The 144179-nt window shown below is 40.4% G+C and overlaps 3 protein-coding genes and 1 long non-coding RNA gene across 5 annotated transcripts; 1 reads left to right on the plus strand and 3 right to left on the minus strand.

The window, feature by feature from the left end:
- Nucleotides 1–611: 611 nt before the first annotated feature.
- LOC138902676 (uncharacterized) lies at nucleotides 612–1463 on the minus strand. The gene is made up of 2 exons (XM_070190564.1): nucleotides 1184–1463; nucleotides 612–865 (listed from the first exon to the last, which is right to left on the minus strand). Exons 1-2 carry the CDS (start codon nucleotides 1461–1463, stop codon nucleotides 612–614), a joined length of 534 nt encoding a protein of 177 aa, XP_070046665.1.
- A 28472-nt stretch (nucleotides 1464–29935) lies between these two features.
- On the minus strand, nucleotides 29936–85532 carry LOC138903755 (uncharacterized). Its single transcript, XR_011413151.1, has 3 exons — nucleotides 85492–85532; nucleotides 84993–85111; nucleotides 29936–29949 (listed from the first exon to the last, which is right to left on the minus strand). It is a non-coding gene; the product is annotated as an uncharacterized lncRNA (long non-coding RNA).
- Nucleotides 85533–91853: 6321 nt separating this feature from the next.
- Nucleotides 91854–92291, minus strand: LOC138902677 (uncharacterized). The gene has a single exon (XM_070190565.1). The coding sequence runs from the start codon at nucleotides 92289–92291 to the stop codon at nucleotides 91854–91856; it is 438 nt and encodes a 145-aa protein (XP_070046666.1).
- Nucleotides 92292–102102: 9811 nt separating this feature from the next.
- On the plus strand, nucleotides 102103–104812 carry LOC104104686 (ACT domain-containing protein ACR4-like). Of its 2 annotated transcripts, none has more exons than XM_009612828.4 (7): nucleotides 102103–102378; nucleotides 102535–102590; nucleotides 102679–102793; nucleotides 102892–102959; nucleotides 103104–103716; nucleotides 103955–104059; nucleotides 104155–104812. In XM_009612828.4, the coding sequence occupies exons 3-7, from the start codon at nucleotides 102773–102775 to the stop codon at nucleotides 104497–104499; spliced, it is 1152 nt and encodes a 383-aa protein (XP_009611123.1). In that variant the 5' UTR covers nucleotides 102103–102378; nucleotides 102535–102590; nucleotides 102679–102772; the 3' UTR covers nucleotides 104500–104812. The 2 variants fall into 2 exon arrangements, with proteins under 2 accessions (XP_009611123.1, XP_009611121.1); XM_009612826.4 differs by having other exon boundaries at nucleotides 102104–102378; nucleotides 102545–102590; nucleotides 103120–103716.
- Nucleotides 104813–144179: the final 39367 nt, after the last annotated feature.

Consider the following 144179-nt stretch of genomic DNA (forward strand, 5'->3'; position numbering starts at 1 on the left):
CCTTTGCAACTAGGCCTATCCACCCGTCATAGAGCCCCGGAAACACATCTTACAAACATATGCACAACCCAACGACGTAACAAAACTCATAACAATACCAATCATTGCCTCATAAGCAACATATAATCAAAAGGAACACCTTTACATTAACTGAACAAGTGATACAAAATTCATAGGTAACAAGTTTATAAAAAGAAAGGATTACACAGCTATTCAAACGAGTAAGGATACTTCTTCTCCATTTCTTCCTCGGCCTCCCACGTGGCCTCTTCAACCTACTTGTTACCATAACACTTTCACAGAGGCAATTTCTTTTCAACCGGCACAATGGCTGACGGATCCCTAACTACCTTCTTCAACATAGACACATAGAATACCGGGTGGACTAATGGCATTTTGGGTGGTAGCTCAAGCTTGTATGCCACCTCACCAATCCTCTGAATGATTTTGTACGGTACGACATACCTCGGACTTAATTTCCCTTTCTTACCAAATCGCATTACACCCTTCACGGGGGAAATTTTCAAGAATACCCAATCATCTTCTTTGAACTCCAAATCCCTATGACGGATATCCAAATAGGCCTTCTGATGACTCTGAGCAGTCTTCAACTACTCCTTAATGATTTTAACTTTTTCCATAGCCTGATGCACGAGGTATGGCCCTATCAACTCTGTTTCATCAATTTCGAACCACTCAATAGGAGATCTACATCTCCTTCCATATAAAGCCTCGAATGGTGCAAATTCTATGAGTGTCAAATGATCATCCCAGCTACCTTTGAAGTCTAGAACACAAGCACGCAACATATCCTCAAGCGTCTGAATAGTTCGCTTTGCCTTCCCATCAGTCTGCGGGTGAAAGGCTGTACTAAGATTCACCTGAGTACCCAAACCTTACTGAAATTTCTTCCAAAAATTAGCCGTGAATTGTGCTCCCCAATCAGAAATGATGGAAACTTGAGTGCTATGCAACCTAACTATTTCATTGATATACAACTGAGCATATTGTTCCGCTGTGTCGGTAGACTTAACCGGCAAAAAGTGTGCTAATTTCGTGAGTCGATCCACAATCACCCAAATCGAGTCAAACCTTCGCGGAGTGCATGGTTATCCTACCACAAAATTTATATTAATCATTTCACACTTCCACATTGGAATTTCTATATTCTGTGCCAACTCACCAGGCCTTTGGTGTTCGGCTTCACTTGTTGACAATTCGGACATCTTGCCACAAAGTCCGCTCACTTGTTGATAATTCGGACATCTTGCCACAAAGTCCGCCACATTCCTCTTCATGTCACTCCACCAATAGACTTTCTTAAGATCATGAAATATTTCTTTTGAAGAATCTGGGTGCATGGAATACCTAGAAGTGTGGGCTTCAGTCCTAATTCTTTCCCGGAGACCATCTACATTTAGAACACATAGACGCCCTTGGTACCTTAGTGTACTATCACCCATGCTAAGAGAAAAGGCCATAGTTTTATGTTTGTGAATCCCCTCCTTCAACTGTACCAACAATGGATTGTCATATTGCTTCTCTTTGACTTCCACAACAAGCAATGATTCAGCCCTATTTTTTTCAAAATTACCCCTCCTTCACTAGAGTCCGCAAGACGAACTCCCAAGCTAGACAATCGGTGAACTTCCTTGACCAATGGTCTTTGATATGCCTCTAAGTGTGCTAAACTACCCATAGATTTCCGGCTAAGAGTATCCGCCACAACATTGGCTTTCCCTGGGTGATACAGAATATCATTGTCGTAATCCTTGAATAACTCAAGCCATCTTCTCTGCCTCAGATTCAGCTCCTTTTATTTGAAAATATATTGAAGACTCTTGTGGTCCGTGAATACATCCACATGGACCCCATACAGTTAATGACGCCAAATCTTTAATGCAAAAACCATCGCCGCAAGTTTTAAGTCAAGTGTTGGATAATTTTTTTCATTATTCTTGAGTTTCCTAGAGGCATAAATGATCATCTTGCCACATTGCATCATTACTGGAACATCTATATCAGATTACTCTTTCATATGACCTCCTAGGAATTTAGTTCTACAAAAATTTCCTTGATACCGTTACAACCTTATTAGTACTTGCAACTTGTTTTTTCCAATTTTCTCCATAAAAGACATTACTAGGTCAGTTTTCTTATAGGACCATCTGTTTTAAATGAACAACATCTACTAGCTTGCACGCACACCCTGATAACATCAACCTGTATGGCATTGCCTCAAATGTGAAGTAACATCGTGCTCGGACCTTTCTTAGCCACCATCTTTCCTACTTATAAGTCTTATAGGATTTTGAGAAACCACTCCGCTTCCCTTGTGAACATTCTCACGATCCCTCTTTACTGCTCAACACTTCCCAAAACACATATCAACACCCTTCATATATATTCAATTCAGCAAAAGTCATTGGCCCGAACAGGGCCTTTTCTGAAACTTGAGATCCTCCTAAATTCTTCGACGGCGACTTCTTGTTTTCCTTATAAGTGTAGGAATTAGTCTACCTAATTCCATCCTCGATGAGTAACTCACCTTATTCCCAGTATTGTAGTCACCAATAGTGTTTCCCGGTATTGCAGCCTAAGAGCTATCATGTTAAACATGTTTGGTTCATAACAAGTGTTCATCCTCTCTCAATCTGTTTCGAATATTTCCTTTTTCTTTTTTCCCTCTTTGATCACCCTTTGCTCTAGACAATATGCTGGTACTATATTTCCTTTATGACTGGAGCATTCATTCCCATCCCATTTTGCCCTTAATTCATAGTTAACAGCCTTATTGTGCCACACAATTGTTTGCCTCCCATGTACTCGTAGTATCACTATGCCTGGTTTATTGAGTTTATCACACCACCACTTGATCACCAGTAATCTCACTTTCCAATGTAATATGTAGAGAAGAACTCCCTCTAAATTGTTTAGTTGATATTCAGTGTCACTCAAGTCAGCTGCATTACAGTTGATCCTTTATATCTTCTATTAATACTTGTTCTCTAGGCGAGTCCACCATTCTGATATGAACTAGTTTGCGATAACCATGACCATCTCAATTTATAGATTTTCTTCCAATTCTTCTCGCCTCATTCTTCCTAGTTATTGAATGGCTATGCGCTTTTCCATACGTTACGGGGTGTTTTCCCTTAGTTGGGAATTAATCTTGTTCGCCTCTCGACACTTGTTAGGATATCCGTGGGAAAGTGTGTTCATCCGTGTATCACTTGACACTTCCTTGCTTGTAAGATTCTTAAGAGACTCTCCATCAAGTCCGGATGCACTCTTGGGTTGTTATATCATCACATTTATCTCTCCCACTCGTTCTATCCTTCTTAAAGCCTAGGAATTTTAGCTAAATGGCAAATCTGTGATTAATTCATTCTAAGAATTCGCAAGCCTTTCACATTTGATCTGTAGTACTTCCTTGGGTTCCATTGTCCTTGACTCTCTAACAAGTATAAAACCCTTTTTGCAAACCTTACTCTTTGTTTCTAGTATCGTTGACCCTGTCATGTATATTTTCACGTACGAAGGATTTAAATTTCTTAACCTTCCACATTGTTTTTGTACTAGTGGTTTATCATTTGCATATCCTTTTAGAGAATAATGTTATCCCTTTCCATTTTGCTAGACTACACATGTCTTCAACAAAATATCCAAACATCATAGCTACATGACCCTACTCCCGTTTTATTGTACTTAAGTAGCCTCGCCATGGCCTTGCCCCCCTCCCCCCCCCCATATGTTTCACATTTCGACACAAGTCTTGAATTTAGCAATTTGAGGGACACATGTTTCACATCTCTAGTCCTCTTGTATCTGATTGACTATTAGGGAGATTTAAGTCCCCATGGTATTAACCTCATAAGTACTCTACTCTTATTCAGCCACACAGGCTTGGGATCAAAATCCCTCGTGTCAATATCCCCCTTTTTGTTTTGGGAGTGTAACACAACTTCGCACATTCCTGGGATTTTTATAACATTCGTAGTGCTAGGGTCTTCTCATTGTGGTTCAATTAACTCTCCTTTCATAACTTCTTGTCTCCCGTGAGAGACCTACACATTTATCATTACTCTCCAGGCCATGCCTTTCATATGTCACGTGCCTATGTAGCAAATTTACATCTTAGAACCATATACATGGTTCCCACACTATCTGATGTTGGGCATATTTCGATATGTGTTGATGTTACTTTACCCATGTTTTAACCGCTTTTTGATGCTATTTGATCTTTAAAATGCCCAACATGGTTTAATTATTGGTTTTATGACTAATTGAGTTGTGTGTGATGAATTAGGGTGTGTGGAGTGCAAAAATATGAAGAAAAGGTGCTCTAGGTAGAGGAAGAGAGATTGGATGCGTCGCATCCAATCTAGAAAAAGATCAGTTCGTGCACCCTTAGCAGTGAAGTCAGCCCATAGCATCCGCACCTAGGCAAAGCTGAGAAGGAGGAGCAAAGGGTGGATGCGTCGCATCCACCCTTGCATGCAAAGCTGAGAAATAGAGGACAAGGTGGATGCGTCGCATCCACCTTCGCAGGCAAAATTGAAATGGAGGACGAGGTGGATGCGTCGCATCCACCTTAGCATCAATCCCTGAAGCCGATTTGGACTAGGAATAGGAGAGCTTTGGCCCACGACTTTTGTACGCAATATATAAGCCAAAAATGCCTCCTTTAGGGCATCTAACATATTGGGAAGGGGGAAAAAGCCACGACAAAGCTGTGGAGGCCGGAATTCATCAAGTTTCATCTTTCTCCTACCAAACTTAGTAATTTTTATGTTTCTTTGTATGATTTGTTGTTTGGCTACCATGTCTATATGGAGCTAAACTTCACGTTCTAGGGTTGTGGTTCTTTCATGACTATTGTTATTCGGATATTGATTTTGACTTCTTGATTTATCATATTAGTTTATTTATTCAATCTTGCGCTTATTTATTTGATTGCTTGATCATCCATTGAATATTATCTAGAATTGAACTCGAAAGTGGGAATTCTATATTACATACAGGATTGAGTAGGGCAAGTTCTTGAACTCGGGCATCGGGGAACGGATTCGTGGTTAGGATAGACATATACCTAATTGCCTTGCTTGGTTGATTTACAGGAATTATAAATGCGTTCTTGTTGATTCTAACTCCATAGACATATAGGCGTTAGGTTAGCTTGAATAGGCGAGTAAGAACTCGACAGATTTTTATGAGCAATATTAACCCTGTCAACCAATAAGCTAGATAAATTAGTCGGCCAATTCAATTTAAGAATACAATAGGATTGTTAGATAGCCCATAACCCTAGATCGTTTTCATTACATTGATATCATAAAAAATTTGCCCTTTCTCTGTTCAAAGTTCATTATTTATATTTTTTATTTAACTAGTTTAGAATCAAATATTTTTAGGTTTAATTCTTGTTTAGATAATTATGATAGTCTAATTTAGTTAATAGTTAATCATAAGTCCTCGTGGGTTCGACATCCGACTTTTAGTCTCTTTATTACTTGACGACCGCGTATACTTGCGTGAGTGTGTTTAGTCGCAACAAGTTTTTGGCGCCGTTGCCGGGGACTTAGAAATTAGCTATTTTTCTAGATTAGACATTTTTTTTATCTATTCATTTTTTTAGTTTAGTTAGTATTTGTTATTTATTTTAACATGGCATCTTGGAATGAAAATTATTCGAATGATGGTTATTCTTATTTTGATGATCCTTGTCCAAATTGTGAAGGACCCCACTGGTGGAAAAATTATCAGAATATTCCCGGGATCGATTTGTGCGCACAATCTCAATCCTTTGAGTGGAATATTTGTAATATGTGTGGTGGTCAAGATGGCCATTGGGATGGTTGTCCTAATTTTGTTTATCCTTCTCTGAACCCTTATTATGATCTTTCTAATGATGTTTCTGAGTTTGATAGGGGCAATGAAGTGCAGGATATGGAACCTGATGCATATATTAGAGATATTTTGAGGCAAGTAGCAGAGCAACAGGATGAACTCAAAAAAGATATGAAAAAAATGAGGGCAGCAATCACAAGAATGAAGGCCAATATGGAAGAATTGAATGAAGAGAGCGAGTACCAGCAAGAGAAAATTTTTGAAAAAGAGGAGATTTTGAGCCAAACTTGGCTAGTAGAACAGGCTGAAAAGTTAGAAATATATGAAGCTCAACGTGAGGAACTTACTGATGGGATGAGACACTTTATAGAGGGAAGATCTAAACTAGGACAAGGGATCGATAAATTTGTCACTACTATTCACGACTTGCAAGATAAATTAAATGCAAAGGTTGTTGCGTCTATCGCCCAACAAAATAGTAATGAGTTGTCAGAAGCTGAAAAGGAGCTTATACGCCAAATTGAGGAGCTAAAAGTGGAGAGCCAATCATTCGAGCATATTTCTGTTGATGATGCCCATGTTGAGAAAAGTACACTAGAGCAATACGAGGTAGCAGATAATGTTATATTTGAAGACTCTAATGTGTGCACATATGAGGATATAAATAGTAATACAATTCCAAAGTTAGGGCGTGTTGGTTCTCATTCTAAACATTTTTCGACATTGTATTTGGATGATGACATGGAAATCGAGTCATCTAAGCCTTTGGAGGAGTCAATGGAAGAGGAACAGGATGCTTACATTCTTGGATTTGTCGTGCCAGAGAGAAAAAATTACATTCCTCATATAAAGGCCGAGAAGTATAGAGTGAAAAATTTGTTACTTGGCCTATTTATTTTTGTATCCCCACCAAAGGAGCATAGCCACAGACTGGATGCCATGTTAGGGGTACAATTCATAAGTTCGAGGTGGAGGCAGAAAGTGGTTCAAGTCGGGCCACTACGTTAAATCAAGCGCTTGTTGGGAGGCAACCCAGCTTTACTGCTTTCTTTTATTTTTGTTTACATTTTATTTTATTTTATTTTATAGTATTTATTTTTGTTTTGTAGGATTATGAGCATAGGAAGCAAAGCCATTAGAAGAGTGCAAAAGCGAGCTAGATGGTGAGGACTAAGTATGGGGTGCCCACACAAAGGACGATGCCTGGGGGAAGTCTGAGTACCTCGTGAGCCGCTATTGCTTCGGCCTTTGACTTACCAGGGAGTCTCGTTTACCCTCTTATTATTTATAGTGTGCATTGAGGACATTGCAAAATTTTAAGTGTGGGGTGAGGAGATCGTTTGGATGAGTTTCTGTGCTATTTTAGCTTAGTTGTAGTACTCATTCTTAAGTGTAGTAGCTTTTGTGGAAAAAAAAATAAAAAAAGTAGAAAAATTGGACTTTTCCCGACGATTGATCTCCTAGACAGTTTTTTTGAGGGATTAAAGTCTAAACAAAAATCCAAAATATGTCTTTTAGCTTTCTTTAGGTAGTAATAATCCCCTGTGGTTTTTCTTTGTGCCTCGGTTCTTTTCCATGGGATGTAGTTTGAACCGGGTAGTTTTTTTCTTTCCGAGTAGATTAGGAATTTAGGGAATAAAAGGAGCAAGAATGATGAACCTAGGCGCCCTTGACTTGTTTGATAGTAACATATTTATGCTTTGGCATGTGTAGTATCTTCTGTATGATTTGAATTTATTGATGATGCCTTGTTAAATTGGATAGCATGTTTTGTGGCGCCTATGTCTCGTTTACATGACTTATGTTCACCTTGTGTTTAATACTTAATATCTCGTGGCTCCGTGAATACTTGCATTGCTTGAGAGTCGGAATGTGATCGTCCTTAGTGAGTCATGTGCCATGTGTGGTGAGGTTTTTGTGTTGTCCATGTATTGTACTTGTGTCTAGAACTTGCCCGGTATGTGAGTTGAAGCAAAATTTTAGGTGATGCTCGGTTTGAAAAATAATTTTAGGCTTTCTTTGATCTTTTTGAGCTTATTGCTTATCACAAATAAAATCTATCTCTAGTTAACCCTTTTGAGCCTGTAGACCTTTTATTTGGTACCCACATTACAAGCCTATACCCTTTTTATTTTTAATTGACATTGTTTTGATCCTTTTACCTCTTAAAGCACTTTAATTGTTAGATGAGCGCTAAAAGAAGTAAGAAGGGACTAAGTGTGGGGTGACTTTTGAGTGGAACCAATGAAAGAAAGAAGGGTGCACTTATTTTGTAAAATAATACACCACTAGCGAAAATTGAAAGAAAAAAAAAGAGAAAAAAAAAAAAGAAAAAAAAAAGAAAGAAAAATATAGATGAATAAATTGTTGTCTTGTTCTTGCTAGTGGGTATGAATTAAAGTAGTGCTTAAAGAAAGAGGAAATATTGTTGGGGGTGATATTATTTGTGAAATTGAAGTGGTGTTGAAGAATTTGCGCTTAAGTTATTTGATGATGTGTTAAAGTGCTTAGGAGGTTGAGTCACTATTCCTAAAATATATCCTACCTTTCCCTTAGTCCACATTACAACCATGAAAAAGTCCTAATTGATTTTAGATCGAGCGAGCTTACATTAGTAGAGATTTACATTAAGGGCAAGCATATGGTACCAATTGCATGCATGTGACTTCTCTGTGAGAGTGAGCGATTTTCTTTGATATATGTGAGTCATTAAAATATTTGATCATGAGATTCGAATGTGTGGATTGAACTCGCTCTCTTGTTCTTGTTGTGAGGGCACATGGTTTCACGAGGGATAGGTAACGTTATTAGACTTCTCTATGATGTTGGGTGTTCAAGCCATGAGTGCATTGTGACATTGAGTCGGTTTTTGAGGCTAGGATTGTTGTGAGCATGTTGTCTTTGTTTGAATATTTTTAAAAGAATGACACAAGTAAAGGTAAGTGCATATGATGCATATTCTAGAGCCTAGTTGTGGCAAATGACCATGGTCATAGGTGTAGTATGCTTTGAATGATAAGAGCTTAATTTTGTTTCGTCTACTATAGTGATGGTTTGTTCGAGGATGAACAAAGGTTTAAGTGTGGGGTGGTGATGTTGGGCATATTTCGATATGTGTTGATGTTACTTTACCCATGTTTTAACCGCTTTTTGATGCTATTTGATCTTTAAAATGCCCAACATGGTTTAATTATTGGTTTTATGACTAATTGAGTTGTGTGTGATGAATTAGGGTGTGTGGAGTGCAAAAATATGAAGAAAAGGTGCTCTAGGTAGAGGAAGAGAGATTGGATGCGTCGCATCCAATCTAGAAAAAGATCAGTTCGCGCACCCTTAGCAGTGAAGTCAGCCCATAGCATCCGCACCTAGGCAAAGCTGAGAAGGAGGAGCAAAGGGTGGATGCGTCGCATCCACCCTCGCATGCAAAGCTGAGAAATAGAGGACAAGGTGGATGCGTCGCATCCACCTTTGCAGGCAAAATTGAAATGGAGGACGAGGTGGATGCGTCGCATCCACCTTAGCATCAATCCCTGAAGCCGATTTGGACTAGGAATAGGAGAGCTTTGGCCCACGACTTTTGGACACAATATATAAGCCAAAAACGCCTCCTTTAGGGCATCTAACATATTGGGAAGGGGGAAAAAGCCACGACAAAGCTGTGGAGGCTAGAATTCATCAAGTTTCATCTTTCTCCTACCAAACTTAGTAATCTTTATGTTTCTTTGTATGATTTGTTGTTTGGCTACCATGTCTATATGGAGCTAAACTTCACGTTCTAGGGTTGTGGTTCTTTCATGACTATTGTTATTCGGATATTGATTTTGACTTCTTGATTTATCATATTAGTTTATTTATTCAATCTTGCGCTTAATTATTTAATTGCTTGATCACCAATTGAATATTATCTACGAATCTAGAATTGAACTCGAAAGTGGGAATTCTATATTGCATATAGGATTGAGTAGGGCAAGTTCTTGAACTCGGGCATCGGGGAACGGATTCGTGGTTAGGATAGACATATACCTAATTGCCTTGCTTGGTTGATTTACAGGAATTATAAATGCGTTCTTGTTGATTCTAACTCCATAGACATATAGGCGTTAGGTTAGCTTGAATAGGCGAGTAAGAACTCGACAGATTCTTATGAGCAATATTAACCCTGTCAACCAATAAGCTAGATAAATTAGTCGGTCAATTCAATTGAAGAATACAATAGGATTGTTAGATAGCCCATAACCCTAGATCGTTTTCATTACATTGATATCATAAAAATCTGCTCTTTCTCTGTTCAAAGTTCATTATTTATATTTTCTTATTTAATTAGTTTAGAATAAAATATTTTTAGGTTTAATTCTTGTTTAGATAATTAGGATAGTCTAATTTAGTTAATAGTTAATCATAAGTCCTCGTGGGTTCGACATCCGACTTTTAGTCACTTTATTACTTGACGACCGCGTATACTTGCGTGAGTGTGTTTGGTCGCAACAAGTTTTTGGCGCCGTTGCCGGGGACTTAGAAATTAGCTACGTGACTAAGTTAAGCTTTTATTAGATATTTGTTTTCAAGTTTTAATTTTCAGTTTGCCTGGTTTGTGTCAACGCATATGTCCATACCATTCATTTAACATGATACATATGCCATCTATTTAATATTCAAGCCTTTTCCCATTTGTCATGTCATATGACAACATTACTTGGAATGAACAAAAGAGCGTTTAAACTTACCTTGAATCTCAACGCACGAGTTAGTGGACAATCTCATAGTCAAGCTCTATCATACGATCTCGAGTGTTGAAGAAGGGTAACATTCCTAAAATGTCCATGTAGCCTCCAACTTATGAATGTGGTCGACAACACACCGATAAGAAGGACTCTACTAGACACGGCACCGATACATCCTAGGACACTTTAAACCCTTATGCTCTGATACTAAGTTTGTCATGCCCCAAACTCGGGGAGCGCGACCGGCGCTTAACCGAGTGAACATGGTTGAGCAAGCCCGTTAGACACTTTCTACCCAACTCACTCATGATCAAGAGAAGGCATGATTTCATTAATTAAATAGTGGGAAGTTCATACATACAATATTAAACTGTTTCATTAGCTATTTCGCCTTTAAGTCTCAAAATACACATATTCTTATAGTCTGAGTGGAACAAGTGATCAAACACAACATAACTTGTTTAACATTCCCAACACCCGTATACAACCAACATAGTGTTTACGGAGCCTCTAAAGATACAAAAGAGTGTAAAGAAGGTGCCGGGAACAAGGCCCCGGCTATACCTCAAAAAGTACAACAATATAAACAAAAGATATATTGCATGACCCGAGAATGAAATGGGGCTCACCGAGTCCGCTGAGAAGAGGATGCAGCACCTATCTGTGATCAACACTGTCTGTAATGGAACCACCTGCATCCATTTAAAGATGCAGCGCCCCCGGCAAAAGAGACGTTAGTACTGTCGAATAGTACTAGTATGTATAGCTAAACACTATCTCAATAGAATGAATAATAATACAAGGGAAATAGTCAAGGATTCAATACGAGCTTCAAATAACATTAAAACATCAAGTTAAGGATCACATAGGTTTTTAAGTCAGCTCCCGCATTATTAGGTTGTATGGTTTTTAGTGCCTATATACCACAGTCCACAATACCACCGCGTTCTTACATGGAGTCCGATCTCGGCCCGAACGGCTAAGCTATCTCATTAGAGACATCAACCATATTCACTATTTCATTCACAATACCACCATTTTATTACACGGAGTCCGATCTCGGCCCGATCGGCTAAGCCATCTCATTTGAGACATCAAATATGTTAACAATTTCACTCACAATACCACCGTGTTACTACACGAAGTCCGATCTCGGCCAGATCGGCTAAGCCATCTCATTCGAGACATCAATCATTTCAATCGGTCACCTTACTTCATATTTCTTTCCCATCTTTTCACCACATTGGCACAAGTGGCTTTAATTATAAAGTCATTCTTGGCACTTGGCCTTATTTCATAATTCAAGCTCTTTTCCACGATCCAACATTATTATTATTACCAATAACAACACAGTTTTCATTCAAGACTCTTGATTTCACATGTGAGCAATTTAGAATTCAAGGTACATAGAGGCTTTTCACACAATTTGGCATAACAGTCCTTAATCGAATTTGACTTGAAATCTAGATATATTAGCACATATTCTAAGTCTTGAACATTTCCTCATATGACGAGATAACATGATGAAAGCATGGGAATACATATTACACATATATTTGCCAAGCAAGCACATTCGGGAGAGCAATTTCTAGGACGTTCAATTTGGGACTTATGTCGATTGCATGAATACCTTGGGGTTCAATTCTAAGAAGAGGGGTTTAGCCAACATACATCAATTGAGCCTCTTAAAACCCTAAGACGTTTCGGAATATTAGCAACTTCAATATATTTTAGCAATATAGAAAAAATGAACCCAAAATTAGGAAAACGATCATAATTCTAGCTCACTTGAGCATTCTATCAAACACTATGTGTGTATTAAGGTCTCATGGCCCTTTTTATGAAAGACTCCACCAACCCACACCCCATTCTTTACTATCTTCAACTCACAACCTCCCCACATACCTTAGGAACACATGCATGCAAGGTAAGCACTCCCATCTTCATGAATTACCTTACTAATGGCCCATTCTAGTTGCATTTTGAAATTAAGAGTTTGGGTGATAGAATCTTACCTCTTAGGAATGAGACTTGGGTGCCTCTCTTGATAATCTTCAAGGTATTAAGTGAGAATTGAAGATCAATTTGATGAAGATCACTTTCTCCCTCTAGGACCCTCTCTCTCACTCTAGAAATATCAGAAAATAAGTTCAAAATGGTCCAAGGTAGGTATTTTAATGGAATAGGGTCGGGTTTAAAAACCCCAAAAATAAAGCTCTGGAACAGGTTCTGCAGTCGCATATGCGACCGCATAATGGTTATGCTGTCCGCGAAATGACCGCGAATTTGGGGTGCTAATACTAGAAAGGAACTGACCAGGTCTGCTATCACTATGCAGCCCGCAGACCTGTTCTGCGGTCGCATAACGTACAGTAGAACGGTTCTGCGGTCGCATAGTGCACCGCAGAACCTCACTCCAAAAAATCCCAAAGCAGGATATGCGATAAGAGTGCGGCCCGCAAAATGGTTATGCGGTCGCATAATGGACCGCAAAAATGACATTAAAATTGGCCTAAAAGACTGCTCCACTATGCGGCTATTCTGCGGTCCGCATAGTGCTTCTGCGGTCGCGAAACGGACGGCAGAAATGCCTACTTCTGCCCAACATTTTCCTTCAACTCCCCAGCGCACTGGTCAATCCAAAAAAGTCTAAACCGTGGTTCGCAAACTCGCCGCGAAGAATTTCTACTATTATTAACCTCTACGCCTACCCCGGCATCACGGAGCCCCGGTTTTTAGGAAACTTTTTACGGGGCCTTATACATCAGAAAACCAGCAATGAAATCATCATCAAACATGGTCTAAAACTATCCCGAAACACACCCCGAGCCCCTCAGGACCCCCTCCGAACATAGCAACAAGTCCCAAAATATAACACGGACCTACTCGAGCCCTCAAATCATATATAATAACATCAAACGATGAATTCCACCTCAATTCAAGCTTGATGAACAATTTCAAATTTCCAAATTCCCCACTTACAACTTGTAATCACCTATAATTTTTCACAAGTTCCAAATGACATAACGAACCTATTCCAAATCCTGAAACAACACTCTAAACCTGATAACATTAAAGCCAACTCCCGATAAAACCTATGAACATTCCAAACATTTAAATTTCCAACTTTTTCCAAATAGAGTCGAAACCTTATAGAAACATCCAAATGCAAATCGGGGCATACGCCCAAGTCCAGAATCACCATTCGAACCTAAAGAAACCATCCAAACTCTGATCTGAGGTCAAATACACAAAATTCAAACTAGGTTAACTCTTCTAACTTAATGCTTCATAGTTGATAATCATGCTTCCAAATCAATCCCGAACCACTCGAAAATGAAAACGGTAATACACGCAAGACATAATACACCATATAAAGCTACTCCTGATCTTAAACCACCGAAATAAATGCAAATGCTCAAAATGACCAGTCGGGTCGTTACACATAGTATCATACCCGTTAATAATTACCACACAAGAATGATAGACACCATCCACCATGATAGAATCCCCAGCAGGTGTAGACAAATAAACAGGAATATCCAAAGAATCATGAGGCATGTCCGAATATGGTGCAAAGTAAGATGACACACACAAATAAGTAGAACCCGAATCAAAAAATACTGAAGCATGTTTATGACAAACTGAAACAATACCTCTAATGACTACATCAAATGTAATCGCCTTAGGCCTACCATGGAACGCATAACAAAAAGGCAGGCATCCATATATATGATGATCTCCACTTGCCTGACCTCCACCTCTACCTGAATGTGGAGGTGGCATAGAAAATGGTGTGGGTATCATGGCTTGGGTACCCCGTTGAGGTGCATCCATCCGTAGCCTAGGGCAACCCCTCCTCATATGCCTCAAATCCCCACACTCAAAGCAAGCTCTCTACTGACTTGGCTGCTAGGGTTGAGCCTACCCCGGACGACTAGATAAATCACTGTGAGAACCATGTCCTATAGATACATGGTAAGAACCACGTGCGGGAGGTGCACTGAATGACAACTGCCCTGGGCGAGTACTATGAAACCCATGGCTTGATTGACACCACGAGAAATCTGAAAGGTTGACTGAACTAGCCTACTAGCATAGCCTCTACTATGGTGACCCTTGCCTCCAGAGCAGGTACCACTAAATCCTCCATTACCACGTGGCTTCTTGGCCTCTCTATCCTCCCTCTCCTGCCTGCGAATACACTCTGATCTTCTAGTAGTCTCTACAGCCTGGTGAAAGGTGCTCTCAGTCTCAACTTCCATGCCATCTTATACCTAAGACTATAGCTGAGACCCTCAATGAACCTATGTACCCTCTCTTTCTTAGTAGAAATCAAGAAGACTGCATAGTGTGACAACTCTGTGTTGATACTCAATTTTGCCCTCATAATTTTTTTCACTTAACGTTTTTGGGGTATTTTATTTTTATAATGTATTTTAATATTTTTAAATACTATCCCTGCATTATTGCTCGATGACATGTTTAAAATATCAATTTATAATTTTCATTATTACTTCATAGCATTTTTAAATTTATTATTTTGGAGGATGTATACAAATAATTTTAAATTATATCATAAGATTTTTATTGATTCTAGCATTTTATAAATGACAAATAATGTTTTTAAAATCATTTATAATTAACTGATTGGTCAAAACATCTAATTTCTATTTATTAGTATTCTTATAAAATATTTTTTAATATTCCCTAAATTTTATTACATGTATATTTGTTTTTGCATTCTTTTCAATAATAACATATATCCTCCGCAATTAATTCTATTTATTATATTTCTTTTCCAAAATAATACTTTTCAATTTTTATAATCTTAATTTACTATTTTAGTTTAAATTATACAAAATGGCATTTTTACATGTTTATTTAGCATTTTATAAAAGTATTTTTTTCATTTTAATTCCATGTATTTTAAATGTAACCCAATTAAGGCCAAATTTTGGACCAGTTCGGTAAAAAACACTTAGGCTCAAGACCCCTGATCCTAACCAGATGACCCAGTACTATATACCCAACCCAAAAAAATCCCCATCCCAGCCATTGATCTTAAATGATCAATGACCCATAACAATTTTTCTCCTTTCTTATTTTACCCGACCCCAAACCCTAATCCCATTTACCCTTTCACCAACCACCTCTCTTCTCTCTTCACCTCTCTCCCTCACTTCTGACACCTAACCGCCTCACCTCAAAACTCTAGCCTAAACCTAGGATGATATGGAAATCCTCCATATCTCTTTTCCTTTTTATGTTCTCACAATGATTCTTCCTCGTTTTCTTGACATTATTCACTTGGTACTAATGTATACATAGAATTCATTCATCGTGAGGTTGGTTTGGCTCCGATTATGAATGGTTATCATATTCTTGACTTTATGGGCCCAAAACAAGGTCACATTGGTTCGATTTAACGAGATTCTTTGCTAATTTAATTCCCATGTCGAGCTAGGGTTTGCTCGATTTTTTCCTAATCTGATTTGGAATCGGTTTGGATGATATTTTTCCTTATTTTGTGTTTGATTGATTCTTTTCCCTTTTTGATTATGTAAATCGAACCTTATATAGACCCCTTCCCTCAATTTCCCTAGGACACACTTCGGTCACTACTATCTCACTCACACTTGCTTTCTTTTATGCTTTATTTTCTAAGAACTTTCGTTTATTACATTTTTCTCTTGGACGGCTGAAAGCCAAGGTCACTCGAATCTACTTCAGTAACCTCCTCCGGCACAAACATTGCTCGTAGTCCTCGTGGCTCTTGTGAACTCTGATGTGCCGGAGAGTTTGGGGTTTCCATTGCTTAGACTCTTTCACTTGCAATCACTGTTGAACTACTGTTGGATTTTTGATTTTCTTTCTCAATTACTACTCTTTGCACTATTTAGTACCCTTGAACTATGTAGTTTAATTCCTTGCCCGCAAATATTAAAGACATGTTCTAGATTAAATTCTTTGTTTATTCATGTCTATGTGTGCCATGCTTTACATACTCTATATGTTACTGCTGTGTTGAAATCCTTTATCTATTGAACTCCAATAAGGTAGAAACTATTACTTAGGATCTTGACCTCCTGAATGTTATGAGTTACACCCCCCCTATCATGTTACATATCGCTTAAACCATTGCGGCAAACTATGCGATTAGTATAAAATTCTGAGAATCCATGTCTTTGATACTGCCGGTCATTTTGGTTTAAATACCTCTATATGCGATTCCTTGCCACATGTTAGCAATACTCATCAATGTGCAGGATTGAATTGTATGATCCCCTACTTTTTTTTGAAGTTAATCAAAATCCATTTGTGTATACATGCAATGTCTGTAGTACAAGTCATGAGCCAAAAAGTCTTGGATGTACAAACCTGGTATGAAAAATAAGTACAACATCAGTATGAACTATACATAAATATAATTTAAGTCTAAAACTACCAAGGACAAGTGGTAGCTATGACCGGACAACAGGTATATCTTTAATGCTAGCTCCCGCCGTACACAGCAGCATTAGCTCCAAGATCTGCATGCAAGGTGCAGAAGTGTAGTATGAGTACAACCGACCCCATGTTCTCAATAAGTAACAAACCTAACCTCATAAGAAAAGAATACATCAAAGGAAGTTCAGGCAAAGGACTTGATGAATGTGTGCTACATTTCACCTTATCGATTCATGTGAGAATTTTGGGATGACTCAGAGTTTATGCTTCTTGTGGATGTGATGTACAAGGAAAAGAATTCATCTGGTTGCTTCTTTGCGAGTGTTCATGTGCTAAGAGAGCACTAGAGTTTGGTTATATTCGGGACCAGTTTAGAGTGGGTAACTCTCAATAATGGTTCTAGTGGGTTCAAGAACTAAAGTGCGGTGTCTACGGATTTTGGGTTCGTTATGTGGCCGAGAACTGGGCTTGCAACAGAGTGTGAAGGATACCTTGGGAATTTCTATGTCATCATCAGGTCTACGGTGCAGTGTTGGAGAAATGGGAAAAATAGCTTTGGATTCATAAGAGGTCTTCAAAACGGGTTTACCAGTTGGAGGTACTATTATGTACATGAGGAGGGTATGAGATGGATGATGGGTATTGAGACGATTTGGTCTCGTAATTTGGGTCACTCAGGATGAGTGTTGTTTGAGGCCCGTTATGTGTTTCAATAGAACTATATTTCGAAGGCGAGTCAAGAGTAAATTAGAATAAGTTGAGTCATTAGTATTAGTTTGAATCAACGTGGTTGTGGTAATGATCAGTTCCTTCGGTGTGTTAAGGCTATACAAGTGATTCATGGATGTATGTGCGGGCTTGACAACCACTGTAATTTGATTGATTTGGAGGTATTTGATTCTGATGGCCTTGTTATGTGTAAATGGATCCCGGAATAGTTATGGTGATTTAGACCACGACTTGAGGTTTGCATTTTCTACGGTTATGGGTATTCGATTGCGTGTTGCAATTGTTCATCCGAAATTAGTGGAGTAAAAGGGTAATAGCCAATGAAGTGTTTATTCTACTGGTGGTTCGGGAGTTATGATGAAATTCTTATATTCTTGCATAGCGACATGATAGGTGCAGTGAGCTGTATGGAAATTAGAAGTTGATGATCAAGGTTGAGGTTCAGTTTTGATAAGAATGTCACGATCTCGGAGGAGCAGGGAAGGATTTTAAATGTTCAGAATGTCACTAACTCGGGCAGCCTGAGGATGGTTTTTTTTGTGGAAGAAGTGTTGGGTATTGAAATGCGGATGCTTGCCTAGCACTATAGAAATAGCATGGTTAATGGCCATTGATGTTCAGATTTTACTACCTAGTGCAGAAGTTTGTGAGAGTATATCTCACTAGAAGATCGTATAAGTGTGACGTGATAGTTATTTGATTGTTAAAGATTGAAATCAATTATGGAAATCTTGGTATTGTCGCTAATGGGAGAGTTTATGCATGAGAGGCACTTTATTCCTTTGGTTGTGGACTGTGGGAGTTTGTTCCGGATTGGACGGCTTCTCGTATGTGTCACGAATATGGTCATTATGGATCATTGAAATGTTATTGGCCCAGTATGGGATGATCGAAAATCGGCTTGAGGTCCGTTGGTAGAACTAATGTGAATGTATGCTCTACATCATGTGGGATGCGTTCATTCAGCATAGCATTGCTTATGGAGGAGTCTTCAGGCATTGGATGTTATTCCTATCGTCAGCTATTCTATGTGATACTCTATTATTCCATGTGGGCTGTGAGACAGCTTTATTATTCGCACATGTGTTGTGATCCTATGTATCTTCTGGTGTTATATAAGCAAGATGGCTCTCGAGATGCAGGTTGTTTATTGCACCTTAGTAGTGTTTGGCATTTTGTAGAGCATGGGGCAAATTGTCTCCCTAGGGTTGTGTTTATGCACTTGGCATGCTTGTGGTCGATATTCGGGCATTTCGTGGGTATGAGCATTTTGGCTCGATAGGTGTTTCCTTATTGATTGTTATGTGTGGATCGGGTTGCACGCCGCCACGGGTATGATCTTTGGATCGGGTTGCACGCCGCAACAGTGAGATGTTGAGTATGGTTCCTTATACTTATTTTGTGTTCATTGTTTCTCATCTTTCGGATAGGTTCATAGCATCTGTTGGGTCATTGTATTCGTTACGCGGGCTGGATAATTCTTTACTCAAGTTCGTTTTTCCTTAATTGGTCATATTCGAGTTGTGGCTTGTTGATGCATCACTGTTGTCGTATGAAATTTTATGTGGTTTTTGATGTGGCTTGTCAATCGAGTAGCTTGTACTGGGATCAGTGGAATCAGATATATATTATCAGTGCAATAGGATTTATATAATGTATATTAGGAGGAAATTCTCAATAATTAGTTCAGAATGAGGAAATGGTTCTTGTCAAGTGGAGAGACTCCATGATTTATTGATTTGGCAGGTGATTATGAGCTTCTACATGTCACTTTCATCGTTGTAGTATTGTGAGGGTTGGATCAGGGCTTATACGCGCTGTGAAGTATACTACGGGCATCGCGTTAGTGAATTTGCAGCTTCTATGGTTGATGTTATTTTGGGCATACGAATTATGCGGTGCATTGTGTGGTTTCAGCATGGGTTCATGATCATGTTTGGTACAACGCGTTGATATTGATAGGGTGTTCTTATGGTAGAATCAGCTCTCATAGAGAATTCCAGATGTTGGAATTTGGTTCTAAGGCTTGTGCGCTAAGGAAGGATCTTCGGTCTGGCTCGAGCTAATGTGCTCATATGGGTTGTGGTGGCACGGGTAGGTGCATTAGGTGTTAAACAGTTATTTTGAGCAACTCCGGAATGGTTCTTGGCACGTTCGAGGACGAACGTATATTTAAGTGGGGAGAATCTAAAAATCAGACCGGTCGTTTTGAGCTCTAGCACGTCGTTTAGCGGTTTGAGGAGTTGAGTTGCTTCACTTCATGTTTTATGACTTGTACGCGTAGTCGAAATTGAATTTTGGGAATTACGGAGTTGATTCGTAAGGAAAAATCTTGATTTCCAACTTTCAACAATATGAAAGCCATTTTAGTTACCATCTAATATGAGGAAAATGCATCTCTATGCATGCATGTCAAATATACATGTCAAGTCAATAACATCATTTTTCCATCTAGCATGAGGAAAATACATCTCTATGCCTACATGTAAAATGTACATGTCAAGTAAATAAAGTCAAGCGGAACAATTAAGTATACTCACACTCAGCACGCTCACGGTGCCTGGCACAAATGCCCCTATCCATCATACATACAATCACACTCAGCATTGTACGAGTGCCTGGCACAAATTCCCCTTACCAAATCACATATACATCGTTGTGCTTGCGCTCATTGTGAATACCAAACTCCAAAGGGCGGATCAGTCATGCCCCGACCTCGGGGAGCGCGACCGGCACTCAACAGAGTTACCCCGATCGAGCAAACCTGCATAATGCCGTCTATCCAACTCACTCATGAATAAAGAGAAGAATACATTTCATTAATTAGACAGTAAGAGGTCATGTGAATAAAACCAGTTTATTTCCATTAGTTACATCATTAACAAGTCTCCAAAACAGTACATTGTACAATCATAGTTAAAGTGGAACAGATGATACGATTACAACATTTTTAGTTTAACCTTCCCAAAAACAGATACAACCCATACTATATCTATAGAGCCTCTAACAGAAACAGTTGAGTACTATGACGGTGCTGGCGACAATGCCCCGGCTATACCTCAAAATGCTACGTATATAGGACAAGAGATACAAGACCTCGAAATGAAGTGGGGTTCACTAAGTCAGCTGAGGAGAGGGTGTGCTGCTATCACTGATCAATACCACCTGCTATGGAACCACTTGCATCCATTAAATATGCAGCACCCCCGGCAAAAGGGACGTTAGTACATATGGAATAGTACTAATATGTAAAACTAAACAGCCTCTCAATAGAACGAGCAAGAGTAAACGGAGAAGAAACATGAAATCAATAAGAGACACAAACAGTATTAACGCGTCAAGTTAGGGAAAGGTAAATTTCAAGTAAGTTTCAGTATTTTAAGTTGATAGGTCTTTAGCACTGATATACCATCGTGTTTTAGCACGGAGTCCGATCTCAGCCCGACCAGCTAAGTCATCTCACCCCTAGACATCCACGCACAATATCACCATGTGTGCGGCATGGCATCCGATCGGCTAAGCCATCTCACCACAATACCGTGTTGGTCGACATCACATCATATCTCGCTAGTAATAATCTCACCCCATTCAAGGGGAACATCTCAATGCATCATTCTCATCCCATATAAGGGGAAACAACCTCATCACATTAACACGAGGATTTACCTCTCAATCACTCCTACACCGGCATGTGTAGCTTCGGGGTTAGACTAATTTGACCCACCTTTCCTCGGTGACTAAATGATACTCCCAGAGCATTTATTTTTAAAAGGATTCACAACTCATTTCAACATCTTATTATCGCCTCTTGGTTTCATTGGCACTAATGGCCCCAAATATAAAGTCATTGTTGGCACGTTGGCCGTATTTCATATTCTATATTTACTGTTTCACTTTCAAACATCATCACGGATCGTCAACAACAAGCATATCTATTCAAGACATTAAATACACATTTGAGCAACTAACCAAATTAAGGGTCTTAGGCACATGTGATTTCTTACACAATTCAACATGCCAGTTTTCATTAGAATCACATTTTCAAATCATAACATCTTAACACACAGCCCATGCTTAATCACCTTCTCAAATAGTACTTCAACATAACAAGAACATTTGGAATACAAATTGAATGCATATATTTTGTTTTTACACAAGGCTTATTCAAAGTAATCAATTCATAAAGAAAAACACGGGACTTACAAGGATATTGTGGGGTTCAATTCAAAGAGAAGAGTTTAGCCAACATACCTCGCTTTGAGTTTTTCTTAATTCACTACACCGTTTCGGTAATCCTAGCAACTTGATCTATTTAGACATATAGAAAAATTGAACACAAATTAGGGAGGAGTTCACGTTTCCAGCTCATTTGAGCATTTAATCAAGCACTAGGTGGGCATTATGATTTCTAGCTTCTCCTATGGAGGATTTCCTTCACCCCACAATCCAAGGTCTACCCATTTGAGTTCAACTACCTTCCCACAACTCAAGAATGTACATGCATGCATAAACAATAACCCTCATCCTCAAAACCCTCCTCCCCATCTCCTATTCCCAAACAAAATTTCTAAATTGAAGGTTAGGGCTAGAATTTTACCTCTTGGTTGAAGATTTTGTGAGCTTTCTTGTTGAATTGCAAGGCTTGAGCAAGATTTTTTATGAACAATTAGCTTAGTGATTTCACCTCTCACTCTAGGGCACTCCCTCTCTCTAAATATACCAGATATCCCCTTCAAAAATGGTCCCTTGCATCTAATTATCGAGATAAGGTCGGCTTAAAAAGATAGTAAAAAGAAGCCCCGATTCAGATCTGCGACCGCGTAACGCTTCTGCGTTCTGCAGAATGGACCGCATAATGTCCCTCTAGAACTGGGCACTCATTCCTCACTCTGCGACCTGTCTGCGGTCCGCAGGCCTATTCTGCGGTCGCATAATGCACCGTAAAACTTCCCTACGGAAATTGTTTTGTGTTGGATCTGTGATGGGTTATGTGGCCCGTGAAATGATTATGCGGCCAGATAATGGTCCAAAAATTTTCCCAAGTTTATGCTTCAGTCTGCGGCAGATCTGCGGTCCGTAGATCAGTTCTGCGACCGCAGAATGGACCACAGAAACTCTCTGCACTTCCAAAACTTTTCTTCAACTCCCCAATGCACTGTTCAACCCAAAGAGTCCGAAACTCCGGGTTTTAAGTAAAATTTTGGAACTTACATCCTCCCCCGCTTTGGATCATTTGTCCTCAAATGAGGGTCGAAGTCCGCCATTAGCATCCACTATGATTCAACTATTACTTCCCATACCATCACTCCCCAATATTGTTGACTAACTCCCTAAATTTCCAAAAATTTTGACAGAGTTTCCCCTGTAACTAGGCCTATCCACCTGTCAGAGAATCCCATAAACCAACCATAACAACACAACCACAACACAACGATGTAAAACAATATGGAAACAACACTAGCAACAATGCCATAAACATTACATTACCAAGAGAGAGTCTCCTTATAATAAGTTGTACAGAGGAAATCATAATTTCCATAAAATTAGCTCTTAACATCATGTATACAATTACATAGCTATTCAAATAAATTAGGGTACATCTTCTTCATCTCTTCCTCTTCTTCTATGGTGGCCTCCTCAATATGTTGGTTTCACCAGAGCACTTTCACGAAGGAAATCTCTTTATTTCTTAACCTTGCCTATCAAGAATGGCAATCGGAATTTCTTCATAAGTCAGTCCTTCATTAACCTCTATAGTCTCAACTGAAACAATATGCGATGGATCTCCAACTACCATCTTCAACATGGATACGTGAAACACCGGGTGCACTAGAGAAATTTTCGGAGGTAGTTCTAGCTTATAAGCCACCTTGCCAATCCTCTGAATGATTTTGTACGGTCCGACATACCTCAAACTCAATTTTCCTTTCTTACCAAACTGCATTACCCCCATCATGGGGGAAACCTTCAAGAATACCCAAGCATCCTCTTGGAACTCCAAATCCCTATGACGTATATCTGAATAGGACTTCTGATGACTCTGGGCAGTTTTCAACCGTTCTGTAATGATCTTAAACTTTTCTACAGCCTGATGTACGAGGTCTGGTCCTATCAACTCTGCTACCCTAATTTCAAACCATCCAATGGGAGATCTACATCTCCTACCATATAGAGCCTCGAACGGTGCCATCTGAATGCTAGCATGATAACTATTATTGTAAGCAAATTCTTTGAGCGGCAAATGATCATCCCAGCTACCTTTGAAGTCAAGAATACAAGCGCGCAACATATCCTCTAGCGTCTGAATAGCTGCTCTGCTTGCTCGTCGGTCTGTGGATGGAAAGATGTATGAAGATTTACCTGAGTACCAAACCCTTGCTGAAATGTCTTCCAAATGTTAGCTGTGAACTGTGCCCCCGATCAGAAATGATGGAAACTGGAGTGCCATGCAGCCTAATGGTTCCTTGATATACAACTCAGCATACTATTCCACTGTGTCGGTAGCCTTAACAGGTAAGAAGTGTGCTGATTTCATGAGTTGATCTACAATTACCCAAATCGAGTTGAACTTGCAAGGAGTGCGAGGTAGTCCTGCCACAAAGTCCATATTGATCATCTCCCATTTCCACATCAGAATTTCTATGTTCTGTGGAAACCCACTGGGCCTTTGGTGTTTGGCCTTAACTTACTGACAATTTGGACATCTTGCCACAAAGTCTGCTTCATTCCTCTTCATATTATTCCACCAGTAGACTTCATTAAGATCATGGTACATCTTTGTAGAACCCGAGTGTACGGAATACCTAGAAGTGTGAGCTTTGGTCATGATTCTTTCCCAGAGACCATCCACATTTGGAACACATAGTCGCCCTTGGTACCTTAGTGTACCATCATCCATGCCAAGAGAAAAGGCCATGGTCTTATGTTTATTAATCCCCTCCTTCAATTATACCAACAATGGATCATTGTATTGCTTTTGCTTGACTTCCACAACATATGATGATTCGGCCCTATTTTGCACAATCACTCCTCATTCACTAGAATCTGCAAGACGAACTCCCAAACTAGCCAACCGATGAACCTCCTTGGACAATGGCCTTTGATATGCTTCCAAGTGAGCCAAACTACCCATATATTTCTTGTAACGACGCGGCCGGTCGTTTTGAGAGTTATAGTCCGCTTTCCCCATTTCTACTTCCTTTTGTGCTTTTCAACTATATTATGATATATCAGGTAAGTTGTTTTGGGTCCGGGGTGGTTTCAGAGTGGATTAAGACACTTAGTCTCTAAAGTAGAAGGTTAAGTTAGAAAAGTAAATCAGACATTGACTTATGTGTAAACGACATCGGATTTGAATTTTGATGGTTCTGTTAGCTCCGTTAGGTGATTTTGGACTTAGGAGCATGTCCAGAATGTGATTTGGAGGTCCGTGGTAGAATTAGCCTTGAATTGGCGAAAGCTAGAAATTTGGCAATTTTGGCCGGCAGTGGAAATTTTGATATCGGGGTCGAATTGGATTTCCGGAAGTTGGAGTAGGTTCGTGGTGTCATTTCAGACCTGTGTGCAAAATTTGAGGTCATTCGGACGTGATTTGGTAGGTTTCGGCATCGTTGGTGGAATTCAGAAGTTTAGAAGTTCTTAGGCTTGAATGCGGTGGTAATTTGGTGTTTTGATGTTGTTTTGAGTGATTCAAAGGCTTGGATAAGTTCATATGATGTTTTAGGATTGGTTGGTATGTTTGGTTGAGGTCTTGGGGGCCTCGGGCGTGTTTCGGATGCTCAACGGATCATTATTGCAGACATTTTTCTTCATCGCGTTTGCGAGGGAGATCTCGCGATCGCGTAGGTCATCTGAGAGGTTAGCTAAAATTGCTCTTCGCGTTCGCAAAGATGAAGACATGATCGCGTAAGTTTATCAGGAAGTGCACCGCAAATGCATGGTCTAGGCCGCGTTCGCAAAGAAGAAATGAGGCAGCAGTAAAGTTTGAGTGTTACGCTTCGCGATCGCATGAGGACAATTGCGATCGTGTAGGTGTGAGCAGCTAGTGCATCCCATTCGCATGAGGTGTTACGCATTCGCGTAGAGTAAATTTCTGAGGGAGTGAAGTTGTTCTGCGTGATCGCGAGGCCTTTTCCGCAATCGCGATTAAGGAAATCATGGCAGCAGTGTTAAATTTTAAAATTGAGAGTTTGAACCCATTTTTCATATTTTGAGCTAGAGACCACGGATTTAGGCGATTTGTTGAAGGGATTTTCAGGGAGTTGATTGAGGTAAGTGTTTCTCACTTGATTTTGGTTAAATTCCATGATTATATCTTGATTTGTATCATCTAAATTGTGATTTGGGGTGAAAATTTGGCAAAAAGGTGGAAGAGTTCTTGAGATGGAATTTTAAGGTTTAGAAGGGGATTTTGTTGTCGGATTTTGGTAAATTTGGTATGACTAGACTCGTGAGTGAATGGGCTTTCGGGTTTTGTGACTTTTGTCGAATTTTGAGACCTGGGCCTGGGGGCCGGGTTTGGGCCGATTTCAGATTTTGGCTATAATTTGGTATTTTTCTTGTGGAATTGATCCCTTTAGCCTATTTTAATCGTATTGTATTGCTTGTGGCTAGATTTGGGACGCTCGGAGGCCGATTCGAGAAGCAAGGGCATTGCGGAGTAGAGATTTGCTCGGATTGAGGTAAGTAATGATTATAAATCTGGTCTTGAGGGTATGAAACCCCGGAATTTAGTATCATTTTACTATTTAGAGGTGGCGCACATGCTAGGTGACGGGCGTGTGGGCGTGCACCTTTGGGGATTGTGACTTGGTCCGTCCCGTATCAACTGTAAAGTTGAATATTTTGTTGAAACTATATGATTCTTATGTATTTTAGAAAGAATTTCTGTAAGTCAGGCCGGATGCCATGTTTAGGCCTCATGCCAGTGTTGTTTGGACCCTTAGAGGTATTTTCTTGCTATCCTCTCATTGCTTTTGATTAAAAATCTATACTCAATCATGTTTATACATATTTACAGCATAACTCAGTCTCTATTACTCTATTTTGATGCATCATATAAATGTTGTTTGGGCTGAATACTTTGTTTTCTGAGAGCCCGAGAGGCTGGAGAAATTTATGACTGAGTGAGGCCGAGGGCTTGATTTGAGAGGATATTTATGGGATCAGGCTGCACGCCGCAACATGTTTGATATAGGCCGAGGGCCTCATTGATTTATGCCATGATTGGCTTGATATAGCGCTTAGGCTGAAGGAGCCCCTCTGGAGTCTGTACATACCCCCAGTGAGCGCAGGTACCTACTGAGTGCGAGTGCCGAGTGCTGAGTGACTGGGAGGCATGAGTGATGGTGAGGTCTGCTCGAGGGGTTGTATACGAGTGATTGTAAGGTTTGCCCGAGGGGCTGTATATGAGTGATGTTGCCCGAGGGGCTGATTATGATTTCATTATTTTTGCTCACCTTTGCATTGAGCCTTTGTTTAAAAATTGTTGAAAGATGTCTTTAAATGATTTTACCGGAACTGGATTTAAAAAGAGCTGATTTGATTCAAACCCTGGTTTTAAAAGCATGCTGTATTTTATTGAATTTTTTTTTGTGATATGAACTTTACTTGCATTGTTGCTTGTCACTACTTCTCAGTCATTATTTACTGTTGTTACTTACTGAGTTGGCGTACTCACGTTACTCTCTGCACCTTGTGTGCAGATCCAGGTGTATCTGGACACGGTAGCGGTTGTTGACTATTCCGGTTGCAGATTTTCTCGTGGATAGCAAGGTAGCTGCCTGGAAATCGCAGCCCTGCTCTTCTCCCTCTTATCTTCCTTAAGTTGTATTTAGCTATTTTTCAGACTATGTTAGTATCGATATTGTCAGGCAAATTATAGTAGATGCTCATGACTAGTGACAACCCGATGTCGGGGTTTTCTTTTTCGCACTTTTGTTTTGATTTGAACTCCTTTACGAAGGTTTTTATGTTAAATAGCCTTGAAATTATCTTTGAAATAAAAATATTGGTTTGTTTTGGAAATGAGTCGGCTTACCAAGTTCCACGATAGGCGCCATCACGACAGGGTTATTTGGGTCGTGACATTTCTGGCTAAGAGCATCCGCTACAACATTAGCCTTCCCCGGATGATACAGAATATCGATGTCGTAATCCTTTAGTAATTCAAGCCATCTTCTCTGCCTCAGATTCAATTCCTTCTGTTGGAAAATGTATTAATGACTCTTATGGTTCGTGTATATATCCACATGGACCCCATATAGGTAATGACACCAAATCTTCAATGCAAATATCACTGCCGCAAGCTCTAAGTAATGTGTTGATAGTTCTTTTCATAATTCTTGAGTTACTTAGAAGCATAAGCTATCACTTTGCCATATTGCATTAATACACACCCAAGTCTGATTCTTGAAGAATCATAATATACTACAAACCCATTTGTACCTTCTGGTAGAGTCAACACTGGTGCCGTAGTCAATCTCGATTTCAGCTCCTGAAAGCTCTTTTCACAAGCATCTAACCATTGGAACTTAACCGCCTTCTGCGTTAATTTAGTCAACGGAGAGTCAAGGGTAGAGAACCCCTCCACAAACTTCTTGTAATATCCAGATAAGCCCAAGAAACTGCAAATCTCAGTTGGGGTAATAGGTCTAGGCCAATTCCTCACCGCTGAAATCTTCTGAGGATCGACCTTAGTTCCTTCTCTTGAGACGACATGGCTCAAGAATGTGACAGATTCAAGCCAAAATTCACATTTCGAAAACTTCACATACAACTGGTGCTGATAGAGGTTCTGTAAAACTACTCTGAGATGATCAGCATGGTCTTCTTGACTTTGTGAATATACAAGGATATCGTCAGTAAACACTATCACGAAAGAGTCGAGGAACGGCTTGAAAACTAGGTTCAAAAGATCCATTAAAGCTGCCGGGGCATTTGTTAGCCCAAAAGACATTACCAGAAGGTCAAAGTGCCCATAGCGGGTCGTGAAAGTTATTTTCGGAATATCCTGCTCCTTGATCTTCAATTGGTGATACCCGGATGTTAAATCAATCTTAGAGAAGTACTTAGCACCTTGCAATTGGTCCAACAAGTCATCTATCTTTGGTAGTGGGTACTTATTCTTGATCATGACATTGTTGAGCTGCCGATAGTCAATACACATTCTCAGTGGCCCATCTTTCTTCCTTAAAAAAAGGACCGGTGCGCCCCAAGGCCACACACTCGGCCGAATGAAACCCTTCTCTAACAAATCCTTCAATTGTTCCTTTGGCTCCGTCAATTCTGCCGGTGCCATTCTGTAGGGCAGAATAGATATAGGCTGCGTGTCTGGCATCACATCAATCCCAAAATCAATCTCCCTGTCTAGTGGGATCCTAGGGAGCTCATTCGGAAAGACCCTCAGAAATTCATTCACAACAGTCTCGGACTCAAGTGTAGGTGCCTCAGTATCGGTGTCCGTAACCCGAACAAAATGGTAGATACACCCCTTGTTAATCATCTTCGTGGCCTTAAGGTAAGAAATAAACCTACCCTTCGGGACCACATCACCCCCCTTCCATTCAATCACTGACTCATTTGGAAATTCAAGCCTAACGATTCTGGTTCGACAATCAAGCTTAGCAAAACATGAATAAATCCAATCCATCCCCATTATTACATCAAAATTAACCATCCCCAATTCAACGAGGTCGGCCATGGTGTCCCAACCACGCACTGTGACAACTAAATCCCTATAAACCCGTGCAACCACAATAGACTCACTAATCAGAGTAGATACAGAGAATGGCTCATGGAGTTATTCCGGTTCTATCCCAAATTCCATAGCAACATAGGGAGTGACATAGGACAAAGTAGATCTGGGATCAATAAGAGCATGCACATCATGAGATTGGACAGTTAATATACATGTGACAACATCTGGAGAAGCCTATGAACTCTCACGACCTTTCATATCATAGAAATGACTGAGTCCTCTCGAACTTTATGTACCACCACTAGCTGCACCACTCCATGCGATGGCTGGAGTGCCTCGAGCTGGAGGAGGTGTTGCGTATATAGTAGCTACAGAACTGGCTGGTTGTGTTGCACCCCAGCCCATGCTCTGGTGAGACGAACGACAACCCCTCTAAATGTGACCCCTCATACCACACCCGTAACATATGGGTTAGTCTATGAAGCAGGCCCCAAAGTGCATCTTCCCGCACCTAGGTCATGGGGGCCTCCGCTGCTGCTAAAATCTCCCACCAGACCGAACCTGCTGGTAGGATCCCATGTTGCCCTGGCTAGGCCTAAAACGGCTCCCCTGCTACTGACTGGGCCCCAATGGCTACGCACTGACTGAAGACTGAGCAAAAGATGGGGATGGCCCTGATGACCCTCCCCTGAATGCTGACCTACCACCACCACCACCAGAAGAACCACCAAAGTTGCCCACGGACCGGGCCTTGCTACTGCCCTCACGCTCCATCATATTATTCAATTTGCGGGTCTCTGTGGCTTGAGGAAATGCCACCATCTTACCATAGTTCATATCATAATTCAAGGCAGCTGTAGCGACCTTATTGATAACCAAGGGGCTAAGGCCCTACACAAACCGGCGCACTCTAGCCTCCATAGTGGGCAACATGTAGATGGCATATTTGGACAAGCGCACGAATCTCATATGATACTTCCACACACTCATGCTACCTTGCTTCAGGCTCTCAAACTCAGCGGCATGGGCTGCCATAGTCTCGGTAGGCAAGAAATGATCAATGAAAGCATTGGCAAACTCACTCCACCTTGCCGGAGGGCTCCCCTCCTCATGGGATTCCTCCCACATCTCAAACCAAGAATAAGCCACCCCTTTTAGGGGTTAGGAAGTAAACTGTGCTCCCTCTATCTTAGTAGAATGCATAACTCGGAGGGTCTTGTGCAACTCAATAAAGTCCTGGGGGTGCGCCTCAAGATCAGTACCTATGAACACTGGGGGATCAAACTAGAGAAACATGTTCACTCTAGAACTATTGCAATCCCCTAGCTTACTAGAAGAAGTGGGTGCAACATTTTATCTCTAGGCCTGGGAAGCCACTATCTAAGCTAACATCTGTATGGCTCCCCTAAGATCCCCATCAAATACACCGGGATCAGAAGCTGGGCTGGAGGTGGAACTGGAATATTAGTTGGAAGGATCCTTGCACCTCTTGTAGGTGTAGGGACAAGTGCAGTCTGATCAGGTGTAGTAGAATCAGGTAGTGTAGTGGTCGAGGGAATATTCTCACCCCTCACGCGCTCACCCACATCATCAAGTAAAGGATCAACTGCCACTCCTGGGGTGGGATTGGCTCCTTGGCCAGTTCTTGCTTTCTTCCTAGGCACCATATACTGAAAATTATAGTAATGCACGAGTTAAAAGAGGAACAATCTTACAATCAACTTTATCGCACGATCTAGAATATCAAACAAGGGTATTAATCCTAAATGCCCAAGTATCCTCCTTATTATAGATGTGGTCGACAACACACCGATAAGAAGGACTCTACTATATACGGTTCCGAGACATCCCAGGAAACTTTATAACCGTAGGCTCTGATACCAAGTTTGTCACACCCCGGCCTTGGGGAGCGCGACCAGCGCTCAACAGAGTTACCCCAGTCGAACAAGCCTGCACAGTGTTGTCTACCCAACTCACCCATGAATAAAGAGAAGAATACATTTCATTAATTAGACAATAAGAGGTCATGTGAATAACACCAATTCATTTCCATTAGTTACATCATTAACAAGTCTCCAAAACAGTACATTGTACAATCATAGTTAAAGTGGAACTAATGATACGATTACATCATTTTTAGTTAAATTTTCCCAAAACACAGAAACAACCCACACTATGTCTACGGAGCCTCTAACAGAAACAAAAGAGTACTACAGCAGTGCTGACAATAAGGCCCGGCTATACCTCAAAATGCTACGTGCAAAGGACAAGAGATACATGACCCCGAAATAAAGTAGGGCTCCCCAAGTCAGTTAAGGAGAGGGTGTGCTGCTATCACTGATCAATACCACCTGCTATGGAACCACCTGCATCCATTAAAGATGTAGCGCCCCCGGCAAAAGGGAGGTTAGTACATATGGAATAGTACTAGTATGTAAGACTACACACCCTCTCAATATAATGAGTAACAGTAAATAGAGAAAAAAACATGAAATCAATAAGAAACTCAAACAATATCAAGGCGTCAAGTTAGGGAAAGGTAAATTTCAAGTACTTTTCAGTATTTTAAGTTGGGAGATCTTTAGCACCGATATACCACCGTGCTTTTAGCACGGAGTCCGGTCTCAGCCCGACTGGCTAAGACGTATCACCCCAAGACATCCACTCACAATACCACCATGTGCGCGGTATGGAGTCCGATCTCATCCCGATCAGCTAAGTCGTCTCACCACAATGTTGTGTGGGTCGACATCACATCACATTTCACTAGTAATAATCTCATCCTATTCAAGGGGAAACATCTCACACATCATTCTTATCCCATATAAGGGGAAACAACCTCATCACATTAACACGGGGATTTACCCCTCAATCACTCCAACACCGGCACATGTAGTTTCGGGGTTAGGTTATTTTGACCTACCCTTCCTGAGTGACTAAATGATACTCCCAGAGCATTTATTTTTAAAATGATTCACAACTCATTTCAACATCTTGTTCTCGCCTCTCGGTTTCATTGGCACTAATGGCCCCATATATAAAGTCATTGTTCGTACGTTAGCCGTATTTCATATTCTATATTTATTGTTTCACTTCCAATAATCATCACGGTATAAGGCCCCATAAAATATTACCAAAAACCCGGATTTTCATGGTGCCGAAGTAGACTTATGTATTGACGAGTGTAGGGATTCTTTGCGACGAGCTTGCTCACCACGGTTCAGACTTTTTGGATTGAACAGTGCATTGGGGAGTTGAAAAATATTTTTGGAAGTGCAGGACATTTATGCAGTCCACTCTTCAGTCGCAGAACTGGTCTGCGAACCGGAGATCTGCCGTAGACTGAGGCAGAAATCTAGGCAAATTTTCGGACCATTATACGGTCCATTATGCGGCCGCATAATCATTTTGCGGGCCGCAAAACCCATTGCAGACCCAGCTCAAAAATTTTCGGAGGGATGTTTCGCGGTGCTTTATGCAACCACATAATAGGTCTGCGGACCGCAGATCAGTCGCAGAGTGAGGCAAAAGTGCCCAGTGCCGGGGGGCCATTTTGCGGCCCATTTTGCGGACCGTAGAAGCGTTATGCGGTCGCATATGTGACCGTAGATCTATGTTGGGGCTTCATTTTTCTAATTTAATAATCCGACCCAAATTCATTTTATCTAGCCATAGGGGTCATTTTTGAGGGGTTATCTGATATTTTAGAGAGAGGAGAGAGTTATTCTAGAGAGAGAAAGGGGAGGATTCAAGGATTTCACTACTCAACTTGGATCAAGCCATGGAATTTCATCAAGAAGAACTTGCTAGGGTATCTAAAATGTAAGAATTTCTTCCCCCAATTCTCCAATTTCAAATTTGGGTAGAAGATGGGTAAAAGGGAGTGTGATTCTTGGGTTTGAGAGTATTATTTATACATACATGTACCAATAAGGTTTTTTGGAAGATTGTTGATCTCAAATGGGTAAATATTGGGTTGTGGAATGAAGGAAATCTGGTGGTAGAACCTTGTAATCAAATTTGCACATCTAGTGTTTGATAAAATACTCAAATGAGCTGAAACCGTGAATATCGTCCTAATTTGTGTTCAATTTTGTTATGTCTCAAAATATATTGAAGTTGCTAGGATTTCCGGACCATTGTAGTAATTTAAGGAAAGCTCAAAGCGAGGTATGAAGGCTAAACTCTTCTTCTAGTATCGGAATTCTCGAATCCTTGTAAAATTTTATCATGTGTAGTTGAATTTGAAACGCAATTGATGTGGGGTATTCAAACTAGTAAAATTGATTCCCGATTGACATAACGTGTTAGAAACCTCGTGTGTTAATCATTCTCTATTTTTGACTTAATTATGTTATACCCTTTTTTGGGAAGAAGATCTTGTATGAACTCAATGGGATTAAACACGGATTTCTCATGTGATGAGACCTTATGAACTTACACTTGCTACGGATAAGGGTGACAAATGGTTGATTTAAAAGGGAACTCTCTTGTACAAGCTATAATCGTTTTGGGAATCTGAACTGTGAAATTGTGAACACACCTCCACCCGTATACATTGGGGTGAGGCGGCGGGGCCTCTTTGTGTAGAGTTGTGGTATTATGAATACACCTTCACCTGCATACATCGGGGTGAGGCGGCGGGGCCAATTTGTGTAGAGTTTGTGGCATGGTGAATGCACCTCCACTCGCATACATTGGGGTGAGACGGTAAGGCCATTCTGTAGAGTTTCTGGTATTATGATTGCACCTCCACCCGCATACATTGGGGAGAGGTGGCAGGGCCGCTTTGTATAAAGGTAGTTGTAGAGGATCCCATACTTAGGAATTTATAATTGGTATTGAAAGCTCTTAATAAATTTTCTATGGCCTTAACGGCTAAATAAGCCTTTTATGTTTACCATGATTCATCATATACATTTTTTAATTCCAAGACCTTGTGTATGTTTGGTTTTCATACTAGTACTATTCGACATGTACTAACGTCCCTTTTGCCGGGGGCGCTGCATCTTTAATGGATGCAGGTGATTCCATAGCAGGTGGTATTGATTAGTGATAGCAGCACACCCCCTCCTCAGCTAACTTGGTGAGCCCCACTTTATTCCGGTTTCTTGTATCTCTTGTTCCATGCACATAGTGTTTTGAGGTATGCCGGGCCTGGTTGCCGACACTGTCATAGTACTCTTTTGTTTCTATTAGAGGCTTCATAGACAATGTGTGGGTTGTATCTTATTTTGGGAAGATTGAACTAAACTTGTTGTAATTGTATCACATATCCCACTTTAACTATGAATGTATAGTGTACTGTTTTGGGGACTTGTTAATGACATAATGGAAGTGAACTGGTGTTATTCACATGAACTCTTAATGTTTAATTAATGATATAAATGCATCTTCTCTTCATTCATGGGCGAATTGGGTAGAAGTTGTTGTATAGGCTTGCTCGACCAGGGTATCTCAGTTGAGCGTCGGTCGCGCTCCCCGAGGTCGGGGCATGACACACGGATCGTCAACAACAAACATTTCTATTTAAGTCTTTAAATACATTTAAGCAACTAACCAAATTAAGGATCTTTGGCACATGTAAATTCTTACACAATTCGACATGCTAGTTTTCATTAGAATCACATTTTTAAATCATAACATCTTAACACACAGCCCATGCTTAATCACCTTCTCAAATAGTAACTCAACATAACAAGAATATTTGGAATAAAAATTGAACGCATATATCTTTTTTGACACAAGGCTTATTCGAAGTAATCAATTCATAATGAGCAACATGGGACTTACAAGGATATTGTGGGGTTCAATTCTAAGAGAAGAGTTTAGCCAACATACCTCGCTTTGAGCTTTCCTTAATTCACTACACCATTTCGGAAATCCTAGCAACTTTGATCTATTTAGAGATATAGCAAAATTGAACACAAATTAGGGAGGAGTTCATGTTTCCAACTCATTTGAGCATTTAATCAAGCACTAGGTGGGCATTATGATTTCTAGCTTCTCCTATGGAGGATTTCCTTCACGCGACAAGCCAAGGTCTACCCATTTGAGTTCAGCTACCTTCCCACAAATCATGAATGTTCATGCATGCATAAACAACAACCCTCATCCTCAAAACCTTCCTCCCCATCACCTATTCCCAAACAAAATTTCGAAATTGAAGGTTAGGGATGGAATCTTACCTCTTGGTTGAAGACCTTGTGAGCTTTCTTGTTGAATTTCAAGGCTTTAGCAAGATTTTGGATGAACAATTAGCTTAGGGATTTCACCTCTCACTCTAGGGAACTCCCTCTCTTTAAATACCAGATATCCCCTTCAAAAATGGTCCCTTGCGTCTAATTATCGAGATAGGGTCGTGTTAAAAAGTTATAAAAAATGAAGCCTCGATGCAGATATGCGACCGAATAACGGTTATACGGTCCACGGAATGGACCGCATAATGGCCCTCCGGAACTGGGCACTCCTGCCTCACTCTGCGACCGGTCTACGGTCCGCAGACCTATTCTGCGATCGCATAATGCACCACAGAACTTCCCTTCAAAAATGTTTTTGTGTTGGATCCATAATGGGTTGTGCGGCATGCGAAATGATTATGCGGCCGCATAATGGTCCAAAACTTTTCCCAAGTTTCTGCTTCCCGCAGAATGGATCGCAGAAATGCCCTGAACTTTCAAAAAGATTCTTCAACTCCCCAACGTATTGTTCAACCCATAAAGTCTGAAACCCCAGGTTTTAGGTATAATTTTACGGGGCCTTACAGGATCCTTGCCCAAGCGCTAATTGTTTAGCTTTTATATTATAAGCGTTTCTAGAGTATTGTTTGGCTTTCTCGGTATTTGGTTTTGCTTGTTAGAGGTACGTAACATATCTAAGCTTTGATTTGAGGGTAATTATCCCTAAGAACTATGATATTTGAGATGTGTTGGGTGTGATGCAAGTGCTAGGTGACAGGCGTGTGTGCGTGCACTGAGGTACTCATGATCCGGGTAGTTCTTAGGTTATTATGTGCATTGCTTTGCTATTATGCTTATTTGTTACCATACTTTCACCATTTATATGACTACGTGAGATATTATTCATGCTAGAAATCATATCTAGGCTATGTGCTAGTTGTTTGTGACATGATAGGGCTATAAATGATATTTCTGAGCTATTTGTCTTAGTCGTAGTCATACCATACAGTCATGATAATTACATCTACATGTTATATCTTTGTCTCTATGCACTTTTGATATGCTGTCTCCCATGTTATTGGTCTCCTTGTATGTGATACAAGTTTGAGCTGTAATTGAGGCATACTATGATACACCGTGTTATATAACTGGATTATGTTTTGTGAGATGTGAGCCATTAAGACTTGAGCGGATTGATGACTGATATGGGCCATAGAGCTGTGTCACGAGTTATGTATGATCGGGCTGCATACCATAATAGATTGATATGGATCGGGTTGCATGCTGCAACAGATTGTTATATGGATCGAGTTGCACGCCACAACAGGCCTATTGGCTATTGATTAATATTTGGATCAGGTTGCATGCCGCAACATACCATATTGGATTTTTATTAGCGTTTGGGTAGGATCTGCCCCTCCAAAGTCTGACATATTAGTAGTAAGCACATGCACAGTATTAAATACATGTGCTTTTGTGAGGTGCTTTTGAGTCTAGGCACCCGTACAGTGCTGAGTGATTGTATGTGTGATGTTGAGAGGCATTTGAGCCAGGAACCTTGAGTGTGCTAAGAGTGAGTGTACTTGATGATTTCACTAGGATATTATTGACTTGACATGTATAGTTGACATGTAGGCATAGAGATGTATTTTTCTCATGTTAGCTGATAAATAGATGATATTGACTTGACATGTAGGCATACAGATGTATTTTCCTCATGTTAGTTGGTAAATGAAATGTCTTATCTATTTTTGAAAATTTGGAAAAAGTCACAGTTCCCTATTAAACTCATATGTTTGTGATATCGATGAAAGATTCATGCTTTAACTGTTATACTTGAAAAGCATGTCTACTTTCCTATAACTGTGAACGAGCTGAGCATCATAACTCTTGAGTTAATTAGCCTTATTGTCCTCATTATATTATTACGAGTTGTTATTGACCACTAGTGTTGGATTCTGACCATCTTCCCAGCTTGCTATTGCTTTCAACCTGAGGTTAGGTTTGTTACTTATTGAGTATATTTGGTCAGTTGTACTCATACTACACTTCTGTACCTTGAGTCTAGATCTTGGAGATGATACTGTTGTGCATGGCAGGAGCTGGCATTGAAGATGTACCTACTTTCCAGATATAGCTGCCAGTTGTCCTTGGTAGCTTTAGATTCGAATTCTGTTCATGCACATTTCAAATAGATGTTGTACTTATTCTCATACTAGCCTTGTAAATCTTGTCTTAGTGGCTTATGACTTGTACTACCAATCCTTGAAATTTTGTATAGAACTTCATTATTTTTCTCATTGGCTTTTATTATTCTCATTTGTGTTATGTTGACTGTTATTTGGCTTACCTAGCGGGTTGAGTTAGGTTTTATCACGACTAGTAGATTTGGGGTCGTGACAAGTAGGTATCATAGCTCCAGGTTTATAGGTTCTACGAGTCATGAGAAAGTGTCTAGTAGAGTCTTGTGGATCGATATGATGACGTACATACCTATCTTCCAGAGGCTAGATGGCATGTAGGAAAATTTCCCATCTTTCTTTCTTTATCGTGCGTCATTGATTCAGCTAGAAGTGTATCTCTTCAATTCCTCCCACTCACTCGTATGTTATGTTTGAGAATTTGATATCAGCTGGCCATTGATGGCTTGTGATTCCACGAATGAGGTGCGAGATGTATTCTCTGTATTGTAGGGATAGGCCAGTCTGGAGGACTTGAGGTCATGTTTTGATTGTAGCTTGGGCTCGGTGGTTTCAGTTATGTGAGTATGTGCTTTTGGACTTCTATGTCCAGTAGTGTCCCTAGGAGTGGGAGTGGTGGCTCAGTGAGTGGTTTGGTGGCCATATGATGAGTATGATGTGACTGCGGGATGTGTTCAGATGGCCTAGATTTGACAAAAAGAATTTTCTTTGGATGTGAAAATCACTATGGATGCTTGATTTTTATCTTTATGTCTTGTACAATCATGAGTTATTGGTGTGTTACAAATCTTTTAGTTGTTCGTCTGTAGAATGAAGTGTATTCTTATGTCTGGTTGACGAATTCAGACTCGGTAAGATTAAGTGATTGCATTGTGGTTGTGACCATGAGAGAGTCATCAACTGATTCTAGTTTGAGTTTAAGCGGGTGGGTTATCTCCTGCGAGATGTTCTGAGTTTGTGTGATCCCTATGATGTTTCTGTGAAGAGTTTCCTTTCTACCAGCGTGGTGTGTATATGTTGCAATTTGAGTTTGGGTCACTTCAAGGCATTTGCATGACTATCATGAAGATGATATGCTCTTAGGGGGTGATTTGAGGTATTTTATGATTTGTGTTACATGTGCTTGTGAAGGATTTAGTTGAATTACAGTGCGTGATCATGGAAGTTATGGAGTAAAGGTATTGTGGATTATCAAATACTATGTTCAATGGTTTCGGGCATAGTAGGGGAGTCTGATATCGACGATCAAGTTGCATGGTTATGTGCTACATTAGTTTCGGCCTGAGGCATGTTTGTGGATCAGTTATGACTCGAAGATGTTGGTTTTGTTGATGACTTGAGCAAGGAAATTTCGGGATGCATGTTGTATTACACTTTATGGATATATGGAGATCTTGGAATGATTCAGGTTTGTTATTTTTGATTGATGAAATGTGTTAAGAGAAGAGAGTCTGGTAAGGTATGGTTACTTCTTTGGATGTTGGTGTGCTAATGAAGCACAGGTCGTTCAGCTCATTTTGGTAGTGCATTTGAGATTAGAATAGGGTGGATGAGTCTCGAGAAGGTTCTAATGGGTTCAAGATTCATAAGTGGTATTTGAGGAATTTCTAGGTTTGTAAATGGCAAACATCTGAGATCTGCATTGGATGGTGTCAGAACTCGTGGTATTTTTGTATCATTATGGATTCTATATAAGGTCTCTTCAGAGTGGGTATCTCGGATGCAGCATTTTTGTGAACCTAAGAGGTAATACAGTGGCTTATGGGCCTTTAGACAGTGTGGTTTCATGCTAGGATCTCTTGTGGTAAGCTTTGGTCAAGGATTCGTGGTGTATCGGCAAGGAGAAGTGGTAACTTGAATGTAATTTGGAAGGAACTCAGAGAAATAGAATAGCTTGGTAGTAGGTTGGATTAGCATGGTAATGGGTATGATCTGTTCTTTTAGTTCTCTTGGTGTGGTAAGGTTTTACCGCAGTTTTGTGGCAATAATCTTAGGTTGAGAGATCTGCATGACTTGGTTGAGTTAGAGGGATTCAGTTTTAATGGCTTGATTTTGTGTAAATGGGGTTCGAAGAATTCTCGATGGTTTTGACTTTAGCTTGGGATGGATGTTTTTGACAAGTATGAGGAGTATGATCCACGTTGTGATTTTCTCATGGATGAGATCTAGTGGAAGGTTTCTGGCTGATTGAGTACGTATCCTTCTTGTAACTCAGAGTTGATAATGGGGTTCTCGTGCTTCCGTATGATGGTTTGATAGAGGCGGTGCATCGTGTGATCGAGATTTACATGTACAAGGTTGTGCTTCAGTCTCGAAGGGAAGGTTATGAGTTCTAGATAGCATGGATGGGTTCAGATGTTTGGAAGAATATTAGTACTATTTGGTAATACTTGACAAGAGTATGCATTTCGGAAGGGCGCATTGTGTTGTGGCTTACGGATGCTTGACTGGTATTACGGTAATCACCTGGTTGCTCGACTATTGATGTTCAGATTTTGCTATATGGCACAGAAGAATTATAGAAGTATTTCTCCTGAGCTAATTGAGTAAGAGGGATGTGTTAGTCATTCGAGTGGTCGAGTTGGGATCGAAAATGGTGATTCTTGTATTCTAGGGATTTGAAGATTATGAGGATTCGTAGAGGCAAATTGTTCCTTGGTAGTGGAGGATGGAGGTATGTTAAGAGGTTGATGACTGATTGTATGTGTTATGGATAGGTTATTGTGCACTTTTTGAAGGTTATCTACCTATTTTGGGAGGATCGTAATTGATTGGAGGCCACTGGTAAGCCTAACGAGAACGTGTATTCTACATCGGGTCGGATTTGTTTACGCAGCACAACTATTGTTGAAGGGTGTGTCATCGGTTAGAGTTGATCTTATTCGTGTCTGATTTGTTCCATGAGTTACTCTTCTATGCTACGATGGGTTGTGAGACTGCTAACTACTTACCCATATGATGCGGTTCTGTTGGGCCTTGTGGCAGAATTCGAACGAGATGGATCTTGGGGTGTTGAATGGTTGATTGCGCATTGGTTATGGTCTTCATGTTATGGTATATTATGTTATCTGTTTCTCTATGGTCATGGTCGTGCACTTCGCGTGTTTGATGTTGTTATGTATATGGTTGTTGATTATGAGTATCATGGCTCGAGGTATTTCATGTGGACAGGTGTTTGGATTGGATCTCGCATCATAGCCAAGTTATGTTGGGATATGACCCTTTGTATTTATCTGGTGTGGTTTGGTTCTCCTTTGCGTGATGGGTTCATAGCAGTGAGCTTGTGGTTGTACCTATTAAGCTTGCAGGACGGTTCCCTCATTTGATTCTCTTTCCATCATTGGGTATATTCGAGTTGTTGCTTGTATGGTGCACAGATTGCACAGTATGGGGCTATAGATGGTATTGGTATGGCATCTCAGTTGAGCAGCTCGTACTGGATGATACAAGGTTATTGGATCTAGAATTAGTACTATCGGATTTGGAAGGTATGTTTGGAAGAATAATATCAGAATTAGTTTCTAATTTGTCAATTGTTCTTATCGGGTGAGAAAGCTCCCCGACTGGTTGATCTGATGAGTGGTTATGAGTTTCTGCGTGTTTCATTCATCATTGCCAGTGTACAAAGGTTCAGAATAAGTTTTTACTTGATATGAGGTTTGTTACCGGTACCGGATTTGTTATTGAGCACTTATTATGGTCGAAAGTTATTGCTATGGGTACCTGAGTTATGCGGTATATCATGTGCTTATATCTTGGGTTATATTAATGGCTTGATATATCTTGTTCAGACTTGCATAGTGTATAGATGCGTGAATCGGGTCTTATAATGAGTTCCAGATGTTGAGGATTTGGTTCTAAGGCTTATGGACTAAGGTCGTAGTTAGGATCTTTAGTTAGTTTGTGTTGTTAGGCTTATATAGATCAAAATGACGTGGGACCACCTATGAGTATGCACATGGTGAGTTTATACAGTGATTTGAAGGCTTTGGGATGACTCTCGCCACATTCGAGGAAGAACGTATGTTTAAGTGGGGGAGAATTTAATGACTCGACAAGTCGTTTTGAGGTACAATTCGTCGTTTTGATGTTATTATGTGGGATTTGAGGCCTCGAGTAGGTCTGTGTTATGTTTTGGAACTTATTGGTATGTTGAGACGGGGTCCCGAGGGACTCAGATGAGTTTCAGATAGGTTTGGGTTGTGATGATTTGGTGTCATTTCTTCACGCATAAATTGTACCTCATTAAGCCAATGAGATATAAATTCTATTTTTATTGAAGCATTAGATCTGTATCGTAATTACGGAGCAATAGTAAAAAGAATCGTCGAATTCGGACATCGTATGAGGGGGAGTTATGCCTATTTAAGTGTTGGAGAATACAACTAGTGCTGGTGTTGGTGCTTCGCAGATGCAAAGTTGGGTCCGCATCTGCATCGTATAATGGTCCAAAAATGCAAAAATTACAGCTCGCAGACAGCAAGTATGGATTTTTGCGTGCAGAAGCGGAATCCTTGTGTATTAAAAAAATCAGATTGCGTTCATTTAGTATTTTGAGCATATCTTGAGTTCTAGAACTCCGTTTGAGGTGATTTTCGCGGTGTTCTTCTCGTTTTTCATAGCGGTCAGTATCTAACCTCAACATTTGTATTTTAACATGACTACAGTAGTTCATTTATGAATTAATCCATATTTTGATTGGAGATTTGTGGATTTTATCCCTAAACGTAAGGGGGTGAAATTAATGAATTTAGAGGTCGATTTGAAGTCGGATTTGGATTGAAGTAAGTATTTTGACTCAAATTTGATTAACTTACATGATTCCATATTTGATTTTGGCATTGGATTGAGGAATCTAAAAGAGAAATTGGGGGATTTTGTATAAATGTTTCTAAAGTGAATATTTGAGATTTGAACATCAATTCAAAGTCGGATTTGAGTGAAATAGTATGATTGGACTCGTATTCAAATGGATCGTCAGAATTCATGAGTTTTGTTGGGTTCTGAGGTGCAGACCCGAGTTGACTTTTGGGTTGACTTTAAGTTTTTGATTAAAGATTCGATCTTTAACGCTTAGGTTTTCTTCCTAAGGCATTATTTGATATTTTTGAGTTGCTTTTGGCTAGTTCCGATCCGTTCGGAGGTTGATTCACGCGGGATGGCATTTCTAGAGTATTATTTTGCTTGCTCGGTATTTGGTTTTGCTACTTTGAGGTAAGTAACATATCTAAACTTTGATTTGAGGGTAATTATCCATGGGAACTATACTATTTGAGATGTGTTGAGTGTGACGCAAGTGCTAGGTTACGGGCATGAGTGCATGGACCGAGGTACACATGATCCAGGTAGTTCTTAGGCTATTAGTGCCTTGCTTTGCTATCTCGCTTATTTATTACCATATTTTCACTATTTATATGACTACGTGAGATATTATTCATGCTAGAAATCATGTCTAGGCTATGTCCTAGTTGTTTGAGACATGATAGGGCTATACTTGTTGTTTTTAAGCTATTTATCTTAGCCATAGTCATATTGTACAGTCATGATAGTTACATTCAAATGTTATATCTCTGTTTCTGGTACAGTTTTGATATGCTGTCTCACATGTTATTGGTGTCCTTGTACGTGATACGAGTTTGAGCTATAATTGAGACATATTGTGACACACTGTATTATATAATTGGATTATGTTTTATGAGATGTGAGCCAATTAAACTTGAGCAGATTGATGACTGATGTAGGCCGTATAGCCTTGTTGTGAGGTATAATGGATCGGGTTTCATGCCAAAACAGATTGATATGGGATCGCGTTGCATGCCGCAATAAATTGTTATATGGATCGGGTTGCACACCGCAACAGGCCTATTGGCTATTGATTTATATTTAGATCGGGTTGTATGTCCTAGCAGGCCATATTGGATTTTGATTAGTGCTTGGGTAGGATCGGCCCCTACGAAATCTGACATGCCAGTAGTGGGCGTAGGCACAGTATTATATACATGTGCTTTAGTGAGGGGCTTCTAATCTAGGCACCCATTCAGTGCTAAGCGATTATGTGTGTGATGGTGAGGGGCATTTGAGTCAGGCACCTTAAGTGTGCTGAGAGTGAGTGTACTTGATGATTTCACTAGGATATTATTGACTTGACATATATATTTGACATACAGGCATAGAGGTGTATTTTCCTTATGCTAGTTGATAAATATATGATATTGACTTGGCATGCACACAGATGTATTATTCTCATACTAGTAGGTAAATGAAATGTCTTATCTATTGTTGAAAGTTTTGAAAAAGTTACAGTTCTCTGATAAACTCATATGTTTGTGATTTCGGTGAAAGATTCGGGCTTTACCTATTATACTTGAAAAGCATGTCTACTTTCCCGTAATTGTGAACGAGTTGAGCATCGTATCACTTGAGTTACTTACCTTTATTGTCCTTATTGTATTATTACGAGTTATTATTGACCATTGGAGTTGGACTCTGACCATCTTCTGAACTCATCAATGCTTTCAACCTGAGGTTTGGTATGTCACTTATTGAGTAGATGGGGTCGGTTGTACTCATACTACACTTTTGCACCTTGTGTGCAGATCTTGGAGTTGATACTGTTGTGCATGGCGGGAGTTGGCATTAAAGATGTACTTCCTTTCCGTATATAGCTGCCACTTATCCTTGGTAGCTTTAGATTCGAATTTTGTTCATGTACATTTCAAATAGATGTTGTACTTATTCTCATATTAGCCTTGTAAATCTTGTCTTAGTGGCTCAGGACTTGTACTACCAATCCTTGACTTACCTAGCGTGTTGGGTTAGGTGCCATCACAACTAGTGGATTTGGGGTCGTGACATCTTTACACTTCTTCGATGTTGCATTCAAAGTATTACCTATGAGATCATTTCTTTCCCATGTCTGGTTAATTGATGTAATAAGGCATAAGATTTCCTGATTATATATGCATAGTTCTTGTTTAAGTTGGTATTCATCTGGATAACATGCCTATAGGATCTCATCTGCATTCTTAGCTACCTTCCCCATTAGCTTTTTAAGTATAATAAGTAAAGAGAGTAAGGACTTGCTTCTGAGTCTGGGCCTAGAGTTTAGGCATGTTGCTTTGCACCTGGAGTTTGAGCTTGTTGCTTTGAGTAAAGTTTTAAGACTGTAGAAGGCCCAGGAGTGTGACTGAGTTATTATTGTATTCGATTAGGGCTGTAATACTCTTTTCTCGCTGGTTTGTAATAATTTGAAAAGACGGATAAGGGGGACAATAGTTAATTGGGCGAGGGGGAATTTTATTTCATGCGTACTTGAGTAGATGACATGTAATATATGGCTATAATTCATGGTTTAGCACACTATTCGCCTTGCATTTTATACACTTTATTTGCTCGTAATGAAGGCCATTTTATGTGTAGGTGAATTGGAGATGAAAGTAAAGAAAAAGGGATACTTAAAAGTCGAAAGCATGCTCGGAAGCAGTTGAAAAGGAGAAGCTGGCGAAGCAAGGCCTACATCAGGCGTTATACCTGGCGAAGCCAGGCCTAGAGCAGGCCTTATACCTGGCGACGCCAAGCTAAGGCCAGGTGATAGACCTGGCGAGGCGAGGCAAAAGCGAGATTGACCAGGCTTTATACCTGGCGACGCCGGGCCTAGGGCGAGGTCCACCAGGCGTTAGGCCTTGCGAGGCCAGGTCTGGGCGCTCACAGTCTGAGTTTTGAAGACTTATTTCATCTCCGGGTTTAACTAGGACTTTGCCTACACGTTTAGGTCTTTTCCTACACATATAAATAGACCTAAAAAGGCCACTTTTGAGCACTTTTGCAACCGGAGTGTCACAACTCAAACCGATAGGCCCCGACGGGTGCCCGAGTCCTACCTGTCGAACACCCTTAAGCATGCGACAAATATATGAACATGAATATCATCTGCTAAATTACGAGAATAACATATGTGAGGAAAACCTGTCCAAAAGGCATATATACATATACATGCGAAATACGTAGGGCGAGCCGGTAGGGCTGCTATAGACAACTACATGACCAAAATTGGAAGCCGACAAGGCCGCATACTACCCAACTATACATGACTGTCTACAGACCTCTAACAGAATATACAACTGTACAAGGACGGGACTAGGCTCCATCATACCCATATATGTAAACAAACCTATCGTACCAAAATCCAAAATAGCTCCGGATCAATTGGAGCACACCAACTCTCGCTGATCAAGGATCCAAAGAATGGGGACTGTCTTCTTGTCTACCTGTACCTACGGGCATGAAATGCAGCGTCCCCAGGCAAAAAGGGATGTCAGTATGAATAATGTACTGAGTATGTAGGGCATAAAAATCAGTACACAAAAGACATAGATGAAACATGGAATAATGAATTCCGCTTGTAAGTCTAAATGACTTGTAAATCCTAAAATATTTATAATTCCATGCAGGTGCGTACAATTGTCGTGTCATGCATAGGTATAGGTGTACATAATATCATCAAGCCTCTAAGTGCATCCCATCATATCATCTCGGTCACTGTGGGCAAAATCATCAACATATACCAACTGATCAGGTGGTGGTGTGTATATAACGCCATAACCTTTTCCCATATCCCATATACATATAATATACGCGTATATAATGCCTTCTGGTCATGGGTCAATGTACATGTATAAATGCATGAAATGCATAAGAAATACGTTAATAAGATTTTCTCGGAATGTCATAGAAATAATATGCATGTCGGATAAATTTTATCAAATACGTATTTTTCTGAGACCCATGAACAAAAGATATAATAATAATTCATATGAAGAATCAAGAATATAGACACCCTTAATATTTCTATGAATAGAATTATTTATGAAAATTGTGCATTTACTCGTTTCGTTCGTGTCGTATCGATCATGCCAAAAAGAAAGAAGGAATAGCCTTAACTTACCTTAATTTCTCTAAGAGCTCGAGAAGGTCGTAGATGAATCATTCAAAGAATTATCTTTAAATAAGGTGTTGCACGTTTGTTAACTCATTCTCTATAACAATTGATGAGTGAACGTTTATGATGGCTTTTCCAGGAATGAGAGAACACCAAATTAAAGGTGAATGTTATAATAGCCTTCAAGAATGAGAGCACAAGGTCTTTTAAATGTTTGGCTTCCACCTGGCCATGTATTGGCGGTGAAAGTCCTACAATTATGATATATGGTGCTTACTAAGACAAAGGATATTTACTACATTCTTATCCCCACATTTAAGTACTTAATGTATATAAACTTTTTTTTACTTTATTATCCCATATTTAACTAATTAGCCACATAATAATTTTTATGTCTCATTTCACTTAAATACTAGTATACTTTATTTATCTTACTATCATTGTCATGTGGTATAGCACTAATCAATAAATATGGGGTATTATAGCTTGGACCGTATTTTATCCCAAATTGACCACCTTCAATGGAAACTCATTTTCTTTGATTTGTTTACCATTTATCTTTCACGGCACTTACTTATTGCTTGATATAAATAGCATAATTGCTTATAATCTCAAGAAAATCTCATCCCCGAGCTTACGTCGATTAATTGAAGATGAAACTTTAACGTACGAAAATGGGAGATGTAACATCTTTCCCCCCTTAGAAACATTCGTCCTCAAATGTTTAACTTTCTGGGATCTATATAACTTTGGCAGAGTCAGCTTTGTAACAATACTACTACCAACTCTTTCTGTAGAAACTCAATAATTCAACGCCATATAGGACCACAATCATCAATAACGACAATGGCCTCACACGGCAATGACAATAACTAACACAAGAATCCATACACGTACCTTAAGATTGTGGTGTCTCAATCGGACCCTTCTTTGGAGGAGGAAATAAGTGAGGATATCTAGACTTCATGTCTTCCTCGGCCTCCCAAGTCATTTCTTCCACATTGTTGTTTCTCCATAGTACTTTCACCGAAGCTACGTATTTAGTTCCAATCTCCCAACCTGTCTGTCTAATATAGCAATAGGAGTTTCTTCATATGATAGTTGCTCTGTGACCTGAACGTCATCAACTTACACGATTATGGAAGGATCTCCGATACATTTACAAAGCATAGACACATGAAAGACTGGATGTACAGACTCCAAGTCTGAAGGCAAGTCTAACTCATATGCTACCTGTCCTACCTTGCGTATGATCCTATATGGTCTAATGTACCGAGGGCTAAGTTTTCCTTTCTTATAGAACCTCATAACACCTTTCATCGGTGGTACATTTAGGAATACCTAGTCGTCAACCTGAAACTCCAAGTCTCGCCGTCGATTATCCGCAAAAGACTCCTGACGGCTTTGAGCTGCTAATAGCCTTTCCCGTATAAGCTTACATTTCTCGATTGCCTATTGTACCAATTCTGGTCCTACTAACGTAGTTTCCCCAACATCGAACCACCCTATAGGCGACCTACACTTCCTTCCGTATAAAGCTTCGTATGGAGCCATCTGAATACTGGAATGGTAGCTATTATTATATGCGAACTCAATAAGCGGAAAATGATCATCCCAGCTACCCTTGAAGTCTATCACAGAAGCCCGTAATATATCCTTAAGTATCTGAATAGTACACTCAGCATGTCCGTCTATCTGGGGATGAAATGTTATACTAAGACTTACCTAAGTCCCCAATCCTTTTTGGAAGTACCTCCAGAAGTTAGCTGTAAATTGAGCTCCTTTATCCGAGATAATAGATACAGGGACACCATGAAGTTGTACTATCTCCTTAATATAAAGCTTTGCATAATCCTCTGCAGAATATGTAGTCCTAACAGATAAAAAATGGGCTGACTTTGTAAGCCTATCAACAATCACCCACATAGAATCAAACTTACGCGGGGTACGAGGTAAGCCTACGATGAAATCCATATTGATTACTTCCCATTTCCAAGTCGGAATCTCCATAGCCTGCAGTAATCCACTGGGTTTTTGATGCTCAATCTTAACCTGCTGACAGTTAGGGCACTGAGCAACAAACTCCGCTATATCCTTTTTCATTCCGTCCCATCAATATACTTCCCTGATATCATGATACATCTTTGTTGCTCCTGGATGGATCGAATAACGAGAATAATGAGTTTCTCCCAAGACCTGCCAATGCAGCCCTGCAACATTAGGGACACATAATCGTCCTCGATATCTGAGGACCCCATATTTTGTAATCTCAAACGGTGTCTTCTCCTTCTGAGGGGTGGTATCCCTATAATGAACTAACACAAGATCCTCGTACTGGCGTTTCTTTACTTCAGTTACTAAAAAGGATGTTGCCGTAACCTGAATAGTAATTCCAATATCACTTGAGTCCAGTAACCGAACTCCAAGACTAGCTAGCTGATGAATCTCATGGGTTATTCCCCTCTTCTGTGGCTATAAATATGATAGGCTACCCATAGATCTATGGCTGAGGGCATCGGCTACCATGTTCGCCTTCCTCGGATGGTATAAAATATCAACGTCATAATCTTTAAGTAGCTCCAACCATCTCCTTTGACATAAATTCAATTCCTTTTGCTTGAAGATATACTGGAGTCTCTTATGATCCGTATAGATATCAACATGAATACCATAGAGGTAGTGCCTCCATATCTTTAGTGCATGAATCACTGCGGCTAACTCTAAATCATGGGTCGGGTAATTATTCTCATGCTTTCTTAGTTGTCTAGAAGCATAAGCTACAACCTTACCATGTTGCATCAGTATACAACCCAATCCAACGCCTGAAGCATCACAATAGATAACATAACCATCGGTCCCTTCTGGGAGCGTTAGAACCGGTGTTGAAGTTAATCTGTCCTACAATGCCTGGAAACTCCGTTCGCAAGCATCAGTCCATTGAAACTTTGCTCCCATCTGAGTCAACTTTGTCAAAGGTGCTGAAAGAGAAGAGAATCCCTCTACAAATCTCCTATAATAACCTGCCAAATCGAGAAAGCTACGAACCTCTGTCGGTGTCATGGGTCTAGGCCAAGTCTTTACTGCCTCAATCTTTTGTGTACCAACCCGGATACCTTCACTTGAAATGACATGCCCAAGGAAAGCTACAGAACTCAACCAGAATTCACACTTAGAGAATTTTGCATACAGCTTTCTTTTTTGTAGAACTTTGAGCACAGTACGCAAATGATCTACATGCTCAGTATCTGAACGAGAATACACCAATATATCATCAATAAATACAATTACGAACAAATCTAGAAAGGGTTTGAACACATGATTCATCAAGTCCATAAATATCGATGGGGCATTGGTCAAACCGAATGACATAACACGAAACTTAAAGTGCCTATATCTAGTCCTGAATGCTGTCTTCGGAATATCTTTCTCCTTAACTCTTACCTGATTGTACCCGGACCTCAAGTCTATCTTTGAGAAACACTTGGCACCTTGCAACTGATCAAATAAATCATCAATCCTCGGGAGCGGGTACTTATTCTTGATCATCACCTTATTCAACAGTCTATAATCAATACACATTCGTAAGGAACCATCTTTCTTCCTCACAAATAATACCGGTGCTCCCCACGGTGATGTACTAGGTTTGATAAAGCCTTTTTCAAGCAAGTCCTTTAGGTGTTCCTTCAACTCTTTCAGCTCTGTGGGGGCCATTCTATAGGGAGGAATACATATTGGATGAGTATCTGGTAGTAGGTCAATAGCAAACCCAATTTCTCGCTCTGGAGGAAGACCCGGAAGCTCATCAGGAAAAACATCGGGAAACTCATTAACCATAGGGATAGATTGAATGGTTGGTGACTCTACTTTCACATCCTGACCCCGAACTAAGTGATAAATATAGCCCTTTCTGATCATCTTCCTTGCCTTGAGATAGGAAATAAATCTACCTCTCGGCGACGCCGTGTTACCTTTCCACTCCAAAACAGGCTCCCCTGGAAACTGAAATCGGACCATCTTTGATCTACAATCAATGTTGGCATGACAAGAAGCCAACCAATCCATACCTATTATAACATCAAATTCTACCATATCTAACTCCATTAGGTTTGCTACTGTAGATCAACTATGAACTACTATTATACAACCTCTATATACTCGCTTAGCTATCACTAAGTCCCCAACAGGTGTAGACACCTCAAAAGGTTTAACCAATTCAGGTTTTATTCCAAATTTACTAGAAACCAACGGAGTAACATATGATAAAGTGGAACCTGGGACAATCAGTGCATATACATCACATGAGGAGACTGATAATATACCTGTAACAACATTAGGCGATGACTCTTGATCATGTCATCCTGCTAACGCATAAATGCGGTTCTGAGGACCGCTCAAGCTATATGCTCCGCCTCTGCCTCTACCACGACTCATTGGTGAATGTGAACCTTGCCCGGGGGCATACTGATGATAACGAACCAACTACAGATCCCGTTGGCTGAGCTATGCTTGCATCACCTCTAGTCGGACAATCCCTCATAACGTGGCCCGGATAACCACAAGTATAACAAATACCCAACCCCATGCGACACTGCCCGGCATGCTGCTTACCACACTGGGCACATCGTGGCAAGGGCGGCCTTATCTGACTTGACTCACCCCTATACTGAGAACTTGAGGCCCTGGAATTCTGACCAGGCCCCAAATATGAGGAACGATCATATCTCTTACCGCCCAACTGAGGGGGTGCGCTAGCCGATGGCTGGGCTGGATGCCTTGGGTATTGTTGTCTCTAACCACCTCGAACCTCACCCGAAGACCTCACTCTCTTATTTTGGGCCCTATCATGCTCATGATCGGCCCTCTGCTTCTGCTTACGCTCCTCTACACCCTGAGCATATACCTGAATATGAGAAATATCCATGACTGGCTGAAGTGAGACCGACATACAATCGTTAAGCAAGTGCGGCTCTAACCCCATCATGAACTGGTGAACCTGATCCTCCATCTTAGATACAATAGTGGGGGCATACCTAGCGAACGAATCAAACTAAAGACTGTACTCTCGAACACTCATGTTACCCTGCTGAAGGGTCAAGAACCTATCAACTCTGGCCCTTCTAAGCTCTGGTGGTAGATAATGTCGAAGAAAAGATTCTTTAAACTCCTGCCATACTGCTGGAGGGGCATCCTCACCTCTGGACAATTCCCAAGACTCGTACCAATTTACTGCAACGTCTTGGAGTCTATAGGAAGCTAGCTCAACTGACTCAGTCGCAGTGGCTTTAATTACCCTCAAAGTCCTCTGCATTCTATCAATAAATACTTGAGAGTCCTCATTTGGGTCTGCCCCAGTGAATACCGGAGGGTCCAAATTAATGAAATCCCGAACTCTCGCACTGACGGACCTATTTGCATGACCAATACCTACTTCCTGATGTCGAGCCTGTGCGGCTACTAATTGAGTTAACAGCTGAATAGAATCTCTCATCTCCTGACCCCGTACATCTGGCTGAGGGGCTGAACGAACAGAGGCGGGTGTTGGAGCTGGTGCCCCTCGGAGTTCTTCTGGAGTGGGTGGGGTATGTGAAGTTTGAGATGGAATCTCACTATGAGACTCTCCCCGAGCCCTGGTAACTCGTGGCGCTCAAGTAGTAATCTCGCCATCCACGGACTTTCCCTTTTGGGCGGCTGTAGTCTTCGGAGGCATCCATAAACAAGACTCTACTAGACACGGTTTGTAGATAACCCTAGGACATAACTACTCTGATACCACTTTTGTCACGACCCAAACGGATGGGCCATGACGGGTGCCCGAGTCCTACCTGTCGAACACCCTTAAGCATGCGATTAATATATGAACATGAATAACATCTGCTAAATTACGAGAATAACATGCGTGAGGAAAACCTGTCCAAAAGGCATATATACATATACGTGCGAAATACGTAGGGCGAGCAGGCAGGGCTACTATAGACAACTACATGTCCAAACCTGGAAGCCAAAAAGGCCACATACTACCCAACTATACATGACTGTCTACAGATCTCTAACAGAATATACAAATATACAAGGACGGGACTGGGCTCCGTCATACCCATATATGTAAACAAACCTATCATACCAAAATCCAAAACAGCTCCAGATCAATTGGAGCACACCAACTCTCGCTGATCAAGGATCCTAAGAAGGGGGACCGTCTGCTTGTCTACCTGTACCTGCGGGCATGAAATGCAGCGTCCCCAGACAAAAAGTGACGATAATATGAATAATGTACTGAGTATCTATGACATAAAAATCAGTACACAAAAGACATAGATGAAACATGGAATAAAGAATCCCTCCTATAAGTCTAAATGACTTGTAAATCCCAAAACATTTATAATGTTATCCATGTTCATACAATTGTTGTGTCATGCATAGGTATAGGTGTACATATTATCATCAAGCCTCTGAGGGCATCCCATCATATCATCTCGGCCACTGTGGGCAAAATTATTAATATATACCAACTGATCAGGTGGTGGTGTGTATATAACGCCATAACCTTTTTCCCATATCCCATATACATATAATATATGCGTATATAACGCCATCTGGTCATGGGTCAATATATATGTATAAATGTATGAAATGCATAAGAATTATGTTAATAAGATTTTCTTGGAATGTCATAGAAATAATTTGCCTGTCGGATAAATTTTATCAAATACATATTTTTCTGAGTCCCATGAATAAAAGATATAATAATAATTCATAGGGGGAACCAAAAATATCGACACTCCTAATATTTTTATGAATAGAGTCATATATGGAAATTGTCCATTTGCTCTTTTCGTTCGTGTCGTATAGATCATGCCAAAAAAAGATTGGATAGCCTTAACATACCTTTATCACTCATAAGAGCTCGAGAAGATCGTAGATGAATCATTCAAACTTGGATAATTTTTGGCATGAATTCCCAAAGAATTATCTTTAACTAAGGTGCCGCACGTTTGTTAACGCATTCTCCATAACAATTGAAGAGTGAACGTTTATGATGGCTTTTCCAGGAATAAGAGAACACCAAATTAAAGGTAAATGTTATAATAGCCTTCAAGAATAAGAGCACAAGGTCTTTTAAATGTTCGGCTTCCACCTGGCCATGTATTGGCGGTGGAAGTCCTACAATTATGACATATGGTGCTTACTAAGACAAAGGATATTTACTACATTCTTATCCCCACATTTAAGTACTTAATGTATATAAAATTTTGTTTACTTTATTATCCCATATTTAACTAATTAGCCACATAATAATTTCTATGTCTCATTTCACTTAAATACTAGTATACTTCATATACATTACTATCATTGTCATGTGATATAGCACTAATCCATAAATATGAGGTATTATAGTTTGCACCGTATTTTATCCCAAATTGACCACCTTCAATGGAAACTCATTTTCTTTGATTCGTTTACCCTTTATCTTTCACGGCACTTACTTATTGCTTGATATAAATAGCATAATTGCTTATAATCTCAAGAAAATCTCATCCCCGATCTTACATCGATTAATTGAAGACTAAACTTTAACGTACGAAAATGTGAGATGTAACACGGAGGCAAGAATAGCTTGTGGAATCACCCGTTGGGAGTTAGAATCATCAATTTCTACATCCTTTCATCTTTACTCTATACTTTAATTATGCCGAATATTTGAGATATTGTTACTATGACTATGAATAACCAAATTCCTAATCTAGAATTTTAATGGAACCTATTGAAGGATGATTTTCTTGTTACGTTAATATAAATTTGTCGTAGTATTTTCTCTATTGTTCAACTATATTATTCATGTGGCTGATTGAAGGGCCCTCAATTAGCTGTGCCTTTTTAGTATGTATTACTCAGGAGAGAGTGCATATTTAGGTAGTTGTTGAACAACATCACTCCTAACGTATATGAGGGATCAATACGAAGGGATTAAAGGTGGGATTAGGGATAACGAAACCTTGGTGCTATCTGAGTGAGTCATACTTATGCCAGCTAGAATAATTCGGAAGAATATGTCTAGTAAATTGTGGTAATTACTCGGGAGAGAGTTACGACACTCAGATCGCTCATGATCGGTAGAAAAGACTTAGGCGAATTTATAGAAAATGTAGCGAAAAAGATTCCGACAATAGGGAAAATCACAACCTTAGATCTTTCCAATTATTGCTTACAAACCGTTCGTAGTTAGTCATTTGTTAGTGCATTTTCATTATGTAATATTTAGTTAATAAACATCCAAATTATTATTCAGATATTTCTGAAGATTGATTGCAGGAATTTATGCGGGTCTAGCAGCTGTGGTTGATAGGTTTATTCCCTGTGGGATTCGACTCCGAATTTATTAGCCGGAATATATTTGCGACGACCGCTTGTCCTTTTTATAAGGCATAGTTGGGAGTGATCAAATTTTGGCGCTATTGCCAGGGGATTAACTTTGTTATTAATTGCAGTTAAAAGAAGTGCTAGAATTCTTATTGCAGTCAATTTTCTTCATTCTAAATCAAATACATTGAAATTCTAACATTTGTAGTCTTGGGTGTTACAGGTGCATGCCTAGGAACTCCTAAAGAACTGGTGAACTGCTCGAAGTGTTATCAAATCCTAAGAAAGTTTTCAAGGCACTAAATCGTGCAAACAAGAAAAGCAAACAGCAACAAAACTTGACAGAACAAATTGAACCAGACATGGATGACGGAATAGAAAATCCAATCAACAACAGAAACAATGCGTATGAACCAAACAATCAGGGTGTGGTGACTCTTATACTAGAAGCGGTATTATACGATTGGGCACAACCCACCGCCGACAATCTGGCAACCGCAATTGCAGTCCCTCAAATACAAGCGGAATCATTTCAAATCACAAACAACATGCTACATTTGTTGCAGAACAAGGGACTGTTCTCAGGGTCACACATTGAAGATCCTCAGCAGCATCTAAAGAATTTCCTGTCGATATGTGTCACGCAAAGGCAACCTAACATGACACCAGACGTAATAAAGTTGTTATTGTTCCCATTCTCGGTGACAGGAGAAGCTCAGACTTGGCTTAATTCAATCCCCATAAACTCCATCACTACCTGGGAGGAATCAGTCAAGCAATATTTGAACAAATTCTACCAACCCAATAAAACTGCCCAACAGATTGATGATATATTGAGCTACAGGCAGAGACCAACAGAATCACTACAAGAAATGTGGGATAGGTTCAAAGGTATGCCGGTTAAGTGTTCACATCATGGCATTTCAGATCAGATGTTGGGGCAGAGATTCTATATGGGACTGGCTGACGGCTTAAAGGCCAATGTTGATGCTTCAGCAGGTGGAGCATTTTTGAGTAAAACATTCGAAGAATGCAAGATCCTACTTGATAAAATAGCCCAAAACTTAGGATGGATGACAAGAGCCTCTACGATCACTCCGGTAGTTCACTCAGTGGCTTTGGACCCAAACAACTCCATAGTTGAGAATATGGCCACTCTAATGACACAAATGAGTATCCTCACCAAGAAGATTGATGAATTAGTCTAGAAGTAGCAGGTATTGATGAATTAGTCTAGAAGTAGCAGGTTCACATAGTTGACGTAACTAATGGGCGCTTATATACACCATGCATTAATCAACCATATGTTTGCTCGTGGAGCGCGGAAGGTGACATCCAGCACTATCAAGAAGATATGTATTATGTAGCCAACTATGGGGGACAAAGGCAAGGTGGTCAGAATTGGGGTCAACATAATCAACAATATAGACCAACGCAACAGCAGTACAATAACAACAACAATCCTGGAGCTATGCGACCACTGGGTCAAGTTATGACTTACCTAAGACAACATGGTTATAACCAGCAAAACCAGTAGTTGACTTATCAACAACCTCAACAACAACAGATTATGAGACAAGATGATGGTTTTACTGAACTTAAGGAAATGCTGCAACAACTAATTGGGTCCACGGGAAAAATGCAACAGAGAGTAGACTCACATGAATCAGCGATAATGGGTATTGAGATTCAATTAGGACATATTTCTATGGCTCTAAACAATCATCCCCAAGGAACGTTACCTGCAGATACACAAGTCAATCCAAAAGAACAGGGCCTGAAACAGCTTATGGCAGTGAGTCTACGAAATGGTAGAGACATAGATCTGGAGCAAGAGATGGCTCGTGAAAGCCGATCTACTGAAACACTTGTGCCAGTACCCATTGAGATAGATAATTCAACGGGGTTGACAGAGGTGACGGTACAACATGCACAAGATAGAACAAGCAAAGAAAAAGAGGTTGCAAAGGAGACCGAGGTAGCACAAGAAACATCACTAGAAGTAGTGCCTGAGCAGGTTCAAAATCAAATCACAGGAAAGAAGCGGCCTCCAGCACCTTTCCCCCAGAGATTGGCCAAATATCAAAAAGATGAGCAGTATAAGAAATTCTTGGAGATGTTGAAACAAATTCAGGTTAACATTCCATTGATTGACGCCTTAAAGGAAATGCCTGGTTATGCAAAAATGATGAAGGACTTGATGTCTCGTAAGTTCGACTTTCAAGACTTGGCCAAAGTTACACTGACTTAGACATGTAGTGATGTTGTGACGAGACCCATAGCTGAGAGGTTATCTGATCCTGGGAGTTTCACAATCCCATGCACAATTAGCAACTATGAGTTTGCTAAGGCACTTTGTGATTTGGGGGCAATCATAAACTTGATGCCCTTGGCTATCTATAAAAGGTTAGGCATTGGAAGAGCTAGACCCACGTCCATGTTATTACAACTGGTTGACAGGACAGTGAAGAGGCCCTCTAGTATCCTTGATGATGTATTAGTATAGGTTGGGAAGTTTGTGTTCCCAGCAGATTTTGTCATTCTAGACTGCCATGTTGACGAGGAGATTCCCATAATTTTGGGAAGACCATTCTTAGTCACTGGGAGAGCTTTAATCGACTGTGAGACTAGAGAGCTCAAAATGAGACTAAACGATGAAGAAATAACAATCAACGTGCAGAAATCTATGCGGCGACCAAGTGAATTTGCTAACCTTGAATGCTAAAGACCCTCTAGCAGCTTGTCTCATGAACTTACATGAAGTAAATGGAGAGGATTTGGCGGAATAGGTACTGGCTCTTGAAGGCCAAGGGTTTTGGAATAGAGAGCTCGAATATGAGCCTTTGCACTTAGAAGAAAGAAAAATTCCTCCAGCTAAGCCATCGATAGAAGAGCCACCAAAGTTGGAGCTAAAGCCGCTACCACCTCACCTCAGGTATGCTTTCTTGGGACCTAGCTCAACTTTACCTGTTATTATCTCCTCTAGCTTGTTAGATGTGCAGAAAGAACAATTTTTGCAGGTATTGAGTGAGTGCAAAACTGCAATTGGTTGGACCATCACAGATATTAAGAGTATCATCCCGGCCTTCTCTATGCATAAGATTCTACTGGAAGATGGCCACAAACCTTCCAGAGAACATCAAAGAAGGCTGAACCCCAACATGAAGGAAGTTGTGAAAAAGGAGGTGATAAAGTGGTTAGATGCGGGAATCATTTTCCCCATCTCCAACAGCAACTGGATCAGCCCAGTCCAATGTGTTCCTATGAAAGGTGGGATGACTGTAGTGCAAAACGAGAATAATGAGTTGATATCAACAAGAACAGTCACGGGATGGCGAATTTGTATGGACTACAGAAGTCCCACTTTTGCTTTTTAGATGGATACTCGGGGGATAATCAAATCTCCATTGCCCCGGAAGATAGAGAGAAACATCATTCACTTGTCCATATAGGGTCTATGCATTTCGGAGGATGTCATTCGGTCTATGCAATGCACCCGCCACATTTCAAAGGTAAATGATGGCCATCTTCACTGATATGGTTGAGGACATCATGGAGGTCTTTATGGATGATTTCTCGGTGGTGGGAGACTCATTCTATGATTGCCTAAGGAATTTGAAAAGATGTGTCGAGACGAATCTGGTACTCAACTGGGAAAAGTGCCATTTCATGGTATAGGAAGGTATAGTATTGGGGCACCTAGTGTCGAGTAAGGGCATTGAGGTAGATCGTGACAAAGTTGATGTGATAGAAAAGCTTCCATCACCCACGTCTGTCAAAGCAATAAGAAGTTTCCTGGGCCATGCCGGCTTCTATAGAAGATTTATAAAAGATTTTTCCAAAATTGCTAACCCCTTGTGTAAATTGCTTGAAAAAGATCACCCTTTTGTGTTTTCTGATGATTGCACGGTAGCTTTTGAGGAATTGAAGAAGAGGCTGGTGACAACACCCATCATAGTTGCACCTGACTGGGAGAAACCGTTTGAGCTGATGTGTGACGCAAGCGACTATGCTATGGAAGCAGTGCTTGGACAGCGGAAAGACAAAGTCATGCATCCAATATATTATGCTAGTAGAACTTTGAGTGGTGCCAAACTAAATTACACGGTGATCGAGAAGAGATGCTAGCAGTGGTGTTTGCATTTGACAAATTCAGGTCATACCTGATAGGCTCTAAGGTAATTATTTATACTAACCATGCTGCTCTCAGGTACCTAATTGATAAGAAGGATTCAAAGTCGCGCCTGATTCGATGGGTGCTACTACTGCAATAATTTGACTTGGAAATCCGTGACCGAAAGGGAACGGAGAACCAAGTGGCTGATCACTTGTCCAAGCTAGAAGGAGCCGAGAAAAAGGTTGAAGTGGAAGAGATTGTGGAGACCTTCCCAGATGAACAACTACTAGCCACGAGTCTTGAGGTAGCGTCATGGTATGCAGACATTGCAAACTAACTGGCAAGCGGTATTGTCCCCTATGACCTTTCTTCTGTTCCAAAGAAAAAGTTCTTTTGCAACTGTCGCATGTATTATTGCGATGAGCCTTATCTATTCAGGATTTGTGTTGATGACATGATCCAGAGGTGTATCCCCGAGATAGACCAATCTTTTATTTTGCAGGCATGTGACGTGTCACCATATAGTGGCCAACAAACCGGGAATATTTCCCGCCGACATGAGATGCCTATGAACCCAATTCAGGAGGTTGAAGTGTTTGATGTATAGGGAATCGATTTCATGGGGCCTTTCGTCGGCTCATATGGAAACAAGTACATACTCGTAGTTGTGGACTACGTGTCAAAATGGGTGGAAGCTGCAGCGCTCCCTACAAATGATGCAAAGGGGGTAATTGGTTTTTTGAGAAAGAATATATTCACCCGTTTGGCACTCCAAGGGCAATAATCAGTGACGGAGGCACTCACTTCTGTAATCGAGCATTCGCAAAGTTGTTAGAAAAGTATGATGTACGCCACAAGGTTGCCACCCCATACCATCCACAGACGAGTGGGCAAATGGAGGTTTTGAACAGAGAGATAAAGAGTGTTTTAACAAAGACTGTGAATGCTATAAGAACGGATTGGGCGAGAAAACTAGATGATGTACTCTGGGCCTACCGTACCGCTTTCAAAACTCCAATTGGCATGTCGCCATTTAAATTGGTGTTTGGGAAGGCGTGTCACTTACCAGTGGAGTTGGAGCATAGAGTTTTGTGGGCATTGAGGCAGCTTAATCTTGATATAGAAGCTGCGGGTACAAGTAGAGTCACAGAGTTACACGAGCTTGATGAGTTTCGTTACCATGCTTTTGAGAGCACAAGATTATACAAGGAGAGAATGAAAATGATGCATGATAAAAATATTATTGAGTGGAGTTTTAAGCCCGGAGATATGGTATTGCTATACAATTCAAGATTGAGGTTATTTTCGGGTAAATTAAAGTCAAGATGGTCAGGACCATTTAGTGTGGTAGAGATTCACCCGACCGGAGCCGTAGAGATTGCTGCAGCAAATGACTCTCACATGTTTAGGGTAAATGGGCACAGGTTAAAACATTATTTGGGCATGGAAGATGCGAAAGTAGTGTCGGTGACTCATTTGCTCGAGCCACCAAGATTAAGCGAGCCTTAAGTGCAATTATCTAGATGGGATAAGGCCAGGTAAGTATTTTTCTTCAGCTTATTATAATTTTTTCCCTTATTTCTTTTAACCCCTCCCTTCTTGGACTCTAACTTAAACTCCCAAACTAACATAGAATAAAACCTTAACCTAAATCACTACACTCCTCACAAAACACTCACACGCATACACTGCCATCCATCCCCATCCCAACCCCATTGAAGTCAAGCAAGTTTTTTTTCCTCCTCCAATTACAGGAAATAGCAGTTCAAAGGCAAAGCCCACATCTTATAACATCTAAGGTATGATTTTTTATCTCCTTTCTTTCTATTTTCGAGTTGGATGAAGGTATGAGATTATCCACAAAAGATTTGGGGTTGTTCTTTATTGTAATATTGTGTTTCTGTGTCCCAACCCCATGAACCCCATAGGAATGGTGTTGTTATTGTGTAAACAAGTGGTAGTAAGAAACTCCCGAGCCGATTTGGGAGGGTGAGGAAATCCCTCACCTCTACAAGCACTCCCATGGCACTAGTGCATGCTAAGTGTTTGCTATAATGCCTCAAAGGCATTCCTTGTCCCCATTGGAGCCCAAGTCTCCAGGATTAATAGACTAGTGTTGTGTAGTCGTGCACCACGTTAAAATCTTAAGTGTGGGGTGGCTCACGGGTAGCCCATTTGTTGTTGTTTGATTCTAATGTTAAGGAAATACGAGGGGAAGTCTGAGTAACCTTGGAATGTTGGGCAACACTATGTGTGTAATGTGTAATACAGTTTTAACTAATTAGTTATTACTTGTGTAGGAATTAAGATGCCTCCAAGAAAATACACAAGCAAAGGAAAGGCTACTTCCACTGCGCCGGCTAAAGCAAAGGCAACCTCCGCACCTCCCCTAAAGAAGAGAAAAGAGGGACAAGTTACCTCCAATCTAAGTGGAGTACAAGCTGTGGCAGCTATAGCAGCCATGCGTCAGCAACCACAAGGCCAACGGGAGTTTGGCATCAACAGCATACCACTGCATACTAAGGATTGGTACAGGCGCTGTAGGCCTAAACATGTACACCCGGAAGCAGCTATCCACAAACGCATCTTGAAAGAAAAGTATCAGGCAATTTGGAGGGGCATTCAGGATATGGGGTTGAGCTATGTATTCAAGAACACAAGTGACATTAATCTCAACTTAGTCTGAGAATTCTATGCGGGGTTTGATCCGCAGAGTAATGAACAGCTGGTGCCGATTCGTGGGCGATTGATAGATTTTTCAGCCACGGCCATATATAACCTTTTAGGTGCTCCGAATGTTCCTGTGGAGCAATTGGACCACTTTATTTGCCAGCCTACATATAGAGAGCTGAGACACATGCTTTGTGGTGTCGATTCTATGACAGCATGGGTCCGGGATAAGAAAACTAATCGGCACAAGAGGTTCCCCAAGAAGAAGATGAGGGCGGAGGCTCAAGTGTGGCTTAAACTTATAAATGCATGGCTCCTACCATGCAATCATGACACGCTCATTAGCCATGAGAGGACATGTGTGCTCTACTTTCTCATGATGGGTCAAAGGGTAAATGTGGGTCATCTGATCCGCTACCAGATGTCTTTAGTCAGAACGAGTAAAAAGGTCAATCGAATGCCATTTTCCCATTTTCTAACTCAGTACTTAAGACATGAGGAGGTTGAGGAGGAGCCAAAGTTTACCACACCATCGATCAGCCTCTACGACAAACGGACATCACTAGTCTTCGGCTGAAAGAAGAGACTGCCATGACCTCTTTGACAGGTACTGAGCGCAATACTCGGGTGATAGTTTTATGGCCCATCTCTATGGGATGATGGATTTGCAGCTGAGGATAGGGGGTCGGCCAGCCACATCTGAGGAGAGGACCTTATTAGAGCAGCGGTACCCGCTCAATGCTCATGCCCAACAGCTAGTTGGGATAGGTGATGGCTACAGACTCCCCGACGATGAGGATATCAACACTCCTGAGCAGTCTGAGGCCGAGTCGGAGCAGTCAGATGAGGAGGACGATGATGAGGAGGAGGAAGAAGCACATGATGAAGAGTGGAGAGCCTCAGAGGAGTAGGACGCAATTTGATCAAGGAGTTTCCTTGCACCCTACTCATTTGTCTTGTTTTGTCAATTTGTGCATGCATTGAGGAAAATGCATGATTCTAGTATGGGGTGGGGACTTATAGAAATTACTTGTAGTTGTTTGTTTTGTTGTTTTAGTAAGTGTCGTTTTCGTTAGATAAGTTTTAGTTATTTGTTTTATGAATTTGGTTTAGTGATTTGTTTTTGTTATTTGTTTAGTTATAAAAAAAATAATAAAAATAAAATAAAATAACTGGACTCTTCCCGACGATAGATCTCCTAGACAGTTTTCTTGAGGGAAGTAAGTCTAGAGAAAAATACCAAAAAGATTTTTTTGTTTTAGGTAGTGTAGTAATTCCCCCTTGGTTTTTTCTTTGGGCCACGGTTCTTTTCCAAGGGCTTTTAGTTGAATCGGGTGTAGTTAGTTTCAATTTTTAGGTGTAGGAACCACGAAGCTATGAATTTAATTGTAGCAATATCTCTTAGCTTTGTTATGCCTTGAGAATAGTTAGTACTATGGTCGTGACGCTTAGGCTCGGTTTTTGACTCTAGCATAAGTACCTTAAATCGTAGATTCCTAATTTTGCTTAACTGCTTTGACTGGAGTGTCGTGATGAAACCAATCCTGAGTGAGTGATGTGCCATGTGTGTGTGTCAGTTTTGTATGTATTTCGTGTATTGCATTTTATGTCTAGAACTTGCTCTGTGTGTGCGCGAAGCGAAATAGTTATGTAACGTAGTTAACCCCTTTGAGCATGTAATCCTATTTCTTTAGCAACCACGCTACAAGCCTTACCCAATTATTTGAATTAACCATCTATTTGAACCTTTTCACCTCTAATGAGCACTTAAATTGTTATGAACTTTGTAAAAGTTAAAGCGTGGGGTGGTTGATTTAGCTTTTGAGTGGAACTAATGAAATAATTAGAAAGGTGCACTGTTTTGAAAAAGTAAGAGCCGCTTGAATTGAAAAAGAAATAAAGAAAAAAAATAGTTGTATTGCTGTGAAAAAGAATATTCTTTGATAAGTGGTGACTCTTGATGTAATTGTGCTTAAAGAAGTATGGGGTAATCTACATTGATGTGAAGGTGGAGTTTTGGTTTGACCTAAGTATGGGCTTGAATGTTAAAGTATATGTATTAAAGTACTTAGGGAGGTGTAGTCACTCACATATCCAAATATATCCTACCTGACCCGCAGCCTACATTACAACCAATCAAAGTCCTATGTGATCTTAGACTGAATAAGCTCGATTAATATAGTATTACACTACGGTCAAGCCTATGGTGCATCATTTGTGGCATATGAATATTATTTCTGAGAGCGATTGAATTTTTCCTATCTTGAGTTCCTACGTTCTCAGAATTCATCGTGTGTGGAACTGAGCTCTTTGTTGGGTGAGGGCATGTGATTCATAAAGGAAAGGTAATGTCATTGACCTCCGTGTTAGAGTAAGTAAGTGATTTGTGAATAAGTTATGGTATGTGAGTCAAATCTGAGGCAAGGATGTTACACCGTAGTACTTAGACTATTTTAAATATTCTTGGTGCAAGGAGTTAAGGGAATTGCTTAGTGAGGTTGTGTCTATAAGTGTGGTCTGATTGCTCGAGGAAGAGAAATGTTTAAGTGTGGGGTATTGATATGTGGCTATAATTCATGGTTTAGCACACTATTCGCCTTGCATTTTATACGCTTTAATGATAAATTACACTTTATTTGCTCGTAATGAACGCTATTTTATGTGTAGGTGAATTGGAGATTAAAGTAGAGAAAAAGGGATACATAAAAGTCGAAAGCGTGCTCGGGAGCAGTTGAAAAGGAGAAGCTGGCGAAGCCAGGCCTACACCAGGCATTATACCTGGCGAATCCGGGACTAGAGCAGGCCTTATACCTGGCAACGCCAGGCTAAGGCCAGGTGATAGAACTGGCGAGGCGAGGCAGAAGCGAAATTGACCAGGCTTTATACCAGGCGACGCCAGGCCTGGGGCGAGGTCCACTAGGCGTTAGGCCTCGTGAGGCCAGGTCTGGGCGTGCACAGTCCGAGTTTTGAAGATTTATTTTGTCTCCGGGTTTGACTGGGACTTGGTTTACACGTTTAGGTCTTTTCCTACACATATAAATAGACTTAAAATGCCACTTTGGAGAACTTTTGCAACCGGAGGCAAGAATAGCTTGTGGAATCACCCGTTGGGAGTTAGAATCATCGATTTCTACATCCTTTCATCTTTACTCTATACTTTAATTATGCCGAATATTTGAGATATTGTTACTATGACTATGAATAGCCAAATTCCTAATCTAGGGTTTTGATGGAACCTATTGAAGGACGATTTTCTTATTACGTTAATATAAATTTGTCGTAGTATTTTCTCTATTGTTCAACTATATTATTCATGTGGCTGATTGAAGGGCCCTCAATTATACTCTTCTAAACATGTTATCTCGAAGCTCGATCAAATATTTTCACTCTACCTTTTGGGACATTCTCCCATAACTTCAATAGAGGAATATTCGATCATATAAAACTTGTACTCTTAAGCGATTCTCTAAGTTTCAAACATGAACTAAGTTTGACCTGATTCCCGTTTAAGAGGGAATACGTGGGCAGCCCTATGGGTTCGGTCACATTATAATAAAATCTCCATTCCCCTCCAAGGACAAAAATTGGGGGCAAATTTTGAGTTTCGTCAGATTCAATAATGTCACATCAAAGGTCATTTAAAGAGTATTGCCAAAAGGTATTTGTCAAGAACGGGGCAGAATTTTGAGGGAGTCCTCAAAATTCTATGCAAGATAGGACATTGCAATGTCTCAAAGCGTGTCTCGGTTTATGATTCAACAGAAACTATCTATTTTATGCATTATCACACATTTTAATAACTACATTCTTTAAAATTTGTCCAATGTATATTTTCAAAATTCGAATATTTGTAATAGCCAAATGCTACCTCGACAAGCTCAAATAAAATAAGTATCAATAACGAAAAGGAAAATCTAGAAGAAAGAATGGAACACAGAGTCAAAAGCATGAATTGGACTTCCCTTCAAACTCACCATTTTTCTTTGAACGCACGAATATTAGGTACAACACTAACAAGGATATCCGCAAAGGATACCCAACGAAATCACTATCCACACATGGATAGACATCACTGAGCATAAATTTGTCAAACTAAGAATTGTATTCCTCCTACTTGAATGAGGCTAAGCTCTCCTACACACCTGCATGGGGCTAAGCATTGCCCTCACTATTTTCTCGGGTTTATCATGATCCTTCTACTTGCATGAGGCTAAGCTCTGCCTCTACACCTGCATAGGGCTCAGTATTTCCCTCACTTTTTGCATTGGGTCTAGCATGACCCTACTACTTACATGAGGCTAAGCGCTTCCTCCACACTTGCATAGGGCTAAGCATTTCCCTCACTATTTGGATCGGATTTAGCACGACCCTTCTACTTGCATGAGGCTAAGCTCTGCCTCCGCACCTTGTCACGACCCCAAATTCTCACCTTAGAATGTCGTGATGGCACCTAGTCTCTAAGACTAGGTAAGCCTCACATTCATTGATATCTTAATAAAAGTAACAAATTAAGATAATAAAATAAACCGATAAAGCTCATAATAGCTCCAGAATAGAATATCAGTAACAAAATCCCCAAAACCGGTGGAACTTAGCCATAAGCTCTACGAAAATGTACTAAAAATCTCTTATACAACAGTATCTGCTATTAGGATAAACAGTAGTAAAATGAGTAACAGAAGGTGACTCTGAGGCTTGCGAGCGTTGAGCAGGTATACCATGAAGTCTCGAAAAATAATTGTACGATCACTAGCATACAGCACGACCAGATGTACCTGGATCTGCACAAAAATATACAGAAGCGTAGCATGAGTACACCAAAATGGTACCCAGGAAGTATCTAGCCTAACCTCGGTGGAGTAGTGATGAGGCCAGGTCAAGACACCTACTAAGACAAGGTAAACTGAACAGAGTATAATGTAGACCAATAACAGAAAACGAGGAGATGAATGATAGCAAAGCAATATAATAATGTAGACTAATAACATAATTCAAGGCAATAAAGGCAACAAGGAATGGACACATGGTATGAACAACAACTAATCAAGTACAGACAATTACAAGTAAGACTAAATGAAGAAATAACCAAACTGCACAACCAACAAGCCTTTTTAATGTAAAATGTACAACAAGAATCACAACCAAGGTACCACGCCTCACAATCTCATTTCACAAGTCACAATCACAATCTTTACTTATATCGTCGTGTGAGCCTTACATTTAGATATTTTTGAAAATATTTTTTCCGAAATAGCTACACGCACTTTAACCCCCTTATCTCGCCGCGTGGCTTCAAGTAATTCCCTTACTAGCAACACGCGTGTAAATCTCACATTATGTCATCGCATGTTCATCAATATCACAACACAATAACAACTCGCACCACATGTGCTCATATGCCATAACTTGCTAAAATTAACAATACTAATGTTACTGTAACATATAGCCCACGCCTCAACCACATATGTATAAGAATCTCAATAATAACAAAATGAATTGAGAAATACTCAACAAGGAAATATATCCCAACAATTCACAACTTAACCTCAATGTGATAATAGCTTGCACAACTTCAACATCAATAACCCAACAAGAAGATATTCCCGCGAAATAACAACTTCAAGTAAGAGTGATATACAATAATGAAACAAGAAAATAAAAGAGGTAACAACTTCAACTAAAGCATGTAAGAGCTAACATAACAATAAAAGATAGAACAAGTGCTAACAATATCAAATAGAGCATGTGAGAGTAACTTTAACAATGAAAGATATAACATGCTGTGACAAATTCAATTAAATTCATGAAAGAAGTCTAAAAGTCTAAATGGGTCAAAATACCACATATAGTCGGTGTACACGCTCGTCACCTCGTGTACATGTCTTCCACACAATACAAATAACACAATCAGCCCAAATCCTAAGGGATAGTTCACCCACATAAAGTTAGACAAGATACTTGCCTCAATTAGACCAAATCAACCCTCAAAATAGTTTTCCCCTAAAACTTGCCTCCACATGGCTCAAATCTAATCAAAAATAACTTAATATCACCAAAAAAATACAAGGGAAACCAATTACGATAGATATAGCTATGATCTTTACACAATTTCCCAAAAGTCAACCCCGAGCTTGCCCAGTCAAAACTCCGGTCCAAGGGTAGAATCCGACTATCCATAACCCTACGAGTCCATATATGTGTTTTGTTTTCAAATCCGAGTCCAAGTCAACTCTGAAAACCTAATTTTTCATTTTTCAAAACATCGACAAAAATCCCTAAATTTCCTATTTGATTGTCATAAATTTGATGTTAAATCTCATATATAATCATGAAATATTGTTGGAAATTGATTATAATCACTTACCCAATGATTGTAAATGAAAATCTCCTCTCCAAGTTGTCATGCCCCGACCTCGGGGAGCGCGATCGGCGCTCAACCAAGATACCCCAGTTAATCAAGCCTCTAGATGCTTTCTATCCGACCTTACCCAAGAATAAAGTGAAGATGTATTCCCTTAATTGGACATTGAGAAGATTATATGAACAACTCCGATTTCATTACCATTAGAACTTCATTCAAGATTTTCCAAAATATTACATTACACATTAATAGTTTAGAAGTGGAAACATGTGATGCAAATACAACATTATTAGTTTGACTATCCCAAAACCAAGATACAACCCACACTACATCTACGTAGCCTCTAATGGATACAAAAGAGTAGTATGATGGTGCCGGCAACAAGGCTCCGGCTATACCTCAGAACACTATACATAGAGAGCAAAAGGTACAAGACCCCGAAATGAAGTGAGGCTCACCAAGTTAGCTGAGAAGAGGGTGCACTGCTATCACAGATCGATGTCGCGTGTTATGGAACCACCTGCATCCATTAAAGATGCAGCACCCCCGAAAAAAGGGACGTTAGTATATATGGAATAGTACTAGTATGTAAGACTAAACACCCTCTCAATAGAACTAGTAACAGTACAATGAGAAAGAAACATGGAATCAATGAGAGCCTCAAACAATATTAAAGTGTCAAGTTAAGAGAAAGATAAATTTCAAGTAAATTTCAATATTTTTAAGTTGGGAGATCTTTAGCACTGATATACCACCGTGTTATTAGCACGGAGTCCGATCACGGCCCGATCGGCTAAGCCGTCTCACCCAAAGACATCCAATCACAATACCACTATGTGTGCGGCATGGCATCCGATCTCAGCTCGATCGGCTAAGTCTTCTCACCACAATATTGTGTAGATCAACATCACATCACATTCCGCTAGCAATCATCTCATTCCAATTAAGGGGAACAATCACAACATATCAATACGGGGATTTACCCCTCAATCACTCCTACACTGGCACGTGTAGTTTCGAGGTTAGTTCATTCAACTTACCCTTCCTCGGTGACTAAACGATACTCCCAAAACATTTATTATAAAAAGGAGTTACAGCACTTTTCATAATTTTCACACTTCTTTTCATTTCAATGGCGTTATTGGCCACAAGTGTAGTTTCCATCCTTGGCACGGTGGCCGCATGCTATGTCTCATATTCACTTCCTTCACTTTTAACCATCATCATAGATTATTGACAACAAGAGCATTTGGAACCAAGACCTTAAATATGTATATGAGCAGTCATGAGTCATTAAGCACATTGAGTTTTCTTCTACAATTTGGCATAATAACTTTCATTTGAAACATGAATTAAAGTCATAACATTTCAATACACAATACCATACTTTAGCACATTCCCGAAGGCAAACATAAAGTGATAGGAGCAATTAAAACGCATTTTGAGCATATAATTTCCGACACAAAGCTTATTTGGAATAATCGGATTTATTAGGAATAATTCTTGATATGAGGAGTAAGAATCATAGGCCAATCACACTTGAGACCTACGAGAATATCATGGGATTTGATTCTAAAAGAGAAGTTTAGCCAAGATACCTCGCTTGAGCTTTCCTTAATTTACTACTACGTTCCGGAAATCCTAGTGACTTCAATCTATTAGAGACATGACAAAGTTGAACCATAATTAAGAAGAGATTCAAGGGTTCATATCATTTAAGCATTCTATCAAGCACTAGGTGTGCAATATGATTTCAAGGTTCTTCTATGGGGGATTCCTTCATCCTACAACCCAATGTTCACCCATTTGAGTTCAACAACCTCCCCACAACCCTTGTTGGTACATGCATGCAAAAGGGACAACTCTTACACCCCAAGAATCACTCTTCTCATTACCTACTTTCAGTCCAATCCCGAAATTGAGTGCTAGGGAGTATAATCTTACCACCTAGATGAAGACCTTGTGAGCTTTTCTTGTTGAATTTCAAGGTTTGAGCAAAGATTTGATGTATGGAGATGTTGGGTGCCCTTTCTCCTCTCTCTAGCTCCCTTCCCTTATCTCTAAACACCAGATGTTTTCCTTCTAAACGAAACCCAATGGCGTTTAATTAAAATGGGGTCGGGTTATAATATAAGAAAATAGACCCTCCGAACTCAACTTTGTGATCACAGAGTGCACAGCAGATCAGGTCTGCGGCCCATAAAATTGACCGCAATAACGGTCCCAAAAAATAGGTTAGCCTGCCCAAGTCTGCGGCCTGCAGAACAGTTATGCAGTCGTATAACGCACCGCAGAATCTCCCTCCAAAATTCTTTATGTTGGATCTGCAACGAATTGTGCGGCCCGCGAAATGATTATGCGGTCGCATAATTGACCGCAAAATGTCCTTCAAAAATTGTCCCTTTTTCTGCTCCACTCCGTGGCGGATCAGCGATCCGCGGAGTAATTCTGCGGTTGCATAATGGACGGCAGAAATGCCATGTTCTGTAACAATTTTTCCTCCAACTCCCCAATGCAAGCTCGCCGCGAAAAATTTCTACAATCCTCAAACACATTAGCCTACCTCGGCACCACGAAACCCCGAGTTCTAGGTAAACTTTTACATGGACTCACACAAATCGCCTCCTACCGAGTCTAGGATTCTAAAATGAGAGAAAATGAAATGAAACCCCGACTTCCAGCCCTTTTATTCAGTTGCAGATGTCGCAAGTGCGGATAAAGTCTCGCAACTGTGGCTACTGACAAGCCCAGGAGATTTCGCAATTGCGACATAGACTTCGCAATTGCGACATAGACTTCGCAAATGTGAAGTCTACCCTCTTCGCAAATGCGACCAATTTATCGCAAATGCAAACTGACTCACCTAATCCTAATCTTAGATAATGTGAACCATTGTGATACCTGATTCCCTCCTTTCATGTTTGCAATTGCGATGCTAGTGCTCGCAAATGCGACAACTGTAGCACCAGCAACCTGCATTTGAGTTCAAACCATTTTGAAACACGTCTGAAACTCACCCAAGCCCTCTGGGCTCCAAACAAAACATCAACAGAAGTCTAAAAATATCATACGAACTCGATCGCGTGATCAAAACACAAAACAAACATCTAAAACTACGAATCGGACATCAAAACGCATGAATTTTCAAAGAAAAGTTAAAGAACCTCTAGAATTGCAACCAAGCATCCGAATCCTATCAAACCAACTCCAAATGACATAAAATTTTGCATACAAGTTTTAAATAGCAAAACAGAGCTATTCCAAGTCCCCAAAACAAAATTTTGAACCTGATAGCCAAAAGGTCAACATATGGTAAAACTTGAAAAATCTTCTAAACCTCAAATTTCAAACTTTCGACAAAATAAGTCAAATCAACCTAGGGAACTCCGAATTCGATTTCGGGAAAATGCCCAAGTTCGAAATCATGATACGAACCTATCGGAGCCATCAAAAATACCATTCCGGGGTTGTTTTCACAAAAGTCAAACTTTGGTCAACATTTCTAACTTAGGCTTCTACGCCAAGAACCAAAGGGTCCAAATCAACCCAGAATCTTCCCGAAACAAAACTAACCAACTCCACAAGCTATAAAACCACAAATACACATGTGTGAAATACCAAAAAGGGGAAATAGGGCTTAAATACCCAAAACGTCCGGTCGAGTCGTTACATTCTCCCCCTCTTAAAACAAACGTTCGTCCTCGAACATGTATAGAGACATACCTGAAGTGATGAAATGGTGAGGACAACGACTCTGCATGTCATGCTCCATCTCCCAGGTTGCCTCCTCAACCGAATGAACCCTCCATTGGACCTTCACTAAAGCAATGTTCTTTGACCTCAACTTTCGGACCTATCTGCCCAAGATAGCCACCGGCTCCTCAACATAAGTCAAATCCTTGTCCATTTAGACTGAACTGAAATCTAATACATGGGACGGATCATCATAATACTTTCAGAGAATGGAGACATGGAACACCGGTTGAACTACCGATAAGCTGGGTGGCAATGCAAGTTTGTAGGCCACCTCACAAACTTTCTCAAGGATCTCAAAGGGACCAATATACCTAGGGCTCAACTTGTCCTTGTTCCCGAACATCATTACACCCTTCATGGGTGAAACCCGCAACAAAACCCTCTCCCCCGCCATAAATGCTACATCACGAGCCCTCCGATCAGCATAACTCTTCAGCCTAGATTGGGCTGCACGAAGCCGATCCTGAATCAACTTGACTTTCTCCAAGGCATCCCGAACCAAATTTGTGCCCCAAAACTTAGCCTCTCCGGATCAAACCAACCAACTGGAGAACGCCATCACCTCTCATATAAGGCCTCACTTGATTGGTAGATGTTGTTGTAGGTAAACTCTGCAAGCGGTAGGAGCTGATTCCATGAACCCCTAAAATCCATAACACAAGCGCGTAACATATCCTCCAACATCTGAATGGTGCGCTCGGACTGCCCATCCGTGTGGGGGTGAAATGTTGTACTCAACTCAACCCATGTGCCTAACTCACGCTACATGGCTCTCTAGAAAGGCGATGTGAACAGCATGCCTCAGTCGAAAATAATGGATACTGGCACACCATGTAGACAACAATGTCACGGATATAGATTTGAGCCAAATACTCCGAAGAATAGGTATTTACCACCAGAATGAAATGTGCCGACTTGGTCAGCCTATCTACAATAACCCATACTACGTCAAATTTCTTCAAAGTCTATGGGAGCCCAACAACAAAATCCATTGTAATATGCTCCCACATCCCCTCAGGAATCTCAAGTCTCTGAAGCAAGCTGCCCGGCCTCCGATGCTCGTACTTTACCTGCTGATAGTTCAAACACCGAGCCACATACTCCACTATATCTTTCTTTATTCTTGACCACCAATAGTGTTGTCTCAAATCCTGATACATCTTAGTGGCACCCTGATGCATGGATTACCGCGAATTGTGGGCCTCTTCAAGGATCAACTCATGCAACCCATCAACATTACGCACACATATACGGCCCTGCATCCGAAACACACCATCATCTTCGATATAATCCTCCTTGGCATCGCCGTGCTGTACCGTGTCCTTAAAGACAAGTAAATGGGGGTCATTATACTGACGCTCTCTGATGCACTCATACAAGGAAGATCGAGAAACCACGCCATCAAAAACCCGACTTGGCTCCGAAACATCCAGTCTCACAAACTGATTGGCCAAGGCCTGAAATCCATGGTTAGTGACCTCTGTGCTACCGGTAAGTATCCCAAACTGCCCATACTCTCCGTCTTTCTACTCAAGGCATCGGCCACCACATTGGCTTTCTTGAGATGATACACAATATTGATATCCTACTCTTTCAGCACCTCTAACCATCTCAGCTGCTGCAAATTAAGGTCCTTCTTCTTGAACAGATGCTGGAGACTCCGGTGGTCGGTATAGACCTAACATAGAACACCGTACAGATAGTGCCTCCATATCTTCAGTGCATGAATAATTGCTGCCAATTCCAAGTAGTGCACCGGGTAATTCTTCTCATGAACCTTCAGCTACCGAGATGTGTTGGCGATTACCCTACCGTCATATATCAACATCGCGCCAAGCCCAACATGCGACGCATCATAATACACAGTGTAAGACCTCAAACCCGTAGGCAACACCAACACTGGGCTATAGTCAATGCAGTCTTGAGCCTTTGAAAGCTCACCTCACACTTCTCGGACCATCTGAAAGGATCACCCTTCTGGGTCAATCTAGTCAAAGGTTAAGCAATGGATTATAAACCCTCTACAAAATAGTGATAATACCCTACCAGACCCAAAAAACTCTAGATCTCAGTAGTTGAATACGGTCTATGCCAACTCTGAACTGCCTCAATCTTCTTCGGATCTACTTTGATCCCCTCACTCGACACCACATGACCTAAAACTACCATCAAATCAAGCCAAAACTCACACTTGGAGAATTTTGCATACAACTTCTTCTCTGTCAAGGTCTGGAGCACGATCCTCAAATGCTGCTCATGATCCTCCCGGCTGTGAGTATATACCAAGATGTCATCAATAAACACGATGACGAATGAATCAAGATATGGCTGGAATACACTATTGATCAAGTGCATAAATGTTGCTAGGGCATTTGTCATCCCAAATAACATCACAAAGAACTCGTAGTGACCATACCAAGTCTGGAAAGCTATCTTCGGAATGTCTGAATCCCAAATCTTTAGCTGATGATACCCTCACTGCAAATCAATTTCCGGGAACACTCCGGTGCCCTGAAGCTAGTCAAATAAGTCATCAATGAACGGTAATGAGCACTTGTTCTTTAGTGTAGCCTTGTACAATTTCCTATAATCAATACACGTCCGCATAGTACCATCTTTCTTCTTCACAAACATAACCAGAGCACCCCAAGGTGAAATACTCGATCGGATGAAACCCTTATCAAGCATCTCCTACAGTTGTTCCTTTAACTCCTTCAACTCTACTAGTGCAATACGATATGGTGGAATAGAAATGGGATGAGTGCCCGGCACCAGATCAATACAAAAATCAATATCCCTATCGGGCAGCATGCCCGGTAGGTTTGCTGGGAACACATCTGGGAAATCTCTCACTACTGGAACTGACTCGACGGTAGGAGTATCAGCATTGACATCACTCAAAAAGGCTAGATACACTTCACACACCTTCTCAACCATCCGTTGTGCCTTAATAAAGGAAACCACCCTACTAGGAATGTAATCCAATGTACCCCTCCACTCCAACCGCGGCAAACCTGGCATAGCCAATGTCACAGTCTTGGTGTGACAATCCAGAATAACATGATAGGGCGACAACCAATCAAAGCCCAATATCATGCAAAAGTCCACCATACTGAGTAGCAACAGATCAACTCTAGTCTCATAATCTCCAATAATGACTAAACACGACTAGTGACACGGTATACAACAATAGAATCTCCCACTAGCGTGGACACATATACTAGAGCACTCAAAGAATCACGAGATATATCCAAATATAGAGAAAAGTAACATGACATAAAAATAAGTGGATCCCTGATCAAATAAGACCGATGCATCCCTATGACAGACCGGAACCATACCTGTGATAACAGCACCTGACGCAACTGCCTCCATTCTACCAAGAAAAGCATATAAACGAGCATGGCCTCCCCCTCTAGGGTGACCTCTACCCGCCTGACCTCTACCCCTAGCTGGTGGGGCAGGTGGAGTGGCAACTGGAGCAGCAATCGTGGCCTGTGAACCCTGTGGACCCTATGGAATCCGTGGAGACTATGTAGTATGAGGAGGTGCATCCCTCCTTAGTTTGGGGTAGTCCCTCACCATATGTCTGTTATCATCACACTCAAAACAAGCTCTCAATGGGCATGGCTACTGAAACTGACTCTGGCTTGGTCGGCTAGACTGACTGCTGAAGGCACCCCATGCGGGAGGTGCACTGGAAAGTGGTTGAGCAAAATGGGCAACTTGAGACCTCAGAATAGCCGGATCACTACTAGAAGCTGGAAGTGCTGAATGAACTGGCAAACTCACATATCCCCTACCATGTTAGGCTGAAACTACAGCGTGGCCACCACTAAACCCTCTAGTACCTCGAGGCCTCTTGGCCTCCCTGTCCTCTCTCTCTCTATCTTGGCCCCGCATACCCTCTAGCCTCTGAGCAATCTCTACCACCTGCTAAAATAGAGTGTCCATCTCTAACTCTCGAGTCATGCTGAATCTAAGACCATAACTGAGCCCCTTGATGAATCTGCAAACTTGCTCTCTAACTGTAAAAGCCAAGGCAGGTGCATGTCAGGACAACTCACTGGATCTGATATCATACTTTGACACTGACATAGTACTTTGACGCAGCTGCTCAAACTCTATGCGCCATGCATCCCGAAGGGTCTGGGGAACAAACTCTCTCAAGAATATTTATGAATACTAAGCCCAAGTGAGTGGGGCTGCATCAGCTAGCCTACCCTCATTGTAAGCCTGTCACTACCGATATGATGCTCCATACAGCTGAAATGTAGTAAAAGCAACTCCGCTCACCTCCACAATTCCCATAGTGTGGAGAATACGGTGGCACTTCTCTAGAAATCCCTACCCATCCTCGGTAGTTATGCCGCTGAAAGTAGGAGGATCATACTTCTTGAAACTCTCAAGTCTCCTCTTCTCCTCCTTAGATGTTATTGGCCTGACATCAGGCTATACCAGAATAACGGGTTGTGCTGGCATGACACCTGGGACCTTATTAATGTGGACCCCCAGCCTGAGATATAGCTGGTGCAGGGGGAATCAATCTCGCCTAAGCTAGAGTGTCGAACATGCTCAAAACCTGTGCTAGGATCTCCTGTAGTCCTAGGGCAACAACAGGCGTCTCGGGTGCCTGTCCCCTAACCGGAGCTACTGGTAGCTCCTCAATCGTTGCTCAGGTAGGTACTCGGGCTGCAGCACGTACCCCTCATCGGCCTCTGCCCCGGCCCTAGCCTCGTACGGCTCTAGCAGGGGGCACGGGTGTTTGATCACCTGATCCAGCAGTACGTGTCCTCACTATCTGTGAGAGAATAGAAAGATAAAGACTCAGATTTCAAAGTCAAAATATTCGCACGATAAGGAATCAAAGAAGTGGAATTTCCTAACAGTTTTGTAGCCTCTAGAAGATAAGTACAGACGTCTCCGTACCGATCTGCAGGACTCCACTAAACTTGCTTATGACTCGTAGCACCTAAGAACCTAGGGATCTAATACCAACTTGTCACGACCACAAATTCTCATCTTAGGATGTCGTGATGGTACTTAGTCTCTAAGACTATGCAAGCCTAACATTAATTGATAGTTTAATAGAAGAACCAAACTAATATAATAAAAAAATTGATACAGCTCATAATAACTCTAAAACGGAACATCATTAACAATATCCCCAAAACTGATGGAACTGAGTCATAAGCTCTATAGAAATGTACCAAAAATCTCTAATACAACACTGTTTGATAATAGGATAAATAGTAGCAAAAGGAGTAACAGAAGGTGACTCCGAGGCCTGCGAGCATCGAGCAGGTATATCTTGAAGTCTCCGGAAATAATTGTATGATCACTGGCATCTGGCACGAGAAGATGTACCTGGATCTACAAAATAATGTGTAGAAGCGTAGCATGAGTATACCACAATGGTACCCAGTAAGTATCAAGCCTAACCTCGGTAGAGTAGTGACGAGGCCAGGTCAAGACACCTACTAGGACGAGGTAAATTGAATAGAGCGTAATATAGACCAATAACAAAAAACAAAGAGATAAATGATAACAAAGCAGTACAATAATGTAGAATAATAACATAATTCAAGGCAATAAAGGCAACAAGGAGTGGAAACATCGTATGAACAACAAGTAATCACATACGGACAATTACAAGTAAGACAAATGAAGAAATAACAACATTGTACAACCAACAAGCCCTTTTAACGTAAAATGTACAACAAGAATCACAACCGAGGTATCATACCTCACAATCTCATTTCACAAGTCACAATCACAATCTTTCCTTATATCGCTAGGTGCGCCTTACATTTAGATATTTTTGAAAAAATATTCTAGAAATAGCTACACGCGCTTTAGCCCCCCTATCTCGCCGCATGGATTCAAGTAAGTCCCTTACTAGTAACACGTGCATAAATCCCACCTTATGTCGCCACATGCTCATCAACCCCTATCCTTATACCACCGCATGTGCATCAATATCACAATATAATAATAACTCGCACCACATGTGCCCATATGCCACAACTTTCCAAAATCAACAATACCAATGTTACCACAACATATAGCTCACGGCTCAACCACAATGTGCTCAAGAATCACAATAATAACAAAATGAATTGAGAAATACTCAACAAGGAAAGATATCTCAACAATCAACAACTTCAACCTCAATGTGATAATAGCTTTCACAACTTCAAGTAAGAATGATTCAACAATAAGAGAGGTAACAAGAAAATAAGAGAGGTAAAAAATTCAACTAAAGCATATAAAAGCAAACATGACAATAAAAGATAGAACAGGTTCTAACAACGTCAACTAGAGCATGTGAGAATAACTTTAACAACGAAAGATATAACATGTTGTGACAAATTCATTTAAATGCATGGAAGAAGTCTAAAAGTCTAAACGGGTAAAAATACCACATATAGCATGTGTACACACTCATCACCTCGTGTACATGTCTTCCACATAATACAAATAACACAATCAACCCAAATCCTAAGGGGTAGTTCATCCACAGAAAGTTAGACAAGATACTTACCTCAACTAGGCCAAATCAACCCTCGAAAATAGATTTTCCCCTAAAATTTGCCTCCACACGGCTCAAATTTAACCAAAAACAACCTAATATCATCAAAAAATGCAAGGGAAATCAATTACAATAGATAAATCTATGATCTTTACACAATTCCCCAAAAGTAAACAAAAGTCAATCCCGGGCCCGCCCGGTCATAACCTGGTTCCAAGAGTAGATTCTGACTACCCATAACCTCACGAGTCCATATATGTGTTTTGTTTTCAAATCTGAGTCTAAATTGACTCTCAAAATCAAAATTTTCATTTTTCAAAACTTCAACAAAAATCCCCAAATTTCTTATTTGAATCTCATAAATTTGATGTTAAATCTCATATACAATCATGAAATATTGTTTGAAATTTATCAGAATCACTTACCCAATGATTGTAGATGAAAATCCCATCTCCAAATCGCCTCCTACTGAGCCAGGGTTCTAAAATGAGAGAAAATGAGATGAAATCCCTACTTACAGCCCTTTTCTTTAATTGCAGATGTCTCAATTACGACACTGGGTTTGCAATTTTGAACCCTCACAATTGCAAATAATGTCTTGCAATTGCATCTACTGACAAGCCCATATCCATCAGTAGAGGCTTGTAGACATATCCTGTCAGTTAATACAGTATGTTGGGCTTGTAGGCTTTTATGTACATTTTGTTGGATTGTCAGCTGTAGTAATTATGACGGTCTTGTCGGCCCAGCTTTTTATTGATCTTTAGTCAGTATTCGCAATTGTCTTGCAATGTGGCCCATGGCCAAAGTATGACATTATATGTTTCGAGTCCTTTAGTCGCAAGTTGGTACGCGAGGATAGGTGAGGCACCAAGTGCCGGTCTCGCCCCCAGGTTCGAGGCGTGACAATGGCCCAGGACGTCATGGTCTAAGGACATCATCCTCATCGTTCAAAAGACAACTCTCATGGTCCAAAGGGAATTTGCATCATGTTTAAATTTTCACAATAACTACATATGTTCGCGTGCATCGTGTTTTATATTTTGCAGGTAACTCGGGAGGTAACCATCTTACAAATAGGAGCAATTCTCGCTCCGGATTCCGTTCACAACATTCACATCTTTTGATTACCTCAAATGTAACTGATCAACAGCAATGACAGTTTCCATCCCATAACTGCCCAGACATTCATCTCGAATATTCGTAATGTTCAAATTTGCATTCATAACTCCACCTGGAATTATCCGTTACTTACGACGCTATCCTAACCAAGAGAGGATCCTTCTTCGAAACATATTTTATAATAACTCCACTGGCTTTATTCGCCGTTGGATCCAGAACTACAGACGGTCTGATTCCCATAACAACAGGGATATGTAGGCAACTCAAGAACCAGGGTTCGGCCTCCATATTTTCAAAAAACACTCCTCTTTACTCATTCGGGCAAAATTAGTCATCATTTTTCTTTACTCGACAACTCTTTCATCATTCTCGGGTAAAGAGGGGCATCTGTTGATACCCAATTTTACCCTCATATTTTATAACTTATTCCATATACTTTCAAAACATCATTTTGCACTAGTACCTAATTTACAAGGTCACATAAGTATTTTCTATAACTTTTTGTAATTTTTAAAGTTTTAAAATTGATTTTTCTTGCATTTAATTTGCTCAATATTTATTAATTATCTCTTTAAACTATTTTAGGGTGATTTAATCGTCCAAATTTATCATTTTATACCCCACATGTATTTTATAATATTTCATCTCTTTTTACATAATTATATTTGCATTTTTCCTATTTTATCTACACTAGTTACAATAATAGCCTATATTCTATAAATAATTGCGTTTATTGTGTTATTCATGCTAAAATAGATTGTTTTTAATAAGGAGTTATTATTTTCAAACATTTTATCGCATAAATAATATTTTTATTATTTATTAGTCATTTTCTATATTTTTGTTTTATGAATTTCGGTATTTAAATTGTAGCCCAATTTTGAGCTAATTTGGACCAAAACCAAACCCAAAAACACCTAGCACATCTCTTTTACCCATCTGAGGCCCACAAAAATGACCCTTTACTATACCCGGTCGCGACCTGTTAAATAACCCGCCCCACTTCCCCTTCGATATTGGCCGTTGATCTTAAATCATCAACGGCCCATAATAAACCCCTCATTCTCCTTATATCCTTCACCCCTAACCCTAGAGACCTATTTTCCCCGTTCAGCCGCCTCTGTGTTCTCTCTACCCCCTTCTCTCTTCACAAACCCTAGCCACCTTATCCACAAATTCTCTCCAAATCTGGCCACACTATGGAATCCTTTCATGATTTGCTTGACTTATTCCGCTACTACTCACGTGTTCATGGTGTTACTTAGTATTTGCCTAACTTTAATAAGTACTGCCTTTCAAATCGGGCCTGCTTGGCTCCAATTTTGTGAAGATCTGAGCGATGTTTCATCTATATACACTTTACAATGAATGATTCTTGCATTTTCGGTCCGATTCACTGCAGTTGGACTCAACTTAGGTTTGAAATTTATTTCACTCCTTTACCGGTTCTATTAGGGATTGTATGTTATCTTTTCTTTCCTTTTTAGGTTTAATTGATTGTTTTCCTTGTTTGTTCATCCTAATCTTTCACTATATAATCCCCCTTCCCCGTTTCCCCTAGAGGACCTTAATGACTACTGTTATTCTCTCATTTTCACATCTTCCATACTATTTCTGCACTCTTGATTGTGGCCGGCTAAAAACCAAGGCCACCAGAATCTTCTCTATCAACCTCCCTAGTGCGAGCACTGCTCGGGGCTCACTAAACCTCCTGTGAACTTTGGCGCACTAAGATCTGGGGTTCTCACTGTTATCTTTCAATTGCTATCACCGCTGAGACTCTAAGTTACTCACTCTTTTGCTTGTTTATCTTTGCAACTGGTTAGTGTTCTCGACCCTTTACAGCCTTAATAGTTACTCCTCTACTTATTCATGTATGTGTATTCTGCATGCCAGCACAGTTTGAACTTCTATACAGAAGCATGACCTATGTTTCTTTGCTATTTGTGAACTCCTTGTATTGTTTTTTGTATGCTTTACTGTAATTCTATTGTCTCAATGATGTTCTATAGTTCCATGTTCTCTAGCATCGAACTTGATAGGCTTCAACATATGTAGTGTACTCTCACTCTGTGTATTTGACTCAAATAGTTTCTGGCCTTCTTAGGTTTTGCCTGATTGGTTGTGCTCATGTTGCCTTGGATGTTGTGCCTTTTGCTTGTTATGAGTTCACATTCATGCCCTGGAGTTTTGGGACCTTTTGTTGAAACTGCTTGCTCAGAATCTGCTTTAATCAATCTCTTCCTACTAAATCCTTTATGTGCAATCTACTATTTCCTGCAAACTGATCTTTGACTCTCCCATGTTATAGCATTGTCTTAATATCTAGCCAATCATGTTTTTCTGTTATTTGTAACTCTGATGAATGTGTTCCTTGACTTGTCAATCCTGCACTCTTTAGCATTGCTTCTAGGATAAATATCAATGTGCAGCTTTCTCTCATGTATGCTCGACTAACATGAATCTTAGTGTCTGCCTGTCCTGTTAGCCTATAGTTGACATGTTCTTTGACCTACTATGAGTTCTTTAGAATCTTTGTGCTATAGTTAATGTCCATCATGTTAAGTTTCATGTTCAACTAAGTATGTTCGCCAAACTGTGCTACTAGTATGTTGTTATGCTAGGGTTTCATGTTAAAATCCTCATATGAAGATTGTACTCCACCTTCTTCTTGTATATGATTCTGCTAGGCTGTCATCTGAAAGTCGTTAGGTTGATTCTACTTTGAAACATTGTTTGTAGCAGTTTGCTATCTTATGATATCATATCTTGTCACTGTTAAATTTTGTTTTTTTTCAGGAATTACTTGCCCATCTGTGTCTTTGATGCCTTTCAACTTAGCATGGTTTTGTTTATTGGTTGAAGCTGCAGCTATTTCAGTTGTAAGAACTAAGTGTTTAAGTTATTTTACTTTATTTTATGAGTAATTTTGTTACCTGTATGGCTAAATTTGGCATCCATTAGCTTAATTACTTCAATCATTTGGGCCTAGTATGTTGGGCCTGCCTTTTGTATTGGGGTTTTTAAGTGCACTGTTTGCACGTAGAGTTTGGGCCTGCTGTCCGCATGAAGTTCTAAGCCTATTTGAAGGCCCAGATGTGTTACTGAGTTATTATATATTTGAAATTGGGCCTATAATTATTCAATGTGGTCTGTAATAACTTATAAAACTGAATGATGGGGAAATTAGTAAAAAGGAGGGCAGGGGTATTCTAATTTTTGCATGAATGTGTAAAAAACTTGTCCATAGGGTTTAATTTCTTTGTTTGCTATTTGTTTGACGTGATTTATTTCTATACACTAATAGAAATCATGCCTATAGGAACTCAAACACTTCACCTACTCAACCTGTCCAATGCCCGCACATTATCAAAAGCATATTTGTAAGAATCTAAGTGTTTTACTTGTTCACATGTTTACTTCTATGCACTATTAGATAGCATGCTTATAGGAATCAAACATCATTGACTATTTGCTCAACTTGTGCAATTGCAGTGTGATTATTAAATAATGTGCCTATAGGATCGTGTAAAGTAATGCTTCCACCGTTACTCATCTAGATACCATGTTTATAGGGCCTTAATGATTAACTAATTGGCTATTTTGTTGTTCTTATCACACTTCCCGCTTAGATAACATACCCGTAGTAATAAGCATGATAAATCTGTGCCCAAATATCAACTATTAGAGTACCTTCCTATAGGATACTACTACTCTCTTAGAAAGCATGCCAATAGGATTAAAAAAGAGTAATCCTGAGTTTTCCAATGGCTTCACTACCCCAGGCGCAAATCACTTAGAGATAATGTCTATAGGCTTTTATAACACTTGTAATCTGTAATTTTGATAATCCGGATAGCAGCACTACCTATGAGATGTTCTTAAACTGTGTGGTCACATAGAAGCCATGCCTATAGGTTTTAACAACTCTAATACATCTCGATTCTAAAACTGCCTACTGCAGAATATGAAATCTGTTTGCGTGCCTTTGTTGCTTATGTGTGGAGGCTAACTTGAGCCATTCGTTGTCTTTATGTGCAGTCCTACTTGTTTTGAATGTGCTCTTAGTTTTATCATTTTGAGCTACCTAAGTAAAGTCTGGAACCACCCAAATAGCAGGTCCAAAGCCTCCTGGACCATAAGCATGGGACGGAAAGTGCACGCATAGGATACGACCTGGAATTGAACTAGAGCACTTTAGGTAAGCAATTTTAACATAGTAATTAGGTAGAAGGAGATGATAGTCTGTGCCCGCTGAATAATATGAGCAACCCCACCTTAAGGGAGTTGCAAGCATTATTTATGTTGCACGGGGTAATCCTTTAGGCTAAAACATATAGGACCCCCCTCCCCCCCATATGTTTGTTACTCGCGCCTTTGTTTCTTTGAACTTAGAATAAATTAGGTTGTACCTTGTAACCTCTAATACTTGTGCTGATCATTTATATATAGTCTAATTCTTTCATATGTGAAATCTTCTTTACACTTGTTTTATATCATAGTTGAATACATAATTCCCTGTCTTCCTTCAATTTACATGATCACATAGGACAATTATAATCCAATAATTCCACATAGCATAAATTTTGGTCGGGACCCAAGTTGTGGACCTCGAAGAATGCCTAATATCTTCTCTTCGAGGTAATTTGAGCCCTTACCAGATCTTTGGTGATGCGGACTAGTTAAAACAGAGTTATTTGCAAATAGGTTCCCTAACGCACCTTAAACTGTTATTAGGCGATTCTTCTTTTACAATAACCCATTTAAAAAAGTTGTCACATGTCAAACCCCGCTTTCGCGATAAAACGGGGCGCGCCACCATCATACTTAGGGAGATATGACTCTGATACCATACTTTTCATGACCCACACCCATAGCACATATTGTCCGCTTTGGGCCTAGGCCCACACGGATTTGTCCTTTTTTTGCTACACCACCTCGAGCCCCTAAAACATGCGTACCATGTGAACTTAACTCATGCCTTATATAGCTTTCCACTTTCCTCTCCCATTCTGATGTAGTATTCACGTAAGGTTGTGCACTCATTCTTTAGAAGCTTGTCAGCCTAGAAGCCTGCCAGTTCTACTTGACCCGTCCTCATTAGCCCTCCCTCTGTCATGGGCATCACATTTACCCCTAGGACTCAGCGTCCTTGCTGAGGTTTGCTCCACCATCGTAGTTTAAGAGATTTGGCTTTGATGCCATACTTGTCACGACCCGCACTCATATCAAATATTGTCCGCTTTGGACTTAGGCCCACACTAATTTGTCCTATTTTGGGCTACACTACCTCGAGCCCTAAAAGCGTACATACCATGTGAACTTAACTCATGCCTTATATAGCTCTTCACTTTCCTCTCACATTCTGATATGGGATTCGCCTAAGGTGATATGTACACCCCTTTTTCAGAAGCTTGCCAGCCTAGAAGCTTTCCAGTCCTACTTGACTATCCTTATCAGCTTGTCCTCTTGTCATGAGCATCACATTCACCCCCCCAAGGACTCAGCATCCTTGTTGAGGTCTACCACACCATCGTACTGAAGGAGATTCAACTGCGATATCATACTTGTCACGACCCAAGCCTATGGCAAGTATTGTTCGCTTTGGGCCTAGGCCCTTACAGAGTTGTCTTTTTTTTGGGCTACATTATCTCGAGCCCTAAAAGTGCGCGTATCATGTGAACTTATCTCATGCCTTATATATCTCTTCACTTTCCTCTCCCATTCCGATGTGGGATTCACCTAAGGTGACATGTGCACCCCTTCTTCAGAAGCTTGCCGGCCTAGAAGCTTGCCAGTCCTACTTGACCCGCCTTCATCAGCCCGCCCTCCGTCATGGGCATCACATTCCCTACTCCTGGTAGAAAAGTCATTTTCTCCAATTGTCATTTACCTTCAATTGGAGGAAAATGAGCTTATTAGGAAAATATTTTTCATAACATTCACGCCTATCAAGCATGAAAAACTTGTAAATTATTTTCTAAAAAATATTATTCTTCATACCAAGCACAATCTGTTTTATATATAAAAAGAATTCTTAATTATCAGGTCACCTAATAATAACAAATAGCAATTATTTATAAAATGTGCGGTAAATAAGATAATCTCTACTTGATTTAGTCAAATAAATATTTTTCTTAATTATTAAGATCCATATTTATCTTCCCATCCGAGAAGGGAAAAAAAGAAGAAGAAAAAAGATAGTATTTGCAATAGATTTTAACTTTTGGGTGTGTTTGGTATGATGGAAAATGTTAAGTAATTTTCTTACTTATTTTTTTAAGTTTGGTTAATAAGGAGAAAATACCCAAGAGCATTTTAGTATAATTTGGGCAAATAATATAATCGAACCTGGACCCTAGACCTCGATACCTGACACCCGATCCACCCTTAACATCAGCCCTAACACCCTACTCAAGACTCCCGGCCCGGACCCTGAACCATGAGCTTGACCCCAGCCCTAACCCCTCGACACGACCCTTGACCTCAGACCCAAGAACCAACCCCAACCCTGTCCCAGCTAGCTAGCTCTGGCCCCGACCTTGACTCCGATACTAATGCAAATTCTGAACCCCGGCCCTACACAGTAACTAGGATCGAACTTATTGAATACTTACTAGTTACTCCTACTTAACTTTGAGAATATTTTCACTTGCCTGACAGTCGAGCCCTAACCCCGAAACTCAATACTCGATACCCGACCCCCGACCTTAAATATTTTGGATCGCGAAGTCCCGGTCGAACGTGTCACGCCCCGAACTCGGGGAGCGCGCCAGCGCTCAACCGAGTGAACCCGGCAAAGCAAGCCTATTAGATTTTCTTCTACTCAAACTCATCCATGAATAAAGAGAATACATATTTTCGTTAATTAGACAATAAGGTGATCATGTATGCAATACTAATTTCTTACCATTAGTTATATCATTTTAGAGTCTCAAATTTCACGCACATTTTCATGGTCTAAAGTGGAAAAAGTAATTCAAACACAACATAACATTGTTTGACTTCTCCAGCACCAATATACAACCCACACTATGTCTTTGGAGCCTCTAATAGATACAGAAGAGTATTATGATAGTGCCGGCAACAAGGCCCTGGCTATACCTCAAACACAATACACAAAGAACAAAAAATACATGACCCCAAAATAAAGTGGGGCTCACCAAGTCTGCTGGGAAGAGAGTGTACCGCTATCACTGATCAGTGTCTCCTGCTGTGGAACCACCTGCATCCATCGAATATGCAGCGCCCCCCGCAAAAGGGACATTAGTACATATGGAATAGTACTAGTATGAATGACAAGACACCCTCACAATAGAATGATAAATAATATGAGAAGGTACAATCATAATATCATGGGAAGCCTCAAACAACATCAAACTTCGAATTAGGATCAAGACAATGTTAAATTAAATTTCCATATTTTATGTTGGGAGGTCTTTAGTACCAATATGCCATCGTTCATGATACCAATGTTCACAATACAAATACCACCATTCTTTTAACACGGAGTCCTATCACGACCCGATCGGCTAGGCCATCTCATTAGAGACATCAACCACAATTATAATTTCCAGCACAATCACCACCATGTGTGCGGCATGGTGTTCGATCACGACCCGATCGGCTAGGCCGTCTCATTAGAGACATCATCCTTCTTATACAAATCATATCATTTCATACCTTTCTCGCATCTTTTCATTTCATTGGCACTAGTTGCCACAATTATAAAATCATTATTGGTACGTCAGCCGTATTTAATAATTCATGCTCGCCTTTTTCACTTTCAAACATCATCATCATCATCCACAACAAGGAATTTCAAATCAATGTTTTAGTACACATGTGAGCAATTGAGAGTCTTAGGCACATAGAGGGTTTTTCCCAAAATTTCGCATAATTGCCTTCGTCTGAACTTGACTTGAATTCGCAACATTATTATTGCACAGCCCATACTTTGGGCATATTCTCAAATGATAACATAACATGATAAAAGAATTTTGGGATACATATTGATCATATATCTTTCAACACAAGCTTATTTGGAATAGCCACTTTCATAATGAACAATTCGGGACTTACATAAATCACCTGAATAACGTGGGATTCAATTCTGGGAGAGGGGTTTAGCCAATATACCTCAATGGAGCTTCCTTAAACTTTAAAATGTTCCGAAATTCTTAGCAACTTCAATCTATTTTAGAAAAATAATAAATTGAACCAAAATTAGGAGGATGATCATGGTTCTAGCTCATTTGAGTATTTTATCAAACACTGGGTGTGCATTAAGGTTTCAAGGTCCTCCTATGGTGGTTTTCATCATCCCAAACACATTATCTACCATTCTTAGCTCAACAATCTTTTTACACCCTTTGATAACACATGTATGCAAGATGGACAACTCCCATGCCCAAATATTATCTTACTAATTACCCAATTCTAGATAAAATTCGAGATTGAGGGTTAGGGTGTAGAATCTTACCTTTAGGATGAAGACCTTAAGGGTTTTTCCTTGTTAATCTTCCAAGATTTGAGCAAGAATTGATGAATAAATTGTTAAGGAACACTTTCCCACTCTATGGCACTCTCTCACTCTAAAAACATCAGGTTTTAGCTCAAGAAATAGTCCATTGCGTCTATTTAACGAAGTAGGGTCAGGTTATAAAAACCCAAAAAATGAAGCTCCGGAACAGGATCTGCGGTCGCATATGCAACCGCAGAATGGATATGCAGTCCGTATATCGGCCGCACAATTCGGTGCACAAACCTGTTGCCGCATGCTTGGGTCTACGGTAGTTATGTGGCCCGCAGACCTGTTCTGTGGTCGTATAATGCACTGCAGAACTGGTCTGCGGTCGCATATTGCACCACAGACCTTCCTCCAAGATGCCCCTCCATTGATTCACTCTGCGGCCATTATGCGGTCCGAAGAGTGATTCTGCGACCGAATAGTAGGCCGCATAAATGACCTTTTATGGCAAAAATTTTCCTTTACTCCTAAGTGCATTGTTCAACCCAAAAAGTCCGAGCCGCAGCTCTCAAGCTCGCAGCGAAGAATTTCTAAAATCTTCAAACACGTGATCCTAGTTTGGCACCACGAAAATTTAAATTCCTTTACTAAATTTTTATGGGGCCTTACATTCTCCCCCACATAGGATTATTCGTCCTCGAATGAGGGTCAAAATCCGTCATTAGCATTCAATGTGGCCCAACTGTTAATTCACTCACACCAGCAGTTTCAAAATTTGGCTAACTCCCTAAATTTTCAAAAATTTTACTAGAGTCTCCCTGTAACTGGGTCTATCCACCTGTCAGAGAATCCCAGAAACCAATCCTAACAACATATACATAACCGATGATGCCATATAACACAAGAACAATACCAACCGTGGCCTCATAAGCAATATATTACCAGAAAAGGAACACCCTTCATCAACTATATAAATGATACATAATTCATAGAAGTTAACTCTTAGAACTTTCATAGAACACAACTTTATAAATACATGGCTATTCAAACAAATAAGGATACTTTTTCTTCATTTCTTCCTCGGTCGCCCAAGTAGCCTCTTCAACCTGTTAATTTCGCCATAGCAATTTCACGGAGGCCATTTCTTTATTCCTCAACTTTCGTACTTGCCAATCAATAATAGAAACTGGAATCTCTTCATAAGTCAATTTCTCATTAACCTCAATAGTCACGACCGGAACAATGAGTGTCGGGTCTCCAACTACTTTCTTCAGCATAGACACATGAAACATCGGGTGCACTAATGACATCTCAGGTGGTAGCTCAAGCTTGTACGCCACCTCACCAATCCTCTGAATGATTCTGTACGGTCCGACATACCTCGAATTCAATTTCCCTTTCTTACCAAATCACATTACACCTTTCATGGGGAAAACCTTTAAGAATACCCAATCATCTTATTTGAAATCTAAATCCCTACGACGAACATCGGAATAGGACTTCTGACCACTCTGAGCAGTCTTTAACCGCTCCTTAATGATTAACGTTTTCCATAGCCTGATGCACGAGGTCTGGCCGTATTAACTCTGCTTCCCCAATCTCGAACCACCCAATGGGAGATCTACATCTCCTTCCATATAAAGCCTGGTGCCATCTGAATGCTAGCATAAAAACTATTATTGTAGGCAAATTTTACGAGTGGCAAATTATCATCCCAGCTACCTTTGAAGTCTAGAACACACGCGCGCAACATATCCTCTAGCATCTGAATAGTCCGCTCTGCCTGCCCATCCTTCTGCGGGTGAAAGGTTGTACTGCGATTCACCTGAGTACCCAAACCTTGCTGAAAGTTCTTCCAAAAATTAGCCGTGAACTCTGCCCCCGATTAGAAATAATGAAAACTGGAGTGCCATGCAACCTGACTATTTCTTTGACATACAACTGAGCATATTGTTCCGCTGTATTGGTAGCCTTAACCGGCAATCACCCAAATCGAGTCAAATTTACGAGGAGTGCGAAGTTGTCCTACCACAAAGTCCATATTAATCATTTTCCACTTCCACATTGGAATTTCTATGTTCTGTGCCAACCCACCGGGCCTTTAGTGTTCGGCCTTTACTTGCTGACAATTTGGACCTCTCGCCACTAAGTCTGCTACATTTCTCTTCATATCATTCCACTAATAGACTTCCTTAAGATCATGATACATTTTTGTAGATCCCGGGTGCACAGAATACCTAGAAGTGTGCGCCTCGGTCATGATTCTCTCCCGGAGATCATCTACATTTGGAACACATAGACACCCTTGGTACCTTAGTGTACCATCACCCATGCAAAGAGAAAAGGCCATGGCCTTATGTTTATGAATCCCCTCTTTCAATTGTGCCAACAATGGATCGTTGTATTGCTTCTCCTTGACTTCCACAACAAGTGATGATTCAGCCCTATTTTGCACAATCACCCCTCCTTCACTAGAGTCCGCAAGACGAACTCAAAAACTAGCTAATCAGTGAACTTCCTTGGCCAATGGCCTTTGATATGCCTCCAAGTGTGCTAAACTACCCATAGATTTCCAGCTAAGAGCATCTGCCATAACATTAGCCTTCCCCGGATGATATAGAATATCAACATCGTAGTCCTCGAGTAACTCAAGCCATCTTCTTTGCCTCAGATTCATTTCCTTTTGCTTGAAAATATATTGAAGTCTCTTATGGTTTGTGAATATATCCACATGGACCCCATATAAATAATGAGGCTAAATTTTCAATGCAAATACCACCGCCGCAAGTTCTAAGTCATGTGTTGGATAGTTCTTTTCATGATTCTTGAGTTTCCTAGATGCATAAGCTATCAACTTGCCATGTTGCATTAATACACACCTTAAGTCCGATTCTCAAAGCATCACAATATACTACAAACCCATTTGTACCGTCTGATAGAGTCAATACTGGTGTCGTAGTCAATCTCTATTTCAACTCCTGGAAGCTCCTTTCACAAGCATCTGACCATTGGAATTTAACCGCCTTTTGCGTTAATTTAGTCAACAGAGAGGCAAGAGTAGAGAAGCCCTCCATAAATTTCCTGTAATATCCAGCTAAGCCCAAGAAACTGTGAATCTCTATTGGGGTAGTAGGTCTAGGCCAATTCTTCACAGCTTCAACCTTCTGAGGATCAACCTTAATTCCTTCACTAGAGACGACATGACCTAGGAATGTGACAGATTCAAGCCAAAATTCACACTTTGAAAACTTTGCATATAACTTGTGCTGATATAGGGTTTGCAGAACAACCATGAGATGATCAGCATGGTCCTCTCGACTTCGTGAATATACAAAAATATCGTCAATGAACACTATCACAAAGGAGTCAAGAAAAGGCTTAAAGACTCAATTCATAAGATCCATAAAAGCTGCTGGGGAATTTGTTAGCCCAAAAGACATCACCAAAAATTCAAAGTTCCCATATCAGGTTCTAAAAGCTATTTCCGGAACATCCTACTCCTTGATCTTCAATTGGTTATACCCGGATCGTAAATCAATTTTGGAGAATTACTTAGCACCTTGAAATTGGTCAAACAAGTCATCTATCCTTGGAAGTGGGTACTTATTCTTAATCGTGACCTTGTTGAGATGTCTATAGTCAATACACATTCACAGTGACCCATATTTCTTCCTTACAAAAAGGACCGGTGTGCCCCAAGGCTACACACTCGGCCGCATGAAGCCCTTTTCTAACAAGTCCTTCAGTTGCTCCTTTAGTGCCTTCAATTCTTCCGGTGCCATTCTGTAGGGTGGAATAGATATAGGATGCATGTATGGCACCACATCAATCACAAAATCAATCTCTCTGTTTGGTGGGATCCCATGGAGCTCTTCTGGAAAGACTCCCGAAAATCCATTCACAACAGGCACAGACTCAAGTGTAGGTGCCTCAGCGTTGGTGTCCGTTACCCGGACCAAATGGTAGATACACCCCTTGTTAATCATCTCTGTGTCCTTAAGGTAAGAAATAAACCTACCCTTCGGTACCACATCACCCCCCTTCCACTCAATAACTGGATCATTGGGAAATTCGAACCTAATAGTCCTGGTTCGGCAATCAAGCTTGGCAAAACATGAATAAAGCCAGTCCATTCCCATTATAACATCAAAAATCGACCATCAACAATTCAATGAGATCGTCCATGGTGTCTTGACCATGCAATGTGACAACACAATCCCTATAAACCCGCTTGGCCAAAATAGACTCACCAACCGGAGTAGATACAGAGAACGGCTCATGAAGTTGTTCCGGTTCTATCCCAAATTCCATAGTAACATAAGGAGTGACATATGACAAAGTGGAACCTAGATCAATAAGAGTATACACATCATGAGATTGGACAGTCAATATGCCTGTGACAACATCTAGAGAAGCCTCTGAATTCTAGCGACCCCTCACAATGTAGAAACGGCCGGATCCTCCCAAAATTTGTGCTCCACCCCTAGTTGCACCACGCCCTGCGGGTGTTAGAGTGCCTTGAGCTGGAAGAGGTGTTGCGGATGTAGTAGCTGCCGAACTGGCTGGTTGTGTCGTGCCCATGCTCGCACCCTAGCGGGATGAACGATAATCCCTCTGAATGTGACCCCTCAATCTGCACCCGTAGCATATGGGTAAGTCCATGTAGCATATTCCTAATTGCATCTTTCCACACCTAGGGCATGGGGGCCTTCGCTGCTGCTGGAATTGTCACCACCAAAACCGATGGGCCGCGACGGGCACCCGGTGCCTTGCCTAACCAAGCACCAATGTAACATATCTTTCTTATCATACCATCATGGGTAAATGGTCTAGAAGGGCCGTCATGAGATAACCAGAATAAAACATAAGGGAATACTAAATGTAGGACGATAGGACATGATATAGAAACTTATACATGTGACATACGGGCCTATAAGGCCGACATGATCATGTGTATACTCAAAACATAGGCCGACAAGGCCATACAAGTATCCATATACATGACGTCAGTCTACAAGCCTCTACGAGTACATAAATGTCATAAAGTTTGAGATATGGCCCCGCCATACCAATCAATACATGTCCAAATCATACTGACCAGATAGGCAACTCCGAAGCAAGTGGAGTGCACCAACACCTTCCGCTGAGCTGATAGCCTACTAGGAGGACTCTCAACTTGTGTATCGAGACCTGCGGGCATGAAACGCCATTGTCCCCAAGCATCCAGGCATAAGGGATGTCAGTACAAATAAAGTACCGAGTATGTAAGGCATGATAGTAGTATATAAAAGACATGAAAGAAACATGGAGTAAAGAATTCAACCTGTAATTCTGAATAGCTCTATGAATCATAAAAAATTTATAATGTCATGCATGTGCGTATAAATACCATACCATGTATAGGTATATGTGTACATAACGTCATCAAGCCTCTAAGGGCATCCCATCATATCATCTCAGCCACTGTGGGCGAAATCATCGACGTATACAGGCTGATCAGGTGGTGGTGCGTATATAACTTCTTAACCTTTATCCATACCCCATATACATATAATATATGCGTATATAACGTCATCTGGTCATGGGTCAATATACAAGTATAAATGGATGTGATGCATAATGAAGTAAGTCAATAAGATGTAAGGCCCCGTAAAATATTTCCTAAAAATCGGGGTTCGGACTTTTTGGATTGAACATTGCACTGGAGAGTTGAAGGAAAATATTTTGCAGAAATAGGCATTTTCGCGGCCCATTATGCGGCAACATAATCACTCTGTGGGCCGCAGAATGGCTGCGGAGTGAAGCAGCTACTTGGGTCATTTTTTATGTCAATTTCGCGGCCAGTTATGCGACCGCACAAACATTTCGCGGGCCGCACTTTTGTCGCACAATCAGCCTTAGGATTTTTGCGGAGGGAGGTTGTGCGGTACATTATGCGACCGCAGAACAGGTCTGCGGGCCGCATAACTACCGCAGACCCAGGCAGATTTTTTTTAATTTTTGGCACCAAATTGTGCGGCCGATATGCAGACCGCATATCTATTCTGCGATCGCATACCCTGTTTCGGAGCTTTATTTTTGGATTTTTATAACCCGACCCTACTTCGTTAAACACACGCAAAGGATCATTTTTGAGCAAAAATTCTGATGGTTTAGAGAGAAGGGAGAGTGTTTTAGAGAGAGAGGAAACCCTAGGCTAATTTTCTTCAATCTTTGCTCAAATCTTGGAAGATTAACAAGGATAACCCACAAGGTCTTCATCCTAAAGGTAAGATTCTATACCTAACCCTCAATTTTGAATTTTGTCTAGAATTGGGTAATTAGTAAGATAATATTTGGGCACGGGAGTTAGTTCATCTTGCATGCATGTGTTATCAAAGGGTGTAAGAAGGTTGTGAGCTAAAAAAGGTAGACAATGGGTTGGGGAATAATGGAATCTTTCACAAAAGGGCCTTAAAAACATTAATGCACACCTAGTGTTTGATAATGTACTCAAATGAGCTAGAATCATGACCATCTTCTTAATTTTGGTCCAACTTGTTATATTTCTAAAATAGATCGAAGTTGCTAAGAATTACGGAACATTTTAGAGTTTAAAGGAAGCTGAATTGAGGTATGTTGTCTAAACTTTCTCTCCTAGAATCGAATCCCACGGTGTTCATGTAATTGGTGTAAGTCCCAAATTGACCATAGTAGAATTGGCTATTCCGAATGTGCTTGTGTTGAAGGATATATGCTCAATATGTATTGTAAATACTTCATCATATCACCTTATCATTGAGGATGTGTTCAAAATATGGAATATGTGTTAAAAATATTAAGACTTCAAGTCAAGATCGAAATAAAGGTTGTTATGCCAAATTGTATGAAAAGCCTCTATGTGCCTAAGATTCTCAAATTGATCATATGTGAATTTAATGTCTTTAATGGTAAGCCTTATTGTTGTTGATAATGATAATGATGTTTGAATGTGGAAAAGGGAACTGGAATTATGAAATACGGCCAAGTGCCAAGAATGACTTTATAATTATGGTCACTAGTACCAATGAATTGAAAGGATATGAAAGAAGTATGATGTGAGATGATTGACTAAAAAAGGTAATGTCTCGGGTGAGACGGCCTAGCTGATCGGGCCGTGACGGACGCCATGCCGCACATATGGTGGTGATTGTGCTGGAAATTGTAATGAAATTGTGGTTATGGTTGATGTCTCAAATGAGATGACGTAGCCGATTGGGTCGTGATCGGACTCCGTATAAGAGTACGGTGGTATTGTGAATTATGGTATATCGGCACTAAAGATCACCCAACCTAATGCATGGAAATTGACTAGAAAACTTATGTGATCCTTAACTTGATGTTTTAGTATTATTTGAAGCTCCTATTGAATTCTTGACGGTTCCCCCTTGTATTATTATTCATTCTATTGAGATGGTGTTTAGTTTTACATACGAGTACTATTTCACATGTACTCACGTCCTTGTTGCCGGGGGCGCTGCATCTTTTAATAGATGCAGGTGGTTCTACAGCAGGCGGCATTGATCAGTGATATCGGTACACTCTCTTCCCAGCAGACTTGGTGAGCCCCACTTCACTTCGGAGTCATGTATCTTTTGTTCCTTGTGTATTGTGTTTGAGATATAGCCTGGGCCTTGTTGCCGGCATTATCATAATACTCTTTTGTATCTATTAGAGGCTCTGTAGTGGATTGTATATGGGTGTTGGGGAAGTCAAACTAGTTATGTTGTGTTTGAATTACTTGTTCCACTTTAGACCATGAAAATGTGTGTGAAATTTGAGACTTTAAAATGAAATAACAAATGGTAAGAATTTGTATTGCAAACCTGATCACTTTATTGTTTGATTATCGAAAATATATATTCTCTTTATTTATGGATGAGTTTGGGTAGAAGGAAATTTAACAGGCTTGCTCGGCCGGGTTCACTCGATTGAGCGCCGGTCGTGCTCCTCGAGTTTTGGGCCATGAACTAAGATCTCTCGGAATGTCATGAGACCCACAAACAGACGATATGATAGTAGGACATATGGGGAATCCAGAACATAGGCAACCCTAGTACCTCTAAGAATAGATTCATTTATGAAAGTTGTGTGCTTGCTCGTTTTGTTTGTATCATATGGATCATGCCAAAAGGAAATAAGGGATAGCCTTAACATACCTTAACTCTATTGAGTCCTTTATACCTTCCATGCAATTCTTCAAACAACTTAACTCAATCTACCATAGCATAAGGAGATTCAAAATCAGTGTTGAGTAAAGGTTAAGTCCGCAACTTAAACTAGTAGCTCATTTATGTAAATTTGGGTAGCATCTCCCCTGTAACAAGAGCCTCCTCCAATACCATATACCAACAACAATGAACATAGAAATCCAGCAATACATAATTATCAATAACAAAATACCATATAACAACAAGTCACAACTACTTCACGACGAGCTACAAGCCCAATTGGAATCTGTATGCCCCATATCACCCCTTATAGACTTGTTACTTTAACTTACTAGTATCATTAACAAGATAATGAAGTCATTAATCAATTATTCCAACCTTATACCATATATTTATAACAAAGAAAGCAATCCACAACTCCAACTATCCTCAATTAGCAACTTTATTCACTAGTTCATGTCTAGTCCATCCATTTAACTTAATCAATATCAAGATAACCTTAAGCACATGAAAGAAAACAATATAATTACCTACTATATTGGATTCAAGTTGAGGTCCATGTTATATATAGCTTACAACAGCCAAACACACCCCAATCACTCCATACCCAAAACGACAACTATAGTAGCGTCAAACACCACAAAAATATGACAAAGAACAACTAATTCACCATTTAGCCATTATGTTCTGTTTCTCAACACCATTTATTCTCCAAACCTCCATCAAACAGTAGCAAAATAGATAGCCCAAAAGCAAAACGAAACAGCCCACAAAACAGTCCACTACAAATCAAATAACTCGAACTCACGACTTCCGATCACCATCCCGTGAGTTCTAACTATTAGGAAACGGATTTATCAACCTTTATTGATATTTAAAAGCTTAAATACAGAAAGTAGAAATATTATTAACTATTAAATACATTCCAAAACTCAAACTACAAAGAAAAAGGGAGGTGATGTAGCGATACTTATGTCGTAGGGATCATTTTAATGTTATCGCTTCTTGATTTCATGCCGGGGATGATAATCTTGTTTGAAGCCCTTGTAGAGAGCTTAAGGGTAAGGTTAGGGGTGTTATTTGGTGGTGCTCTCTGGAAAAATGGAGAGAGATACGAGATAAGGGATGTAAATATCCTGTTTTTTAATAGTAAAAAAGGTGCTACTTGGCACCCTCGCATTTACTCTTCTTCAGATGCTTATATCTTTTTATCCAGACATTGTATGAATGAACGGTAAAAAGTGCTGGAAACTACATTCCAGGACCTTCAATTTGGTATATAATATGTCCCAAAAATACCCCATATAAGACACGAAATTCATTGATAAAAAAGCTCCATTACAAGGCAAATCCTTAGTCGGTTTTTCCAAAACATTAATCTGATTTTTCCCAAACTCTATATTTCATATCCAAACATCATATATAATCATATCATGACTTTAAAATAATTTAAATCATGACTAACAAGTCTCATATTCATCTCAACTTACTTAAGATTTCGGTAAACCTTTCTTATCCTTATAGAAAGATTTTGTCTTTTTTGAGCTTACATTAGATAATCCTATAATGATAGTGACATCTGAAGTACACGGTGTAACAACATGTCCCCTTAGAAACATTTGTCCCCGAATGATAACTCATAAAGGCTTGCAAAAATGGGACGTAACATCATTAAATCACTTTATATACTTTCAAAAAGGATCTCATTTTTAAGATTACATCAATTGACTTACGACGTACTTTCACGTACAAAAACATGAGGTGTAACAAGAATCTACCACCATGCCGACCTTGCTGGTAGGATCCCCTATTGCCCTGACTGGGCCAAAAATGGCTCAACTGCTGCTGATTAGGCCCTGATGGCAGTGCACTAACCGAAGACTCAGCAGAGGACTGAGATGGCCCTGATGACCTTCCCCTAAATGCTGACCTGCCGCCACTAGAAGAACCACCAAAGTTGCCCGCAAGCCGGGCCTTATTACTACCCTCTCGCTCCATTCTGTTCCTCAATTTGCGGGTCTCTATGGCTTGAGCGAATTCTACCATCTTCCCATAGATGAAATCAGAATTCAGGGCATCTATAGCGGCCTCATTAATTACCAAGGGGCTAAGTCCCTGTACAAACCGGAGCACTCTAGCCTCTATAGTGGGCAACATGTAAATAACATACTTGGATAGGTGCGCGAATCTCAAATGGTACTCCCACACACTCAGGCTACCTTGTCTCAGGCTCTCAAACTCAGCGGCATAGGCTGCCTTAGTCTCGGCAGGCAAGAAATGATTAATGAAGGCATCGGCAAACTCACCCCACCTCGCCAGAGGGCTCCCCTCCTCACGGGACTCCTCCCATAGCTCAAACCAAGAATATGCCACCTCTTTCAGGTGGTAGGAGGCTAACTCCACTGCCTCTGTCTCAGTAACACTCATAACTCGGAGAGTCTTGTGCATCTCATCAATAAAGTCCTGGGGTCCTCATCTAGGTTAGTACCCGTGAATACTGGAGGATCCAACTGGAGAAACCTGTTCAACCTGGAACTAGCAGAATCCCCTGGCTGACTAGAAGAAGTGGGTGTAACATTTGATCTCTGGGCCTGGGAAGCCACTATTTGAGCCAACATCTGTATGGCTCCCCCAAGATCCCCATTAGAAAAATTGGAATCGGAAGCTGGAGCTGGAGGTGGAACTTGTATATCAGTTGGAGGGACCGTTGCACCCTCAGTAGGTTTAGCGACAGGTGCGGTCTGATCAGTTGTAGTAGAATCAGGCAGTGTAGTAACTGGAGGAATATTCTCACTCTTTGGGTGCTCACCCGCATCATTAAATATAGAATCAACTGCCACTCCTGAGGTGACATTGGCTCTTTGGCCGGTTCTTGCATTTTTCTTAGGCGCCATATACTTAAAGTTAGAGCACAGTACGAGTTAAAGGAGGAACAATCTTACAATCAGCTTTATTGCACGATCGAGAACTGGAAAGAAGGGTATTATTCCTAAATGCTCAAGTAGCATCCTAATTATAGATGTGGTCGACAACACACTGATAAGAAGGACTCTACTAGATACGGCTCCGAGACATCTTAGAATAGTTTAAAACCTTAGGCTGTGATACCAAGTTTGTCAAGCCCTGAACTCAGGGAGCGCGACCGGCGCTCAACCGAGTGAACCCGACCGAGCAAACCTATTAGATTTTCTTCTACCCAAACTCATCCATGAATAAAGAGAATACATATTTTCGTTAATTAGACAATAAGGCGATCATGTATGCAATACCAATTTCTTACCATTAGTTACATCATTTTAGAGTCGCAGATTTCACGCACATGTTCATGATCTAAAGTGGAACAAGTAATTCAAACACAACATAACATTGTTAGACTTTCCCAACACCAATATGCACAACCCATACTTTGGGTATATTCTCAAATGATAACATAACATGATAAAAGCATTTTGTGATACATATTGAACATATATCTTTTAACACAAACTTATTCGGAATAGCCATTTTCATAATAAACAATTCGGGACTTACATAAATCACATGAATATTGTGGGATTCAATTATGGGAGAGGAGTTTAGCCAACATACCTCAGTGGAAATTCCTTAAACTCTAAAATATTCTGAAATTCTTAGCAACTTCAATCTATTTTAGAAATATAACAAATTGAACCAAAATTAGGAGGATGATCATGGTTCTAGCTCATTTGAGCATTTTATCAAACACTAGGTGTGTATTAAGGTTTCAAGGTCCTCCTATGGTGGTTTCCATCATCCCAAACCCATTATCTACCATTCTTATCTTAACAATCTTCTTACACCCTTTGATAATACATGCATTCAAGATGGACAACTCCCATGCCCAAAAATTATCTTACTAATTACCCAATTCTAGATAAAATTAGATTGAGGGTTAGGGTATAGAATTTTACCTTTAGGATGAAAACCTTGTGAGTTTTTCCTTGTTAATCTTTCAAGATTTGAGCAAGAATTGATGAATAAATTGTTGAGAAAATCTTTCCCACTCCAGGGCACTCTCTCACTCTAAAAATATCAGGTTTTAGCTCAAGAAATGGTCCATTGCGTTTATTTAACGAAGTAGGGCCGGGTTATAAAAATCCAAAAATAAAGTTCTGGAACAGGATCCGCGGTCGCATATGCGATCACATAATGGATATGCGGTCCGTATATCGGCCGCACAATTTGGTGCCCAAAACTGTTGCAGTCTGCTTGGGTCTGCGGTAGTTATGCGGCCCGCAAACCTATTTTGCGGTCGAATAATGCACCGCAGACTTTTCTCCAAGTTGTCCAGCCTCTGATTCACTCTGTGGCTATTATGCGGTTCGCAGAGTGATTCTGTGACCGCATAGTGGGCCTCAGAAATGACTTTTTCTTACAAAAATTTTCCATTACTCCCTAGTGCATTGTTCAACCCAAAAAGTTCGAGCCGTGGCTCGCAAGTTCGCAGCGAAGAATTTCTAAAATTCTCAAACACGTGATTCTAGTTCGATACCACAAAAACTTAAATTCCTTTACTAAATTTTTACGGGGCCTTACAGAACGGGGGAGGGGTGACATGAGTTGGTTGGTCGGGGATGAAAGGAAGGGGTTGGACGAGGCGAGGAAAGGGTGGCCGAAGGTGGGAGGAGGTGGGCATAGGCATGGGGTTTGAATGTGGGCAAGGGGTGTCAGGGTGGAGGTGGGTCGTGGTGAGGTTCGGGTGCAAGGTGGTAGGTCGGGATATGGGGGCCTAGGGTGGCTAGGGTGTGGATTGGGGTGGCACTGGGAGTGGGAAAGGTTGAAAGAGAATTTTGAAATCTATTTTCCTACTCTTGGTAGGAAGGTCATTTTCCTCAAATTGAAGAAAAATGAGCGTAGTAGGAAAATATTTTTCGTAATATTTAAGCCAACCAAACATGAAAAAGTTGAAAAATATTTTCTAGAAAGTGTATTTTTTCATAACAAACACACCCTTTATTTTATATAAAAAGAATTCTTAAATTATCAGGTCATCTAATAATAACAAGTAGCAAATATTTATAAAATGTGCGGTTAGTAACCTAAAAAATATGACAGATTACATACTATAATAAGTTAAAATACCGTGACAGTCTGTATATATAAATTAAAACATTTGCCGTATTATTCTCTATATATCAACTAAAGCCAGAATCATCAACTTTAATTATCTTCACAAATCTGAATCTTCTTCTAGATTGCCAACCCAAATAAATGATGACATCAATTATCTTGGCTAGGATCACTACCTATGGAAGACTTTGCATTGGATTCTTAGTTCATAATGAAATAGTAGCAAACATGTGGTGAAAAGTTTTATTCACATCCAACATATAGATGAAATATATATATATATATATATATATATATAGTAATCTAGTAAGTCCAGCTTCCTTTTTCTTTCTTTTTTTAAATCCTGCCAATCATCCATCCCACAATCTGGGTTGCACCATATATAAGATCCTCTTATAATTAAAGATTAAACAATGAAATCTAACCTTGAGATTTGGGTATTAAATATTTTGCCCAAAAAAAAAAAGATCCTTTAGAGTTTTGCAACCTAATTAATTTTTTTACTCAATTTGTTTGTCTAGAAGGAAGAATATGATAGGAGGTTGTTTGGGAGTGGGGGGTCCAGATGACAAGGTGAAGAGCAACGTGTGTAATAGTCCTGACAATAGCCTTAGCAAGTGACAATGTCAATTTTTGTCATATGTTGTAATGTCCCTCCAAAAACCTCTTGATACAGCTCAAGAGCCATTCACCTATTTTAACCAACTCACCGCAAGAAAACAGACCCCTTTATTTTCTTCCAAACAAGAAAACAGCTAAGCTCTCTGCACTAGTAATAATACAAACACTTTTGAGACTATACTCAAAACAGTACAGAGCATATTTTCCTCTGTGTCTGCCTCATTTCCAGCTCTGTTTCTCTATTGAATTCAATAATGGATTACTGGTCTTCTTCTCTCACTGTCGATGATGAATTCGAGAAGCTTGTACTTAGAATGAACCCACCAAGGTACTTTGTTTTGGAACATTTCTTTTCTTTTTCTCCAAATGGGATTGGCCTTGTTTCTTTAAAAATTGCAACTTTTGTCCAAATGGGATTATATTTTATAAATTGGTAATTATGCATCTATGTGCTGATTTAATCATAAATTCTAATGGTGATAAGTTTACTGTAGGGTTACTGTTGATAATACATCTGATAAGAAAACAACTCTGATCAAGGTATGGAATGTTGTTGATACTGTTGTTTCTTCTAGTTTGTAAGAATCTTGATTGGCAATTAATATGTTATATGGATTGGAATTTGCAGGTTGATAGTGCAAATAAGAGAGGAAGCTTATTGGAAGTGGTTCAGGTTCTTACTGACTTGAACCTCATAATCAGGAGAGCTTATATATCTTCTGATGGGGAATGGTTTATGGATGGTCAGTTTCTTAATTCTTCTGTAAGTTAATTAGGGAGAAGTCTTGTTGCTTTTTATTAATTGCTACTATTTCTTTTGTTTTTGTATTCTTGATTGCAGTATTTCATGTTACTGATGAGTATGGAAATAAGCTCTCTGAAGATAATGTTGCCGAACGCATTCAGCAGGTATATCAAGAAATTAATACGCCTGTGGTTATTTTTCTCTCCTAAAGCATAAATGCTGAAAAATTGATCACTTTTATCAAATGCCATATTCATTCATTGAAATTATTGCTATATTCTGTAACTAAGTATCACTAGATAGTGAAGATATTTTGTGTTGCAGTCACTAGGACCGAGGGGTTGCAGCTTCCGGTCTTTGGCAAGATCCGTGGGTGTTCAATCTGCAGCAGAGCAGACAACCATAGAATTGACTGGTCGAGACCGCCCAGGATTACTCTCGGAGATCTTTGCTGTGCTCACTGACCACAGATGTAATGTAATAGCAGCAGAAGTCTGGACTCATAATTCAAGAATGGCATCAGTTGTGTACATAAGTGATGAAGAAAATGGATTGGCAATAGATGATACTGATCGGCTTGCTAAAATCAGGCAATTGCTGTTGTACGTTTTAAAAGGAGACAGAGACAGGCCAAGTGCCAACACTGCAGTTTCAGTTGATTCCACTCATAAAGAGAGGAGACTACATCAAATGATGTACGCTGATCGTGATTATGATAAGGATGATACAAATTGCATATCAAGTGACCGAACCAAGCCCCTAGTGACTGTAGAGAATTGTACAGACAAAGGCTATACTGTGGTGAATTTAAGAGGTCCAGACCGCCCTAAGCTGATCTTTGATACAGTGTGCACGCTAACAGATATGCAGTATGTGGTATATCATGGTACCATCATTGCTGAAGGACGGGAGGCTTATCAGGTAATCTTCTAAATAACTTGAACAGCTCATAATTAAAATAATATTTCATTGCCTTTAGTGTAAATGAGCAATGAGAACTTGCTTTTCATGAACTGCACTCTCAAGTTACACAAGTGGAGTTTTGTGGAGAAGAAACTATGGCTCAGAAATGCGATCAACTGTCGACAAGTGGTCTAAAGCTATGGACCAAGAATGAGTTTGACAACTTGTAGTTATTTCCTCTTGTTCTTTTGTTTAGGAATATTACATTAGGCATATGGATGGCTGCCCAATTAGTTCTGAAGCAGAGAGACAACGTGTGATACAATGCTTGGAGGCAGCTATCAAGAGGCGAACTTCTAATGTACATACAACCTTAAAAGAGTTTGAATTCACATTGAGTAGTCATCAGTTTCCCCACTTACTAAAACTAACATTTTGGATGTTAATATCATGCAGGGAATAAGACTGGAACTATGTGGTGATGACAGAATTGGGTTTCTATCAGATGTAACTCGTATATTTAGGGAGAATGGTCTTTCTGTTTCGAGGGCTGAGGTTACTACAAGGGGCTCACAAGCTGTTAATGTTTTCTATGTTACTGATGCATCAGGAAGTCAAGTTAAAAGTGAAACCATTGAAGCAGTCCGTAAAGAAATAGGTCAGACTGTTCTTCGTGTCAAGGACGACGTCTACTCTGATTCACCACCACAGCAAACTGCTAGATTCTCTTTGGGACATATATTCAGATCAAGCTCAGAGAAATTTCTCTTCAACTTGGGACTAATAAAGTCATGTTCTTGAGCCAGCAGTTTAATAACACCTAGTTCAGGGCCATGCCTAATGCCTGTGTTGTATATGTTAAAGGATAGATGTGTCTCTAACATCAGGCTTCGAGCAAACCAAAGCCATAGTTAGTCAACCCTTTGTTGAGGTTAGTAGTCTCAGGCCACAAGTCCATGCTTCAAATCTGTAAAGTTTAATTCAATGTTTAAGCAACTGTAAATTATGAGTACATTCTTTTTTCCTTTTTGTTGGGGTGGGGGAGTATTGTACAACAACACCAACAACAATTAAGTCTTGAATTCTTACTATCTATGCCGCTCCATTTAAGCTCGATACAGTCCAAAATTTCGTGAGCATTTTATTGTAGCTATGTGCAATTTTTCCCTCCTAGAACAGAAATCCACTTTGTAGCAAGTTGGCAACTTCAAGCTCAGATCTATCCAGAGAAATTAAAAGGGGGGAAATCATGGGGTCAAAAGGAGAATCTTTGTTTTGCGGCTATGAAATGTTTGAATTGTCAAAGAAAATTCTTCTCCATAAAGATGCAGTATAATAGGATGAGAGGGACATGAAAGGCTGAGTCAGCTTCATTAGATTCAATCTAGTGTATATGATTTGTAATTGTTCATACACAATTCAGTATGGTCCACAAAATGAAACATGATCCCCCACGGTGAAGCTAGCTAGTTCATTGTCATACATGGTTACAGTAGCAGACCACAACAGAGGAATAATCATATGAATTTTTTTCTAACAACATGGAGTATATAATTGTGGAGTACCTTATTAAATAGGAAAAGCTATGATAGAAGATTAGTACTCATGATAAACGTTTATTCAGCATGTTGCTTGTCTGAATTTATTTTTCAAGACATACTTAAACACCTTATTAACTTGTTTCACGGATAATCAATGCTTTTTCTTCTATATATGCGATCGAGTTAGAGTAGCAGACCCCACACACATCAAAAAAAGAAAAGAAAAGAAAAGAAAAGAACGAAACAATGACCAAAAAAGATTAGGATTCAGAACTTGGATAATTAACTGACTTTTGAACGAAAAGTAACAAATAAATTAGGAGATAGAAAATTTTCAAGTAGTAGTGGAGAAAGACTCTAGAAAATCATTAAAAGCAATCATTGAGCCAGTTAAATATCATTATTTTAAGGAAATAGTTTCAGACAACAAAATTGACTTATCAAATCAGAGTGGAGAAGACGAGAATGAGACGTTAGAAGTAGAATTTTACATAATTAACGTGGATATTTTGGTTCGGACTTAAAGGGGATAAGTTTCACCAGAAATGTCCCTTCTTCTATTATACAAACTCAATATACATGTAATATATCTTTGTACCAAGAATTTAACATGGATGTACTATTCTACTTTTTCTTCTTCTTCTTCTTCTTCTTTTCTATTCCTTCTCATACACGCACACGCACGCACACTGATGGTAGGCTATAATTACGTATTTTAGTCACTTATTATACTCTAATTTGCTACACTTTAATTGAGTTTGAGCTTTAATCGCTAGAGTTTTGCACTAATTGCGTGTTTTATGCCTTGTAGGAGTGATTCTGAGCTATGAACATGTTATGGAACGAATTCGAGATATTTGGAGCTTTGAAGTCTGAGTAAAAGCCCAAGGGATTAAGCCGAGATCGCGTTTGAGGGTCGAGGATCAATTCTAGATGTCAAAATTCAAGGAAGAAGCAACTGCTAAAGAAATGCACTAGTGTGAGGCACTGTGCGATGTACAATACGACGCATTAGTTTAATTTTATGTCAGAAATTTCCAAAGTTCAGAGGCTGAATTTTTTTTTGGTCAAACAGGAAAAAGCACTAGTGCGACGCACGGGGCGACGCACAGTGCGACGCATGAAAAGCAATAAGTTTGCAAGTTTTCATATTTCGGCTAGGAAAGGGAGATTTTATCTTGGCCCAACCCTACATGGTATAAATACATGTAAAAACGTTATTTTGAGGACTTTTAACATATCTTAGACCTAAGAAGACTATTTTGGAAAGAGAGAAGACGTTGGGAACATTCTTTGGAGGAGAAAATCATCGAGTTCTTCGTTCATTCATCTTTTCTATGTAATTTATTTATGCGAAATACTTGGAAAGTTGTTACTATGAACATGAGTGGCTAAGCACTATAGTTTCTAGGGTTGTGGGTGACATGATTACTAACGTTTATTAAGTACATCTTCGTTGATTCGAATTATCAACTTGTGGTTGTTTCTTTAATTCTTGTTTTAACTTGTGAATTGTTGTAGCTACCAATTCATCATACTATCTATGCTATGATTGGGAAAGCTGTGTTTAGATTAGAGTAGAATTAAAGAGAGCTTGTTTCTGAACCCGTGGCTCGGGGAAAGATTTCGCGGTTAGGATAGGAATATACCTAACGGTCTTGCTTAGTTAAATACCGTATTATATTCGTTCATGATAGATTCAATACCATAGGAATATATGATTGATATATTGTGGAGAGGCGAGTAGTATTGTGGGAGCATGCTATTCATATAAACGATTCGGTTAATTAGCAACCATAAATAATTCGGATTAACAAGTGTAATTATTGAACTTAATAGGATTAATAAACCAACCACAACCCAGGAATTTTCATCTCCTCTGAATTAAAATCTCATCATACACATTTGCACTCTTGATAAATTAGTTGTTACTTATTTAATTTCCAAAATAGTAGATTAATAGAAAAACATCACTCTTGATTATCTTGGACAATTAACTGATTTTAGTTTGCTTAGTTAACGAATGATCTAAGTGTCTGTGGGTTCGACATCTGACTTTCGAGTCACTTTATTACTTGACGGCCATGTATACTTGCGTGTATTTGGGGAACCAATAAGTTTTTGGTGCCGTTGCCGAGGACTTAGTTATTAATTATTTATTTAAGTTAAGCTTTTATTCGTTATTTGTTCAAGTTTTAATTTTTAGTTTGCTTTATTTGTGATAACGCAGGCTCTTCTCTTGAATGCGGAGGAGTAGAAGCGCAAACAATCTACTTCCTCTTGATCCTTAATCTAACGAACACTTCACAGAGTGAGGAGGGAAGTCGAAACTAGAACTATAATTGAAAGAGAGTTGGACATCGTAGTTCAACCACAACCAATAGAGATGGCAGATAATGAATAGCGTCCGGTGATAGAAGCTGCAAGGCCCAATCTGGCTAATATGACACAGGCGATTGTGAAGCCTGATATAACAGGTCACTTTAAACTCAAACAGTACATGGTATAGCTGATTTAATCCAAAAGGCAATATGTGGGTCTATCTCATGAAGACCCGCAGAGGCACATTCAGAACTTCCTAAAAATTATGGACACTTACAATTATCCGAACGTTTCCAAGGACTATGTCAGGCTGCCACTGCTTCCCTTTTCACTACTGGGGGGAGCTAAGGAATGGTTGCAAAAGGATCCCACGAACTCAATCCACAATTGGGATGATCTTGCAAGGAAATTCTTAATCAAGTTTTTTCCCACTAAGAAGACAAAGTCGCTGAGGAGCCAGATTTTTGGGTTTCAACAACGAGGTAGCGAGACTCTTCGACAAGCTTGGGAAAGATACAAGAAGCTACTCAGAGACTACCCACATCATTGTCAGACTGATAAAGTGTTGGGTCACACTTTCATTGATGGGTTGGACTAGGCATCAAAGATGAATCTTGACTCAGCATGTGGGGGTAGTTGCATGGCAAGACCGTATAGTGAGATCCAAATCCTGCTAAACAATTTCATTGCTAATGATAATAATTGGCAAGGAGATGGGGAACCACGAAGAGCACTTAAACAAAAGGCAGCATGTGTGATCGAGCTTGATGATTTCTCAGCCATGAAGGCAGATATAGCGTGATTAGCAAATCAGATGAATAAAATGACAATGCACCAAGCACAATAGATGCAGCATGTGCAACAGATATCTACTTGCTACGAGTTATGTGTTGAAGGTCACACAAGTGACATATGCCCCGTGAATCCTGAATCCATCTACTATGTGGGGCAACAAGCTAGAGGGCCGATGAATCAAAATGCTCAATATGGTAACACATACAATCCGAACTGGAGGAATCACCCTAACTTCTCTTGAGGTGGCAATCAGAATATCAGGACACAAGCTAATTATAATCAACCACCTAAACCCTTACAGTAAGCAGAAGAGAGTTTGACTGACATGATGAAAAAGCTCTTGCTAGACAATCAGAAAGTTATGGCTGAGAATTAGCAATTGCGCACAGAGTTCAGAAATCTAGAGAGGCAGTTTGGGAAAATGGATAACAATCAGAATATTAGACCTGTTGGATCTCTCCCAAGTGAAACAGTGAAAATTCCTCAATTAATACAGTGATGTTGGGAAATGGTAGAGAGTTGGCAGAAGTGCCTAAGAAGAAAAAGGAGCAGTCTGGGCTCGAAGAAGAAAGAGTGCCAAAACCTGTAGAGGTAGATAAGAGAAACAAAATAGAGTCTGAGCAAATATCAGAGAGGGGTTCCACCCCTTTTCCTCAAAGATTGAAAAGAATAATGATGACCACATGTTTCACAAATTTCTATTTATGCTGAAGTAGATACACTTGAACATCCCTTTGGTGGACATGCTCCGTAAAGTCCCAAAATATGCAAAATATATTAAGGTTATAGTGGCAAATTAAAGGAGGTTAACTGAGTTTGAGACCGTCGCACTTACTGAGGAGTGCACTTCCAGGATTCAACATAAGCTTCTATAAAAGCTTAAGGATTCGGGTAGTTTTACTATCCCTATGAGGATTGGTGAAATTGATGTGGGTAGAGCCTTGTGTGATTTGGTTGCAAGTATCAATCTGATGTCATTGTCAGTGTTCAAACAATTGGGCTTAGGAGCTCTGACACCCACCACGGTAATGCTACAGTTAGCTGATAGATCTTATGTTTATCCTGAGGGGGTAATGGAGGATGTCTTGCTGCAGATTGGGAAGTTTATTTTCCTTGAGGATTTTATCATCCTGGACTACGAGGCTGATGAGTTAGTTCCTATCATCTTGGGATGACCTCTCTTGGCCACTGGAGATGCAACTATCAAAGTCCGAGAAGGTAAGATGATCCTAAGGGTGGACAATGAAGAAGCAGTCTTCAATGTATATCGAGCCATTCAATTGCCTTGTCAGTACAAGGACCTGGAAATGATTTCTGTGGTGGAGATAAATGAACCAACCGTAGAGCCAAGTGCGTTTAAAGAAGATGCACTAGAAAAGGCATTGATGTTGTTCAATCACTTAGAACTTGAAGAGGAGGTTGAGAGAATGTTTCAAATTCTGGATGCATCTTGCGAATACATAAGAGAAAGATCCCAATTTGAGCCTCTAGATAGGCCAATCGGCCCGCCCCCTAAACCCTTAGTTGAGGAGGCCCCAAAACTGGAACTTAAACCCTTACCATTATCACGCCCCATCCTCGGGTAGCGCGACCGGCGCTCAACCTAGTGAACCCAACCGAGCAACCCTGTTAGATACTTTCTATCCAATAAACCCATGATCAAGAAAAGACGCGATTTCATTAATTATACAGTAGGAATCTCCTTCATACAATCCTAAATCATTTCATTAGCCATTGCGCCTTTAAGTCTCAAAATACACATTTCTTATAGTTCAAGTGAAACAAGTGATCAAACAGAACATAACTTGTTTAACATTCCCAACACCCATATACAACCCACATAGTGTCTACGGAGCCTCTAAAGATACAAAAGAGAGTAAAGATGGTGCCGGTAACAAGGCCACAACTATACCTCAAAAAGTGACCATAATATAAACAAAAGGTACAATACATGACCCCGGAATGAAATGGGGCTCACCGAGTCCGCTGAGAAGAGGATGCAACACTATCTGTGATCAGCAATGTCTGCTTTGTAACCACCTGCATCCATTCAAAGATGAAGCGCCCCCGACAAAAGGTACGTTAGTACCGTCGAATAACACTAGTATGTAAAGCTAACAACCAACTCAATAGAATGAATAATAATACAAGAGAAACAATCAAGAATTCAATAAGGGCTTCAAATAATAGTAAAACAACAAGTTAAGGATCATGCGAGTTTTCAAGACAATTTCCATATTATTAGGTTGGGTGATCTTTAACACCAATATTCCACAATTCACAATACCCCCGTATTATTACACGGAGTCCGATATCGGCCCGATCGGCTAGGCGATCTCATTTGAGACATTACCACAATTTCATTATAATTTTTGGCACAGTACCACCATGTGTGCGGCATGGCGTCTGATCATAACCCGATTGGCTAGGCCATCTCATTTGAGACATTACCACAATTTCATTCACAATACCACCGTGTTCTTACACGGAGTCCGATCTCGGCACGATCGGCTAGGCCATCTCATTTGAGACATTACCTTCTTCAGTCAATCATCTCACATTGAACTTCTTTCATATACTTTTAATTCATTGGCACTAGCGATTACGATTACAAGGTCATTCTTGGCACTTGACCGTATTTCATAGTTCCAGTTCCCTTTTCCACCTTCAAATATAATTATCAATTTCTTCATCAATAGGGCTTCTCATTCAAGACATTAATTCACATATGAGCAATTTGGGAAATCTCAGGCACATAGGGGCCTTTCATGCAATTTGGCAAAATAACCTTTATTTCAATCTTGACATGAAGTCTTAACATTCCTAACACATATTCCACATTTTGAACATATTCTCAAATGGCAAGAGAATATGATGAAGCATTTAGCATAAACATTGAACAAATATCCTTCAACACAATCAAATTAGGAAAAGCCAATTCAATAATGATCAAGGACATACTCCAATTACATGAACACCGTGGGATTCGATTCTAAGAAGAAGGGGGTTTAGCCAACATACCTCAATTGAGCCTCTTAAAACTCTAAGATGTTCCGGACTATTAGGAACTTCAATCTATTTTAGCAATATAACAAAATTGAACCAAAATTAGGAAGATGAACATGGTTTTAGCTCATTTGAGCATACTATCAAACACTAGGTGTGAATCAATGTTTTAAGGCTCTTTTGTGGAAGATTCTATCATTTTCCAACCCCCTCTCTACCATTATTAGCTCACAATCTTCCCACATACTACAAGGATACATGCATGCAAGGTAAGCACTGCCATCCCTATGAATTACTTCACTAATGGCCCATTCTAGTTACATTTTGAAATTAAGAGTTTGGGTGATAGAATCTTACCTCTTAGGAAGACCTAGGTGTTTCTCTTGATAATCTTCAAGATTTAAGTGAGAATTGAAGAAAAATTTGATGAAGATCACTTCTCCCTCTAGGACCCTCTATCTCACTCTAAAAATATCAGAAAATATGCCCAAAATGGTCTATGAGGTGTGTTTTAACGGAATAGGGTCGAGTTTAAAAACCCCAAAAATGAAGCTACGGAACGGGGACCGCATAATGGCCGTGAAAATGGGGGGGGCTAGAACTAGAATAGAATTGATCTGGTCTGCGGTCACTATGCGGCCCGCAGACTTGTTCTGCGGTCGCATAGTGCACCGCAGAACGGTACTGCGGTCGCATAATGCACCGCAGAATGGTTCTGCGGTCGCATAGTGCACCGCAGAACATCCCTCCGAAAAATCTCAAGGCGGGATATGCGACAAGAATGCGGTCCGCTAAATGGTTACGCGGTTGCATAATAGCCGCGAAATTGGGCATCAAAATGCCCCAAAAATCTGCCCCACTCTGCGACCAGTCTACGATCCGCATAGTGGTTCTGTGGCCGCAGAACGGGGCTCACCGAGTCCGCTGAGAAGTGGATGCAGCACTATCTGTGATCAGCATTATCTGATATGTAACCACCTGCATCTATTCAAAGATGCAGCGCCCCCGACAAAAGGTACATTAGTACCGTCGAATAGCACTAGTATGTAAAGCTAAGCACCAACTCAATAGAATGAATAATAATACAACAGGAGCAGTCAAGAATTCAATTAGGGCTTCAAATAATAGTAAAACAACAAGTTAAGGATCATGTGCGTTTTCAAGATAATTTCCATATTATTAGTTTGGGTGATCTTTAGCACCAATATTCAGCAATTCACAATACCCTCGTATTCTTACACGGAGTCCGATCTCGGCCCGATCAGCTAGGCCATCTCATTTGAGACATTACCACAATTTCATTATAATTTCCGGCACAGTAGCACCACGTGTACGGCATGGCGTCCGATCACTGCCCGATCGGTGAGGCCATCTCATTTGAGACATTACCATAATTTCATTCACAATACCACCGTATTCATACATAGAGTCTAATCTTAGCTCGATTGGCTAGGACATATCATTTGAGATATTAACTTCTTCAGTCAATCATCTCACATCGAACTTCTTTCATATACTTTTAATGTATTGGCACTAGTGATTACGATTATAAAGTCATTATTGGAACTTGGCCGTATTTCATAGTTCCAGTTCCCTTTTCCACCTTCAAATATCAATATCAATATCATCATCAATAGGGCTTCCCATTCAAGATATTAATTCATATATGAGCAATTTGGAAAATCTAAGCCACATAGGGGCCTTTCATACTATTTGGCAAAATAACCTTTATTTCAATCTTGACATGAAGTCTTAACATTCCTAATACATATTCCACATTTTGAACATATTCTCAAATGGAAAGATGATATGATGAAGCATTTAGCATAAACATTGAACAAACATCCTTCAACACAACCACATTAGGAAAAACCAATTCAATAATGATCAAGGACTTGTTCCAATTACATGAACACCATGGGATTCGATTCTAAGAAGAAGGGGGTTTAGCCAACATACCTCAATTGAGCCTCTTAAAACTCTATGATATTCCAGAATATTAGCAACTTCAATCTATTTTAGCAATATAACAAAATTGAACAAAAATTAGGAAGATGAACATGGTTTTAGCTCATTTGAGCATACTGTCAAACACTAGGTGTGCATCAATGATTTAAGGCACTTTTGTGGAAGGTTCCATCATTTTCCAACCCACTATCTACCATTATTAGCTCATAATCTTCCCACATACTACAAGGATACATTCATGCAAGGTAAGCACTCACATCCCTATGAATTACCTCACTAATGGCCCATTCTAGTTACATTTTGAAATTAAGAGTTATAGAATCTTACCTCTTAGAAAGAAGTCCTAGGTGCCTCTCTTGATAATCTTCAAGATTTAAGTGAGAATTAAAGAACAATTTGATGAAGATTAGTTCTCCCTCTAGGACCCTCTCTCTCACTCTAAAAATATCAAAACATATGCTCAAAATGGTCCATGGGGTGTGTTTTAACGGAATAGGGTCGGGTTTAAAAACCCAAAAAATAAAGCTCCGGAACGGGTTCTGCGATCGCATATGTGACCGCATAATGGTTATGCGGTCCACATAATTACTGCGAAAATAGGGGGCTAGAATTGGAAAAAAATTGATCTGGTCTGCGGTCACTATGCAGCCCGCAGACCTGTTCTACGGTCGTAGAATGCACCGAAGAACGTTTCTGCGATCGCATTGTGCACCGCAGAACTTTTCTCCGAAAAATCCCAAGACGGGATATGCGACAAGAATGCGGCCCGCGAAATGGTTATGCGGTCGCATAATGGCCGCGAAATTGGGCATCAAAATGCTCTAGAAATCTGCCCCACTTTGCGACCAGTCTGCGGTCCGCAGAGTTGTTCTACGGCCGCAGAAATTCATACTTCTGCCCAATATTTTTTTTCAACTCCCAGCGCACTGGTCAGTCCAAAAAGTCCGAACCGCGGCGAGCTAGCTCGCCGTGAAAAGTTTCTACTATTATTAACCTCTACGCCTACTTTGGCATCACAGAACCTGGGTTTTTAGGAAAAACAAATATTTTTATGGGGCCTTACAACCATTTCATCTTCATTATGCATAAAATAAGGGTGCTGAGGGAGCACAAGCATGCCATTGGTTGGACAATGTATGACATAAAGGGTATTAGCCCTTCATTCTACATGCATAAAATACTCATGGAGGAGGGACACAAGCCTGGTATGGAACATCAACGCCGCCTAAATCTAATCATGAAAGAGGTGGTAAGAAAAGAAGTGATTAAGTGGCTTGGCGCATGTATAGTATTTACCATCTCAATAGTAAGTGGGTAAGCCATGTTCAATGTGTACCTAAAAAGGGTGGTATGACTGTTGTAGTGAATGAACAAAATGAATTAATCCCAAGTAGGACTGTGACTGGTTGGCGAATATGTATAGATTATATGAAGTTGAATAATGCAACACGAAAAGATCACTTCCCTCTCCCCTTCATTGATCAAATGCTTGACAGGTTAGCCGGACAGGAATACTGTTGTTTCCTTGACGGCTTTTCGGGGTATAATCAGATTTCCATTTCCCTAGAAGACCAAGAAAAGACCACTTTTACATGCCATTATGGCACTTATGCATTTAAGAAAATGCCATTCGGGTTGTGTAATGCACCTGCGACTTTTCAAAGGTGTATGATGGCTAGTTTCACCGATATAGTGGAACGGTTTGTGGAGGACTTTATGGATGATTTTTCTGTGTTTGGTTCTTCTTTTGATGAATGCTTGACCAATTTTGCTAAAGTTCTTGCTGGGTGTGAGGAGACTAGTCGGTACTGAATTGGGAAAAGTGCCATTTTATGGTACGTGAAGGTATAGTGCTGCGACACAAGGTGTCCAAAGATGGACTAGAAGTTGACAAAGCAAAGGTGGAAGAAATTGAAAAGTTGCCACCACCGATTTCAGTGAAAGGAGTTATGAGTTTTCTGGGACATGCAGGTTTTTATCGCCGATTTATAAAGGATTTCTCAAAAATTTCCTCTCCTTTGTGCAGGTTGTTAGAGAAGGATGTGCCGTTCAAATTTGACGATGCTTGTCTGAAAGCATTCGAGGAGCTAAAAAAGAAGTTAGTGAGTGCACCAATCATAGTGGCTCCTGACTGGAACTAGCCATTTGAGCTGATGTGTGACGCTAGTGATGGTGCAATTGAGGCCGTATTAGGCCAGAGGAGGAGCAAAATATTTCACTCCATTTACTACACAAGCAAGACTCTCACTCCTGCTCAAATAAATTATAATGTGACAGAAAAGGAGTTGCTTGCTGTATGTGGGCTTTCGATAAATTTTGGGCCTATTTGGTTGGCACCAAAGTCATCGTCTACATAGACCATGCAGCCATCAGGTATTTGTTCGAAAAGAAAGATGCTAAACCAAAGCTAATCCGTTGGGTTTTACTCTTGCATGAATTTGACTTGGAGATCCGAGACCGTAAAGGAACAGAGAATCAAGTGCGTGATCACTTTTCCAGGTTAGAAACTCAGAATCATGTAGCTGAGGGAGATGTCATCATGGAAGCCTTCCCGGATGAGCAATTATTGGCCGTTACTGCTGGGGAGGTGCCATGGTATGCATATTTTGTAAACTATCTAGCAAGTAGAGAAATGCCGCCTAATCTTGAACCTTATGCTAAAAGGAAGTTCATGCGAGATGTGAGATCATATGTTTGGGATGAGCCGTTTCTATTCCAATCTTGTACGGATCAGTTAATGAGAAGATGTGTGCTCGAATCTATAATAAATGCTATCTTACATGGCTGTCATGTGTCGCTTTATGGCAATCATCATGCGGGTGACAAAATAGCAGCTAAGGTGTTGCAATCGGGGTTTTATTGGCCTAGTGTGTTTAAAGACGCCCATGAGTTCGTGAGGAGATGTGATAGGTGCCAGAGAAGAGGAATAATTACGAAAAGGCATGAGATGCCATTGCATGGTATTATGGAGGTTGAAATTTTTGATGTGTGGGGAATTGGTTTTATGGGTCCGTTTCCCTCGTCCAGTGGGTGTAAGTACATTTTGGTGGCCATTGACTATGTGTCGAAGTGGGTGGAGGCCATCGCTCTTCCTACCAATGATGCCAAGGTTGTGGTCAACTTTGTGAAAAATCATATCGTTACAAGGTCGGCACTCCGAGAGTGATGATAAGTGATGGGGGCATCCATTTCTGTAACAAGCTATTGGACAATGTCTTAGCAAAATAAGGGGTCAAACATAAGGTTGCAACCACTTACCATATCATACTAGTGGACAAGTTGAAGTCTCAAATAGAGAGATAAAGCATATTCTAGAGAAGACGGTTAGTGCAAGTAGGAAAGATTGGGCTGCAAAGCTTGATGATGCTCTATGGGAATATCGGACCACCTACAAAACTCCAATAGGAACCTCCCCCTACAAGCTAGTTTATGGGAAAGCATGCCATTTACCAGTGGAACTTGAGAACAAGGCCTATTGGGTGATAAAGAAGCTGAATTTTGATGCAGAATTAGCAAGTAGAAAGCGGTTGATGCAATTGAACGAGCTTGGTGAGTTTTGCTTGCACGCGTATGAGAATGCTAAGTTATATAAAGAAAAGACCAAGCGCTGGCATGATAAGCATATCCACCATCGCAAGTTCGAACCAGGCCAATTGGTTCTCTTGTTCAATTCGAGGTTGAGACTCTTTCCAGGGAAGCTCAAATCGAGATGGTCGGGCCCGTTTGAGGTAGTGAGAGTCACTCCACATGGTGTAATTGAGCTGCACATCTTAGGTGGTGAGAGAACATTCTTAGTGAATGGAAAAAGAGTAAAGCACTAATATGGATGTGACTTTGATCGTCAGAAGTCGAAGGTGTTACTTGCCAATGATTAGACGATATTCTGTGTCGTGCCGCGACGTTAAATCAGGCGCTTGTTGGGAGGCAACCCAGCTTTATTTCTTTCTTTTATTTTTGTTTTTATCTTATTATTGTTGTAGTGTCTATTTTTATTTTGTAGGATTATAAGTAGGAAGCCAAGCCATTGGAAGAGTGCAAAAGTGAGCTAGATGGTGAGAACTAAGTGTGGGGTGCCCACACAAAGGACCATGCCTAGGGAAAGTCTAAGTACCCCGTGAACCGCTATTGCTTCGGCCTTTAGCCTTTTACGGATTTTCTTGTCCACTCTCGTTATTGTTTTGCTTTATTTGTGCATTGGGGACACTCCACTCCTTTATGCGGGGTGGTAGAATTTCTCTATTAGTAGTAGTGTGTTATAAAAATGTTAACTTCTTATTTTTGTTTTCGTAGTTGTGTAGTATTTTAGTAGCTCCTAAGAAAAATCGAAAAAAAAAGTAGAAAAATTGGACTTTTTTTGACGATAGATCTCCTAGACAGTTTTCTTGAGGGATTTAAGTCTAAAGAAAAAGGACAAAAAGATTTTCTTTTTAGGTAGTGTAGTAATTCCTCCTTGATTTTTTTTGTGCCACGGTACTTTTTCAAGGGTTTTGTTTGAACCGGTTGTAGTTAGTTTTATTTTTTTAGGAGTAGGAGCCATTGTGATATGAATTGAATTGAAGTAATATCTCTTGACTTTGTTATGCCTTGAGAATAGTGAGTATTTTTGTTGTGACGCTTAGGCTCAGTTTTTGACTCTTGTATAAGTACCTTAAATTGTATGATCTTAACTTTGCTTAACTGCTTTGACTAGAGTGTCTTGATGAGTCCAATCCTGAGTGAGTTATGTTCCATGTGTGCGTGAGGTTTGTGTGTTACTCTGTGCATTGCATTTGATGTCTAGAACTTGCCCCGCGTGTTTGCAAAGCGAAATAGTAATTTTGTTCAGTCTTGGAGGTGATATAGGCGTTTCTTTGTTGACCCAGATATATATATTTTACCCGCCTAATTGTTATGTATCGTAGTTAATGCTTTGAGCCTGTAATCCTATTTCTTTGGCAATCACATTACAAGCCTTACCCATTTGTTTGAATTAATCATCTATTTGAACCTTTTCACCTCTTATGAGCACTTGAATTGTAATGAACTTTGTAAAAGTTAAAGTGTGGGGTGGTTGGTTTGGCTTTTGAGTGGAACTAATGAAATAAGGAGAAAGGTGCACTATTTTAATAAAGTAAGAGCCACTTGAATTGAAAAAGAAAGAAAAAAATAGTTGTATTGCTGTGAAAAATATTCCTTGATAGTGGTGACTCTTGATGTAATTGTGCTTAAAGAAGTATGGATTTAATATACATTGATGTGAAGGTGGAGTTATGGTTTGACATAAGTGTGGGGTTTTAAATATTAAAGTGTATGTATTAAAGTGCTTAGGGAGTTGTAGTCACTCTTATATCCAAATGTATCCTACCCGATCTGCAACCTACATTACAACCAATTAAAGTCCTACTTGATCCTAGACTGAATGAGCTCGATTAGTAGAGTAGTATACTATGGGCAAGCCTATGGTGCATCTTTTGTGGCATATGAATGTTATTTCTGAGAGCGAGTGAATTCTTTCTATTTTGAGTTCCTAATTGTTCTTAAATTTTATTGTGTATGGAACAAATCTCTTTTGTTGTGTGAGGGCACTTGATTCATGAATGAAAGGTAATATTATTGACTCTATCTTAGAGTAAGTGAGTGAGTTGTGAATAATGCATGGTACTTGTGAGTCAAATCTTGAGGTGAAGATGTTACACTCTTGTGCTTAGTCTATTTTAAAGATTCTTGGTGTGATGAGTTAGGAGAATTGTTTAAAAAGATCGTGTCTATAAAGTGTAGTTTGATTGCTCGAGGACGAGCAATGGTTTAAGTGTGGGGTATTGATGGTAGGCTATAATTACGTATTTTAGTCGCTTATTATACTCTAATTTGCTACACTTTAATTGAGTTTGAGCTTTAATCGCTAGTGTTTTGCACTAATTACGTATTTTATGCCTTGTAGGAGTGATTCTGAGCTATGTAGATATTATGGAATGAATTCGAGCTATTTGGAGATTTGAAGTCTGGGTAAAAGCCCAAGGTATTAAGAAGGGATCGTGTTTGGGGGTCGAGGATCAATTCTGGATGTCAAAATTCAAGGAAGAAGCAACTGCTGAAGAAATGCACTAGTGCGAGGCACTGTGCGATGCATTAGTGTAATTCTATGTTAGAATTTTCCAAAGTTCAGAGGCTGGATTGTTTTTGGTCTAACAGGAAAAAGAACTAGTGCGACTCATGAAAAGCAATAAGTTTGCAAGTTTTCATATTTCGGCTTGGAAAGAGAGATTTCATCTTGGCCCAACCCTACTTGATATAAATACATGTAAAAATATTATTTTGAGGACTTTTGACATACCTTAGACCTAAGGAGACTATTTTGGAAGGATAGAAGACATTGGGAACATTCTTTGGAGGAGAAAATCATCGAGTTCTTTATTTCTTCATCTTTTCTTTGTAATTTGTTTATGCAAAATACTTGAAAAGTTGTTACTATGAACATGAGTGGCTAAGCACTCTAGTTTCTAGGGTTGTGGGTGATATGATTATTAACGTTTATTAAGTACAACTTCATTGATTCGGATTATCATCTTGTGGTTATTTCTTTAATTCTAGTTTTAACTTGTGAATTGTTGTAGCTACCAATTCACCATACTATCTATGCTATGCTTGGGAAAGCTGTGTTTAGATTAGAGTAGAATTAAAGAGAGCTTGTTTCTGAACCCGTGGCTCGGGAAAAGATTTCGCGGTTAGGGTAGGAATATACCTAACGGTCTTGTTAGTTAAATACCATATTATATTCGTTCATGATAGACTCAATACCATAGGAATATAGGATTGATATATTGTGGACATGCGAGTAGTATTGTGGGAACATGCTATTCATATAAACGATCCGGTTAATTAGCAACCATAGATAATCTGGATTAACAAATGTGATTACTGAACTTAATAGGATTGATAAACTAAACACAGCCCTTGAATTTTCATCTCCTCTTAATTAAACTCTCATCATACATCTCCTCTTAATTAAACTCTCATCATACACATTTGCACTCTTGATAAAGTAGTTGTTACTTGTTTAATTTATGAAATTGTAGATTAATAGAAAAACATCACTCTTGATTATCTTGGACAATTAACTGATTTTAGTTTGCTTAGTTAACGATTGATCTAAGTCTCTATGAGTTAGACATCCGACTTTCGAGTCACTTTATTACTTGACAGCCACGTGTACTTGCGTGTACTTGGGGAACCAACACGCACACACACTCTTCATTCGACATTTCTGCTTTCTCACGGAATTAAAATTACCTAGCAATTTACAAACATTAATGCGCATAGTACTATACATATAAGCTATCAGAATATCATTATTGTTTGACTTGCGTTCGTGCATTCTAGCATTTGCTTTTCTTGTAAAAAAAAATGTAATATACGTTGCCCTTGTTAGGCGGAGGACGTAATGGGATTATAGAAATAAATTATTCTTATTATGAAAGAAAAGGTGTAAAGCTTAAATGCTTTATGCCTTTATCCCATAGCATAGGCAGCCGAAAGGTGACAGAATCTTCAAATAAAAATAATAACTCAAAAGAGAAATCTAAATAGGATATGACTGTTTTGGATTTTTCTTTGACCATCACATTTTAGTTTTTCCTTGAGGATGATTACTGTATACAGTTAAAACCGAGCCCACTAAATTTTTCTATCTGACCGGGACTGGGGAGTTGCATCGAAGGACGGCCCCGTAGTGGATCAGACCAAGGTACGAGGATAAATTATCAAGTTCGGGATTCAAGGTACCTGTCGAGATCGAGGCCAGCAGCGATCGAGACCGAATAAGACAAGCATCGAGCAATATCGAAGATAACTTAATAACGGAAAGACGAAATATCCGTGACTAGTAGAAGATCATGGCGGAAATTTCGGAACGGATCAAATTATGAACGGTTAATTAGCTAATCATGGGATTTCCTTCTGTAATTAGAGTTATACTATCAGTAGAATTCCTCTACTATATAAAGGGGAGTATTAACCATTTGAAAGGACATATTGTTCACAGATATCAAAGTTATATAATTTTCTTTCTCGTTTATGCTATTGTTCCTCAGTTTGTTATATTTTGATTGTTCTTACATCAACCAGTTTGAGGGTATCCAAACTTGAGGGCTGAGTTCCATTCTAATACTAGTTTGATTTACTTAATCATTTTTTTTTGTTATTAATCTTCATATTTATCAATAGGTATTAAGTAAAATCACGTGTCCTTAGAACCCCATTATAAGTTTAATTGTTATCCAATTTTAAGGGTAAACAGTTTGGCGCCCACCGTGGGGCCAAGGATAATAGTGATTGCTTAATACTGATTCCGATAACACACACTGCTTTACACTTGTTCTCGTAAAAATCTTTGTTTTCAGGATAAACATGTCAAACTCACAAGCAGCACCTACACACGTTGACAACGACCTCAGATTTCACGGGAAAAATGAAAATATAACCGCCCCAGGGATCGAGGCGCCTCAGGCTGACCTCGAGGGAGCACCAATTGTAAATCCCGTCGATGTCAGTTCACATGTCACCCTAAATGCAAATATGGGCGTTGATCCTGAAGGTATTATACGCAAGGAAGTTCGATCAGGTGGTCGAGGTACGCAGGGCGGAGAAGATGGTGGAGTTAGCCTCCAATTGATATTCGAAATGTTACAGGATCAACAAGACACTATAGCACAACTACAAAATCAACACCGAACACCGAGTAGGATCGAACCAGAAGTCGTCCATAGGACCGAGCCTGTGCCAGAAAGGTCGAACGCCAACGAATCAAGGACTGACCCCACCATTATGAAAATGCTCGAGGAGCTCACTAAACGGATTGAATCAGGAGAAAAGAAAATTGAGGCAAATGACAAGAAAGTAGAGACATACAACTCTCGGGTTGACCAAATACCGGGGGCACCGCCGATTCTAAAGGGTATGGATTCAAAGAAATTCGTATAGAAGCCTTTCCCTCCAAGTGCGGCTCCGAAACCTATTCCGAAAAAATTCTGAATGCTAGAAATTCCTAAGTATAATGGGGCACCGACCCTAATGAGCATGTCACTTTTATACATGCACAATAAAAGGGAATGACTTGGAAGACGATGAGATTGAATCGGTTTTACTGAAGAAATTTGGAGAAACCTTGTCGAAAGGAGCAGTGATATGGTACCACAATTTGCGGCCTAATTCTATCGATTCCTTCGCCATGCTTGCAGACTCCTTCGTAAAGGCACATGCTGGAGCAATAAAGGTTGCAACTAGGAAGTCAGACCTCTTCAAGGTGAAACAAAAAGTCAACAAAATGTTGAGGGAATTAGTATCTCGGTTCGAGATGGAACGCATGGAACTACCACCGGTCACAGGCGATTGGGCTGTTCAAGCCTTTACTCAGGGTTTGAACGAACGAAGTTTTGTGGCATCACGACAGCTAAAGCAGAATTTAATTGAATATTCAACGGTAACCTAGGCCGATGTATATAATCGATACCAGTCAAAGATCGGGGTTGAGGATGATCAATTAGGGACCCCTTCCGAATCTGTTTATCCAAACAGGCCCATCGACATAACTCAAAGGGATATCGACAGAGAACCCCGGTCGAACAGAGATCGGTATCAACCATACAACGCAGATCATAGAAACAGCGGCCCAGGATGCAATACCATTCGAAATGATCGAAGGAACGATCGAGGACAGAGCTCTCGAGGGCTCATGAGGAAAAATGGCTTCGATAAATATGCTGATCCCACAGAAGCACCACGATTATCAGAATACAATTTCAGCATCGACGCATCAGGTATTGTGTCAGCCATTGGGAGAATAAAAGATACTAGATGGCCCAGACCCCTACAAACTGATCCATCCCAAAAAAACCCCAATCAAATATGAAAATTCCATGGTACACATGGTCATAGAACCGAAGACTGCAGACAACTAAGGGAGGAGGTGGCCCGTCTATTCAATGAGGGTCACCTTCGAGAATTCTTAAGTGACCGAGCTAAGAACCATTTCAAAGATAGGGATGTGAACAGGAAAAACGAGCAGGAAGAACCATATCACGTGATTCACATGATCATTGGTGGGGTCGATATTCCACAAGGGCCCGTGTTCAAACACACTAAAGTATCAATCACTAGGGAAAAACGAACTCGAGACTATGTGCCAGAAGGCACTTTATCATTAAATGATGAGGAAGTAGAAGGGATCTCACAACCCCACAATGATACTTTGGTAATCTCTATCCTTATGAATAAAATTCAGGTTAAACGTGTTTTAATTGATCCAGGAAGCTCGGCCAATATTATCCGATCGAGGATCGTGGAGCAGCTCGGCCTACAATATCAGATCGTACCCGCAGCTCGGATTCTCAATGGCTTCAACATGGCGAGTGAAACAACTAAAGGCGAAATCATACTACCAGTAAATGTAGCCGGAACTATGAGATACAGTGTACTGCTCGAAAGACCCTGGATTCACAACATGAGGGCGGTTCCCTCAACCCTTCATCAAATACTGAAGTTCCCAACACCGGATGGAGTAAAAATGGTGTATGGGGAAAAACATGCTACCAAAGAGATATTCGCGGTCGATGAAGTAATACCGGTATCAGTGCTTTTGTTAACAAAGGGATCGGAGTCCAAAGGAAAACAGGAAGCTAAATAGCAACCACAGCCACTAGCCTCGACTCAGTCGGAGAAGCAGGGAATAGACGAGGACGGTGACTACTGGATCCCTCGATCCTTCATAATCCCCGAGGATTCCGACGCCACCAAATTGACAGTCGAAGAGCTGGAGCAAGTCATACTGATCAAGCATCTACCCGATCGAAAGGTATACCTGGGTACGGGGTTAACCCCCGAGCTCAGGGAAAAACTCATTAAATTTATTATCAATAATATGGATATTTTTGCCTGGTCCCACCTAGATATGATAGGAATCCTGCCAGAGATCACTACACATTGACTGATCTTGGACCCGGAGTTCTGCCTGATAAAACAAAAGAGAAGGCCCCAGTCCGAGGTAAAACATGTATTCATCAAGGACGAGGTAGCTAAATTTCTCAAAATAAGATCCATTTGGGAAGTAAAATATCCCGAATGGTTAGCAAACGTAGTCGCAGTCCCTAAAAAGGGAAATAAACTTAGAATGTGCGTAGACTATAAAGATTTAAACAAAGCATGTCCTAAAGACTCTTTTCCTCTGCCGAATATCGATCGCATGGTCGATGCCACGGTCGGCCACGAGATCCTTAGTTTTTTCGATGCCTACTCCGGGTACAATCAAATACAAATGAACCCGGAGGACAAGGAAAAGACTTCGTTCATCACTAAGTACGGCACCTATTGTTATAATGTAATGCTGTTTGGACTAAAAAATGTTGGTGCTACTTATCAACGCTTAGTAAATTGAATGTTCGAAGAAAAAATAGGTAAATTATTGTAGGTTTATATTGACGATATGCTAGTCAAGTCTCGGTGAGTAGAGGACCATTTGACACATTTGTAGGAGACCTTCGATATACTAAGGAAACACTACATGAAACTCAACCCGGAGAAATGTGCATTCGGGGTCGGCTCGAGCAAGTTCCTCGGTTTTATGGTATCAAATCGGGGGATCGAAATCAACCCCGATAAGATCAAGGCAATCGAAGACATCACAGTCGTGGACAATATTGAGGCCGTACAAAGATTAACAGGGTGCATAGCCGCCCTAGGCCGATTCATCTCGAGGTCTTCAGATAGAAGTCACAAGTTCTTCTCACTGCTAAAAAAGAAGAACAATTTTTCATGGACCCCGAAATGTCAACAAGCATTGGAAGAATTAAAACAGTACCTCTCGAGCCCGCCATTGCTTCATACTCCGAAAACGGACGAGCAACTCTACTTATACTTAGCAGTCTCAGAAATCGCGGTAAGTGGGTCCTAGTTCGAGAAGAGCAAGGTACGCAATTTCCTGTTTACTATGTTAGTCGAACTTTAGGTGAGGCCGAGACCCGGTACCCACACTTATAAAAATTAGCGCTTTCCCTATAAGCACCTCTAGGAAATTAAAATCATATTTTCAGTGTCACCCGATCTATGTGGTGACTACTTATCCCCTTCGCAATATTTTGTATAAGCCCAAACTTTTGGGCCGATTGGCTAAATGGGCCGTCGTGATTAGTGGGTACAATATCGAGTATCGACCCCAAATGACCATCAAGTCTCAAATCCTAGCAGACTTCGTGGCCGACTTTATGCCAGCCCTCGTACCCGAGGTCGAAAAGGAACTATTATTAAAGTCGGGTACATCATTGGGGGTGTGGACCCTCTTCACAGACGGCGCTTCGAACGTGAAGGGGTCCGGGCTAGGCATCATTTTGAAGACGCCCACGGGTAATACAATTAGACAAGCTATCAAAACTTCCAAGTTAACTAACAATGAGGCCGAGTATGAGGCCATGATTGCAGGTCTCGAGATAGCTAAAGGTTTGGGAGCAGAGGTCATCTAGGCCAAATGTGACTCCCTGCTTGTGGTAAACCAAGTCAACAGAACCTTCAAGATTCGAGAAGATCGAATGCAGAGGTACTTGGACAAATTATAGGTAACTCTACATCAGTTTAAAGAATGAACCCTACAACATGTGCCTCGAGAACAAAACAGCGAGGCCGATGCCCTTGCAAATTTAGGGTCATCAGTCGAAGACAACGAGATTAGCTCGGGGACTATCGTACAACTTTCAAGGTCAGTAATTGATGAAGGCCACGCCGAAATCAGATCCACAAGTCTAACCTGGGATTGGAGGAACAAATATATTGACTACCTAAAGAACGGGAAGCTTCCATCGGATCCTAAGGAATCGAGGACTCTATGTACGAAGGCCGCGCGATTCACATTGGCTGAAGATGGAACACTATATAGAAGGATGTTCGATAGACCATTGGCAATATGTTTGGAACCAGGAGATACCGACCACGTCCTACGAGAAATCCATGAGGGCACCTACGGAAATCATTCCGGTGCCGAATCATTGGTTCACAAAGTCATCAGAGCAGGATACTATTGGGCCGATATGGAAAAGGATACAAAAGAGTTTGTTCGAAAGTGAGACAAATGTCAAAGGTATGCGCCGATGATTCACCAACCCAGAGAGCATCTCTACTCAGTCTTATCCCCATGGCCATTCATGAAATGGGGAATGGATATCGTCTGCCCTCTACCATTGGCCCCAGGTAAAGCTAAAATTACTTTGTTTATGACTGACTATTTCTCTAAGTGGGTTGAAGCACAGGCTTTCGAGAAAATTAGAGAGAAAGAAGTCGTAGACTTCATTTAGGATGACATTATATGCCGATTCGGCATGCCTGCCGAGATCGTATGTGACAATGGAAAGCAATTCATTGGTAGCAAAGTGACAAAGTTTCTCGAAGATCACAAAATAAAAAGGATCCTATCAACGCCATATCATCCTAGTGGGAATGGACAGGACGAATCGACAAACAATACCATCATTCAAAATCTAAAGAAAAGATTGAACGACGCTAAGGGAAAATAGAGAGAAATATTGCCCAAAGTCCTTTGGGCGTATCGAACAAAACCAAAATCCAGTACGAGGGAAACACCATTCTCTTTAGTATATGGCGCCGGAGCTCTGATCCCGGTTGAAGTCGGGGAACCCAACGTCAGGTTTTGATATGCAAAGGAAGAGTCAAATCACGAGGCTATGAATACAAGCCTCGAATTGCTAGATGAAAAACGGGAAGCCGCCCTCGTTTGAATGGGCGCACAAAAATAATAGATCGAAAGGTACTAGCACTTTAAAATCGGGGACTTGGTTTTGAGGAGGGTCACCCTCAATACTCGAGACCCAAATGAAGGAAAACATGGCCCGAACTGGGAGCGACCGTATCATGTCCTCGATATTATCGGAAAGGGATCCTACAAACTTGGCACGATGAACGACGAACAATTACCAAACAATTGGAACATATCACTTCTCAAACGATATTACTGCTAGGATACGACCTTCTCCACTTTCGTTTATATTTTATACTAACCATTTGCAGGTGTTTAATCGAAGACATCAAAGGATTCTTCAAATACAAAGTCCTTAGGTCTGAAGGCATACGTTGCACTCTTTTTCCCTTAGACCAGTTTTTGTCCCGAATGGGTTTTTCCGGTGAGGTTTTTAATGAGGAAACCATTGTTCGTGCTAAACTTAGAGCAATTCAACATTATCCGAGGCTCCTTTACAATCAACCTCGAATACTGGGGGGCATCACCCTCGGATAGTTACAAGGAAAATACTTCGTGCCGACAGGGTCTCGATAGGTAAATTTTGTAAGGGTCAAACGGTCGAACAAACCATGCCCATGTAGATTACTCGAGCCCTAATGGAAAATATGTACGCATATTAATCGATTAAAAAAAGTAATTTTCCTTGCGAGATATTTCATGCCTTAGAGAAATTTGTACTTTACAATATCGTGCTTGTGATCTATTGTGGAAACTGGCTTAAAGGCCGGTCATAACTAAAGTTCGAACAATTGACCCCGCACTCGGGGACTGCCATCCAAAAAATCGACATGATCGAATTACTAAAACCTCGAGATTGTAAGACCTTAGAAAGGCAACCCTCGATTTTATAGGCTACGACCACCCTACTTGGGGACTGATACTTCGAACAAGTTCGAAGTATAATAGGGGAACAAGCCCAAAAGGAGAATTCCAAGCTAAAGGCCACAGCCAAATTAACACGGTTTGGAGACGTCCGATTTTCGTTATAAAATATGCCTTCGAATATTTTCATAAACCGGTTAAAAAGGTTACCCTCGGCTGAATTACTAAGGGTCTCGATAATATCGACCCTCGAAAACCCTAATGGGTACAAAGTCGTTCGAACTCTAGAACAAATTCTTTATTTTATGCTAAGGCATTACGAAACAAAGGGTCTCAATAATATCGACCCTTGAAAACCCTAAATGTGTACGAAATCATTTGAGCTCTTGAGCAAATCCCTTATTTCATGCTAAGGTACAACAAATTTTATATGATTAAATAATAAACTTTTCAAGCTGAAATGGGGGAGAAAGTCATTCTTTTTACTATGGTCGTATTGGCCTAATTCAAGAGCCTAAAGGGCCATTTTATTTTTGAGTTCGAGAAATCATCCTCACTCAATTAAAACCTAAGGGTCACCCAACTCCGAGTTCGAGCAAGTACTTACTCGATTAAGACTACACTAGTCTGACTTCGGTCTAGTTGCCTAAAGTCCCAAACTTATGAGCAAAATATCCATAAGGCATGAAGGGATGAATGAAATAGAATTTTCACGAGGCAGGAAATAGAATAAAGACAAGTCAAAAACAAAAAAGATGTTTTATATATTTACGAAAATATTTACAAGGACTGATCAGGGTCCCACACAAAAAATCAAAAAAGAAAAAGCCCAAGATTCCTAATTCTCCACAGGGGCAGCTTCTTCTCCATCGAGGTCCTCCCCATTCTCAGACCCGCTCTTGTTGCCATCATCATCATCATTATCGGAAGAGGCCAGCGCTCCAACATCGGCTTCATGCTCTCTAGCCTTTATTATCTCATCGGTAAGATCAAAACCTCGAGCGTGGATCTCCTCAAGGGTTTCCCTCCGAGATTGGCATTTGGCGAGTTCAGCAATCCAATGTGCTTGAGATTGAGCAGTCTCGGCTTCCTCTCTCGCTTGGACTTGAGCGGCTTCAGCATCAGCCCGGTAGACGGCCACAATCGCCTCTGCCTCGGCCTTTGCATTTTTTGCTTCAGATTTGGCCTTTGCAAGTTCGGAAGCCAACCGAGCCTCGAGCTCCTCTATTTTCTTTGCTTGAGCTGAGCTCTTCTCCTTCACGCCTTGAAGCTGACTTTCGACCGACGACAATTGGGCTCGAGCAGCCTCTTTTTCAGCAGCAAAGCGGTCCATACTTTCTTTCCACCCCAAGGTCTCCGCCTTTATCATGTCGACCTCATCGCATAATTGCTCGATCCTCTCGACCTTCTGCTGCAGCTGTGAGATTGAAATGTTAGCCACCGTTCCCGAATCGAGCCCATGAGCTTTTAAGATTTTCATTACTTGCTCGATCAGGTCGGTCTGATCATTGTGAGCCGTGGCTAACTCGGCTCGGAGGTCCTTGATCTTTTCTTCTTTTTGCCCACCGAGAAGGTTGAGGGCATTCCTCTCTTCGGTAAACCTTTGAATATCAGCCTTGTACCGACTCAGCTCAGCTCGACACCGAGAAAATGCTTCCCGATAAAGCGCTGAGGCCTACGTAGAAAGAAGAAAAGAAGTTAGACATGAAGAGAAAAATGAACACAAGCGTAATACCAACAAAGGGAGTTTAGGCTTACACGATTCAGAGCTTGCTGCGCTTCGTTTAAAAGGCTCGATGCCTTGCTCGAGTCCTTCCTTGAGACCTCCAAGTCGCTCAGGCCAGTAGCATCTTCATCCCCAGTAAAGTAATCACGAAAGGGGTCCTCCCTTCCGTGGGCTCCTTCGATGGAGGGGCTCTTCATGGCCCGAGCCTCTTGAATCATCTCCTCAGAAAATGAGGGGAGCAGCGGGGAGCCTCCAATTTCTATTTCCCCAAGTGCATCACTTGGGGCGTTCTCTCCATCTCGAGGGGCCTCGAGACCAGACCCTACAGCCGTACCCACTGTTGGCTCATTATGGTGGGAGGCATCTTCAATCCTTGATGACTCGGGGACTTCTCCCAAGTCTCTTCCCGAGACCCCCTCATCTCGAGATGGAATCTCTGCAGCCTTCATCAATTCAGTGACCTTTGGGGCCTCAGTGCTCATTCCCACTCAGGCCATCAGCCCGGAATCATCTTCTTCCTCTTCTTCCTCTTCCTTTCTTAGATGCCGAACAGAGTCTTCGGTCAGAAGGATGATGTTCTTCTTCTGCTTATGAGCTGCCTTCTTCTTACGTTCTGGATCCTCGGAGGTTGAGGTCTTTTTTCTCTTTTTGTCCTTCGCAGGTTTCGGTGCCAGGATCAAAGTCTCCTTCTCACCTAATAGGGACCTCATGACCGCATCCTTGCCCAGGCCTGTACATGAGAAAATTGAATAAGTAGAAGAAGGGAATCTTAATTGAATCACCGAATACACAAAAAGTTGGCTTGACATGAGTCTTGGCCTCCCATCAGCCCTTTGATAAATCGCACCATGAGCGCTCGGCGTATGTAGAGGTCGAGGCCAAGTTCTGAACCCAGCTCTCGAGGTCGAGAATAGCATGGGGCATCCAAGCAACCGCTACATCATGGAAAAAGACATCGATGAGAAAAGACAAAGGAACAAATAATACATGGAAGCTAACAGTGAGACGGTCCTTACGATTCATGTTCCATTTCTCAGGAAATGGCATCTTTTCGGCTGGGATTAGGTCGGAAGTCCTCACTCAAATGAACCGGCCCATCCAACCTCGATCCTTGTCCTCGTCTATGCTTGAGAACAACACTTTGGTAGCCCGGCGTTGGAGTTTTATTAACCCTCCTCGATAGAGGAGGGGGCTATACAATCTGATAAGGTGATCGAGGGTGAAAGCGAGCCCCTCGATTTTGCTCACGAAGAATCGGAGCACAATAACAATTCGCCAAAAGGAAGGATGGATATGGCCTAGGGTTATTCGATATTGACGGCAAAAATCAATGATGACGGGGTCGAGGGGGCCAATGTGAAAGGGTAAGTGTAAACACTTAGAAACCCTTCCACATGGGTGGTGATGTCTTCTTCGGGGGTCGGGATCACCACCTATTTGCCCTCCCAGTTGCAGTCTTTCTTTACCTACTTAAGGTATCCCTCAGTTATCGAGCAGATATACCTCGACGCTGGCTCGCATCGACTAGGAATCGACGAGGCTTTATCGATCTTGAAATTGTTGTTTAGCACGCACCCCCCAGGAATGCATTCCTCAAGACGGGGTTCCACCGGCGTTTTCCCGCCGTCCGGTTGAGAAGATGAAGCAGCTTCTTTTTATGGTACCGTTTTTGATGTTTTTGCCATTTTTGTGTAAGTTTAAAGGAGAGGAAGATAATAGGACTTGGCATTTGAGAAAGGATTAACAGCAAAACCTAAAGATTTGTAAAAGGGAAGAACTTAAGAGATGTAAAAGCTGTGGAGATTAGAAGGAAGTGAAAGTAAAGTTTGAATCAACGGGGAAGGGGTCTATTTATTTGATTCACGGCGACGGTTCAAATGCACTAGTGGCCAACCACCAACTGACACTCATTAATGACTTCGGGAACTGTACCCACGGGACGTTTCAGTCACTTTCGTCGCTTACGTCACGACGGCGACGTCATGTAGGTCGAGGTAAAAATTGAAGGCTCAATTCGTTTCTTGTTATTACACTCCAAACAATGAGGGGACTATCTGTTTACGGTTAAAACCGAGCTCACCCAATTTTTCTATCTAACCGGGACCAGGGAGCTTCATTAAATGTCGGCCCCGTAGTAGATCAGACAAAGGTACGAGGACAAAGTATCAAGTTCGGGATTCGAGGTACCTATCGAGATCGAGGTCAGCAGCGATCGAGACCAAATAAGACATGCATCGAGCAAGATCGAGGATAACATAATAACGGAAAGGCAAAATATCCGTGACTGGTCAAAGATCATGTCGGAAATCTCGGAACGGATCAAATTAGGAACGGTTAATTAGCTAATTATGGGATTTTCTTCTGTAATTAGAGTTATACTATAAGTAAAATTCCTCTATTATATAAAGGGGAGTATTAACCATCTGAAAGAACATATTGTTCACATATATCAAAGTTATATAATTCTCTTTCTCGTTTATACTATTATTCATCAGTTTGTTATATTTTGATTGTTCTTACATCAACCAGTTCGAGGGTATCCAAACTTGAGGGCTGAGTTCCATTCTAACACTTGTTTGCTTTACTTTATAATTTATTTATGTTATTAATGTTCATATTTATCAATTGGTATTAAGTGAAATCAATTACATACCGAGACACTAAAGTTTCTATGATTTTTATTTAGCCACCTTAAATAAGCTTTGTTTTGATTGAACACATCTAGCAAGCATAAAGTGTACCAATCGGACGCATTTGGTTGACATGGTTGATAAAGCGAGTTGCACTTGTAGAATACTTGTATTCATTGTTCTCTACTGATGTCCTAAAGTATTTTCGACGAATAAATATTTATTCACACAAACGTTTATCTCTTAATTACTATATTTTCCCTTTTTTAAAAAACTACTAATTGTGGTTCATTTTTTGGGAAACTATAGGTAGGAACATCAAGCCAAAGAGCATTTTACAAAGTGCAACTCACGCTATAAACCGTGTTAGCTAAGTATATCTGATTGGTATACTTTAGACTTATTACAGGTATTCAATCGAAATAAAGCTAATTTCAGGTGTCTAAATGAAAGTCTTTATAACATTAGGTGTTTTAGATGTATTCAGCCTTTTCCTAATTGATATTAAGATATGAGAATGCTCATCTGCCGACATGCCTAAAGAAAAACAAAATTAACAGAAAACTAGCTATAGAAAGTTGTTATAATCTACCTTCATTGATGTACCCAACTATACAAGTAACTAATGCTCCAAGAACTTAGCATCAACATTACAGTATATCATGATAGTACTCAATTTTGAATATCTGATTAAAATTGTTACAGTTGTCTCTGAAGAGACAAAATTCGGGTGACCTAAATGTATGGGGTGAAATTGATAACAAGTGGCTAAATAGCAAGATGACACGTGGAACCTAGAACAGACAAAAGTTGTGTCGGCAAATAATCGGCAACGATTACAAAGTGTGTAACCGGTACATGATGGATCCCCAAGGGAGCGTAACCGATGGAAAAGATTCAACGGCATGAAATCGGATAGCATTTAATGAGTAGTCGTTACAAAGAATATCTGTATTCAAAGCCGGCCGTTATGCACCATCAATGACATTTTTATTCTCATCCAAGAGGAGCTTGATTTTAGGATCTTGTCTCCCTAGGAATAGTTATAAATATCATATTAATAACTCTTGTAATGACATGAAACATTCTACCCACAAAAGATATACCATACTATTCTACGCTCAATCAAAAGAATTTTACCATTGCTCTATCATTGCTATTGTTCTTGCTCTAGGAAAGACCTAGCTCAGAATCAGGCTTGCTATTTTCTTTGTTTTCAATTGTTAATCTTATTTTTGTTCTATTTCGCTATCATTTTTTTGGATAAAATTGATTCGCCTGTCTATAAACGATGTTAAAAATTTAACTGTACTGTTTTATGGGTAAACAGTTTGGCGCCCACCGTGGGGCATAGACAGCTGCGTAATTGCTTTGATCCGTTCATTTGTTACTAACGAATTTCAGTTTTTTCTTAAGTAAAAATAAGATATGGCAACCAACGATGTCAACAACATTCATAACGTTGGAACACACGATGAACGAGAAGATGTCACGACCCGCAATCCCAACCTCGAGGTCATGATGGCGCCTAACATCTACTTGCTAGGCAAGCCGACGTGTAACGGAAAATTAACTGATTTTAATAATTGAAAACAAAAAATTAACAATGATAACGGTATAAGTCTGAAGTAGACTAAAATAATGTTGAACATCGAAGTCTAAACATAACCCAGAACCTAGAGTCACGAGTACATGAACATCGAGGGTGTTACAAACATGGTCTGAACAGAATACACTATTTTAAAAATCAATAAAATAATAAAGATAGAAGGAAAGGGGACTTCAGGGTTGTGGATGCCGTGCATCTATACCTTAAGCCTCCGACAATGACTGAATCCGAGCAAAAGCTAGTAAGCGCCACTAGGAACAACTCCGGTATCTGCACAAGAAGTGCAAAGTGTAGTATGAGTATAACCGACCCCATGTACTCTGTAAGCGCCGAGCCTAACCTCGACGAAGTAGTGACGAGGCTAAAGCGGGCAACTTACAATAACCTTTAGGTAGTAATAATAATAATAACAGGAAAAGAAGCAGGAAGTGGAAGTAAAGAAATTAAATCATGAAAATGAACTCAAACCTCATTATCAGAAAGCTAGAATAACATGTCTCATAATCTCATATAAATATGTCGAGGCCAGCTCAACAATAACATCAAGTACAACATATACAAATTATTGCGGCGCGTAACCCGATCCCACCATATCATCATTTATCAGTGTCAAGTACCACATATACAATCTGTTACGACGCGCAATCCGATCCCACTATATCATCATTTATCAATGTCAAAATCTATTCTTATTCCATCATTTCAATTCATTACCTTTCAATTTTTGTTGCGGCGTGCAACCCCCTCCCCAAACAATTTCAATCAACAATAGCAATTTAACAATCAAAATTTACAAGAATTTCTACATCAATAAAGTAAATGTATGAGGCAATGAAGAATTACATAATAATCAAAGAATCTCTAACAACTCGAATGTTTCAACTTTACCAACTCATCGGTATCTACCAATTAATAACTCATACAAGTGAAACTACATTTTAGAAGGCAATAAATATTACAAAATTATAAGGCAAGTAATACATATGACAATTTAGATATGCAAGTAAAGCAAGTAGAGACAAGTAGCAAATAAGCATGTAATCATAGAAGGGATGGACAATTTAATACAAGGATAACTAAATGACAAGTAACAACTATGGCATGGAAGTCAAATAAGCATGTAGCAATTAAGGCATGAAACAAGATATATCATGAAGTAACGAAAACATGGAAGCAAGTACAATAACGGCGTATATACACTCGTCACCTCGCATGTACGCCGTTTCCCACACAATTCACATAACATGTAGTTCAAGGTTTCCTAATTCCCTCAAATCAATGTTAGATCCGACACTTACCTCACTCCGCAATCAAATCAAAGCTCAACTAGGGCCTTTCCTCTAGAGTTAGCCTCCAAACCAATCAAATCTAACCAAATATAGTTCAAACAATTCAAAATAAGCTTTAGAAACTACCTACGAGTGAAAAAGATTCAATGTTTAATGATTTTGGAAAAAGTCAACAAAAGTCAACCCCAGGCCCGCTTGGTCAAAACCCAAGATTAGGACCAAAACCCAATTTGAGGTTAAAATCAATGTTTAATGATTATGTGCTTAGTTTCTAAATCCAACCTCAATTTGAGGTCTAAATCTGAATTTCTCAAAATCCCCAATGTCTACCTAAATCACTAATTTCTACCATGGAAAAAGCATAGATTAAAGGTTAAAATCAATGGGTGTTTGTGAAAATGGAAGAAAACAAGTTAAAATCTACTAACCTATGAAGTTGGGATGAAAAACCTCTTCAAAATTGCCTCTAGACAGAGCTCAAATTTGGAAATGGTGAAAAATGGGTGATATCCTGACTTTGAGACATTTAAATCACTGGGCGTTAGGCGTTCTTCGCATTCGCTAAGGGCCTGACGCTATCGCAAAGAGCAGCGGTCCAAATGGCCTTCGCGTTCGCGAGGGGTTGCACGCGTTCGCAATGGCCTATCCCCCCTGGCCTTCGCATTCGCGAGCCTGGACTCACGTTTGCGTAGAACGACCCCTGCCCCCCCCCCAGAATCCTATAACCCATCGCGTTCGCGAGTGAAGGGCCGCGTTCGCGAAGGGTAATCCCTCTGATGCTTCGCGTTCGCGACCTCTTCTCCATGTTGGCATAGAAGAAAACCTCCCCAGCCCCAAGTTACCTTTCGCGATCGCGGAGAACAACATACAAGACATTAGCAACAGTGAAAACCAATAACCTTCTCAGTCTAAAATTGATCTGTAGCTTATCCGAAACTCACCCGAGCCCCTCGGGCTCCAAACCAAATGTGCACACATGTGTAATAACATCTTACGAACTTGCTCGCGCAATCAAAGTACCAAAATAATACCTAGAACTACGAATCAGACATCAAAATGTATGAAATTTTTAAAGAAACTTAAGAACTTTCAAATTCACAACCGAGCGTCCAAATCATGCCAAATCAACTCCGTTTTGCACCAAATTTTGCAGACAAGTCATAAATAGTAAAATGAACCTGTACCAAATTCCGAACCCGGAAGTTATAAAGTCAACCTATGGTCAAACTTCGGAATTCCTTAAACCTTCAAATTACTAGTTTTCAACAAATCACGTCAAAATAAGTTAGGGACTTCTAAATTCAATTCCGGACATATGCCCAAGTCCCAAATCCCGATACGGACCCACCAGGATCATCAAAATAGTGATCCGGGTCCGTTTACACAAAATATTGACAGTAGTCAACTCAAATCATTTTAAGGCAAACATTCACACTTTCTTCAAATTTTCACATACAGACTTTCTTGAATAAGACATGGACTACGCACGCAAAATCGAGGAACACTAAACGGAGCTAATCGAGATCTCGGAACACGAAAACAAAGGATAAAACTCAAAATGAATTATCGGGTCATCGCAGAAGATGTGTCTCAGCGCGATGATTCTATCAGAAAAACCTGCAATGATGGGGATACAACAACCTTGGTTTGCAAAGGACACTATCCTTGGCATGTGCGGGGCCTAACTTTTGTTGATGCGGAAGATGAGAACATTGCTGAAAAGGTTAAACTCCTTAAAGAACAACAAAGAGCGATCATGGATGACTTTTCGAGACAAGATTGCGTGATGACAAAACAAAAGCAGGCATTATCAAATGCTTCTAACAATGCTAATGGTGGATCCCTGGTTCATCCTAATGTTCCCGCAAATCAGACGGCACAAAGGACCGATAACAACACCCTAAGGGATGAGGTAGGTTGCAAAGGATCCGGAGATACTTATAGCGAATCTGGGAATAATAACTTGAGTAATCCTTTTAAAACCGAGCTCACGAGATTCATGAGAGAGATGAATGAACGAATGGATCAGAATGAGAAGGAGTTTCATGCTCGGATGGATCAGATTCCGGGTGCGCCGCTGGTGTTAAAGGGTCCAGATTATCAGAAGTACACGCAATTACCGTTTAAACAAAGTGCTGCACCAGAGTTGATCCCGAAGAGGTTCAAGATGCCAGACATACCAAAATATGATGGGACTTAGGATCCACAAGAGTACATCATAACTTACACCATGGCAGTAAAAGGGAATAATTTGGCTCAACACGAGATCGAGTCGGTTTTGTTGATGAAGTTTGGCAAAACCTCATGAAGGGGGCCTATGGTACTCCCTCTTATCCGAGCATTTAATCGATTCTTTTGAAATACTTGTAGATTCATTCATTAAGGCCCATGTTGGAGCAAGAAAGGTTCAAGCCAAAAAGGCGGACATATTCAGAATCTCACAAGGAGAGTCCGAGCTGTTGCGAGAATTCATAATTTGGTTTGAGAAAGAGAGGATGTTGTTGCCAGCAGTTCCAGATGAGTGGGCAGCGAAGGCATTCACGAAGGGTCTAAACCCACTGAGTTCTAATGCCTCCCAAAAATTGAAGGAGAGCTTAGTCGAGTTTTAGGCAACCACATGGGCGGATGTCCATAGCCGCTTTGAGTCAAAAATAAGGATAGAAGACAATCAACTTAGCTCATCAGTATCGGCCAAGTGACAGGGTCGAGACAAAAATCAAGACAAGTTTAAAAATTAATTTGATGCAGATCAACGGTCCTCTAGTGCCTTTTTCTATCGTACGAGATGACCTATGGGCGTAGCAACAAAGGTTTTCGGTCATCGGATAGGTTTGCTCCCACCAAAAGGACGGATTGTAGCCGAAACAACAAGTTGTTGCAGGAAACAGAGGTGCCAGGGGCCCGAGATCCCGCATATTCCAGGTTATCGGATTACAACTTTAATATCATCCTGGTAGAATTGGTGTCGGCAATGAGAAATATCAAAGAAGCACAGTTTCCAAAACTAATCCGACATCTTCGTGAAGAGGTGCCGACATTGTTAAAAAATAGGCATCTTAGAGAATTTCTAGTTGACCGCACCAAAAGAAATAATGGCCGGAGGCGGGACAATGCGGAGCCCTCAAAGATAACATCAGGGTCACCTAGGATGACAATAAACATGATCTTTGGAGGGGGCAAGATCAATGGGGTGACATTTCGGTAGAAAAAAGATGAAAATATAAGTGACTCATGGCAAGAGGGTTCGGGAAGTCTTGAAAGATGATATCACCTTCACGAATAAAGATGATGATGGACTCCTCTTACCACAAAATGATGCGCTGGTAATTTCGCTTAATATTTTAGATTTTAAAATTAAGCGTATTTTGGTTGATCCACGAAGTTCAGCCAATATCATACAATGGATAGTTCTGGAGCAAGAAAAATTAATCGGGAACATCATTCCGGTGACAAAGCTCCTGGCTGGCTTCAACCTGACAAGCATGGCAACCCGGAAAGAAATTTTGCTACGCACTCATGCCGAAGGCATAACAAAGAACACCATGTTTGAAGTGGTAGATGGCGACATGGGCTATAACGTGATCCTCGAATATGGATACACGAGATAAAGGTTATGCCCTCGACATATCACCAATTGCTGAAATTTTCGACTCCAGAAGGTATCAGGCAAATAAGAGGAGACCAACCGGCAGCAAGGGAGATGAACGCGGTGACCATTTCCGGTAGCAAGGGAAAAGAGTCCAACAAATAGCAATTATAGGAACTGGTGCCTTCTTCCTTTCCAAATGAAGATGATAAAGGCGAGGAGTCATCAGAATCCTGCCAAGTTCTGAGGTCTTTTCAGGTACCAGAGGAGACAGATGCAACCAAGTAGACCGTGAAAGAGCTCGAGCAAGTGGCTTTGTTCGAGGAGTTTTTGGAAAGGATGTTTCATTTGGGAAAATGGTTAAATCCCGAGCTCAGGTTAGAGTTTACAAATTTTCTCAAAGCTAACGTTGACTGCTTTGCGTGGTCACACTCGGATATGACAGGTATCCCATTGGAGGTAGCGGTCCACAAGCTAAGTCTGGATCCAAACTTTCCACTTTTAAGGCAATAGAAACCCCGATAGCAGAGGTCAGGAACAGATTAGTTAAAAAAGAGGTAACCCGACTGCTCAATATTAGTTCGATCTGGGAGGCAAAGTATCCAAAACGGTTAGCTAACATAGTGGTAGTACCCAAAAAGAATAACAAATTTAGGATATGTGTAGACTATAAGGAACTAAATAAGGCGTGCACTAAAGACTCATTCCCGTTGCCGAACATTGATCAAATGATTGATGCTACAGCCGGGAACGAGCTAATGAGTTTCCTTAATGCTTACTCCAGGTACAATTAGATCAAGATGAACAAGGAGGATCAAGAAAAAAATTCTTTCATAATGAACTTTGGTACATATTGCTATAATGTGATGCCTTTTGGGTTCAAGAATGCTAGAGCCACCTATTAGAGGCTTGCTAATAAGATGTTCGAGAATCAGATAGGCAAAACGATGGAAGTTTATATTGATGACATGTTAGTTAAGTCTTTAGATGCAGGAGATAATCTAAAACATCTCCAGGAAACTTTCGACATCTTGTGGAAGCATAACATGAAACTCAACATGGAGAAATGTGCATTCGGGGTTGGTTCTGGTAAATTCTTGGGCTTCTGGTCTCACAAAGAGGGATCGAGGTAAATTCCGATAAAATCAAAGCTATCGAGGACATCCTGAACCAATTGACAAGTGTGAAGGAAGTGTAGAGACTAACCAGCAGGTTGGCGTCTCTCAGCAGATTCATCTCAAGGTTCTCAAAAAAGTGCCATCACTTCTTTTCACATCTGACAAAGAAGAACGACTTCGTATAGACTACGGAATGACAAAAAGCACTGAAAGATCGAAAAAGGTACATGTCCACTCCTCCTTTACTGTTAAAACTGGGGGGAAGGCAAGCATTTGTTAATCTATCTAGCGGTCTCAGAAATAGTGGCAAGTGCCATTTTGGTCCGAGAAGAAGAAGGTACGCAATTTTCTATTTATTACGTTAGTAAATTATTGTCAGGAGCAGAGACTCGTTATCCACACCTCAAAAGCTTAGGCCTTATTTTCAGTGTCATCCGATAGCCGTTGTGACAATTTTTACCTTAAGGAATGTCCTTCACAAGGCTGAGTTGTCAGGCCATTTGGCTAAATGGGCGGTCGAAGTTAGCAAATTTGACATTGAGTATAAACCGAGGACTGCAATTATGGCACAATTGTTGGCCAATTTCATGGCTAATTTTAGTACGGATTAATGCCTTTGGCTGCTAAGGAAGCAGTGCTGGTGTCGGGAATGACATCGGGTCTTTGGACCTTGTTTACGGATAGAGCCTCCAATATAACAGGGTCCGTTCTCGAAATAGTTCTAATCATGCCTTCGGGGAGACCCTAAGGCAGGACATTAGAACTGTATCGTTATCTAACTATGAAGTCATGTTCAAAGAATTGGTTTCAGGACTTGAACTAATCCAGGGGCTAGGTTCCGAGGTCGTCGAGGTAAAGTGTGAATGTCGGCTAGTAGTAAACCAAGTGTATGGGATTTTTGATACAAAGGAGGAACGCATGCAACAGTACATGAACAAGGTTCAGGCGTTACTTGCACGATTTAGAGAATTGTCAATTGTCCACATTCCGAGGGAAGAAAATATGGAAAAAGATGCGTTGGCTAATTTGGGGTCATCCACGGAGATGAAAGGATCTGATTCCGGTACAGTTGTCCAATTACTACATTCGGTGTTGGATGTGGACGACTACTGCTAAGTAAATTCGACCAACTTAATTTAGGACTGGAGGAACGAGTTCATTGAATATCTCAAACATGGTAAATTACTCGAAGACCCAAAGGCGTCCTGGGCATTGTGGACCAAAACCGCTCGCTACTGCCTTGTAGATAGGCAGTTATATAAGAGATCGTTCCAAGGACCAGTGGCTTGGTGTCTGGGGGCCTAAAAGGCAGACTATGTGATAAGAGAGGTCCAAAAAGGAGTATGCGGGAACCATTCCGGTGCAGACTCGTTAGTTCTCAAGTTGGTCAGAGCTGGATATTATTAGCCTCAGATGGAACAGGACGCGAAGGCATTCATTCGAAAATGCGATGAATGTCAATGCCATGCACAGTTATTGCACCATCCAGCATAACTACTGCATTCAGTAGTGTCTCCATGGCCATTCATGAAATGGGGGATGGACATAGTTGGACCTTTACCACCGTGTCCTGGAAAGGTAAGATTCCTCTTGGTTTTAACTGATTATTTCACTAAATGGGTTGAAGCAGGTCTATACGAAAAGATCGGATAACGCAAAGTGGTTGACTTCATATGGGACCAAATAATCTGCCGATTTTGAATACAGAAGGAAATTACATGTGACAACGGGCCATAGTTCGTAGGTTCAAAGGTCACAAAGTTCTTGTAAGTGTTAAAGATCAAAAGAATTACCTCTTCGACGTACCACCCAAATGCTAATGGGAAGGCTAAGTCAACCAATAAGATAATCATTCAAAATCTTAAAAGGAAGTTAAATGATGCTAAGGAAAGTGGCCAGATGAGCTACCAGGGGTGTTGTGGGCATATCACACCCCGGCGATGTCGAGCATGGGAGAAACTCCATTTTCTCTCGTACACGACTCGGATGCTCTGATACCGGTGGAATTAGGGGAGCTAAATTTGAGGTTTTCCTGAGAAAATAAAGAAGCACACAATGAAGCATTGCTGATGAAGCTAGACTTGCTTGAAGAACACCAGGACCTAGTATATGTGAGGATGGTGGCCCAAAAGCAAAGGATGGAAAGGTATTATAATCGCATGGTGAATCTCCGTTACTTCAAAGGAGGAGATTTGGTTTTGAGGAAGGTTACCCAAAGCACTCAAGAAATCAACACCGGAAAGCTGGGACCAATGTGGGAAGGTCCTTACCGGGTTTCAACTATAACAGGTAAAGGATCATATGAATTGGAAAATCAAGGAGTCAAACTGCCCAGCAATTGGAACGTGACTCACCTCAAAATGTATTATTGATGAAGATTCCTGCTGATACTGAAAGTATGTGCTGCACTTTTTTTTTTCCTTCGACCAGGTTTTGTCCCAATCGAGTTTTTTGGAAATGTTTTTAACGAGGCAGTGCCATAAATTTGTATGGCCCCGTGAAACTTTTCCTAAAAACCGGGGTTACGTGATGCCGGGGTAGGCGTAGAGATTTTGTCAGCAAGGTTTGGGTACTCAGGTGAATCTTAGTACAGCCTTCCATCCACAAACCGATGGGCAAGCAGAGCGGACTATTCAGACGCTTAAGGACATGTCGCATTCTTGTGTTCTAGACTTCAAGGGTAGCTGGGATGATCATTTGCCACTCATAGAGTTTTCTTATAATAACAGCTTTCATCCTAGTATTCAGATGGCACCATTTGAGGCATTATATTGTAGGAGATCGGGGTAGCTGGTTCGTGATCGGGGAAGCAGAGCCGATAGGACCAGACCTTGTGCATCAGGCTATGGAAAAGGTAAAAATCATTAAGGAGCGGTTGAAAACTGCTCAGAGTCATCAAAAATCCTATTTGGATGTTCGTCGCAGAGACTTAGAGTTCAAAGAAGATGATTGGGTATTCTTGAAGGTTTCCCCCACGAAGGGTATAATGCGGTTTGAAAGGAAAGGGAAATTGAGTCCGAGGTATGTCAGGCCATACAAAATCATTCAGAGGATTGGTCAGGTGGCATACAAGCTTGAGCTACCACCTGAGATGTCATTAGTGCATCCGGTACTCCATGTGTCTATGTTAAAGAAGGTAGTTGGAGATCCGTCAGCTATTATGTCGGTTGAGACCATTGAGGTTAATGAAGAACTGTCATATGAAGAAATTCCTATTTCCATTCTTGATAGGCATGTCCGTAAGTTGAGGAATAAAGAAATTACCTCTGTAAAGGTGTTATGGCGAAACCATCAGGTTGAAGAGGCTACTTGGGAGACTGAGGAAGAGATGAAAAAGAAGTATCCTTACTTGTTTATATAAGCTATGTAACCTTTTTATAAAACTGTCGCCTATGCATTTTTTTTGTATAACTTGTTCAGTTGATGTAAAGGTGCTTCTTTCTAAATATATGGTATGTGAGGCCACGGTTGGTGATGTTATGAGTTATGTTATGTCATTGGTTTATGTATATGTTTTAAGGATGTGTTTCTGGGGCTCTCTGACAGGTGGATAGGCCTAGTTACAGGGCAAACTCTGGCAAAATTTTTGGAAATTTAGGGAGTTAGTCAAATTTGGGGCTGGTGGTGTGTGGTATGAAACTTGAGTTGCATAAGATGCTAATATTGAAGCTTGACCCTCATTCGAGGATGAATGATCTTAAGTGGGGGAGGATGTAAGGCCCCGTGAAAGTTTTCCTAAGAACCGGGGTTCTGTGATACCGGAGTAGGCGTAGAGGTTAATAATAGTAGAAATTCTTCAGACTTTTCCTAAAAATCGGGGTTCGGACTATTTGGATTGAACAGTGCGCTGGGGAGTTGAAGGAAAATATTTTTCAAGGTTGGACATTTCTGCGGCCCATTATGAGGCCGCATAATCACTCTGCGGGACGCAGAATGGCCGTAGAGTGAAGCAACTATTTGGGCCATTTTTATGTCAATTTCGTGGCCAGTTATGCGACCGCACAACCATTTTGTAGACCGCACTTTGATCGCGTAATCAGCCTTAGAATTTTTGCAGAGGGAGGTTCTGCGGGCCGCATAACTACCGTAGACCCAGGCAGATTTTTTTCCAGTTTTTAGAACCAAATTATGCGACCGCTATGCGGACCGTATATCCATTATGCGATCGCATATGCGACCACAGATCCTGTCCCGGGGCTTCATTTTTGGTGTTTTTAAACCCCACCCTATTTCGTTAAAACATATGCCATAGTCCATTTTTGAGCATATTTCTGATATTTTTAGAGTGAGAAAGA

Source organism: Nicotiana tomentosiformis, chromosome 12 (assembly GCF_000390325.3).
Source record: "Nicotiana tomentosiformis chromosome 12, ASM39032v3, whole genome shotgun sequence".
Classification (NCBI taxonomy): Eukaryota; Viridiplantae; Streptophyta; class Magnoliopsida; order Solanales; family Solanaceae; genus Nicotiana; species Nicotiana tomentosiformis.

Excerpts from the sequence above, each read along its gene's own strand:
- LOC138902676 (XM_070190564.1), bottom strand. The coding sequence starts at position 1,463 with ATGGGTGATAGTACACTAAGGTACCAAGGGCGTCTATGTGTTCTAAAT. Across the intron at positions 866-1,183 it reads AGCCGAACACCAAAGGCCTG|CCTTTCACCCGCAGACTGAT; the intron begins GTGAGTTGGCAC and ends ATCTTAGTACAG.
- LOC138902677 (XM_070190565.1), bottom strand. The coding sequence starts at position 92,291 with ATGGGAATGGACTGGCTTTATTCATGTTTTGCCAAGCTTGATTGCCGA.
- LOC104104686 (XM_009612826.4), top strand. The coding sequence starts at position 102,305 with ATGGATTACTGGTCTTCTTCTCTCACTGTCGATGATGAATTCGAGAAG. Across the intron at positions 102,379-102,544 it reads CTTAGAATGAACCCACCAAG|GGTTACTGTTGATAATACAT; the intron begins GTACTTTGTTTT and ends AGTTTACTGTAG. Across the intron at positions 104,060-104,154 it reads TCAAGAGGCGAACTTCTAAT|GGAATAAGACTGGAACTATG; the intron begins GTACATACAACC and ends AATATCATGCAG.